Below are 121,896 nucleotides of genomic sequence, written 5' to 3'. Positions count from 1 at the left end.
TTTCACGTGTTAACGGGATGAATATTTCAGTTGCAGTGGATGCCGTAGTTTAAAAATAAATGAAAATATTTTATCTAGGCAGAGGAACTGGAAAGATCGTATAGATCGCCACATTTTACCTTACGTTGAAGTAGTTTGATCCGATGCTTCGAAAGTTCTTTTTCAAACTTATCTTCATGCTTATTTGATCTTACTCCATTATGCGTTAGTGGCGAAACATTAGACAAGAAACAACACACATAACAGTAGGCACAAAATGAAAGAATACATGTTGCGTGAAATGGCGAGTGATAACCCAACGGGGCGAAGCCCACATTCAGATGGGTAATTTTATTGTTAACGTACCACAATTTTTGCTGGAGTCAATGACTTCAATATTGTGTGCAACTCTACAAACAGAAACGACAGCTGGACTGGCAGTGTGGTGTGGTAACGGGGCCAGCCGGGAGAATTTCAACTACAGGAGTTTCGCAATAACGCACTGCTCAAAGATCAAGGCGCGTTTGGTTGAGGAATGGCAAACGTCACAGTGACTGTAATACAAAAGATCGCCAAGTGCACAATATTCAATGAAATGTACGACTGCTCTATATGGTGAGTAGAATGCACGGCTTCTACGCATGTACAGGAGTGCGGGTGTCTTTGTATGCGTGCGCATTAAATTCGATTTACTGGGCACGTCATTGTATTACGGCCCGCGAAGTGCACCTTCGCAACATCTGGAAGACAAGCCCAGCGTCAGAATTGCAGTAAACTTCTGGTGAAAAATAGTTTCCCAATTTCAATAATGCGTATACATGCACACTTACTACGACGTGCGAATGACGTTAACGGGCCGTTTTTTAACCTTTTGCATTGTAACTTCGAAGCGTATACATTACCCTCCTCGCTTCGGTTGTGCCCTTTTGCGCAAGTTCTCGCTGGTAGGTACAATCGAGGTTCGTGGCGCGCCGATTAGATCTCGAACCCTAGTGTATCGCGATACGCGCGTAATAGCAGCTAGAGGTGGCGGCCAGGTGTGTGCGCTCCGGTTGCACAAGATGCGTAATGAAGGTGCAAGTTCTGGAGGGTGAGGACGATGGTGTTTCTTGAGCCTGGGCATTGTGTCTCCGGTGTATCAGGCCTCGTTGGCGGCCTTATTGGATTTCCGTGAGAGGGAACGCACAAACTTGGGCGTGATCCTCTGCAGTAGAGCAGCATTGCTGTAAGTTGGGCTGATGGGTAGGTACGAGAAAGCGGCGTTCGCCAGACGCGCCCTCAGGAAGGGCAAGTCATAGCAGTCTTTCGGGGAGTCCGTGGCCTCGGCGCTGCCGCCGACGTTGCCATGATGGCCTCCGGAGGCCAGGCCCCGCTCTTCAGGAGTGCCTGCCAATGAGGAAGCCATAAGGTAAAAATAGAGTACACACGTCTATTTGTGTGCTAACGAAACGATTCGGGTTCTACTGAAGAGTGATATCGCTAGAAAGAGAGAAAAATCAAAAAAATATTTAGCGGACACAGGTGCTCTCCCACGTTCAATGTGAAAGAGCGCTCTACATGCTGGCTGAGTGGCAGCACTAATATAGGAACTATCGACATATGGGGCCACGCATGTTCAGTTTTTTTTAGATGGAAAAACAGGATGACTCAAAATGTTTTCTTCTGGCGTCTCTGAGTTTTATCCATATGCTATAGACTTTTACGAGGAAACGAATTTCCGCCTTGATTAATGAGGGGCTAGGGTGCTCGGCTGATGACCTGAAGATCGGGGGTTTGATCCCCGCCGCGAGAGTCGCATTTCAATGGAAGCCCAATGGTGGAGGCCCGTGTACTGTACGACATCAGTGCACCTCAAAAAATACCAGGTGATAGAAATTTGGGGAGCACTCCACTACAGCGTCTGTCATAATCGTATAATAATTTTAGGACATAACACCGCCCCCCCATTAAATTATTATAAAAAAGTAAAACCTTCTTTCTAAGCATCGAAGGGCTAATTCTATACTTGCGCTGCAGTGCTACACGATATCTTTATAATCTTAAACTTCAAGCTTGGCCAGTCCCACGAAATATGATTTGTCAGTAGGCCTGTACACCCGATGGGTGCAAATATTATTATCAGATTACCTCGTAATGTACTAATAGTTTTCTTGCTGAAAACCAGGGGTGCGTATTATGATTTCGCCTCACATGTTTTTTTTTCTAAATTTCTTGCGAAAGTAATATTGCCAATATATTGACCACAAAGAATGTCTTCGATAAATGCACGTTGCAAGTGTCTATTATGAGTGCGAACTAAAAAGTTTCGAGACTACAAATATGATAGGAGACACACGGGCAGTGTTAGTGGTTTGTAGAACAATTATATTGTTGCAGAAACTAACAAAATATATATGATTCGTTTCGCAGTTTTATTATGTTTTCTCCGGCGTCGTTCGCGATTCTGCTGAGTGTGTTAGAAAGAAAGTAAGCAGGAACAATTCACCTTTTTTGTTATAACAAGAAGAAATTTCAATTTTTCGCAAGTGAGGGAAGCCGCAGGGGAATAGCTAAATGTACCACCCGGATTTCTTTTGGATACATGCTTTCAGTTTGAGAAAAAAATACAATTTGCGAACTGTTCTCTGAAGTAAACTTTGAAAGACTTAAGTTATTCAAATAAAAAGTCGGACATAATTAGAAAACAAGCTGCAAATCGTGTTTTTTTATAGATGAAGTTATGGAAGCGCTCATACCCTTCAGCAATTAAAAAAACTATTCGTAAACTAAACTGAACATTTCCTGCTGCGAGTGAACCAATATTTTTCTGCTTTATAATTTGAACATGTAGGCGGCCTAAGCTTGGGATGCAGCTACTGAAGTCTTGTTTTTATAGTTCAGAAGCACTCATGGGAAAAAACGCTAAGCAGTCGCACGTTTGATGCCATCGACAATGACAGAGTAGCTGCTTGTCCGCTTGGGGTTGGAATACAGTGGTAAATAAAAGTATATTTTGTCGTCGTGGGTTGGAAGGTATAAAAACAGTCAGGAAAGGTCCCCACTCCACATGAAAAAAAAAGACCTTTTGCTGGGAAAGCGCTCCAAGGTATACTAAAATAGAGACTGCTTCGGGTGTCAATTCTCACATCTCTTAATATCTGGAATACTTTGCTTATCTTGTTAGGGTCACAAAGTAATGGGTGATATTTATATGTTCATAAGTTTGTTGGCGATTAATAAGAGAGGTTCATGTCATTACGGTGATAAAAATCTGTAATAAAACCCAATTTCATACAGTAGTACACAAGATCTTCAACTACAGCGCAATCAAACAGCACATGAATCTCTAATAGCTCAGCTCATGCACAGGCGTGTAAAACAAGTTCAATTATGCAAGTCCAAGCCTACAATATTCCGTACGGCGTCTTTATTTGTCTTTGTTGCTTTCCTGTTTAACTTGAAATGCGATAATGATGAATAAATACTTCTCATTGTGACTTTGTGCGAGAAGTTGGTGCATTTTTGCACCCGGTGTTCACGAGTAACAAAGCAACAAACAAACAAAAACGCTGCCAATAGCGAATCAATCTTTCAGTAAAAAATTGTCATTGTCTTGAGTACTTTTTTCAGAATAAAACAAAACACGCAGCTTCAGAGTGAACTAATGCGCTGTAGTTGTTAAAAGTGTTTAGGGCCGCAAAGAATAGGTCCGCCAGATATGAATAGACTCTGTACGGCAGATATGAAAACATTGCTTTTTTCATATCTAACATACTTGGAAAGCACCTATTGGGCCACGTGAATAAGATTCCTGATTTTATTTGTGGGGTTTAACGTCTCCAAACCACTGTATGATTATGAGAGACGCCTTAGTGGAGGACTCCGGAAATTTTGACCACCTGGGGTTCTTTAACGTGCACCCAAATCTGAGCCCACGGGCCTACAACGTTTCCGCCTCCATCGGAAATGCAGCCGCCGCAGTAAATGAGATTCCTGTTGCCAACATTGTGAAAAACAACTGATGGAATAATCGCGCATTATTCAGGATTCCGCCTGAGCCCACGCCATCTTGTAGAAGCGCGGGGAGCAGCGTATAGAGGTTCAGTCTTGGAGCAAAACAAAATCTCGCATTGTGGCATGCGCTGAGACGTTGCTGTCGAGTTCTCAAATTGTTGCCATGCCGCAGCGAACACGCACCTCCGTGCTCCCTGTCCCACCATAAAAAAGCGGTGGCGAAAGGGTGTCGAAATAGTTGTTAATTGCGTACCGAAGTGCATGTCATCTCGGCGGAGAGAGCAACACGGTGTTTACCGAAAGAAGCATATGTCGGTAAACTGAGAATAGCGTCAATTAGAAACTTGTGCATCAAAAGAAAACGTGGGTCACACTATGCTGGCTTATATAAAACAGTTCACGCGCGACCACATCTTTTTCCGCGGAGAGAAGAGTAATTATTTGAGCAAACGTCTATTTTTTTTACTATGACGCTGATCTTCCAAAAAAGAGGAGTGTACTTTTGCGCAACCAAGTGCCTAAATAAATTACAGACCTACGGGAAATTACACCATGTTTGTTTTCTGCCGCAGCCTTAATTTTTACTGATGCTCAGGTTCAGTGACAGCAATATTCATGTAGACGTTGGTTAGCAGCGAAGCCGGTATAAAAAAATAGACGTGTGATGCGCAAACATATGTTATGCTTCATTTTGTTCTGCAGTGTATATAAGAATGTTCTGTTTTCATTTAACGCGATTCTTTGGCAGTTAGTCTGCTTGCAAGCTATTTAGAAGTGACTGCAAACTAGGCAGTGCAACGTGAAAGTTTTTTACACTTCCAGTGCCTCCTCGACTCAACGATTGGCCCTCCTAAAATCAAAAGCGACGCACATATATGCTCGTACAATTCGGAGAATCCTGCTACACACGAACAATCGTCTCTTTTGACTAGCGGCTAGTATAAAAGGCCTTTTATAATTAAAAAAAATAAGGCAGCTTTGCACAAGGGGTGCTAAGCTTGAAGGAAGCGCGGAACTGGCAGTCGTTTTACTTTTTCTTTTTTCTTCACTTTCTTTCCTTTTCTAGTGTTCTGTTTTTTAACTCTTTACTTATATTTTCCTCTCTCTTTATCTAATCATTTCTCTTTATTCTTCGTATTTTATTTTAATTTTTTCCCTTTGTCTCTGTTTTGCTTTCACGCTTGCTTCCTCTTTTTTTGAAACATTATACATCGTTTGGCTTGCGTTGCGGCAAGTGCTCTAGCTTTTTTTTTTCGCTGGCAGTGATAACTGCTTAATCATCAAGTCACTTCAAGCACAAGAGTAAGATGCCCTCTTCATACTCTGCGCATCAAGCGTTACGCCAGGCATCAAGGACAGCACACTGCCATACTACAGCATACGACAGACAGGCCTTCTCATGTGTTCTGGATTTAAAAAATCTGATTCGGCTCGACGAACCGGCTGGACGTTTGCACGAAGAGCACGATTCTTTCCACTTTTCATTTACTTTGTCAAAACAATGCGATTGCACGCTCCAATGAACAAACTACAGCACAGCGCTAACGAAAGTGACGCCATGACACTGTATCGAATAGCCATTTTTATTTTAGCAGTGTTCCCAGCAGAAGCACCGTTTTCTAAAGTAACTGGTTGTTCGCGACAACAAACCTATAGTGAGAGCAAACGCCCAGCCAGTTATATCGCAACTCGTTTTACGAGAACCCTTCACAAATATTAGGAAAATTCGCGGGGCAGGCCAAATTATAAGTATTTAAATACGTATGCGACATGTTTGCTACATTTTTGTAGGAACTACTGTTTTTTTTTGCTTTCACTGCATTTAATTAGCGTTCACAATAATGCACAAAACATATGATGAGCATATTAACATGTGAAAAAAAAAACTGTTTGCAGCTCTGTCGTGATGATCAATAACATACGAAGAGTTAACAGCACACTGTTGCAATTGACGTCAATGAACTGATAATGTGCTACGGCCTGAAAATACACTCCTGCCGTTAGATACTTGGTAATTCGGCTTCTACAGAGCCATTCCTTGAGCAGCGATGGTCCCGAGCGTGGTACTCTCGTGAGGGCCTGAATGTACAGCGCCTTCCTCTCTTCATTGTTCAGACCTCTTCACTGATATTGTGCCGATGAGCAAGATCGACGGCAGTTTGCTATTACGAAGAGCCCTCGTGTTAGGCCTTGTTTCGAATACTGGGGCCACAAGAGCGGGGAAAGCCTTGTATACAACTGAAATACTCGTTTTCAGCTTTACACTTTTGCACAATTACGTAATGGCTGGTTGTTGTAGAAATCCACCTGACAGAAGACGAGTGATTACAAAAGGGGGATCTCTGTGCCAGCTTCGCGACTTCTACATGCTCGCGCCAGCTATCTTGCACCATGCAATATTGATACAATCTATTTGTATGTTTTGTCTGGTTATCTGGCAAGACTGGTAATGATTGATTGATTGATATGTGGGGTTTAAAGTCCCAAAACCACTATATGATACACTGGTAGAGGTGATGTGTATCATCCTTGCATTGAAGCACATGTACCAAGGTTCGCGTCATATTCGACAGCCTAAATATAAGGCGTGAGCTCATGGCCATTTATGCCCCGCCGCAGTGGTCTAGTGGCTAAGGTACTTGGCTGCTGACCCGCAAGTCACGTGATCAAATCCCAGCGGCGGCGGCTGCATTTTCGATGGAGGCAAAAATGCTGTAGGCCCGTGTGCTCAGATTAGGGTGCACGTTAAAAAACCACATGTGGACGAAATTTCTGGAGCCCTCCACTACAGTATCTCTCATAATCATATGGTGGTTTGGGAACGTTCAACCCTACATATATATCTATCATGCCATTCAAGTTACCAAAGTGAAACCGAAAAAAGGCGAGGCCTGCCGCATGCGTTGGAGCAAACGCCTTCCAAGAAGGTGACTGCACGTCCTTTCGTAATGGAATATTTGTGTATGCACCAATAACCCGCTGCCTTCTTCAGAACGCCAAAGGTCATGATGCTTTCCATGGATATTTATTGGCAGACATGGATGAGTGTCTGAGTCTATTTGAATGAGTAGCCGAATGTAACCCCTGGGATGACGCTGCAGAGCTGAGAAGTTTGCACTTTGGTGGGTGGTGCCCCCTCAAGGCATGAAAACGGAGTAAACGTAACGGCCTCTTGTAGCGAATTCCGCCACTGCATGCTCAAAGATTACCAAGCATAAGCTGCAAAGAATGAGTCCAAGGGACTCTCCCTTCGCGAAATCAGCTGCTGAACGAGACTTTAATCATGCTCAAGGAAGGTGACACATGCAATTTCAAACAAACAAAATCCTCCTATGGCAGAGGACAAAAAGCTGCGTCACTTGATCTGTACTATGAAGGAACATATTCTTGCTCATATTCTGCGGGGGTTTGGAGAAACTATCGCGAGTATCTATTTTTGGGTCATTATTTTATAGAAGGTCATTCGTCCGGGACCTGCTCATTTCAAGCGGCAACCGCTGAGAACACCACGACAAGTGAACATTGAAGTGATGAAAGAACACAGAAAAAAAATTTTCGATATGTTCGCGGCCTTCTGGACGCACGCTCATTATATTTGTGGTAAAGTTTTGGTCTATCGTGTAAAGACAAGTTCAGTGTCTACGGAGCGTCGCATTATGTGGACAGTTCCACCAGCATCACATTCCACAATAAGTTACAAGATTTTTCCCCCTACGAGGTGTTTTCCTGTCCGTGTACATGTCATGTTTACTCGTAAAGGACGACAGAGTCATGCACACTTTAGAACATAAGTTACAAGTCACGTGTAATCAGTGCCTTGTAAAGAAAATGAAAGAGAAAAAAATGACCGCGTATCTACGTTCTTTGTTGCAAATATCGTCGAAAGACAGTCTTCCGCTAGCCGTACAGCGTGAGTCTTGTTCTCATCCACGTGAGATATGATGCTGTGTGAGAAATTGTTGCAATCTGGTGGTGGCGTCGGGAAACATGACCTTGAGCAGAACCAAGAGCCACTGCCAGGTGGCAGCACCACATCGTCGGCAGAGGGATTTTTCGAGCATGGCATCGCCTATTTATCGCACTTACTGTTGCATTTTCAGCGCAGCCAAAGAAACACTATGACCTTTAGAATTACGCTTCTACATATTATCTACAGAGTGAACACACCACATGACGCTTACGTAATGATGTTGCGCTCAGATGTGCGCTATATTTGCTTTTTCGTCGACAGTGATAGCAAGTATGGAGTTCAAAGTGACTGGGCGTTCCGCAAGTGTTTTGGCTGGGTTGCTGATCATGTGCCAGACAGGCGAAAATTTTTTGCGTTCGAATATCCCCAAAAAATTTGATAAAAGGCTAGGGCAACCACCTGATGGTATAGCCCGAACTGAAAAAAAAACATGAGAATGCAGGTTTTAATGCGATAGCAATAATGTGTACAGTCTTCTGTCGTGCACGATTATATATATATATATATACATATATATATATATATATATATATATATATATATATATATATATATATATATATATATATATATATATATATATATATATATATATATATATATTTATATATATATATGGGGAAGAGTGCGCTAGCCGCTAGCCTCCACTTTCTGCGCAGCAAATTATCGCCTTTGCGGCCGGGCTGGTCTGCGAGTGCGCTTATGGTTAAGCGCGCGGCGCCTTTGCCTGCACAGCAGGCGGCAGCTTCTACGGGCGGCGCTCTCAACACAGAAAAATCAACAGTGCCAAAAGTCTATCTGGAGCGGCCGTGTTCTCTTACACCAGCGTTTTGTAGAGTTAGTGAGATCGGATCTGAATGAGTTGACTGGCAGCCTCAATTCATATATCAACGCCGTTACTACGCATGAGCCTTGTAATGGTCATCTAATGCAGCCGCGCCGCAGGAAACTTAGCTACTTAGCAGGCGCATGTTTACTACAATTAATATTGCTTCTAAAATTGCTTGCCTCGCTTTGTAAAAGATTCGAATATGTTGCTATCACATTCATTTCTTCCCCATTTGGGCGAAACTGTGATTTTTTTTTTGACGTAAGCAGCGTCATTGAAGAAAAATATTGTAGATCCATGAAGTGAATGCTGCTGATGGAACGAAGCTAGGCCTGAAGGTCCATAATGTCTACGTTGAAGTCACTGACTTCAACAGATGCATGGATGAGCGGACGAGCGGACGGGCGGATGCATGAACGGATGCATGCATAGACGCACGGACGCACAAATGGATAGGCGATTGCACGGACGGATGCAAGAATTGACGGATGGACCGATGCATTGACAGATGCATGTAAGGATCAACGGATGCAAGTACGGATGGATGTATACACATATAGAGACATGAACGGATGGATGAAGAGACACACGCATGGGCAGTGTACGGTCTACTTGAGGTCTATATGTGTGCTATGAACGCTGTGTATATATGAACGGTATATGTTATCACTTCTCTTTACAGGTCCAGGGGGGGTTTATTGGACGTAGAGGTAGAGCAGTGGGACTCTTGCCAGGCGCGTTGCTTGGGTGTGCACTCGAGAAACGGATAGCGCGTGCACCTATATGCGGATAGCGCGTGCACCCTGTGCCTCTGAATAAGCATGTCACCTACTATATAATAGCAGTGGCATTATCCCTTCCTCTGCAAAAAACAGCATTGCCTCGATGCTGCAAGGTATGTGTAAGAAAAGGAAGTAAACAGATTACGCCACACAATAACATAAGCATAATGAAAAGCTAAACGCAAGCAGTCAATAAACGTTTAGGCGTAATAAAAAAGGAAAATGCACGGCAGCAGAAATTGTGAACGTGCAAAATAAGGTTTTATGCGCAAAACATGAACAATGCCGGAGCTTGGTTGTCTTCGTTTTGTTTGAGCGGATGACCAACTGTCCGGAACTACCTCCAGTTCATAACTTACGCGGTGCCGCTTCTTATTATAGGTCCAAAGTACCGGCATAGCAACTTCTCCGATAAGCCACGGCAATGAACAGGCGTCCACACCCGAACTTGGTTTCCTTATGCGATTCCTTAGTGATTCCTAAAGATAAAAAAAGAGAAAAGTGAGCCCCATAACTGTCTCTGTCAGAGTGCGACACCTCAACAGTAGCTCACGAGGGATGAGGTAAGGACAGATTAAAATGACAGGAATAAAGAATTAGAGATAAATAGAAGAAGGAGAGAGCGAGGCGCAGGAACAGCGATTGATAAAAAACGACGGAAGTAAACAGGAGATAGGAAAGATGGACATGGTCGCAGGAGCCCAAGGACGGGGCACCACTCAGCGAGAGCTCTTGTCGGCGAGATGGCGAAGGGCGAGCCAGTCGGCCAGAGCTGCGCTGTTCTCGGAGATCGCGGGGGCACAACCGGTCGGCACGAAATCCAGAGAGCGAGTCTCCTTGGTCTTCTTGACTGAAGGGCACGTGTCAATGGCGGGTATGGTGCCGTCGTGAATCTGCCTGTTGTTGCAGACTGATGTGCAGCCGCGCGAGCTGGCGAGCCTCATCGGCAATTCGGTGAATTTTTTGGCGTCAGTGGCTAACTGGTCAGCGTGTTGACAGGGAAGCATAGCGTCCAACATCGTTCGATCTTCATGGCTGTATAGAAGGCGAAATGGTGTGAATCATGTTATTTCCTGAACGGTGTTGTTGTAAGCGAACGCCACATAAGGTAATATCTGATCCCATGTTTTGTGTTCGAAGTCGATGTACATGGAGATCATATCGGTGACTGCCTTATTTAGTCACTCAGTAAGGCCGTCGCTAAGCGGATGGTGAGCAGTAAACTTCCGATGCCTAGTGTTGCTTATCCGAAAAACCTTGTGCATAAGTATCACAGTGAGCGCTGTCCCTCGGTCTTTTAACACTGTAGAGGATGCTCCATGACGCAATACGATGTGGTACATAAAGAACTGTGCTACCTCGGTAGCCGTGGCTTGGGATATTGCCTCTGTCTCGTCATAGCGTGTAAAGTAGTCAGTTGTGACTATCACCCATTTGTTGCCGATGGTAGACAGTGGAAAGGGCCGAGAATGTCCATGCCAACTTGGTCAGCGCGCGCCTGCATAAGGCTTGTGAGGCGGGTCAACTGCTTTAAGTTTTCCAGCCGGCTTGCTTGATGGTGACTTGTGACTTGTGACTTGTGACTTGTGACATTCACGACAGCCTTTTATGTACTGCTTGACGTTTGCCGGAAGGCCTGGCCAATAATACGCCGCGGCTACTCTGGCGAGTGTTCGTGAATACTCTAGGTGGCCAGATGTGGGCTCGTCATGGCAAGCGAAGAGGACATCGTCCCACATGTCCCCCGGAACAACGAGAAGGTAGGCGCGGCTCGTTGAACGGGTGTTTTCCTTGTACAATTTGTTGTCCTGAAGACAAAAAAGATGTCAACACATGGGATAGACAGCGTGGTATGACCATGGTATGACCTTCTAAATAATCGATGATTGGTCGAATCTTGCCGTCGTCTCGCTGCCGTCTGCTCAAGTCCAATGAGCTGAGAGTGCCTAAGAAACCGTCATCGTTTTCTCATTCCCGACTGACTGGAAGAACTGGTGCACGTGACAGCGTGCCCGCGTCTTCATGCTTCTGGCCAGACTTATATATAATAGTCAAGTCAAATTCCGGTAGGCGCAAGCTGTACCGGGCCTGTCGTCTTAAGGAATAACGTATGTTCGCCAACCAATAGAAAACATGATGGTCCATCACAAATTGGAATGGACGACTATAGGGGTAAGGGCGAAACTTGGTGATGGGTCATACGACAGAGAGGCACTGTTTTTCGGGGGTCGAGATATACGCTTCGGCATGTAACAGTGAGCAGCTGGCATAGGCTATAAGTCTCTCCTCTCCGTGTTGATGTTGCAGTGCGCCGAGGCAGATGTTACTGGCGTCAGTATGCACTTCTGTCGCAGTGTCGTCGTCAAAATGCGCAAGAACAGGTGCTGATTGCATGCGCTGTCGTATTTCGGCAAAACAGCACGTTGCTCCTTGTCCCACACAAATGGCGTGCCGTCTCTCTCAAGGCAAGTCAAGGGTTCCGCTATCTTTGAGAAGCCTTTAAATTGCCTATATTAGGTGCGAAATCCCAGGAAGCATTAGACAGCCTTTGTTTCATTAGAAGCTGGAAAAGCTGCCACGGCAGTAAGCTTGTCAAAATCGGGTCGATAACCTTTGGCGCTCACCACATGGCCGAGGAACTTGAGCTCTTCGTACCCAAAGTGGCGCTTTTCTGGTTTAAGTGTGAGATCTGCCGCTCAAATAGCCTCCAGCACAATCCATAGGCGGTGAATATGTTGTTCGAACGTTTCAAAAAGATGAGCACATCATCGAGGTACACGAGACAAGTTTGCCATTTCAACGCAGCGAGTACACTGTCTATCATACGCTGGAAAGTTGCCGGGGCTGAACACAAGCCACAAAGAAGAATTCGAATTTAAAAGAGACCATCGAGGGTCACAAAGGCGGTTTTCTTGCGGTGTCTCGTCTACTTCAATCTGCTAGTACTTGCTTTCTAAATACAAAGAGAAAAATAGTGGGCGTGATCTACCCTATCTAACGAGTCGTGGATGCATGGCAGCTGGTACACGCCCTTCTTAGTAACATTGTTCAGCTTCAGGCAGTCGACGCAAAAACTCAGCGTTCCATCTGCCTGTTTGAATAAGACGACCAGAGATAATCAGGCACTGTTCGAAGGCTCGATGACACCGTCTTAAAGCATTTCTAGCCCTTGCGTACGAATCGCTTCGCGTTCGTTTGCTGACGCGTGGTAAGGTTGCTGGTGAATGGGACGGGCGTCGTCATACGTGATGATCCGATGCCGAGTGATGGAAATCTGACAAACCTTAGAAGAACTGGCGAATCATGAGTGGAATTCATGCAAAAGCTTCCGCAGTACTGTCTGTTTAGTGAATTATAGTTCAAAACATATGTCAATATTGCCCAGTGACTTATCGGCGGTCATCAGTACTTCAGATCTGAAGCAGTTCAGATGTAGAACAGAAAATATATGCGGTATATGTAGCATCAGTTGTGTTCCGGCTTGACGGGAAACTACAACAAAGGCGTAAACAAACATCGTGAAACCCTAAGGAGCTTCGCTCCTAAAAGTAATTGGTGGTCCTAATTTTGGATCGAAGACAAATGCAATACTGCAATGGTCACTACAGTTTTGAACTATAATGGTTCATTAGTTGCAGGGTGTGGCAGAAGTGTTATATCTGAACGCTCTCATTGCAACTTTATAAATTTTGTATCAGATTTAGTACCATGCTACTATGATGTAGTTAGCATTTTGTGCTGTTAAATGGTGATGTTCCTGCAACCTGCGGTGGAAGTGATTTGCATAATTGTGCGTTCAAGACACAAAGTGAAATTAATCACTCTACGCAACCTCGAACCATGCTTGGCACAGAATTTGCGTTCAATTCACCGATATTACAGTCCTTTTTTTCAACAGTAGTCAATAAACTACAACAAAGTGACACGTTTGCGTTAAAGACAGCTAAACAAGATTACATTTAGAGAGATGATGACAACGTATGCTCCGATGAGCAGTGGATACCCAATTAGTGGTTTGTGAAGTGCTAACTAAACATACAATTTTCGAGTAAACATTTAGAATGGGTGCGTGGTTTGAATTTACTCTATTACGGTTGCGCCACGCGTGTGATTTCGATCAGCTTCTCTTTTCGGTGAAAGCAAGGGGTTGTATATGTAAAGTTCACCATTTATGCTGTATGTCGCCCAAAACTGGCGAACTGTGACGCTGTAACCTCCATCTCTTTCGTATTGCTTGGTGGGGCTTAGCATAACTCATTCTCACCTCAGATATCTCATCGCTCAATTTGCCCAGAGTAGGGTAGAATACCGGTTATTCTTAAGTGAGAAAGAGAGAGGGAAATATTTTAATGAATAGCTGGAGATGTTTCACTGGCTCTTCGGCTGAAGTGGTTCTGCATGTGTTGAGTGATGATTAGTGATATATAGAGTGATAAACACACAACGCATACGCCAACACACGTAGCCTACATTATTTACGAAGTTTCATCCAGACTTGTGGCCCAGAAGAAAGTCACCAGTGCTTTTATGGCACGTAACGCACTGGAGATTCTTTGTCATGAGCCCAGAATATGTGTAAACTCCAAGTTAGAGTCCTGTTGAAGATTCAAGTCCACCTTCAGCCTTCGTATATAACGTGCATTCGCCGAGGGCGTCATTTAGATCGTCTGTGATGTTACATCGGACACACAATGGTAAGTTCAACAGTCCAGTATTGTAGCTAAAGTGATTGGTGTATGCGATGTTCAATCAGATGTGGTGTAAGCACGTTTCCTCTGGCCTGTTGATCTCTCGCGGCATAGCGAAGTACCACGATGGATTGGTCTTGTACAGACGCCCATACTGGTGACTGGCACCTGTCCAGAGAGAACGTTGGAGGCAAGCGTGAATCGATACGAGAGTCGCAGCCTCTTGCCTGAAATATTGTGATAATTTCTGTATATTTTCAGTCGATGCGACATGTCCAGCTTTGGCAGCGTCTTGAGCCCAGAGGTTACCTTGTACTCCACAGTGGGCGGGTATCCACTGCAGAGCAATGCGCGGATGGAAGTCACAGGGTTTGTTGCAGAAGCGTTTGATGTCCATAATGAGTTGTGATTGTGTGCGTGAAGACTTCAGAGACTGCAGCACAGCTCTTTAGTCAGTGAATATGACTGAAGACTCGGCTGTCTGGTCAACAAAGTAGTTAAAAGCAACCCGAAGTTCAGACTGTTCAGTTGCTTTTACAGTGGCAGCTGAAATTGAGACACGAGTTGCCGATAATGTAGGCGTAACAAAGCCGCCAGTGCAATTGTGACTGTGAGCTCTGTAGCTGTTTTGCATGCGCTCTAGAGTGAAATATGTGTGTGCTGGTCTGGGTGTGCGTCTCTTGCTCTTGAACACGAGCACGAAAGTGACTATTGTCCACTAAAGAGTTTTCCAGAACAGCTACGTAGGCATCGATGTGTTCTGATCAAGTAGCGGAAGGAAGCTGTGCACCAAAGGAGCGTTGTATTATGTCGGCGGATAGCCCGAAACTCCGGTAGCATAACGCAAATGGACTTGAAGAACCTCTGTCCATGTCAGTTATTTCCTACGTCTTTGTCGGTTCGCGCTTACTCACAACTCAAGAAATACGGTTGCCTTTTCTTTCTCGGGTTTTTTTCTTCTTTATGCTGCCTGGAAGTTTCGTAAAACATCGCTCTATTTCCAAGATGTCGATTTCAAGGAAACTGGAAGCGTGATGTAAACACTGTCATCGATTTCCCGCTATAATATTCATCTTCCTCATTGCCACGCTCGAAAGCCCGCTACTGCCGAGATTTGCAAGGTGGCAGAACGGTTGATGAGGAATGAATTGAATTGCTTGGAGAGAATTCTGAGATGACAAGGTTTCAGTTTTTCCCGTACCGTGAGAATACGGAAATAAACTATGATTTACCGAAAGCTTGCTGGCTTTTACACTTTTACAATAAAAAATAGCACGTTTGAAGGCATGAGCAGGATAAAGAATGCTGACTCTAGCGCTCGCTCAAAATTGGGCGTGCGTAGGAATGAATGCCGGTTTATCCATACGCCGCTTTTGATGCAAACACTTCAAAAAGTATGCTCCACTGGCGCAACGTTTGTGTATAAATAGTAATCGCAGCACACATACGGGCCAGATTTTCGACAGTGGGGCTGAAAGGACCAGTCTTTTGGAAAAGAGATTTTATTCCCCCTATCACCAACGCGCAGGTTTTATTCACTGACAGAGAAGGCGAAGGAAGGTCGTTTTCTTACGCCTACCTTGGAGCCCAAACACATCTGCACGTCGTTGAAATCGCGGGCTTCTTTTCGTATAGGCCACGAGACGTCAAAGTGTGAAACACATGTTTGTATTTTTGGCTCGATGCCTCGTAGGTGTTTCTCCGCGCGTTTAATTTTTTTTTCTTTGGAGTGAAGTTTGAAAGCGATGTTTACGGAAATGCCGCCAGAGGTCACCAGTGCAAGAACTGCCTGTTTCTTAAGTGCTGTATATTTTCTCAGAACGCTACAACAGGGACATTCATGGGGGAACACTTGTATGCACATTAAAAAAAGGAATAAAAATTTAGATGTTGCGCTTGTTATTTATAGTTTAAAACACGAGCCCGGCCCTCTAAACTTCACAGAAAAAAGACTAGTGTAAAAAAAGTTGCAGAACATTGGTAAACTGCGTGTAGATAGACAAATACGAGCAGAATAGGACAAGATTCATTATGCTGCTCCAGCAAAATAATTTTGAAACCAAAGCGGGGTTGCATGTTACGCAAGGATGACGACATGTGAATTCATATGGTGCTTTAGCAGAGCAGCGCCCTGGAGCAGTCGTACTTTGAGGCTGTTGATTTTACTCTCGGCGCTGTGCAGGAGAGAAGTCATTCCCTCTGAGCACTCCTTTCGTTTCGCCTCACGGTGTAAATCTTACTTTGATTTCACGCAAGCGCCAAATCGATTCGTCGCTGATATCACTAGGCGAAGATCTGCGTCTAGTTCGGCTGGCTCCCATTACGTTTGCCTGACAGCAGCCGAGCAAAAAGAAGAAATGCAATCAGTTTCGACACATTTTCTTACGAAATCACAGCTATTCTTTTAGCATTTCGCCGCCGTGCACTACTCTTTCGCAAAACACCACAGAGGCCAAAATTTTAGAGAATTGCGAGGCTCCCCAAAAATGTGACAGTCTGGATTTGTGTCTCGGGAGAGAAAATATACGGGCTTCTGCAAAGACTACATCAGAATATGTGAGATTACATCAAAATTTGATTCAGTTCACGACAAGAAGGCTTGGCAGCAAAAGTTTGCCGCAAGCCATTCTTTTCCATTGTTTAACACACACTTTTAGGAAGCGTCGGTGCTTGGTGAATAATTCTGCTTAACGATCACTAGAGGTGAAACTTATTACCTAATGCGTGTTAGAACGTTTTGCGAGTTACGAACTCAGTTGAGAAAAGTTATAACTATCAACGTGAACGCCTAATGCTAGTTCTGACATGAGTGCCCTGACAAGCTCAGAGTACTATGGGTTTGCTTACTTGCTCCGGCAGCTAGCAGGAAAAAAAGACACTGTACATTTATGTATACTGCTATAAACCCTGGATGCTCGAACGCAAATTTACAGCTTTCCTAACACCGTGACAACTGCTTATATATAGATGAAATTCGCACACTTGTCATATGCGTTAAAGAGACAATGAAGATAACGAATGAAGTGGTTTAGATTGATAAATGATTTAATTATTATATTATATCATACTTTTTATAGAAGCATAAATTTGGCTCGAAATTTTGTTTCTAAATATCGCGCCTGAGTTTTCACGAGAGACGTCACAGATTACAAAATGTATATAAGATAATTTGGTGTAATTAACTCGAGATAATTCTCAGAAACTTGGTATGTGAAGTTTACGGCCCTCTCAGCTGACACTTCTCTTCGTTTTTATAGATTTCGAACTAGCGCCGTCAAAATATGTGACGTCATGATGAATGGGGCCGGAAAATGTAAAGTGGCCTCGCCACCCATAAATTTTTCGCATTTTATCGCTTACCAAGCATCTTCTCGCCAAAAGCGCGGTGTTAATGGTACCGTGAAAAATAAATTACCGCATACCAAAAATTATTTTTCTCTTTCGGGCATCTATAAATCTAACATACACGTAAAGTATAGTGTGCACATACTGTCTAGCATTGATTGAGCCTTACGCTAGTAATCACGTAGATGACGTAATAAGCTTAAGATAATGCGAAGTTTACAAAAGTGTGAAAAATTGCACTTACCTGGTATTGTGTTGTCGAGAAAAATTCCCAAGAATCCACCGACAAACATGCTCGTACTAAGCAGAATCACGATAGTTTGGTCCAACACGTCATAGCCTGCAACGTGGAGGAACAAACATTCGAGTAGATGCACAAACGGTAATTCTATTCTCTTAGATATATAAATAACAGCACTGGTGTCACGATAACACGTAAAACATGAATATATACGTATTTTACAAACGTACACCACTGCTGCACAAAGATAAAAAGAAAAAAAATGCTCTAACCCGTTGATATTTATTTTGGAGACGGCTGAAGCTTGGGGGTCATTTCAGACTGCAGTGCCTATTTATGGGAACAAACGAATCCAAGTTGATATTGTGACCAGTTGCCACATGTAACTGGGACAGATAATCACCGCCGAATAAGCTATACGGTAGGGACAGAAAACCACACAAATGGGATCAAGTGAAAATTTACGCAACACTGAGAAGTTAGGTAGGGTAAAAGATTTGCTTGGATTGGACTAATAGTGCTTCAATAATTTCGGAATCTGAAAAAAAGCGGGTTAACGTTTCAGAATGCGTTCTAGGCTGAAAATGCGTTTAATAATATTTGGTTGCGGATTCGGTCGCCGTACACTACTTTCAACCATACCGTAGTATTCCCTATATAAGATAGCTCAAGATTAGTGGCTGAAATTCCACTGATTTGCACACTTTATTGTAGGAAGAACTATGCAATTCATGTACACAATTAAGAAATAAAAGACATAAGAGATATAACCGGCCGAAGTGCAAGCTATAGTTATCATGAAGATAATGCTCTTAAGGAAGTAGGGGAGGGTGGTGACATGTGTATGAAAAGTCTGTCGAATCTCGCAGTTTGCCAGGCTGCAATACTTTTAAAAGGTGGCCAAGTTTACTCTTAGACTTCTTTTTACATACAGTCTGATAATTGCCACACACAAAAAAAACAGACCAAGCCATAGGAGACTTCGTTTCAATCAATCACATAATGGCAAGCCGCTGAGAAATTGTTAAATGATTCACAATGAATATGTCTGATGGGTCATGCATGGTACATCAAGCAAATCAAAGCATACCTAAGTTATGAGGTGGTGCAATAAAAAGATCTAGGTATTTCACCCGTTAACCATATAGTTCGTTAATGATGCTACTTAGAGCGTATTCGGTTGGGCGTTTTCGAGCGCTCTGCGTCCTGAAAAGTGGCCAGGCCTTCGGTAGGTAGAATCGGAGCGCTCGGACCACCTTTGGTTGGTTCTTTCAGAGCGTCAGCCTCTGACTCAGAGTGCTTCCGACCGTACTGACTTCGAAGTGAGAGCGTGGCGCTATCTGACTGGGAGTAGAGATCACGTGACACAAATCAGCCAATCAAGTGGCTGCCGGCAGTGAACAACGTGAGGACCGCGAGCGTGCATTTCGGAAGGGGGTATCACCATGTGCGTTACATCGTGAACGTGCGTTGTTAATGCCGTTTTGGCGCCTGTGTGGGGCTAGTTCACATCTACGAAGCCATAAATGCACCATGCCAATAAACAGGCATCTACCGAATGTGAAGGAAACGTCAATGCTATCGTTAAAACACTTCGTAGACGACCTCGTGATTCGCCTTGAAGATAGCAGCTGGGACGAGAACGCTCGCCAGATTTATGCGCTGAGATCAGAAGGATTTCGCTGCATCCAGACATGTCAGACAGCGCGATGGCGCTACTGCCACGCTGCTCTAAGCGCTTCAAGATTTCTGGTGCATTCGGTTGGTACGCTGCCTCTCGCGCTCCATTTGCGAGCTGCCTCTGCATCTGGTGACTCTGAGCCAGAGGTTCACAGTGACGAATTGAATACGCCATCAGATCGACATTTCAGTTTCCCAAGTGCAGCGTTTCAACCAAGGTGGCGCTTCTTAATATCACAGGATTTCTTTTTTTCTCCTTCTTCGCTTAGGGCAACTCAAGCTATACAGCAATTCGGTTGTTTAGTGTATGTCACAGAGCCTAACAGATTTATTGTACACTAAGCAGAAATATACACTTAAAAACACAATAAAACATACTAAAGAGAAATTGCGCGAACAGTAACACTTGGGGCAATGACATCAGAAATATATGGTAAGTACCTGTCTTAATAGCATCAGGATTGCGACTAGTCCAATGTGACACCATAAGGCCAAAGAAAAGTGATGATCCTAGCACGAAGAGGTTCCTGGATGAGTTGAGGTCAACGCATTGCGCACTCGACAGACCGACGGCGGCAATCATGGCGAACATGACGCAGAACACGCCACCAATGATAGGGTCTGGGATGGTGGCGAACAGAGCTCCTATCTTTCCCACAACACCGAAGCCTATCATGAAGACGGCTGCCCACTGCACCACCGATCGACAGGCCACCTGGGAAAATACAAGCAAAAAGTTCTTCAACTTCATGTGCCCTATTCGTAAGGACTGTGGTAGCACTTGGCCGGGACAGCTAGGTTCTCAGGGCAACGGAGGATGTAATTTATTTCATCTTTGGAACTCGAAATGTGCCAGTAATTTCTGCTGTGAAAACAATGCTGTAGTTAAAATAATTGAACAGCTGTGTATTAGGACTATAATGAACTTGATATACCATACATGGTAGCTCAGCGAGCACAATACAAAAACTTGGTCAATGGTACATAAAAAAGCACTTATATCCAAACACTTCATTTTTTGAAAAGGCACACTTAAGTACTGCATACACGCACTAGGCATGTGAAAAACTAGTACTGAATTTCAACACAATCTTAAACCTAAAAAAAGTAGCAAAAGCTTGGCAGTTTTGAATTAGGCCTTGAGTCTTGCTTGCTTTGAGTTTCTTCTAATTCAGTGCTCTTTTCGCAAATGTGTTGTTTCAAGAAATAGGTGCTTTTTTCTCCACTTCATTGTGCTTGTGTCTATTGTGTGGTCTGGTTTTCACTATCAATAAATATCTTTGGGGATTTCAGTTTCTTTCACAGTCCCTTTCCCATCTCGCTCTACACATGAAGAAATGTGCTCACATAAAGTTTATATTCCATGATGTCAAGACAAGTGCATGGGGGCAAAAACAGCGCACACACGCACACACAGGTTTCGAGAAGCTTAAAGAAATTGAGGAGTCAAGGGTCCTTTTGGAGATGGCGAGATGAAATGGCAGCAATGGAATTGAAGCACACAATTCGAAAGAGTTGGGTGAACTAAAAGTTGCCCATCTACTTTTTCATCTTTACAATAAATGACCATAAAAATTCTCAGAAGTACATTGGACTCGCTGCCCACCTTCGTCACGGCAATGATGCTGATGTTCGTGGAGTATGAGGTGAGTCCGCATCCGCCACCCCAGATGCCGGCAACGATGCATCCTAGCCCTTCCATCCAGATGCCGCGATTGATAGCATGCGTCGGTGGAGTTGGTACTTGTGAGAGCCTTGCGCAAGCGTAGTAGTCACCCACGGACTCCACCACAGAAGAGAGGATAGCCGAAAGCATGCCGAGAACCACTCCTATCGACACCCGGGGCATACCGAATTGGCCTGCGACATACAACACATTCGTTTGCTATGTGTATGGTGCAACCACCGCTATACTTCTATGCAAGATATTTGGACACTATAGGGGAGCATTGAAAGCAGTGACACCCGACATACCCGGTTAGAGCCCTGGCAGTAAATTCTGCAGCATCACGTGAATCTTACTTCGATATAACAAGCATGACCGATGCCAGCTTAAAACGAGATAGAAAAAGCTGTACTTTTCCGAAGCGAATTTCTGAGCTTTTCTTTAATGCACGAAAACTAAGTTACGCGTCGTTTGCTTCCTCTCGGAAGCTACTGGCGTATCCTCTAAACGTGTACGTCTACACGCTAACACAATCAGATTTGTGATGCCCGCGCGTTATTTGTCTGCTATCCAGTTATTTCGAAAGGCTACAAATATTGTAGAATCATATCTCGTTTAGTGCTGCAATACACCTCACTTGTGCGGAACAGCACTTACCGCACAAGGGTTCGCAAGAAAAAGATGAAAAGAACAGTCGCCACACAATAGAAAAAGCGAATTCGACAGAATGTAGTCCCAATGACAATGGCCTTTCAAAAACTGGATGGGACGATCTCAGCAATTTAGATATAGAGGCAACGTAGTTCTCCTGAAAGTGGTCGCGCTGTTTGCTGACTGAGGGCATCTGGTCAGCCAGCAGCGTCGAACAGGCGTAGTCGTGTCCGATGAAATTGTCGACATCGAGCTCGGTCCACATGAGGCCCAAGCCATTACCAGCACCGCCAATGCTCTTCTGCTGACATTATCCACTCGACTTTACGTGACGTTTACTTTCTCGATTAAGTTAGCGCAGGCGTTGACTTTTTTCTACTGCACCGTTAGAAGGTTGTATGTTTGGAGACATCAGTGAGGGCAGTTTTTGCCATGAGTTTTGAGGACTGCCCTCCTTTATGTGGACGTTCTTCCAAAGAAAAGTACGTCTGTTGCGATCGGATACATTTGCGTATATCGCAATATACAAGACATGCATGGCGTGTAATAGATATCAGCACGTGGATCACGTGCGACACATGCTTCATTAGTAGAAATTTCAGTTTAGACAGAAATAGGCAGGCAAACGTGCTCATCACTGGTTTACCTTTCGAGCCCTTATATATAATCCTGTCGTTTTTACTTTTAGTCATTTATTCGCCCTGAAAAGAATAATAATATTACCTTGGGATTAAGGTCCCTGAATTTATGCCACAGTAAGTGGGTTTGCAAACAAGCACAATTTAATAAGCCCTACCCAATTCATATTCAGACATGCGAGATCAACTTAACTTGCCTTTGTCATGCGAAAAGAAGTCATCCTAAAAGCGTTCGATCCAAAAAGTCTAATAGCTGGTATATACATTAATTTTTTTCAAGGAAATGAACCTTTTAAACCACTTAACACGGAGAAAAAAAGCTTCAAACGTATGGAAATAGAGGCACACCACTCGTACATATAACGTCCTGTCTTCAACATAGAATGTAATGTGTTAGCATTCAAGGCAATCTATGCCGGCCTAAAGCGATTGCCTGAGGTGTACCTCAAGAGAGGATTCTTGGACGACTGCTATTTAACTTGTACATAAACGGCATTTAAGAACTTGAACACGGAGAAAAATACATTACTTAGGCAGATAATACAACAATTTCATTTTGCGGAAATTCTTATGATACTCTTTATTGTAGCATTAACAGAGCTCTCTACGACTTACACAAGTGGAGCCTAATCATTTCTCTTGGAACAGCCGAAACAAAAGCCGTTACCTTAACCACCCGACCATCATCTGAACCATCCATCTTGAATCTTACTTTAGAAAACTCGCGTATAGAAATTGTTGACGCAGTAAAATCTTTTGGTAAAATTTCAAAAGAATTTATCTTGGGACATTCAGGGTAAGCATGTTGTTAGGTAGAAAATGTAGTAGGTATTTCGGCAAAATTTGAATTCCACTTGCCACCAGCTACTAAGTTCATATTCAGAATGCACAATTTCTTTCCCATTTAATCTACTGCCGTCTAGTCTGGGGCACAAGTACGTTAAGAAACCTCAGCCAGCTGCCTAAATTGCAAAAACGCATTACGTCACATTGTGCGTGTTCATAAAAGTGTGCTCACAAAACCCCTCTCTATCAAATACAATATCTCATCAGTCCACAACTTTTACCTATTATATCTAGCCAGAAAGTATAAGCATGATACAGATTGACTACTTCGTATATTATCCTAGTGGTAGAAGTGGAAATATCTACTTTTTTGAGCCCTCGTGTTCCACAATACAAGAGCTTGTGGACGAAATAAAGTTTGATTTGAATATTACTATATGATTACGAGAGACGCGATAGTGGACGGCTCCGGAAATTTCAACCACCTGGAGTTCATTATAATACACGCGCCTAAAGTTAAGTACAAGAGGCTTAAAAAAGAGAAGGTATTGGAATTATTCTTTTGTCCCTTTTTTTTGGAATAGCAGTACAATGTATAAGTTTGTTTTTTTCAATTTTTAGGCGTGCAGGATCAAGATTTAACCAAAAAGAATGAATCGAGGAGACGACAACTTTTTACATTCTGTGGAGCCATTTCTGAAATGAATCAATACGAGCATACCACACTGTCTTTTTTTTTTCGGGTTCTTCGTGACGAAAAGTATAGAACAAGGGCCTTGTTCACCTGGGTACGGCACTCGTATCCATGGACTTTTCTCGATGATACTGGAGCGGAGGTCCGTTCGAGCGGGATCACCGGGAGGCAGATACTCCGTTTCGGTCATCAGGTAGCAGGCTCCCCAGGAGATGAGGATTGCAAGCAGAATCTGAAATTAGGCACTAGCTTAGGCACTGAGACCATGTTACTTTCATATATTTTTTTTTTGCTTTTCTGAATGCCGACTGGTGAAAAGGAAAAACCAACGATGTGCATCCAGTGATGCATAGGTGAGCACATGGCTGTTTTTAGTAGGTGACCTAGGCTGTGCTTTTGGAATAATGAGCACGACAAAATACAATGTATTAAGGTTCTCGTACGTTTCATAAACTACGTCGCGTATTCCGGAAAATAAAAGACCAGGTGAAACATTATACTAATCCATAAATACAAGTTGACTGGACGAAAGCTTCGGTGCTTAATCATGGCCCCGCCGCGGTGGTCTAGTGGCTATGGTACTCGGCTGCTGACCCGCAGGGCGCGGGTTCGAATCCCGGCTGCGGCGGCTGCATTTCCGATGGAGGCGGAAATGTTGTAGGCCCGTGTACTCAGATTTGGGTGCACGTTAAAGAACCCCAGGTGGTCAAAATTTCCGGAGCCCTTCACTACGGCGTCTCTCATAATCATATCGTGGTTTTGGGACGTTAAACCCCACAAATCAATCAATCAATTAATCATGTAGCAACTTGTCCAACTCACGACATATGTGGTGTAGAATGTCTGCGATCCTTATTGCGCTCGTTTAAGTGAACTGTTCCTTTATTATACTGACCGGGCAGACTAAACGCACCTCTGATCCGACAGCCAGTTTAGGCCTTCCTGATGTGTCACCGCCATGCAATATTGTTTGATGTATACAAGGCGTACGCCGGGTGACATGACTGAGTGGTGTGATGCTACACGGCCACAAGTCAGTTCTGCAGCGCTGGCGAGCGAGCGCAGGAAAGCTTTGAGCGCAGTAAGAATCATGAAAATAGAGCAACAAATTCATAGTATATGGATCCGGCTGTCCGTAATACTTATTCGAAGAGTGAGAGAAAGTTCATCTAAATGGTAGGGATCCATCTTAAAATATGTGAAAGCGTACACACTTGTAAAAATGTGAAAGCGTACACACAAGAGGTCAACGATAAAAAAAACAAGCATCCAAAGACTCCCCGGGCGCGCGTCCCTCTCCCCTCGGAAGCGTGGGTTCGCCGACGAACCTCCTCTCATCGGCGCCCGAGCAAGCCCTGGAACGTTCTAGATGAAAAGGGGCGTGGTGATGCCGGGTTGCGTCATCCGTCGCGGACGGCCTTCAAACCGTCTCGCCCTTTCCCCCAGCCTTCGCTGCGTATCGCGCCGACGAAAAGATGAGAACTTTCTGGAATCTCGCGCGGAAGGCATTTAATCGAGCAGCCGAGATAAGAGATCAGCAGAAGAAGGAAGTTAACGTCAGAGTGCGTAGAGTATCCCGCCGCGTCTGTCGGTGAAGGTTTTGTCCTTAGTGGCAAAGCAGGAGAAGAAGAAAGTATGCGCCAGAGAGCGTAGGGTGTTCCACCTTGTGGGCGAAGCCTTTTGTCTTCCGTGACAAAGGAGGAGAAGAGGAGGATTTCCACCTGAAGGGTGAAGGCTCGAGCTACAGGCAAGAGTGTGTGTCTACCGCCATCGAGCAAAGACGCGTGGCAACAGCTGCGTGTGTGAAGCCGACGTGTTTGCGGCGAAGAAGTTTGAAGCTTGGAGAGTGGCCAATTGAAGACGCGAGGTTTCCTGGAAGAGAAACTTCGGGGGCCAATTGAAGACGCGAGGTTTCCTGGAGGAGAAACTTCGGGGGCAGTGGAACGACAACAACGCTGGACTTTGAGTGAGTGATTCTCGAAAGAGTATCATTCAGAGTTCTGTTCCAAGGACTTTGGACTGAATAAGTTTCCTAACTCTTTAGTCTTTAAGTGTCTTGGTTGTTCGATGCTTGCGACTGCATTGAAGTGCGTATTGTTGTCTGTGTCCGTTGTTTAGAGTGTGGCTGATTGTACTGTGTAGTACATTGTTTGATTGGTGCCATATTGTATTCAACTATTGTCGAGTGTGCATACTTGTGTATCGTTTCAATCTGCCATAATTGAGAATATAATTTTGTTTTGTTTATCAACTCTCGGCTCTGACTCGTTCTTTGGGCCACAGCCGGCGTCCGCTGGCGCGCCAAATAGGACCACTTCTAAATTGTCCACGCTTTCGTGGTGCGGTTCGGGGGGCCCATACTTAGGCCCTTAGAATTAGCCCGGCGATCGCCTCCCTAATTAACGGGACCAGTGACACACTTTTTTATGAATATTTGTAAGTCCATTGATACGCATTGCAGGCAGTGTATGGAGATATTCATAATGAAACGTCATTTAGTATGTCACATATTTGAAATCATTCCTAAAAGCTGTTGCAGAAAAAAAGAAAAGCACGCGAAGGATATTCATACAGCATTAAACATTGTGTAAAAATGGGGCTAATGCGCCCTTTAACAGAGACATACAGCAGGGGTATACAGAGTATATGTACTGTTGATTGTCGCAATATACTATTGCTGAAAGTAAGAGCTGTGTATATGTTATATGTTTGCTGCTCTGTCCCGTCCTGCATGCGCTATAAATTGGATGCTAGACACATGCTGCCGCTAACAAGAATTCACGATGGCCAAGGAACCAGCCAAGAATAAGAACTTATCCTTATGTGTAGTTGCACAGAGAATACATTTCATTGCATTGATCGGACACGCTCATTTAAACTGGACCACTTGATTTTGACGAATATACCCAAGTTATATAAAAAAAACTTAGGTAGTTTGCCGCTCCAGGTCGTCTTCAAACCTTTTCATGTGACTTAGCAAAATGTGGTGAATACATATGCTACTTCATGTCACATTTTCACCCACACGAAAGAGGAGCTACCTGAACTATGCGGTTCCACTCAACCTTGCTGTTTCTATCATTCCATCGAGTTCTTCAAGACCTACGTGTAATTAGGTCAACCACATTTTTGTGCGAGAAAAACCATTGTTTTTTAATAAAAAGTGTTCACTATTCCCGAGGTGTTCATTTGTAGGCAATGAAAAAGAGAAAAAACGTGAACGCGGCACAACTCTGACTGGGTAACTATTCGTTCTCGTATTTACCATTTCTCGCCCTCAACATCTCGCGCTTTTGTTGAGAACCATGTTATTTTTAAAAGTTACTGCCACCTTACACTACATTTCCGCATGTACGGCTGGTAGTATGTGATCACTGCTATGATGGTGGAAACACAAAACCACTTTTCCGAAGCAAACATTTTGTAAGTACAACGTGAAACAGATTAGACCTTGCTGGTTTCAAACATTTTATATGCGTCTCAGATATCTGAGGGGCCAACAACGAGCTTTTTGAAATCTCGGTCTCACACGTTGTCAGCTGAGAGAAAAGTTGGGTGGTCGAAGAATATCAAACTTACTGATCAGAACTTGTGTCTTTCTGCGTGATCTGAAGGATTACCAACTTTCTGCACCTTACCTGGTTTGGCACTGCCTTCGTGATTGCAGACATTACAAATTCAATCAGAATCCATTCAACCGTGCAATTCGGTTCCTAAGAGATTTCAAAAAACTAAGTACTCGTATACGCCTCCTCATGAACGGTAATGGCGCTCTAGAAGGGTACAATGACATCATCATCATCATCATCATCATCATCATCATCATCGTCATCATCATCATCATCATCCTGACTACGTCCACTGCAGGACAAAGGCCTCTCCCATGTTCCGCCAGTTAGCTCGGTCCTGTGCTTGTTGCTGCCAATTTATACCCGCAAACTTCTTAATCTCTTCTGCCCACCTGACCTTCTGTCTCCCCCTAACCCGCTTGCCTTCTCTGGGAATTCAGTTAGTTACCCTTAATGACCAGTGGTTATCCTGTCTACGCGCTGCATGCCCGGCCCATGTCCATTTCTTCTTCTTGATTTCAACTATGATATCCTTAACCTCCGTTTGTTCCCTAATCCACTCTGCTCTCTTCTTGTCTCTTGAGGTTACACCTACCATTTTTCTTTCCATTGCTCACTGCGTCGTCCTAAATTTAAGCTGTACCCTCTTTGTAAGTCTCCAGGTTTCTGCTCCGTAGCTAAGTACCGGCAAGATACAGCTGTTATATACCTTCCTCTTAAGGGATAATGGCAATCTACCTGTCATAATTTGAGAGTGCTTGCCGAATGTGCTCCACCCCATTCTTATTCTTCTGGTTATTTCAATCTCGTGGTTAGGCTCTGCGGTTATTACCTGCCCTAAGTAGACATAGTCTTTTACAACTTGAAATGCACTATTACTTATCTCAAAGCGCTTCTTTCTTCCGAGGTTGTTGTACATTACTTTCGTTTTCTGTAGATTAATTTTAAGACCCACCTTTCTGCTCTCCTTGTCTAACTCCGTAATCAAGAGTTGCAATTCGTCTCCTGAGTTACACAGCAATGCAATGTCATCGGTGAAGCGCACGTTACTAAGGTACTCTCCATTACCTCTTACCCCTAACTGTTTCCATTCTAGGCCTCTGAAAACCTGCTGTAAGCACGCGGTAAATAGCGTTGGGGAGATTGTATCCCCCTGCCTTACACCCTTCTTGATTGGTATTCTGTTGCTGTCTTTATGAAGCACTATGTTAGCAGTTGAACCCCTGTAGATTTCTTTCAGGATGTTTATATATGCTTCATGGACGCCCTGATTCCTCAGTGTCTGCATGACTGCTGATATTTTGACTGAATCAAATGCCTTCTCGTAATCAATGAAGGCTATGTATAGTGGTTAGGTGTGTTCTCAGCATTTCTCTATTACCTGATTGATAGTATGAACGTGGTCGATTGTTGAGTAGCCTGTTGAAAATCCTGCTTGTTCCTTCGGTACAATGACAATTCTGAGGCTTTTGGAGGTGATTCCTAATTACATATTTCATTGAAATATCGGACAACAGTTTTTGTAATCTATATTGGGTAAGCTTCATCTCATTACATCTGATGCTTCGTGGGCCTTCGAGTGGACGTACCCCGGTTTATCGTACTTCTGCAAAGCTGCGCCAGCGGGACGTCGCCAGGCCAAGCATGAAACACAATGTGCACATGACCTCTGCGTCACGTCTTCTTTAATACAAGACCGCTGTTCCCTCTGCAATAAATAGTTTTCCGTGTTCAACTACCGGCCTGCTTACGTGATGGCAGCAGTGCCCGTACGGCCTGACATTTCTGACGACACTGTTTCCTCTTCCGAAGCCCTCGAGTATATCTGGTGACGCATGATTCGGATGGACAACATAAAAAAGGGTGTTCGAGCTGTGGCGCACCGCTACTCAGTTAACAGGAAAAAGCAACCGCAAGAAGTGCAAGCAGTGACATTACTCGTATTTTTGGGAAAAGATGGCAGAAAGGAATAGAATACATTCAAGTTTGAAGAGGTGGCCGATAAGAACGATATCATTGTAGTGCTAGTGAAGTTCCAAAATTTCTACAGACTGGCAACGTCGCCCTGGCACAGCTCTGCTACACTTACGTGCCCACAGTGCGACCAGAATCGATGTTTCTGCACTGTTATATTCACCTTACATAAATTTTAAACCACCCGTTCGTCTGATACACGTATTTCAAGTACCCATAATGGCAGTGTGGTTTTAGGTGGCTTTTATCAGGGGAGTTGTTTAAGCAGGCCGTAATCTGTCCAATGCAAACAAACATTTTCGCGCCCCGCAGACGCTATCACGCGTTGCCTCGCCCTACATCTCCTCTAGTTCTATATTTCCAGCCAGATTCGCCCGATACAGCCTGTTCACCACCTTCTCCTCTAGCCCTTTTCTACTCTCTCCCATAGCCTAGCCTTCGCGTGAGCTTTGCAGTCGTGGGAGAGAGAACCCATTATGTAGTGCCTCCCGACGGTAATCATATGAAGTCATTTTTCGTTTAGTTATGTAGAGATCCGTGGGGTGGCATCTTGCATTCATCGGGTTCATAATGTTAACGGTCACGCTGACTCTGTAGAAGATACGGTATTTTGAGATAGCGTGTTGCCATTCGTGGCGTTATGCGGGCATCAATGGAGATAGTCACTGCGATGCGATTGAGTGCGCTGACGTTAAGAGCTCTGTGAGATGGTAGAGGCATTGCTTCGAGCCACAAAAAAAAGGCGCACGAAGGAACATATCTTACAGACGTGTAATATCGCAGGGAAAGGAATTCATGTCTATCGAATGTCCGTGAGAAAGCCCTCAGACGCATTCCCGTGTGACGCAAGCAGCCCTACCCCTCACGTGACGTCTCATCACAGTTACTCCTTGAACTAAGGCGGATCGACGACTGCCGTTGATAAGCACGCGTTTTCACTAGCATTGAAGGAAATAAAGGATGCGTTGCCTAGCCACTAGTTGCAAGTTATCGCCTGCTTCGTTTTCTGATACGCTGTTCCGGCACCAGCCCACCTGCCTCAACCCTGCGTGCAACCACACGGTCACGTCAGACGTGACGTCATGGCCCACTGCGCATACGCTCTAGCTTTCCTTCTGTATAAAGCCGGCGCATGGCAGTGGCGCCAGACAGAGACTTGGGAGATCGAAGAAAATTCGCACTACCGAGAAGGAGGCCGTTCACAGGGGATCGCGGCGCGCTGCCAAGCGAGCCTGCTGGAATCGACTCGTTTAATGTAGCCCACGACATAGCACGCCCGAAATAAAGCCAGCCGACTGTGCTGGACTCGACTGGAACTTGAAACCACATGGCTTTACTTCGAAATCTTGGCATCGCATTGTATGGTAGGGCTAGCTAGGAACCAATCAGCTGCAATGTTCTTTTTGCCTTCCGCCACTATGTCAAGCTACGCCCGGCTCTTGAGATTAATAGAATTTCAGATTTATCTGTGCAAAAGGGTAGAGTATAAGTGAGCTGACACTTTGTAAGCGTCCTATATTAACGTCAATAACGTGAAGACCACGTTATTATTGTTCACCAACACGTGTACAGGGGTTTCTTCGTTTATTTCCTCTTATCAAGATGTACTTCTGGGGTTTTTGTTAGATGAAAACTCCAGTTTGATGACCCGAAGCTGCAGCTGAAATACTGAGTCGCAGTTGAATGGTGACCCCGTAGATGGATCACTAAACAGGTGGAGCTTTTATTCTCCAAGTGAAATCAACTGAACCATTGTTCAAACTCTTCGACGGGTTTTAACATATTGCGTTGAAACCCTGCGTCCAACCAACAAGCCTGCGAGGCTCAGTGATTCATGCGCTCAGGGGATCATGCGCGGCGAGCATGTGCATGAGCGCCGGCGTTGAGGAGGCACGCGCCATAAGCTGTGGTGGCGCAAACTAGACAGGAGTGGGCCAAGAGCACCTGATGTCACAAACGTGCAAATTCTCTCCCCCAACCCCCCCGAAAAGCTCCAATGCAGGCCTCCACGACTGCCCATTGGCGTGCGGCGAGCAATTTTAGAGGCCAATGGCCACAAGTTTAAATTTCGATGATCTCCATGGAGGGGCTGTCCTGACCCAGAAAGAGCCGATTACTGTATACTTCTTGAGAGTTAAGCGATATATTCTTTATGGCTAGCGTGGATGATTGAATCAGATATAGTGTATAATGTCGCATTGAAAAAAATGGCGTCACCACGTGCCAAAGAGTCACAAACCACTACATGAAAACAAACAAATTTAAGCGGCCCTAAAATTGCGAAGGTCCGCCACATTTGTACAAGTAATACGCGTTAAATGAATATATTGAACAAAATTTTTTTCGCGGTAGAAGTTTTACGCGAAACATAAATTTGTGATTCTTACTATGAGTTCCTGTAACAAGGACACATTGATTATAGCGTATTATTGCGTAGTAATGGCAGAGGCAACATCCGCATTTTTTTTTCGGTAACGGTAACTCCTTCCTTCTTCATTGAAGTAACAAATAGCGTATTTAGTAACACACACAGATATATATATATATATATATATAAGAGTGGGTGCGGGGGAGGTATTGTTGACAATGATGGCATTGCTCGTCTACCTCCGCCCTACTCTGTTGAGATGTTACCCCTTTCTAATTCCGCCATGTCGGTCTTGCTTCTTCTCCTGGATTTTCTATACTTATTTAACATTTTTCCCCCCGTTTCGTTGTTTCTTTTTTTACTATTTTTTTAAACTTTTCTTTTGACCCCTTTCCTCCTGTTCGGCTGTAAAAAGACGCCGAACATGTTAAATATTATTATGCCTTGAAAAAGACGGGGCTCCCGTCGAAATGTCTGCAGAATAAACAGGTTTTATCTGAAAGCGCATATATGTATGTATATATATATATATATATATATATATATATATATATATATATATATATATATATATATATATATATATATATGCGTCGAAAAACAACGGACGAACGTTTACTTCCCACGTTTTGGCTGGAGGGCCTGCCTTCGTCAGGGAATACAGGGCGCAGACCAAAACGCACTCTTAGATGCGTTTTTGCCTGGGCGTTTTTTTTTGCGTTTCTCTCCCCCTCTCTCTCTCTCTCTCTCTCTCTCTCTATATATATATATATATATATATATATGTGTGTGTGTGTGTGTGTGTGTGTGTGTGTGTGTGTGTGAAAGAGTTGAGTGTTTTTTAGAGTCATTCACTTTCCATGCTATGATGATGATATGTGGGCTTTAACGTTTCAAAACCACCATATGATCACCAGAGACGCCGTAGTGGAAGGCTTCGGAAATTTCATCCACCTGGGGTTTTCTAACGTGCACCCACATCTGAGCACATGGGCCTACAACATTTCCGCCTCCATCGTAAATTCAGCCGCCAAAGCCGGGATTAGATCCCGCAGCCGAGTACCTTAGCCACTAGACGACCACGGTGGGGCTTTCCATGCTATCGAGTATACGGTAACATGGGTAACATATAACGGTGGAGCAGTAGCTAGGGTGCTCGGTTGCTTGCCCGAAAGTCGGGCGTTCGATCCCTGCCGTGGCGGCCGATTTTCGAGGCGAAATGGTAGAGGCCCGTGTAATTTGGGATGTGAGTGCACGTTGCAAAACACCGGATGGCCAAAATCTGCGGAGCCCTGCACTTGCGGCGTCTCTCATCATCATATCGTGTTTTGAGACGTAAAACCCCAGATATTTCATTATTGGGTAACATATATATAAAGCTCTTGCCACAATGGCCAAGCGTAACCAACCTAGTGGCTTCCAACGTTTAGATTTTCTTTCTGCTTTAGTTGCAATAGGGGTGTTGGCGACATCTGCCATTCAAACGGCCCTTTTACGGGTTGCAACACGTTTAAATTTATAATGTAGGAATATCGGTTTTGTTTAAATCGTTGTGTGGATATAGATGCATTTTTGAGCATGTTCATATTTCGCCCTACTTCTCACTTTGCTTCTTGCGTACACGAGTGACATGCGATTGTGCGAGGAACACGAAGAGGCTTATGAATGCCACTCTGGCGCTGTCATTTTAAGCGTGGATGTCTCGTTCAGAAGTGATGCACCAATCGACCTGCTAGACCGCGGAAGCTTGGAAGGCTCTTCTCGATATGACAAAATACATTTGCACCCTTGTAGGAGTAACAAACAAAACAAAATTGGAAGGAATGACTGAAAAAACAAAGAAATATGCAAAAATCGACAGGAGGCAGAGGAGGGCAGCAGAGATACTCGAAGAAGGAGGTCTGGTTGAACTCACAATACATGCAAGATTTATAACGTTGTTGTTGTTGTTGTTGTTCCATGTTTTGTGCTTTTTAAGAAACTGAGCAGGCCATAACCACTACACGAAAAATGCTGCTCTTCAGGCGGTCTTTTTGGGAAGGAAAAAAAAATGAAATGGAGAAGCCTAAAAAAAGGAAGGCTTCTGACACGCTTCATAAACAGAAACATTTTCGTCGTCCTCGCTCCCTGGCCAAAATCACTTGCAGGGAAATTGTTCCAACACTCACCGGACGCGATGTTATAGGCGGGAGTCCCACATTTCTTCGAACAAAGAAAACAACAAGGGAGGAAAGATTGCCTTGAAAGTGCGGTGAGGGTTTGACGGTGGCACAGCCGATTTTTAATATCCGCTATACACACACATGAACGTTTTTTTATTAGTCTATTTTGTAGCGTCATTTCTTTCATAAATCATGCTTTATGACTTCAAAATTTTTGATTCAGCTCTGGCGACTCCTCACTCGTGGCAGAAACAACTATTAGGACATGTGGCTGTGGTTCCCAGTGTATGTGGCCGCTTTAAAGTTCCGAAGTTTTCGCTTCCGAACAGCGGGTGCACAATTCAAATATAGTACAATTTCCATGTTATAGGCTATATATCGACTGATGCATTCTATTCTTTTTGTTTTCTCGCGTTTTCTAGACTCTTTTTGAGCCGCAGTAAAAGAAGAAACTGTGATTTTTGGTGGGGCATGAGAACCTATCACATCTTATACCAAACTTGTATTTCAGTTGTGCGATCATTGCGCTCTGGTTTCCCAAGAGAATGCTTTCAGAGAACCAAGAAATGTTCAACGCCTTCAGAATGCCTATGCTTGCAGATGATATCTTGAAATATATTTACAAAGCTCAGAGTGCGTGCCATGTCATTCCCTTTTCGTTCTGTTCGAATATCTCTGCGATTATAGAGATATTGCTTTCGTCCTCGTCGAGCTTGAGAATATTGTAATATTCCCTTCCTCTTCCCCAATAGAGGAACCACATATTGTTTTCTCCGCGTCACAATGAGTGAAGGCAAACTAGTAGACAAAATTGTCTCTGCTGAAATCACCCCACTCTAGTTCAAACGAGGAAGTAAAGGGGGCGTTCCTTGTTTTATTATCTTTTTTCTTCTTTTCTTTCTATTACTTTCTTTAGTACGATATTCTTTACTTGTAGTTTTCTTTCAGGTACCTTTGCTTAGTTTCTGTTCTTTGTTTTGATTGATATGTGGAGTTTAACGTCCCAAAACCACCATATGAATATGAGAGAAGCCGTAGTGGAGGGCTCCGGAAATTTCAACCACCTGGGGTTCTTTAACGTGCACCAAAATCAGAGCACACGTGCCTACACAATTTCAGTTTACAACGCAAATGCAGCCGTTGATGCCGAGATGTGAACCCGTGACCTGCGGGTCAGCAGCCGAGTACCTTAGCCACTAGACCACCGCGGCGGGGTGGTTTTTTGTTTTCTCCAATCATCTACTTTTCTATTTTTGGCTTAATTTTGGTTTCTCTCTACACATTCACTTTTGCTTCTTTACTTTTATGTATATTCAACCTTCGGCGTGTTTATTTCGTGTTTTCGGCTGTTTATTGATTTGCTTTCATATTCGGTTAATTTATCTCTCCGGCTGCCATTATTCTATTGAAGTATCTTTTTTTCCTTCTTTCGTTTTCATTCCATTCATCATTGTATTTCTTTTTTTAACGAATACTGACTCAAAGCTTGTTCAGTACAGCACTGGGGCTGACAATATAATGTAGTTATCATGCCAATACTATGGCTAGTCTAACCCTACTACAAGTGAACAGATGTTTGCTACGAAAAAAAGTAATAAAGCCAGGTATTGATCTCCACGTTTTGGGGTCCAGAATTATTTTTTTGTTTTCAGTTCAGGCGAAACCACTTAAAAGAGGAAAAGACACATACCACTCATATGCATCTGCAAGCATATCACTTAGACGTACACCGGCAGCAGCAAGCACTAGGCAACACCAGCAACGAAAGACTCGAGATGTGAGCACAAACGCAGAATACATGTGCCACATTGAAACTTTTCCACTTATTTCCAAATGGTGCCTTGCCTCGGCTGCACATCAAAGCTGGCATTGAAAGCTGGCTGCCTACGTTTGAAGATTGCAGAAACTGATAGGCAAATGTTGAAAGCATGTAAAAGGTACGCTTCACTGAACAGGTACAGAGGCACCTATAGATGTCGTAAGTGAATCCTATGTGATCACAAAAAAAAAAAAAACGTTCCCGCACTCTTCAGAGGTTGTAGCAAAATCTGCGTCCATAAAAATTTCCGAAATAAAAGTACTCGTGCATTTTAAAGGAGCGTCCCGGACATGCCTTATTCGCAGCACTGCTTCGTTTGCAAGCAGGATATGTATACATTGTACAGGTGCCCACAAAATGATTCGGAACGCCAGATAGGCGGCGACTGGCCGGCAGGGCGCGGCGACCGGAAAACACAAGACCGTGAAACTAAGCTGCCCTTCGTGAGCTACTTCAGACGGGCAACATGTCCAATGGTTTCAACGGAGTAAACTCGGGACCACATGCTCGGCGCCATTCGATGCAACCCTTTGAAGTTGAGGCCCAGTATCTAAACTTCGGGCACTGTGGTGATTCTCAGTGCAGTGACGGCACTTCGTAAGACTGTTGATCACGTACTTCTTCCGCAAAATGTATTAGACAAAGGACGAAACAGGCACAAACGCGCGTGTGTTGTCCGTTCTCTAAAAAAATTCAAGCAAAAAAATACAGCTGATCGCGGCATACCAACTAGCTGGAACTCACACCTTGTTAAGTAATGAACAACCGGACATCAATACCGGCTTCAAGGCATGTAAACGACGTTAAGCGAAACAATGGGTGAAGTGTTGTACAAGCTTGCTAGTTTTTTATTTATTTTTAAACTTTTGTCTTGCGTGCACACGATCGGTCAGAAGTCAGCTGTCCTGGTCGAACAATTGAGTTCTCGCCAATCACGTGAGCGTAAACGGAACGGTAAAGAACCTGACAGATGCTGGTTCTGCACAAGGTCGATTCCATGGTAAAATAAGGTGCCATAAAGGCACCCATAAATACGAGCCAACTGAGTATTCAAAAATGGCCTTCGAGCACACCACCAGGTAGGATAAAATGTGGTTGAGCTTCTATGCAACGCTGTCTTTTGAAAGGCCTAAAAATATCGAAAATTCCAACTTTTTCTATGTTTTGCCAGCTTGCAACAGTGAGAGCACACCGTTGCACTGCTCAGTCAGTACACTGGAAACGAGCCACTCCCGTGCATCATTTTTCATACTTGAAGGCGGCATGAATGTGACGGAAGTACGCATTCGACATACAATCGAAGCAAGCACTAGGCAACGCTAGCACTCGAAAGGCCCGAGATACGAGTGTAAAAGCATGCGCCACATGGGTGCTTTTGCATTTGTTTCCAAAAGGTTCCTTGCCTCGGCTGTCTTCAAAGCTGGCATTGCACAAACGAGCTTTGAAGCACGCAGTGAACTCGCAAAAAGTGCAGATGAATGAAACAGAATACGAGTGTATTGAGCCATCATGCCCTGTCAAAAAATATTGCGCGGCGCATCGGAATCAAACCAGACCCACATATTGCTTTTATCAAGGAGTGTGATTTCCGCTCGCAATCATCCAACCGCACACGCAAATGGACGCACAGGCCTCGGCAGAGCATCATTTTGCCTGTCTGAGGGTCGCATCAAGATATCGCTTCGAAACTCACAGCAGAGCTGAAAATCAAACACGAGCCTTTGAACTTTTTTCCCGTCTCCGCAACATGCTTCATTCTAGAATCACTGCTGAAATTGTGATGGCACATATAAATCTCTTCATCTCAAAGTTGGCGCATGTTAAGGATGGGCCAGGAATCACCGAAAAGAGTACTGGGGCGCTACGCAGGATTGGCCGAGTTTAGCAAAACTCGGGATACTATTCCCGAGCTCTGGCAACACCGCCTTATGAATGAGCCGACTGTATGAAAAAGTAAAATTCACCCCTTAGCGCACTGGGTTGTATTAGTTACGATGAAAACAGTCATCGCGTCAAAAGTGATTGTCTAAGTTCGGTGATGTTTTCAAACCAAAGGCATCTTATTCCATTTGTTTGTCGTTCCACTGATTGCAGAAGTGCACCGATGCAACTAAAGTGTCAGAAACTTTTCGTGATGATATTTTTTAAAAGCATGGGGTGCCCAAGTTTATTTTTAAACATTTAATGCTTGCACTAAGTCTGTTGTAGAATAATTAGCATGGTGGCCTTGGAGATCAGTACTGACTGTCTTACAACATCATTACCGCAGCTAAACTTGATTGATTGATTTGATCCATTGATTGATTTGTGCGGTTTAACGTCTCTAAACCGCCATATGAATATGAGATACGCCGCAGTGGAGGGCTCCGGATATTTCGACCACCTGGGGTTCCTAGACATGCGCCCAAATCTGAGCACACGGGCCTACAACATTTCCGCCTCCATCGCAAATGCAGCCGCCGCAGCCGGGATTTGATCTCTCGACCTGCGGGTCAGCAGCCGAGTACCTTAGCCACTAGAACACCGTGGCGGGGAAGCCACGTGTTAATCATCATGGTCAGCCCGTTACATTCAAGCGCGCTACTCAGCCGGTGCGCGTCGTCTTTGTTGTCATCGGCCGCTAGCACTCGAGCACGTGTGGCCGGCTAATTAGCTATTTGGCTGGACGGTATACTTGGCATGTTAGGCCAGGAGATGCTATGACCAAGCTATTTACGTCAAGTAGACGTAAGGCTGAGGTAATTACACCACATCTTAAGAAGACCATGCTGATGAATTCATTTAAAGCTAGAACCGGGCTAACTAAAGCATGCTAGGTGATGAGCTAACTAAACTATACTAATAATTGCGACGCTAATGATGAGCACACAAAGTGAAATCATGCTAATGAATTCCTAATAATACGTTGCCAAAAACTATCCTGCTAAATATGATTACGTTTAATAGCAGAATACTGATCATGGCAGTGATAATTGCGCCCAAGTTAATTGCCTTTGAATTGAAGCCTTAACTATGAAGACAAGACAGCTCAATGTATTGATAGTCAAGCCTCAGTCAATTAGAACAAACAAAATTAATACAAAGCTGATGTGGTCTTCACTTCGAAGCCGAACATGCACACGAGTAGACGACCAACTTAAAAAGCTGCAAGAAGCTAGGTTATCACAAGCTCCTCTATGAATCCAGCCCTGCACAATAGTGTAATCTCACCAAATTACTTTATATGCAAATAAGCTGCCACTTAGCGTTCACCGCATCAAACGCTTGACAGTCACACTTGCACCATCACAGTCACGAGTTGAATGCAGACCTTCTAAGAATCAAGAAGTTTGTATCCAAGTGTACGAGTCCGTCAGTTCGATTGATAGACGCCCGCAGCGAAAATCTGGTACTCCCACCACGTTTGCTCGTTGTGACAAGCAATACTCACGTCGAGCGGCACGATTAATATATCAGCTTTATCGCGCAGACTGCGCACACACGCACGCAGAAGTAAAAGTGATATCAGCACGCTTCAAACAATTAATTTGAGGGCAAAGACACGACAAATTCATGCATACACGCACCCAGGCATAAAACACGCAGATATCACTACGCGGCTCCGATATCTCGCATTCAGTTTCATCGCACTCACGACGTATCCAATCACAGCTGCTTTGCCGCCATGATGCGAGCCTCTCTGGTAACCACCTGCTCCTATTTTTATCTCCAATATTTGATAGAAGTGAAACGAGCAGCACGAGAGTGCTGCGTGTGCACCCTTGTTGCCTTTCATAGTGGAAATTTTTATGTTGTAAGTGGAACCAAAAACCTGTCCGAAAGCGGAAATACGACCACGAACACGCCCGTGGGAGGCGCTTGTTCAGTTGGCATAAAGATAGCACGACAATCACGCTGACATCGCTGCACTTTTAAAATGTTTACTGAGGGCCAGCGCCGACGTGTTAACACGCGGTGTTTCTTTGGTAACCGTCACAAATGTGCCACATGCGTTTCCAACGCCACGCGGGTTCATGTAGCCATTTTTATCAACGCTGCTATGACGCAGTCCGGACTGTCTTCATTGCATGGCCACCGCTGAGTGATACCGAAGCAAACTCGTCTGCCCGAGAATCTCGGGCCATCCTGCATAGCACCCTTGGTTAAGTAGGTAAGAAAAGGTGCATCAATTCTGCGAGCCATTTTACCATTTTACCCTGATGGTGTGAAAAATCTGTTGTTTGCAAGGAACCACGTGTAAACAGAAACAGCGTTTGTTTTCTTGAACACTGTCGATAAGGGCGCAACCCTGAAAAGGCAAATAATTCTGTTAGCGTCGTTGTTCTGATTGGACGTCCTTCTCTTCCAAATTTTTTTTTGAACTAGTGTGCACGTACGCTTCAACAAAGAAAAATCAAATGTGCGAGGGCGATAAGTGCGTTTGTTGCGCGCAGCGATGAAAAAACGCAAACGCTTGGGAGCTCTCCTTAAAATTGCGCTGATACTACTAATACACTGTCTCAAGGGGGAACGCTCACATAAACTTTAGGAAAATGGGCCAATAAAAGTATGAATGCAGTTTTTAGATGCAACCTGGCTCTCCAGGATTACCGTAGCAGTATGAAATTTTCCAACGAAATCCTACGTCAAAGTGTTCATGCACGAAGCTCTTTGTTTTTCTTTAATCACAGATAATATATTAGGGTCTGATGGTTTGTCAATTACTTTATTTTGGTTGTGCAATTGACATTATGTGTCTAACAAGCCCTTAACGCTTTACCTGCGTCATGTAAAGCGACTACCCAATGCTAGTAATATATCCACAGTGCATGTCGCTTAATAGAGCACTTCTGCTTAAATCTTTGTCTTAACTGTTTACAAGCCACGACACCCGACACCAACAAACATGTCTAGCCAGACATATGGAGAAGGTAGCCGTGTAGCACTATAGAAAGTTTGAAGCATTCGCCTCCATGCTTGCAGTTTTCTGGGCTAGTCATGTCCCAATATTTGGTTAGCTGCAAGCATACGCTGCTTGGCACTGTAACCTCAGCGCAGAATTTGCACGTTGAAAACATTTTAGTTTAATAGTTAATAGCGTGCACAGCGACAACGACGTGTCTTCTCAATAATGACCTCGCTGTGCCAAGCTGGTCGCCTCCTGGTTTCAATCCGCTGCTCATAGAATGTTGCTGTGAATGCTGCAGGGGCGCCTACTTACCAGGAGATCAGCTGGCGGACTTCGGGCTAACACCGTGCCATCCGCGCCTTTTACCATTCCAACTGCTCTTCCATCTATTTTTAAAGACGACAGTTTTTCTTGGGGACCTTCGACTAAACAATTTTGGTCTGTCTGTACATTTGTCTGTTTCTCCGCTCTTAACAATACCTCAAACGGCACTAAATGGACGACCCCAATCACAGTACCCACCAATATTGTTCAAGCTCCATCGTTCATAGTTGTGCGATCGTCAATTAAAAAGCAACTATTGAGCATATCTGAGGTGCCATAACAGTACGTCGATGTTTTGTATGTGTGCCTTTATACTAAAAGAGGCACACACGAGTAACTCTAAGGACTGTAGCGTTGATCCAGCTGCGCTGACAGTGCAACGCTTGCACGAAAAGGGAAGAGTTTCCAACGTTTTGCTTAGACGACACTGGTGGCACCTACCCGTCACCTTGCGTTCTACACCTTATCACCTCTGAGACGGGCGCCCGCCCCGCCTCAGAGCCACGCGTTCTGTTTTCCAAGATAACTGCTAGACAGCGCTCATGTCTTACGTGTGACGTGACTTGGTACGCTCATTTGCCTCCGCTGCACGCTTGGGGCAGTCTAACGCAGCGCCTCCAGAATGCCATTCACCGATTGTCTTGCGCAGAACATCAAATAAACGTTTTGTTCAATCTCCCCAGGCGCAAGACTATCGTCTTTCGAGGACATTTGCAGATTAACATGTAGATACGAGGCCAATTTTTTTCTTTCTCCCGTCCACGTTACCTCTCTTGACCATTCCGTAAAACTCCCTTTTGTTTTATAGATTATCTTTTCGTATATCACCTTCTTCTTTCTGCATTGTACATATTTTTTTCATTTGAAACCCCCTTTTATTTTAGTTAAGTCTCATATTCTCGATATGCTCCCACAAGTTTAGTCATGACAGGGTGAAATTGACGAAGTCACTGTTAACATCTTTAACAGACTTGCAGAAGCGGTTATCGAATAGATACCGCGCAAGACAGCCTGACTTATTGTATGTTATGTGCTCGGTATATCTCATTTTCTTTACGCCCACTTTTAAATTTCCCCATTTTGTTGCCCAGTAAAGAGTAGCATACCGGTTATCTTACATTTCTTTACAAAGCTGCTTCACATCTCTCCCATGTTCCCTTCTACTGTAAGAAAGTACACTGAGTGACAAGACGGTAAACGCTATTAACTAGACTTGTGAAAAAACGTTAAAATAAAGAAGCTTTTTGCAAGTATCATTAAAACATGTAATTCCCATATCAAGTTGTTTTCATCGTCTTCTTACTGGTACACAATGAGTGACAAGATGGTAAACGTTATTAAATAGACTTGTTAAAGGACGTTACATTAAAACAAGCTTCTGGCATTATGCTCGCGCATATATAAGTATCATTACAACTGGTAATTCCCCTATCAAGTTATTTCAGGAGAGAATATTGTACCACGTGCTTAAACATAATGCAAGAAAGGCCCCATATCAAAGGTGTGTTAAAAAAATGAAATCGCAGCAGCTGGCAGAAACAGTGATGATTCACCAATTCTATCTTGTATGAAAATTCGTCACAAAACCCCAAGCACTGCTCAATGAATATGCCGAGTGTTCAATATACGTGTTTTATTTAGTGTATACGTCATTAAAGTTCCGTTCCTGCAATAATAATCATTTATGTAGAAGTATTAAAATGCTTGGCACTTGGCTTGCAGTAAAGGCTTACTAGATGCCGCAAGCTGCTTTTCCATTGCTTTCGTCGATTACTCTTCAAACTAGTAAACGTCTTAGTTTTGTCCATGTTTGTTTTCTCGCCTAGACTTCCTTACATTATTTGAAAGGACTTGAAAGTTTTAGAAGGGTTTTTATATTCGCCATGACGCGCACTTATCTGGGTTATCTTATTCTCTTAACTTTTCTTCAATGACACACTCACAAAATATATAGTTTCAACAAAATACCAGACAGTCCGGACAAAAGACGACACAAATTGTAAATTTGAACGTGTTCTTATCTTTTTCACACAGCATGGAATCACTTGATGGTGCTACCTTTTTTTGTTCAAGTCATGTTTGGTGGTATGACCAGATATTACAGAACTGTTTGCGCTTTCAAATCGAGTGCTTCACGTTGAAGTAGAGGCTTACGTGGAAAGGCGTTCTTTAGTGTCAAGATAGAGGATGCAGGTCCTGCCTTTGTGAAGTGGCGCCTCTTCAACAAAACTCGAAACAAGTGTGCCAAGATACAAGCTTTCATGACGATGGCGACTACTTTGCATAATCTGTGCGATTTGCATTTTGTGGATTATAGCAGCTGAAAACGCGGTACAAAAAAGTGGGAAAAGCTAGTTAACTGGATTTTAACGCTGGCGCTGTCGTGTTCAATCATGCAACCAAACCTCCCTTGTGCTTAACTCGTTATGCTCGTATTCTTGCCATTTCTGCTTCCCCAAGAATCAAAGGAAGCAACTCTGATGATTTAACGCTTGAAAAGCGTCGCGATTCTTGTGTCGGGTGAATTCCGCTGGAATATCCTCCCGTCCTCTTTTTTATTGCTACAGTCCACAAAATTCATGCTGCATTTTTCGCCTGAAAGCTAAGCTATGCCTTTGCGTTAGTTCTGATGTGTAAGCATTGTTTTGGTAGGACTCGAGGAAATCTATGTCCTAGACGTAATTGGATATAATTTCAAAAGTATTTGACCATTGTTAATACTTTTGACCATGGCCAAATACTTTTGACAATGAGAAGCGAGCACTGAAAATGTATAAATCTGGCCACCTTAGGGCAGTTCCTACAATGTTGACATATCTCAAGTAGTTCATATCTAAGGTATATATCTAAAGTTGGTCATATGAGATAGACAAACATCTTCCTTTTTGAATGAATAGGGTTGCATTGGAAACGTACAGTGTTATCTGCTTTTGATGGTAGGTTTCTTGATGACACCAGAAAGTCCTAATATTAGGAATGTTAATAATTGACGCCTGCTTCAGAAAAATGGATGCAGGTCAAATCTTTAAAAGGCTTTGTCTTTAAAAGGCTGTTGGGTATTCATGACTTATACACCACAGTTGTATACGTCAAATACACGCCCCGCCATCACCCGGCGTTGCACACGTGCAGTCACGCCATACACATAGTCGTCCACGTGGCTTAATCAGGTGCCAAAACCGTGTTTTTACTAGCGGAATTCATGCTTTGGTTAGGATGCACGTCGTAGTAGGGGGCTTAGGTTTAGGTTTCACCACCTGAATTGCTGTAACGTGCACCTATAAACATAAGTGCAGAAGCGTTTTCTGTTTTGCCTCCTTCAGAATGCAGCTGGCGCGGGTTGGAGTTCAACCCGCCTCCTCAAGCTTATGCCATAGCAAGTATAACAAGCGAATAAATGGTCGTTATGGGCCACTCGGTCTAAAGAATTTTAAATTTGTTCCGTCATGTCTCCGCATGAAATAATACTAAATGCGAAACAAAGGAAACGATCACTGTCACGATCACGAGAAGATGTAGCAAAATGCAACTGAATATTATTACGACGAAGAAGCACTACGATCACCAATTTCTTCGTTATGTCAAATACTCGTTGTAAACCTAGATATAAAAATTGGAGCAAATCAGCACTCTCGCTCGCCCAATAATCCTGGACACAAGAACGCATTATTCTAGGTTTTAAACTCACTGTAAACAAGATAATCCTTTCTTCTTCTATAGTGGCAACTGAAACAAAATAGAGCGGCATATGTCAAGGTGAACTCGCAATACAACAAAGATCACTTGACAAAACAGGCCTGCAGTCAAGCTTACTTTAAAGGGGGATCGGATCTTCGTTTGATGGTTTTTCACAGCAAACAAAAAACATAACAGAAAGAAAGAAAAAACATGATTGTGACTTGAATTTCAATATTAATTTTGCTTTTTATGCAACCCCTCAAGTTTTTAGCCTCACGCAGACCGAATATTTCAACGTTATAGTCACTATTATGGCAGCTGCCGTGTTTTTGTTTCCGTAATAAAGAGATTAGGTTTCACCCTAATAGAGTGTGGCCAACTAAAGTACGTAGTTTTTAATTCGCTGCAACCAATATTTCACTATAACCGTCTTTGTCATACCAATGTGCAGTGGCGTAGCCAGGGGAAGCACACTGTCCCCCACTCCCGAATTTTTTTCCCGCCATAGTATAGGACAAAAGCTGAGCACTTCAAAGGGCTTCTTCCCCGAAATCAAGAAGGTGCCCCTCCTCCCCCACTCGGAATTCTGCGCAACATGGAAGTGGTCTAATGGTACTAGCTTGCAAAATGTGCATCTTTCCACATCTGGAGTAATATGTCCCAACGCTATCATATGATTATGAGAGACACAATAGGGGAGGATTGCGAAAATTTTGGCTGTCCGGTGTTCTTTAACGTGTGCTGACATGGCACAGAACATAGGTTTTTACCATTTTGCCTCCATCAAATTGAAACCGCTGTGGCAGAGATTGAACCCGCAACCTTTTGGTCAGCAGCCGAGCACCGTAGCCACTGTTTCACTCAGGTGGGCACTGAGAAATTCTTGAAACACACGTGAAATAAGAGCGGATTTTCTCTTTTAAAGTCTCTTATTGCTTTTGGTGCAGTCAAAGAAGAAACCGGAATGTTCAGCTTACCGGGAAGAGCTTGAAGATCGCAAATTGCCTCACGATTAAGCCCTTTCCACGCTGCCAGCCAGGAACAGGAATGGTCACGTTTTGAAAATATTGCGAGAAGATTGTCATGAGTATGATGCTCCTGTAGGAAAAGAAAAATAACCATGCTTAAGAGATATACAAAGAATAAATATTGCTATTCAGTGTTTGTTTGCGCATACCAGAGAATGCTCTTATCATTATGCCCGACATTGCTTGCAGCTTTGAGTGAAAAGCTGTTGTTGCACAGTTAGAGACATGACACCTTTTCTTTTTATAAATTTTATTATTCTTGGAGAGTTATAATTTCAGCAATATTAAGTTTAGGAGATTGCGTTGTTAACCTGCACATTTCGCTAGGAAGATTCATTGACTGCACGTTAGTTACCTTGGCTGCTGGTTGCCGCAAAAAAGTATCGCACGCAGTAAATAAAGTTACTTTGGCCAAGAAAAAAAAACAATCATATCGATAGTACTACTTCTAATGGCTACGCAAAGGTTTATAGCGTTTTTTTCGTGCTCTGTAGTGCCACCAACATTCGCGAACAGTTGATTTCAACGCGCATGATGTCTATGCGAAGATGCTTGCTCAAAGCCACGTCAATAAATGAACGCGCACACTCGTTTCCACGGTGTGATTATTAGGCACTCTTTAGTGCAGCACTGCTAAATATTTTCGACCACCCTGTCTTCTTCAACATGAACCTAAATGTAACTACACTGGTGTTTTTACATTTCGTCCACATGAAAATGTAGCCACCGTGGACGTAAATCGAAGCCATGACCTCGAACAGCGTCTTCTCTATTTTTCAATGCCAGCGAGGTGGCCCGAACTAGCAGTTCATGAACCTCTCCTCCAGGCATTTCCTGCTCTCGCTCAATGCCTAGCCTTCGCGTGTGCTTTGCGGTCATGGGGTAGAGAACCCACCATGTAGCGCCTCACGACAGAAATCATACAAAGTATTTTTTTGTTCAGCTGTGTACATATACTTGGCACGGAGTTCTGCATTCCTCATATTTAAAATGTTGGTGGTCACGCTGGCTCTGTAAAAAGTACGGTATTTTGGGATAGCGTGTTGCCACTCATGGCGACATGCGAGCAAACCGATGGGGCAGCGCCACGACTATAGTACTGCATGCGCTAACTTTAAGAGCACTGTGATGCAGTGGTGCCATAGCCTCTAGCCACAAAAAAGGAGCCAGAAGGAACAAATCTGACAAACACGTCCATCGCATTGTCGGAGGAAAGCGCTGAAAAAAAAAACGTGTGACGCAAGCAGTGCTAACCTTGATATCACGCCGCATCGCGACCCCTAATCTAAGCCGGACCGATGCGCGATGGCTCTCGTGGAGAAGCGTGAGTTTGCACTGGCATTGAAAGAAATGCAAAGAAATGCAGGAGCCACTGCTCGAGCGCTTCCCAGCGTTCTTTAGTTGAGAATCCGGCTGCGTTCATTTGTCACTGCATTGCACAAGGCATGTCTCTGTTTCACTCATCAGTATCAACAGCCAATCTACATACTTCTATTCGTGGCAGTGCTTTCCTTCCGTATGGCCGCTTATTGACGCTTGCTCATATTGTCACGACATCAAAACACAGGTCTTGCCGTAGAGACTGAGACACCAGAAGCAGGTCGATCTTTTTAATTAGAACGCGCAAGCAAGTTCTTCTTCGTCCATTTCGTAGTCCTTCGTGGCACATGCACAACTGTCATCGCCTTTCTTGAGCAAGCACGTGACATTTGCCTCCCTCCGAAAGAAGCATCGTCCCGATGCGCAACTTAGGTGCTCTACCAGGCGTATGAAGTGGTCGTACGAAAACGGTAGCCGGGAGCTAATTAACTTGATATATACGGTGTCATACGCACGACGTGCATGACTTCGGGCAAACGCTTTTGGCGCTTAGAACTACAATTAGTGTCGGGAACGACTTTGTAGTTCACGTCGTTCAAGCGTCGCGTGACGCTGTATGGACCAAAGTACCGTCTTAGCAGTTTCTCAGGCAGTCCACGTCCACGTATCCGAATCCAGACCCACACTTTGTCGCCTGGTGAGTAGCTAACAAACTTGTGTCGGATGTCGTAGCGTTGTGCATCTTGATGCTGCTGATGACAGATGCGCACGCGCGCGAGCTGTCTGGCTTCTTCGGCACGCTGAGTGAATTCTTCGGCGTCTACATGGATGTCGTCACACTCATGCGGCAACATGGCGTCCAATGTTGCCGTGACTTCGCGACCGTAGATCAGACTGAACAGTGTCATTCCAGTGGTTTCTTGTCGGGCGGTGTTATAAGCAAAGGTCACGTACGGCAATATCTGATCCCAGTTTTTATGTTCCGTGTCAACGTACATGCTGATTATGTCTGTGAGGGTCCTATTGAGGCACTCCGTCAGTCCGTTTGTCTGCGGATGGTATGCAGTTGTTCTCCGGTGAGCTGTACCGCTGAGTCTGAGAACCGACTCCAAAAGCTCTGCGGTGAAGGCAGGTCCTCTGTCTGTGATCACTGTTGTCGGAGCGCCATGCCGAAGGACGATGTTTTCGATGAAAAACTGAGCGGCTTCTGCTGCAGTGCCACGCTGCATAGCTTTAGTCTCCGCATAACGGGACAGGTAATCAGTGACCACAATAATCCATCTGTTCCCTGTTGTGGAAGTTGGAAAGGGACCCAGAAAATCCAATCCAATCTGGGTGAACGGCTTTTCTGGTGCTTCGACTGGATGTAAAATACCGGCTGGCTTGCTGGGAGGCGCTTTGCGTCTTTGGCAGTCAGTGCAAGTTCACACGTGATGGTTAACAGCAGCAGGTAACTTTGGCCAGTAGTACTTGCATCATAGTCGGCACAATGCTCGGGTGTAGCCTAGATGACCAGAAGTTGCTTCATCATGGCACGCTTCCATAATTTCTTTTCGAAGAGAGGCAGGCACGACGAGCAAGTGCAGGTTACCGGTTGGTGAGAAGTTTTTCTTATAGAGAACATCGTTTCGCAAGCAAAAAGATGGCAGTCCTCTAGCAAATAACCGCGGCACGTCTTTACGTCATCCTTCTAAATATTCAATGAGTGGTAACAGCTCAGGGTCACTGCGCTGCTCTCTTGCAATAGTGGCCGTGTTGACAACTTCCAAGAATGTCGCGTCGATGTTTTCGTCTTCAGGAGCGACAGTTTCCACTGGCGACCGTGAGAGACAGTCGGCGTTGGTGTGCCTCTTCCCAGATTTGTAGACGATGGTCATGTCAAACTCTTGAAGTCTTAGGCTCCAGCGCGCCAAACAACCAGATGGATTTTTAAGGTTGGTGAGCCAGCCCAAAGAGCGATAGTCGCTAACAACCTTGAAGGAGCGGCCGTACAAATACGGACGAAATTTCATGACTGCCCACACCACGGCGAGACACTCCTTCTCGGTGGTCGAGTAGTTCTCCTCCGTGCGAGAGAGAGTTGTGCTGGCGTAGGCTATTATTCTTTCACAGCCGTCTTGCCACTGCACCAGAACGGCACCTAGGCCTACATTGCTGGCGCCAGTGTGAAGTACTGTAGGAGCGTCCTGGTCGAAGTGCGCAAGGACTGGAGGTGTTTGCAAGCATTGTCGCAGTTCATTGAATGCCATATTCTCCTGTTCACCCCAAAAGAAGGGGACGTCCTCACGTGTGAGTCGTGTCAATGGCGCCGCAATAGACGAAAAGTCCTCGATAAATCGCCGGTAATAGGCGCACAACCCTAAGAAGCGTCTCAAAGCATTTTTGTCACGGGGAGCAGGAAATTGCGCTACGGCGTCTATTTTGGCCGGGTCAGCTCGAACACCCTCGTGACTGACGACGTGGCCTAGAAAGCTGAGTTCATTGAAAGCAAAATGACATTTTTCTGGTTTTAAAGTCAGGCCGGCCGAGCGTATGGCTTGGAGTACGGTGGATAGACGGCTGAGATGTTCCTCGAATGATGCTGAGAATACAACAACATCGTCCAGATAGACCAAGCATGTTTGCCACTTCAGACCCGTTAGTACAGTGTCCATGAGACGCTGAAAAGTGGCTGGCGCTGAGCACAACCCAAAAGGAAGCACGTTAAATTCGTAAAGGCCATCAGGCGTCACAAAGGCCATTTTTTCACGATCTCTCTCGTTGACTTCTATTTGCCAGTAGCCGCTTCGGAGGTCCATTGAAAAGGAATAGCGCGCATGACGCAGCCGATCGAGTGAATCGTCTATGCGAGCCAGTGGATAGACGTCTTTTTTTGTGACTTGGTTCAACTTGCGATAATCAATACAGAAACGCAAGCTGCCGTCTTTTTTCTTGACCAAACCACGGGGGACGCCCAAGGACTTTTCGAAGGTTGTATGACGTCATCCTCGAGCATCTTCTGTACTTGCTTGTGAATCTCCTCGCGTTCTTTCGGAGCAACACGGTAGGGGTCCTGCCGAATCGGTCGCGTGTTGTCTTCAGTAATGATGCGGTGCTTGGTCAATGGGGTCCACTGGACCTTTGATGTACGCGAAAAGCAGTCTTTGAATGGGTGTATAAGTCCAAGCAGACGCTTCCTATCAGAGGGTGGTAGCGTGGAGCAGATGTCCACCGACAAAGTTGTCGAGGCAGGGACTGTCGCGCTATCTGGTTGCAAAGCACAGCAATCCCCGGCTTGGTCTATATCATCGAAGTAGGCAATTGCGGTACCCTTCTGGATTTGACGACGCTCGTTGCTGAAGTTTGTAAGGAGCACTTCTGCCTGTCCACCAGTAAGCGTTAAGATGCCTCTCGCGATGGAAATGCCTTGCGTGAGCAAAAGAGCGACTATGTGCTCCATTATCACATCCTTATAGGAAGGCCACCCACTGGACACAGACACAAGGCAGCAGGATCTTGGTGGGAGCGCCACATCGTCGGCTATTCGCAAACTGCCGCGTAGTTCATCGCTGCTGTCGTCGACATACGGATGTGCGCAAAACGTCACCATATGTTGAGGGATGTTGATAACAGCGCCATGATCTCGAAGAAAATCTATGCCCAAAATTAGCTCTTTATAACAGTCTGGCAACAGGACGAAAGTGGCCACGAAGCTAGAATCCCCAATGCGAAGTCGAGCTGTGCATTTACCCGTGGGAATCATCAGCTGACCACCAGCACTCCTTATGTGGCCCTGTCCACGGTGTCTTGACCTTTCTAAGGTGGTCGGCGAGTTCTTGTCGCATGATTGAGAAGTCGGCGCCAGTGTCGACCAGTGCTGTAACGTAATGTCCGTCAATGAAAACGCCAAGATCAGCACGTACAACTTCACCGGCATTAGTATTCGTCGTCGTATTCGTCGTCGTATTCGTCATCGTATTCGTCGTGGTTGTCGTCATATCTTCTTGCGATGATAGGGGGAACTTTTCGGTGTCTCGAAGATTGGCAACTTTGCCCCTGGAGGTCGCAGCAGTTAGTTTCCCCGGCGCGGGCTAGGCGAACGGCCTCTGGTGACGTCCGCGTAGCTCTGAGGGAAGTCACGGTGACGCGCAGGAAATGGAGATTGCCAGCGACACGGTGTAGTTGTTTGGCCAGTCGACAGTTGATCGGCATCGTGGGCACGACGGTCTTCAGAGCGGAAAGTAGCGGGACGAGAAAAGTTCCCGAAGCCGGAATCACTATGACGGCAATAGCGAGCAATGTGACCTGGTTCTCCGCAGCGGAAGCAAATAGGTCGACGGTCGGCCATGCGCCACAAGTCAGTTCGGCGAACTGGTGGTCGTCTCATGAAATCACGTTGCCACCAAGGTACGGCCGCGGGTCGTGGCTGGAAGGGTGTCGCCACAAATGACGGTGGAGGACGACGGACCACATCAGCGTAGCTCGCTGAATGTGGCTGAGGACTTGGCGCCGGTGGTGTAACGACTTGCTTCAACTCCTGGCGGACGATTTCGGCAACAGATGCGACGGGCGGTTGGGTAGGAGGGACGCAGGGCCCGAAGTTCCTCACGCAGTATTTCCCTAATCATTTGTCGCAGGAAACTTTCACACACGGCAGTGTTCTGAGCTGCCGCACTTACTGCTGTGTGGTTCGGCAGGTGGTCAAAGTGTCGGTATCGTTGTCGCAGTGCGCGCTCGATGACAGTCGCCTCTCTTATGAATTCATCTACTGTTGTAGGTGGATTTCATACGAGGCCCACAAACACTGGTTCTTTGACACCCTGCATTAGGTGACGCACCTTTTTCGCCTCGAGCATGTCAGGGCCAGCTCGTCGAAACAGACGAATCATACCCTCTGCGTACATGGTGGCTGTTTCGTTGGGTTTTTGTCCGCGAGCTTCAATCAGTTGCTGTGCGCGATCCCGTCTGTTCGTGTTCAAAAATGTGGCGAGGAGCTTTCGACGGAAATCTCCCCAAGATTGGAAAGTAGCCTCCTGGTTCTCGTACCACGTGCGAGCGCTATCTTCCAGGGCGAAATATGCACGGTCAAGTTTGTGCTGTTCGGTCCAGTGGTTAGATACAGCGACCCGTTTGAACTGTTCGAGCCAGTCTTCGACATCCTCGTACTCTTCCTCATGAAAAGCTTCAGGAACGCGAGGATGTTCGAGAGTCACCTGCAAGGGAAAAGTGGTCTGCGATGGAAGGGTAGCCGTGGATGTGGTAGGAGCTGCCATGCTGGTTAGAGGCGGAACAGGTGCGGACTTCGGACTTAGGCCTAGTAGGCGCCGACCTAATCGGTGCACCGGAGTTGTGACGAGGGGCTGGGTCTCTGGACTAGGTGAACGGGTCCGAGCAAGACTGTCCTGCATCCGGTTGTAGGCCCCAGCACGTCCACCAGTGTCACGACGTCAAAACAGAGGTCTTGTCGTAGAGACTGAGACACCAAAAGCAGGTCGATCTTTTTAATTAGAACGCGCAAGCAAGTTCTTCTTCGTCCATTTCGTAGTCCTTCGTGGCAAATGCACAACTGTCATCGTCTTTCTTGAGCAAGCACGTGACAATATTCCTTCTCTGATGCGATAGAAACAGTGCCGTCATTAAGGGTATTTTTCACATGAATTGATTGATTGATATGTGGGGTTTAACGTCCCAAAACCACCATTTGATTATGAGAGACGCCGTAGTGGAGGGCTCCGGAGACTTCGATCGCCTGGGGTCCTTTAACGTGCGCCTAAATCTGAGCACACGGGCCTACAACATTTCCGCCTCCATCAGAAATGCAGCCGCCACAGCCGGGATTTGATCCCGCAACCAGCGGGTCAGTAGCCGAGTACCTTAGCCAGTAAACCACCGCGGCGGGGCCCACATGAATAGTTTATGCGTTGTTTGGTGCGCCAGTTTCAATATCGCCTTCTAAATTAGCCCGATTTAATCAGCTCACGGTGATTACCAGTGGCCACCTCTCAGAAATTTCAGAGTGGCTATAGAATATTAGCAGCAACAACTTCTATTCGCTCATTTAGCTCAGCCGCCTATTTCCACTGAATGAAAAGGTTATTGTGTTTATATTTTATTTATGCTATATTTATATTTCGTAAGCATCTGAAAACGCGCTCCGCCACAGTACAGGAAACGCCAGAGGTCGTGCGCAGATACCTCTTTCATGTGATTTCCCCGCCACGTTGGTTTAGTGGCTAAGGTACTAGGCTGCGGACCCGCAGGTCACAGGGTCGAATCCCGGCTGCGGCGGCTGCATTTGCTATGGAGGCGGAAATGTTGTAGGCCCGTGTGCTGAGATTTAAGTGCATATTAAATAACCCCAGGGGGTAAACTTTCCGGAGCCCTCCACTACGGCATCTCTCATATTATAATGGTGGTTTGTGGGCATTAAACCCCACATATTAATCATCAAACTCCTTTCATTTTTTCTTCACATACGCAATTATAGGTTTCGATTGAACAATGTTGCGGTTGATATATATGTATTTATTAAATGCGCTGTTCATAAGGATCAGTTTAGATAGATAGCAGATATTCTTCGAAGTGTGTCTTCATGGGCCTTCATGGGACTCAAACTGGGGTCTTACATTACGCAATGTTTTCTATGCGTGAGCCTCACGTGTAAGTTCGTTAGCTGCTCTAGTGGTACAGTTGCAGTGAATTGCACATTTGTTATTGTCAGAGAGAAGAGGACGAGCGGGTACTCAACATTAACGATGCGCCCCAGTTGCCGGCGCTGAGCCGAGCGGCCTCCTCGAAGAGTGACAGGCCAACCAGGGCGATACAGGGTGCGATACCCAGCGGGGTCACCCATCGAAGCAGGAAACCCACAATGCCCGTGAAGCCCAGTAGAACCTCGAACGCCGCCGACGCAATGATGGCACCGGAGATCTGCACCAAATGAACGTAGCTCCTGAGCAACAGCGTGAATGGACGTTGAACGATCAAAATCAGACGCGTACCAGTGTTTGCACGTTTCGCACGACTACGCATTCTTGAATGAAATGTGTAAATGAAGAAAATAAGGGTGAAGGTGAAAACATGCTTAGTCATGGAGATGAATAATAGGCCTGAAGAAGGAAAAGGGACAAAAAATCGCATGTCCAATATTGAGAAATCCAAGCTTATATTTCTTAGTACTGTACTAATAAAGCAAAGAACACTAAAATTTGTATCCAATGCATTTATTACTGCACAGTTTATTATTCTAGTGGCTACAAGCATTGCAGCGTCGTAAGAAAGTATACTGCCATGCAGTGGGCTTTTCCTTTTATGAGTGTAAACGTATATCATGCATAACGGGGCATGCCTGGGAGTGGCGCACCTCCCGAAGCATGTACATACCATGCGGTGATTGATACAGCACCTGCGTGTCCAGCTTCCACTTCATAAAATTGGGTAGCCCCATTGAATAGCCATCACTCAAGCTATACATGGGAAGATAAATGCGTACAAACCAAACAGGCACTTCACTCAGGCCACTGCTCAACATGTCACATGTTTCAAGTTAGTGTGCAATGCTTATTGAAAGCACATCTGCGAAGCTTATACTGCGCCAAAATTCTTCCTTTTGTGAATTGATGAAGTACCAACTTTACGCGAATGTAATGCAACACACGAACCTTCGCAGGTCCACTCTTTGTTGATATTGTTTCTGATAATGATAATCAAGTATGGCTCGGAACTTTGTAAATGGTGAGGCTTTCAACAAATTACTTGTACAAGTGATTCGCACGTTTCGACGTTGGGATATAATCTCGATTCTACGCTTATGTCATGCAATATTACATGAGTTAGGACACTGCTCACACTGCATGACATTTGTTTGTTTGTTTATTTGCCAAACGTTTCAAGCATGAACATGGCTTAGTGGTAAAACACCTTGACACGTAGAAGTTCTGCGTTCGATTACAGATCATATACAGATTTTCGAATTTTCGCTCACGTACCTTGCTGATTTTCTGCTCATGGCCGATTACGTCGATTCCGAGACTTGAATTCTAGCCAAACAAGCTCTTTAGCACTATTACGTTAACAGTGGATTTTAATTGCGTCTAATGCCATTGCAAACCAAAGCTTAGAAACCAACGGGTTAAATTATCTTTTACTTGTTGTCGGTGTTTGTCTTCTTTGTTCATCATTTATCCAAACCCACCGACCCCCACGATGATATTTCAATGTACTATCTCTAATGCCACAATTACTGTGGTCCTTGCTATAGTGACAATAGACAGGTGACTTAGAGCGAGGTTGCCTATCTCGAACATTGAATGCTTTCGGTGATAACGAGGCCGAAGTGCAGCCCTGTCTCTTTGTTACTCCAAAATGCGGTGAAGTTGATGTCGAATTTTGTGTGATCAAGTAACTTTCGAAAAGAACTGAAAGTCCCACTGGTTAGTTTTTCAACACGTGTTTTGTGCCGGGGTCCACCACGACTCCGCTGGCGTGCTTTCATCACTGAAGTGACGTTGAAAAATATATAGTAAAAGATATTGCATAGAAAAATACCATAATGCATGTATTAGTCGCGCGTAATTGAACCAGCATCCTCTCGATTCTCAGCGAGCGAAGGTAACTACTACGCCACAAAGCGTGCGTTGTTAGGAATGCTAACGGCAAACCAATTAGATGCATTATACACCGTTTGGCTGTCCTTGGAGCTTCAAGATTTTAGCGCGTTTTCACTATTAGAGTGAGATGGCGAGACGGGCTCGCGTTGGGCGCGCTCTATAAGTCATGGTGTCCACGAAGCACCACCTCCAAGGAGCGTGGTCTCAACTGCGCACGCGCTTATCAGACTCGTAATTCGGGAGAAAACGAAGGTCACTTCGCACACTCCCGCGGCCGCATTAACGAAAGGAGCATGCTACTGACACATGACATTTGAAGAAGTGTGGCAGATGTTCGAGCTTGTACTGTGAGGACTTGTGCGCTCGTTTTGTGAGTCTTTCTTTTTGTTTAACACCGGGCGTTAAGTGTCACGCTGTGACAGTTGTTAGTCGGTGCTCGTACTGTGTCTGCTAATATCGTGCTTTCATTCTGCTTCACTTGTGTGCTGCAAGTTTCAACCTGCTTGCCATTCTTAACGTAACTTTACAATGTGTTGCTACTGCTGAAACATTGCACAATAAACGCCGAACTACTTCTGTAAAAACGCGTTTCACTTTCGTGTTATACCGATTCCTGTATAGGGCGATCAGCCACGTCTATGTTAATGAATACGCCTTTTGTCAACTACTTCATTTATGCCTTCTTTCCTCATCAATACGTCTGTGTTAACTGGCAAATCAGTCGTCTCGCTTACAGATAGCGGCATCGCTCTATCATTTTTTTTGTTTCACCAATTAAATAGCGAGCATAATTTTCTATATGTGAAGTTTCAAAAGTAAAAAAAAAACTGCGGGACCCTTAGGTGTCACCTTTAAGACTTGGAACGGATAGATATATCCTGTTTCTTGAGTGTATACTGAGTTCCAAATGGCTTACGTCAGTGAAGGTTTCGTATGAGGCTGCATACTGTGTAATGGGTAGCACGCTTTAAGCCACTGCCAATTGTGAGGGTGAAATATTTTCGAACTTGCTGTATGGCTACTATTTGTCCTTAAGGGCGAATTCGCATTACTGTGTGTGCCTTTGGCAGGGGGTGAGGTGCTTTAAACCACGAAGTCATATTATAATCACATGTTCTGACGTCCACAGGCAATGGGCACTTGTACCACGCATTATTACTCCAATATTTAATGTTGAATTGGGAAGCATGTATACAGGACACGTGTGTATGTAAAGCATGAAAGTTACTTTCATGGCATTTCCAAGTAGAGGAATTGTTTTTCCCTGTATTCACAAGCAGACGCATGGTTGTGTGGTACAACAACCGCCTGCCCTGAAAACGACTTCAGTTGAACCCACATCTGGACCCAAACGACCCGGGGGCGATCCCAACTCGGACCCTGAAGTTTTTATTATTTAATTTATTTCCATTGGTCTCGTTTTTTTTTTTGTTCACGCGTGAGATGATGATTTTTTGCTCACAACTAAACACGGCGATGCCGACACTACCGCAGAATCTCTTCAAAACGAGCTCTTCAACGCTATTGCGGTAAAATCGCTTGAATAGAACAATGTGTTGCTTCCCGAAAACTTGATGAAACTTATACGCGGAACCACTTTTGTCAGGTGCACGAGTATCATGAAGTTTACGAGGAGAACGAGGAGAAATTAATATTTAAAATCAAAACGCACTCGGACATCACCAAATGACAATAAGTTAAGTACAGGCTAGTTTTTTTTTTATTTCAGAAGTACTGGTCTCTCATATGGGCTTATGGGTGGGGCTGAGAGATCCGTGAAAAAAAGGATAGTGCTGTGATTAGCTGGGACATAGATACAGGAAGAGGCATATGTGATCAGTTGTATAGTACAATAGGCCTAAACAGCCAGTGAACTCTAAATTTAACGAAGCAGAGAAGGTGAATCCTTCTTTCAATTTACGAAACCGGAAGAGCATTGATATCGATGCGCCCAGTCTCATTCCCAGTCTCATTCGCTGACATACTCAAACGACCGAAGCGATCCTCTATGCCAACTTCTTAACCCCTTCTTTCATCCACAAAAAAGAAACTTATCTATTTCGATGCGTTCAACCCGTCCTGTCTTGAAGATGGCAGAATGTGTTTCTTAGGGTCCACTTAGTTTCATACATAAGACTAAAGCAGCAATTTCATCCATGGCTGAATTTTTTCGGCGTGTTCTGTGTTTTTATCGCCACATCCTTGCAAAATTAGGGCGCCGAGAGTGCCACAAATCCAGTAGATTAATGACGTATTCACAACAACAAACAGGCACAGTTTCCTTTGCCGATGCGTTTTTGGAATTCAGAAATTGATTCTCATTTATCATTTCACTGCTGGTCCGTACGAAAGTACTTTCACATTCTCTTCCACTATGCCATGAAGGCTGAGATAAACAGTAACAACGATCAAAAATATGATGTTGCCAGATGTAAGTGCACCAGTCTTACTTGTTTTATTTCCTGTTCAGTTTTAGTGCTATTTAACGTCTGGGAATTGAATTGAAATCACCAAGTCTTAAGGATATGACGGTCTATAACAAATGTTCGTAGGGTCTTCTTTGTATATATATATATATATATATATATATATATATATATATATATATATATATATATATATATATATATATATATATATATATATATATATAAATTGGCTTGAGCGGACAAACGTGCGAAAACTTTTATTGCTCCTACGTTTCGGCCGGGGGTCCGGCCTTCGTCAGGGAATACATTGCAAACGTCAACGTGCTGCTTATATACGTTGGGGGCCCCCAACACGTGTCTATTTAATATCAAATGTCACATATATGACAGTGGCACACAAATCAGCATGCGAAACAGCACGATGTGATAATGACAAGACTATATCACGAAATGATAATATACGGTGAAGTCTGCGCAGCAAAAAAGGGCGTTTTTCACAGTCACGGAAAGGATCAACATAACAAGGGTGATTATGTACCACGAATGCATTTAACAATATTGCGTTAAAACAACTCTTTGAACTAACAAGAAACATAGGTAAACAACCAGCAACAATGCGCTAAAAGAATTAACAAAAAACAGGTGTAAAGCAACGAGAACAGCATTATGAAGAAAACATAGGTGAATTATGTGGCAATGGGGATTTGAAAAAAAAAAAAAACTTAGGTAAAAGTGAGATACATGGCATTCATGAGAACGAAATATAACAGAATCGTATGTAACAGGCTGAAAACTGATGAAAGCGGCAGACATGTGATGGGGAATTTAGCCTTGTCCGTGACATAGTGATCCCGTTGCTGAACGTGCGCCCAGGAACGTGAGCTTTCCTACGCTTTCGTTAATGCCGCATGACAGTGCTTTAAATTTGTAGATGAGAAATGATTCGCGTGCTTCCCATTCGTGGTGATACTTAAAACCAGATTCTAATATGGTTGCTGTTAGGTTATCGAGTGAATGTCCTGTCGTATTCAGGTGCTTATATAGGGGTAGGTTAGGAAAAGTTGTGACATGCGCCTTGTGGTTATTAAACCGCAGTCTGAATGGTGTCGCTGTCTGGCCTAAGTACTGAAGCTTACAGACTGAGCACTCAAGTAGGTACACACAGTTACTTGTATCGCAATCGTAATCACCATTAATTTTTATTGTGAAATTTGACGCCAAGCTGTGGGCTGAAATAGAGGTGGTCATGTGTACGCAAACCTTGCAACGTGGTTTGCCACAAGGGTGACAACCTGAATAGGCAGGATGAGTTAGTACAGATGAAGTCAGCATATTGTGCAAGTTTCTCGACCGGCACTAGACTACACGTGGCAATTCCGAAAATATGTTTTTGAGACGGTCGCTCTGCATAAGAATGTTGTGGTGCCTTCGTAGGATGTGGTTAACGTTTGGTGCTGATGCGGAATACGTTAATATGATGTTTGTAGATGGTTGCTGTTCAGCAGGCTTGTTGGAGTGGAGGAGCACGCTCCTGTCCACTTCATCAGCACGTTTAATGGCATCGTCAGTTATCTGAGGCGGGTACTTTTGTCTTCTTAGCGCATCACTGAGCTTGTCACAATTATCCCTGAAGTCAGATTGTACGAAGCACAACCTTTTAAAACGGAGCGCCTGGCTGTACGGTATGCTTGTCTTGTTGTGTCTTACGTGGCTACGTTCAAAATGAAGGTAGCGGTGTCTATTAGTCGACTTTCTGTAAAGCTTTGTCGTTAGTTTATCACCTGATATGCATACCGTGACGTCCTGAAAGTTTATGTTTGATGCTGAGTAGGCGAGCGAGAAGGAGATTGATGGATGAAAATTGTTAAAGCTTTCCACAAAAGACAAAAGTTCAGTTTCCCCTTGATGCCATATCAAAAAGATATCGTCCATAAAGCGCTTATAGTATAACGGTTTTAAGGCGCACGTGGCAAGAAACTTGTCCTCCAATGTGCCCATGAATATATTGGCGTAATTCGGTCCAATCTTCGTGCCCATTGAGGTGCCACTCGTCTGTACATAGTGAGTTTAATTAAATTCGAAGTTATTTAGTTGCAGAATTAGTTTTAAAAAGGAGGCTAGAGTTGAGCTGTCAATAGGTTTGTCTAGCGAAGATTCGTCATATGCACGTATTACGGACTGAATGCCGTCGTCATGCGGGATATTCGTGTATAGAGAAGCTACGTCTAGAGTGACTAGTAGCGCTTTGTCGGGGACGTCAAGATCAGCAATGTCACTCAAGAAATGGTTAGTGTTTCGAAGATACGAGGAAAAGGAGACGCGAATTACTCTGATAAGAGCGTCAATGTAGCCGGAAAGAGGTTCAGTAACCGTACCCATAGCCGAAACTATTGGACGACCGGGGTTATTTGGTTTGTGCACCTTCGGTAATAAATAAAACCTTCCTGCAACAAGACTAAGCGGTATTAGTGATTCTATTGTCTTTTTACTGGTGCACCCTTTTTGTAAAAGTTCCTCAAGGGCCTCGGCAATAATGCGTTTAAAGTCCTCAGTTGGGTCGTGACTGAGCTGCCTATAGTGTGCAGTGTCGCCTAACTGTCTCAATTCTTCAGTGATATAGCCGGAGGTATTAATTACCACTACTGCACCGCCTGGCAGGTACAATGAATTTCAGCTCGTAAAGAACCTTGACGACTTCGCGCGGAACATGAGACTACGTGAATTTTTTCATGAACGATTCTCATCCAACAGCGTGTCATCCAGTAAACATTGGACACCACCGGTACAACGTGACAAGTGCCTTGATATGTACATTTCAGCTGTCCAACACGATATTCTTGAAGCATATAACCAGAAAAATTCTTTCAAACACAACTTGACATCAAATGAAAGGAAAGCGATTAGGACATTGCAGAACCGTTCGGACATTGTTATCAAGCCCGCTGACATAGACGGTGCAGTAGTGGTAATGAATACCTCCGACTATATCACTGAAGCATTGAGACAGTTAGCCGACACTGCACACTATAGGCAGCTCAGTCACGACCCAACTGAGGACTTTAAACGCATTATTGCCGAGGCCCTTGAGGAACTTTTACAAAAAGGGTGCATCAGTAAAAAGACGATGGAATCACTAATACCGCTTAGTCCTGTTGCAGGAAGGTTTTATTTATTACCGAAGGTGCACAAAACAAATAACCCCGGTCGTCCAATAGTTTCGGCTATGGGTACGGTTACTGAACCTCTTTCCGGCTACATTGACGCTCTTATCAGAGTAATTCGCGTCTCCTTTTCCTCGTATCTTCGAAACACTAACCATTTCTTGAGTGACATTGCTGATCTTGACGTACCCGACAAAGCGCTACTAGTCACTCTAGATGTAGCTTCTCTATACACGAATATCCCGCATGACGACGGCATTCAGTCCGTAATACGTGCATATGACGAATCTTCGCTAGACAAACCTATTGCCAGCTCAACTCTAGCCTCCCTTTTAAAACTAATTCTGCAACTAAATAACTTCGAATTTAATCAAACTCACAATGTACAGACGAGTGGCACTTCGATGGGCACGAAGATTGGACCGAATTACGCCAATATATTCATGGGCACATTGGAGGACATGTTTCTTGCCACGTGCACCCTAAAACCGTTATACTATAAGCGCTTTATTGACGATATCTGTTTGATATGGCGTCACGGGAAAACTGAACTTTTGTCTTTTGTGGAAAGCTTTAACAATTTTCATCCATCAATCTCCTTCTCGCTCGCCTACTCAGCATCGAACATAAACTTTCTGGACGTCACGGTATGCATATCAGGTGATAAACTAACGACAAAGCTTTACAGAAAGTCGACTGATAGACACCGCTACCTTCATACCTTCATTTCGAATGTAGCCACGTAAGACACAACAAGACAAGCATACCGTAAAGCCAGGCGCTCCGTTTTAAAAGGTTTTGCTCCGCACAATCTGACTTCAGGGATAATTGTGACAAGCTCAGTGATGCGCTAAGAAGACAAAAGTACCCGCTTCAGATAATTGACGATGTCATTAAACGTGCTTATGAAGTGGACAGGAGCGTGCTCCTCCACTCCAACAAGCCTGCTGAACAGCGACCATCTACAAACCTTATATTAACGTATTCCGCATCAGCACCAAACGTTAACCACATCCTACGAAGGCACCACAACATTCTTATGCAGAGCGACCGTCTCAAAAACATATTTTCGGAATTGCCACGTGTAGTCTAGTGCCGGTCGAGAAACTTGCACAATATGCTGACTTCATCTGTACTAACTCATCCTGCCTATTCAGGTTGTCACCCTTGTGGCAAACCACGTCTCAAGGTTTGCGTACACATGACCACCTCTATTTCAGCCCACTGTTTGGCGTCAAATTTCACAATGAAAATTAATGGTGATTACGATTGCGATACAAGTAACTGTGTGTACCTACTTGAGTGCTCAGTCTGTAAGCTTCAGTACTTAGGCCAGACAGCGACAACATTCAGACTGCGGTTTAATAACCACAAGGCGCATGTCACAACTTTTCCTAACCTACCCCTATCTAAGCACCTGAATACGACAGGACATTCACTCGATAACCTAACAGCAACCATATTAGAATCTGGTTTTAAGTATCACCACGAATGGGAAGCACGCGAATCATTTCTCATCTACAAATTTAAAGCACTGTCATTCGGCATTAACGAAAGCGTAGGAAAGCTCACGTTCCTGGGCGCACGTTCAGCAACGGGATCACTATGTCACGGACAAGGCTAAATTCCCTATCACATGTCTGCCGCTTTCATCAGTTGTCAGCCTGTTACATACAAATCTGTTATATTTTTTTCTCATGAATGCCATGTATGTCACTTTTACCTAAGTTTTTTTTTCAAATCACCATTGCCACATAATTCACCTATGTTTTCTTTATAATGCTGTTCTCGTTGCTTTACACCTGTTTTTTGTTAATTCTTTTAGCGCATTGTTGCTGGTTGTTTGCCTATGTTTCTTGTTAGTGCATAGAGTTGTTTTAACGCAATATTGTTAAATGCATTTGTGGTACATAATCACCCTTGTTATGTTGATCCTTTCCGTGACTGTGAAAAACGCCCTTTTTTGCTTCATCTGTACTAACTCATCCTGCCTATTCAGGTTGTCACCCTTGTGGCAAACCACGTTGCAAGGTTTGCGTACACATGACCACCTCTATTTCAGCCCACTGTTTGGCGTCAAATTTATATATATATATATATATATAGTTCATTGCGCACAAATAAATACGCCGCGGTAAATGAGGCGTACTGCCCAAGAAACTCATTACCAGAGTAAAATATTGCATGAAAGAAAGCCTATACTTTATCAAAATGAAATGGCACCAGAATACGCAGTGAAGCGCTTATGATTAGAAAATTGAAAATAAAAGTAGGGGGGGGGGGGCTGGAGAGAGAAAGAGTATGGGCACGCAGGAAGAACAGCATATTTGAAAATATATTTTAATGCTTATCGGTTAAGTAGTGAAGGAAAAAAAAACTGATGGGAAAAAAATTGAAGTCTACGAAGAGGAAATGGTGGATACTCAAGCATGTGTGCAGGAGGGATAAGTCACGTTCAATAAATGAACTGTGACAACCAGATCGCGAAGCCGTAGGTTATTATTGTGGCCCATCCGATCGCTGGGAACACCGACATGACTCAACGTGGTATACGATGGAAATGCGAGCATTTGTCCTGCATTGTTGCATACGTTTATAATTAGACATAAAGACCTCTACGCAAGATTTCTTTGCCAACCTAAATTTGAAATAAAGCATCTTGATGTTTGTAAGCTTTTTTGAAACTTTGCAAATTTCGTAAAAAATGACAAAAACAGCGTAAGCCCAATCAAATAGATTCTTTCCTTCCTAACACACCTGTTGCTCTATACCTTAGCAGGTAAGGCATCACGCTGCTAAGGTTGAAGACCTGAATTTTGTTCGCAGCCTCGAAGGCAGCATTTATAGGGGGTGGGGGGAATACCAGAACACCCGTTAACTCAGATTTAGCTACTGGTGAACAAACCTCATGTGGTCAAAATTAATCCTGGCTACACCCTTCATAGCAGGCCTCCTAATTATGTCGTGGCTCTGAGAGGTAGACTTCTTATCCTTGAAACGGTTATCGCAGTAGTTGTAGGTACCCTACCCACCACGTTCCTGTTCTTCGAGAAAGTTCTCCTCAAAAGACAGTGTGGTCGGCAAGCATTGTTTATATTCTTGTTGCATTCATGTGTTTTTTATCAGTGAAAGCTATTCCTGAAAGACACTCTCGACAGTGTTACAAAATGTAGTTCATGAAAAACGGGTTGATGTGAAGAGAAGATTGTGAAGCAATGTTATTTTTCTTTCCTGACTGTCCGCGCATGCACAAAGAAGTCATTTTGGATAACTTCTGGATGTGAATGTATTTTGTTTCAAAGCGCAGCTTAATGCATCATTAAAAGAAAAGCGAGCCCGGGACACACTTCCTGCATTTTTATGCATGAAACATTCAAGCCATAAAACGACCACTTCTAAATTTTATGAAGTGTAACGCGCGTATACTCCAATGCCCTTTAGTATAACGTTATTTTCACTGTCGCTGCACCACCACAACTTCAGCATATAAATTTACTTGACGAGCCCCCTGTGAGCAGCACTGTGCACTGTGGATTGGTATCGCAATCGCACGATTTCCTAATTCATTCGAAGTAATTTGATTTATGCCTACGGGTACGAAACAGCGACCAACGCCTCGAAAAATGAATATGTAGCTGCCAGAAAGTTTTACTCATCTCTACTTTAGTCGTTCTCCATCTTAACCACCAGCTTTATTCGTTTGTTTCATTTAGAATATTCGGCAGTCGTTTCAGCCTGAGTTGATGAAACACAAGGAATGATTACTCGTCGATTACTACCCCTGCTGAATCGCACATAGTAATCGTGCTCTACTCGTTCTTTCTGTTTCTATGGCCCGCCGATCATGATGACTTTAGGTTATACACTGCTTATTAGAAGACTTTGGATCCCCCCAAACTGTTTCTTTTCTTCCACGTGACTTTATTCGCTGTGGTTACCGACTTTTGATGATACATTGCTGTGAATCGTCCACTCTGAGCTGACCGCTTGTTCTTGGTGGTGAGGTAATATGATTCTCCTAGAGCACTTGATTTTACTGCATGGAGTATCTTCAAGGCACAGTTTGTGAGACTGGGCTGTTGTTCAACGCTTATAGGAAGCCGGGCTGTCTTCAGCAGGGGTCTTATGATGTCGTCAATGATTGGCGGTACGCAAGCAAAACTGCAGATAAGTTATACATTTGTAGCGCGCGCTCGCGACAAAGAAAGAAGTATTCTAACTCTTGTTCTTCGAGTGCCTTGATGATTACATTCAGTGCGGAGAACTTAAGGGGCCCGTGACGTAGGCAAAAGCATGCATACAAATGAATTAAGAAGCAAGCTGTAAGTAGAGACAGAAAGAAAGGAGAAAATAGGATGACAATGGAAATGAAAAATAAAAAAACTGCAAAATACAAATAAGAAGAAAGAGAGGAGGAAAATAAGAAAAAATCGTAGAGAAACAAAGCAGGCTGCCCAGCTACGCACTTCCTTCAGGCTTATCAAGAACCCTAGCGTGAAGCTGCCTTATTTTCTTTTTTTACTTATGCAGATTCAGAATTGCAATGTTCACTTTATGGTTATACTCCACAATGACTGTAAATTAGTGTTTTGCTTGTTGGGGTGGATTGTCTCTTTTTCATTTTTTAACATTAATTGTCTTCATTATTCAGGATGGAATGATATGGTCTCACACAGATATTACTTTTATGTGACAATGGTGACTTTCAGTGATTAACTTCTCAGCCCTCTCTCTTATCATCTGATCTTTAGGGCTTTCCCAATTGGTCATATCGTCAGATAAAGCAAAAAAAGACGCATAGCAAGGCGGGGAAGTTAACGAGAAGCCATAAGAGCTTGTTAAGTAAGGGCAAGGAAGTAAGGAGTATGAATGAAAAAATCAGAAAGTGGAAGAGAACGGGAGTGAGAAAGTCGAGGGCAAACAATGTAACCATGTACACTTTGGAGTGGTGGTGGGTGCCACTTCATGTAAATTTCCTAGACGGCACAGTGCTCGGCATTGCCTTTGCCTGTTAATATTTAGATGACAAAGACAATGTTAGTGTGTCATCCAAGTGGCATGCATTGCACATGAAGCTGGCAATAATTCCTTTCGATGAGACGTACATGATCAATATACGCGGTTCCAAGGCACAACTGCTACAGTGTGGTTTGTGATGTGTTTACAACCTCGATGAAAGGTACACTAACAAGTTCGAGCACAAAAGAACGTAAACGGCGCGTGGTGATGACGTTCTAGTTCCACATGGACAATGTTACTTAACGAGACATCAACCGGGCTCATGAGTCGCTCGGGAAGTTTCATCGGTGTTTTCATTCCTGCTCAACTTTTCGTGGGTTTCGATTAACTGAAATGTAGGTCGCGTCCTTTGATTTAACTGTCACGTTCGGTGACTATACGATATTGCTCATTACGGTGGCTTCTTACTAACACAATCAGATTCAGCATAAAGTGCAGTGAGCTCGGCATGCACCATTCTATGTGATCATGTATGATGATGGCTGCGCAGTATGAGAGGGAGAGGTCGGAGGGCTCATCTCCTCAAAGTATGTCAGCGAACAATGATGCAATATTGCTCATGTTAATTTAACCCTGCCTAGATAAAGGCAACTCACTATTATGTCGACGTTGAGTGTTGAAATAGCGGTACAGAAACCTCGTATATAGTGTCATTTTTGTGCCAAGGAAGTTCTTTTTTTTTGATAGACTGACGTCTTAGTGGTCCACATTGGCGGAGCGCACTTCAAATTACCCGCCTCAAGCAGATATGCGCGGCCGCCGATGCTAGTAGCAGCAGAATAAAAGCAGCGGGAGACAAAGTAGCAACGGCCAGTGGCAATCATCCGCGTACGCAAGAACTACTACTCCAGCTTCATTCAACGCGCGAATGGGGATACAAAAACAATATGGAAAATTATACAAGGGGTTGTAGAAAATTCTAGTGCGCATCGTATTCTCCCTTTATCAATAGATGAACAAACTGCTGAAAGATTCAATTCATACTTCACTAGTATTGGCCCGTCCTTGGTATCTAGTCATCCTGACTCTAATTACATGTGTTTAGCCAGTTCCATACCCAATACCTTCTTTATTCATGACATAGAATTAGGAGAGCTGTTATCTACCGTGAAAAATTGTGTAATAACAAAACCTGGATAACAAAGTCTGTAATAACAAAACCTGGCTGGATGAAATCACAGTCCATCTGATCAAGGATAACATAGACATAATAGGCCCCATCTTGTGCCAAATTTTATATCATTTCCTAGCAACCTCGTCCGACCCTGATCCTCTAAAAGTCGCCAAAGTATTGCCCGTATTCAAACACGGTGATCGCTCTGACCGTTCGTGTTACCGCCCGATATCAGTTCTCAGTATAATAAATAACATCTTTCAAAAGCTACTTTCTTCTCGAATCAACAAATTTCTGGAAAAATATAAAACTTTATGTCCGCAACAGCATGGTTTCCGTCCGAGATATTCTACTCCACTGCAGTTCAAACATTGACCCAAAATGTCAACACAGCTTTAATTAGCCCTATACTAGTTTCTATTGTATTTCTTGACCTACAGAAGGCATTCGACACTATCGATCACAGCATCCTTAAAAAAATTAAATAACTAAGGCTTTAGAAACGAAAGCTTTGAATTCTTTTTCAGCTACTTAACTCATCGTAGTCAAACTGTTTCTCTAGGTGGCATCACTTCTTCGCAAAAGCCGATAAGCACAGGGGTCCCACAGGGATCTGTCCTGGGCCCTTTGTTCTTTATATTATATATAAATGACCTACCGATGGTTATTAATTCTGCAGAGCTACTATTGTACGCGGATGATGCAGCTCTAACTGTTACGGGGGAAAATATGCAAGAAATTGAAACAAAAACAAATGCTGAACTAGCTAATATATCACATTGGTTCAAGGCAAATAAACTTACCGTCAACGCGAAAAAAACAAAGTACATGATAATCCATTCCCGACATATGCCAATAAATCTAGACAGCATACAAATAAAGATAAATAATTATGCACTCGAACGAATCAATACATTTAAATACCTAGGTGTAGTTATCGACAACCATTTCCACTGGCAACCCAATATAAAATCAGTGTGTTCGAGGTTATCTTCGGGCTGTCATGCATTGGTGCAAGCGAGAAATTATTTCCACCTCGCAATATTACGAATCTCGTACTTTTCTCTCATCCACTGTCATCTGTCCTACAGCATTGATTCATGGGGTTGGACCTACCCTACATACCTGGAGCCTTTACGAAAACTACAGAAGCGCTCACTAAGAATAATAACGCACTCAAACCACGATCATCCCAGCGCACCTCTGTTTTGTAAACTACAAATTTTACCAATGGACAGTTTGCGCAACAGAGAACAGTCATTGCCATTAATAATATCATAAGGTATAACCGTCCTGTTCATTCGTCCATTCTTTGCTGCTCATCCCGCCCTACGAGGAATACTGCTGCCGGTAATTTTAACCTTCCTCCCACGAACAACGTCTATGGAGAACGGCGTCTGCAGTTCGTCGGTACCAAAATCTGGAATAGATTGTCCCAGGATATAAAATCGGCTAATAACTTTCCTCTAAAAATAAAAAAACACTTCCTTGCAATCCCTAATGTGTCTCTGTAACCTCCTTAACAGTAACAAAATCATTCAATCCTTGTATATAAGTACCACTACGTCCAGTGAAAGTTTACTGCGTAGTTGTTATTACTCATTGCCTTTCTTTTGTTTGTGTATAAAAATTACATGTTTCTGTTATCTTACCCAAGTTCGAGTATCTGAATATATATGTCTGTACATTGCCTAATCTTCTTTACTATATCCGCAATGTTTATCATCTTGCATCCAGGTTCAATGCCTTGTTCTATTGTTTTGCTACATGTGCTATTGTTGCCTTGTGCTATCGTTTGAATACTGTGCCATTTTGTATTGCATCATTAGACCCTATTATAGCCTTTGGCTACGGGTCCAAACAGTTTATTGATTTATCATATAGGAATTGAAAATAAAGTGAAATGAAATGAAATGAAAATTAAATTATCTGAATAATTCCCTGCCATATGCTCCGAGATGGCAGACGTGCTTGGTCAAACTGTACCCCAAGAGATGACACGACCTGTTCAGTTTAAAAAAGGCCAAAATTGAACTTTTGAGCCACTCGCGCTGTTCTCTATAATAAGGTCTAGCAGTTTTTTTTTCATGAATCAAAAAGAAACGAACCCGCGGCATTTTATTGAGCCTCTTGCTGCACGAAAGGTTCTTTATTTAGTGCAGCTAGTTCGATTACTAGTAGTTAAATGTAAGTGGTTACTCTGACGTCATCAGGATCATTTTGCGAATGTCTTTCTGTGGCACATGTGTTCTTGTGCATTCGTCCTAATTTCTCGGTAAGTACGGCACTGGTGTTGATAATATTGTCGTTTTGAACAATGTCATACAATAAGCTTTCACTCTCACGTAGATTGTTATTTGACTTTAATGCTCTTTTAAGGCGTGAGCTACTTTTTCTGTTTGAAAAACTGTTTTGTTCCTTCAGTGATACTTATATCTTGACTGTTCTTGCTCAAACACTTACAGCAACCATGAAACAGTGTAAATGTTAAGTATACGTTGTGATGTGGCACTGAAGTGCTGTGATGCCCATTAATATAGCGTGAATATGCAAGGTGATAAACTCAATGTCCTTAAAATACTTCAGCGCATTTAGTTGTGGTCCACGACAGTGGTATGGACCGCCAAAGATACACTTGGGAAAATGACATACAGAATTTTCTTGGAAATGGGCTGAAGGGAGTCGGAGGGGATTTAATATTACAACACTTTATTGCACGTCGTGGCGGTCTAGGGGTTACGGCGCTCTACTGGTAAACCCTAAGGTCATGGTACTGAATCCCGTCTGCGGCGACTCTATTTTAGGTGGAGGCAAAAAATACATGGTGGCCATGTACTTAGATTTATGGACACGTTAAAGAGGCCCCAGTGGCAGAAATTTCTGGAGCTCTACACTAGGGCGTCCTTCAGAATCACACCATGGATGTGAGACATTAAACCTATGAAAATATAAAATACCTTCAGTATAACAACATAATAATGAACACTTATAATTTGTCATCATATCAAAACAACTAAGTGGCTGCCAAAGAGAAGTAAACTGTTTTTATTGTGACGCGTAAACTTTCACAGCTATTGTGTGAACCGTAATTGATGGAGCGCTTAAAGACGTCTCACTACTATTGCAGATACATTTTGCAATCTGCTATTGCGGAGTTAATTAAGACCTATGGCTGGCCCAAGCTGAACCTTGATCAACGAAGAGGATCAGTCAGAATAACAGCAGTGGATGCGATATAACTCTATCCTTCATTGTGCACATTATGCGACATTCGCGTGACCATTTGTTTGTCCCACGTATCGTTCCCCACATTTTAGTTCAACTGAGTACACGTCTCCCATCATGCAAAGGACATAGTACGTTCTGTGTTTGACACAAAACGAGGAGACCCGAGCTCGTTGCGCGTTGACCTGTTTGTGTGGCTTGAAAGTTGTCAGGACTAATAAAACACACGCACGTGAGCCCGCTGGCCGATCTTCAGTTGGTGTGAAACATCTTTCTCCTAGCGCAAGACACATACCCTGCTCTTTTCCAAGATAAGACGTTTTTGTGGTGTGTATTCTCATTTTGTGTCTTTTAGCAGCCTCTCTGTCTTCACCGGGAGCAGCCAATGAGGGCAACTATTATCCATGAAGCGATGCACTAGTTGGTCTAACATATGCTGCACTGTACGAGTGCCCTCTTCCCTCGAAGTCATGATGACGCAGAAATAATGATACTTCGCAGCAGATATCAACCACTTTGCCCTGTGTACGTGTAATGACAATGATAAACTTGAATCATTTCAAGGACTTGCTCACAGTAGGGAAGGACTAAAAGCAAAAGCTTTGTATGTAGCTAACTCTAGAGGTCTATGACGTGGGCCGACAACCCTATTGAACATTTTGGAACGTAACGCTGTACGCATAATATGCATACATACCACCTTTGATGTCATATAGCAAACTTTGAAATGGAAAAATTTATGTGGTCGAAAAATAACTCATAAAAAATAAATGTAGGTGCTAGGAAAAGGTAGAGAAAAAAAAGTCACAGCTTTGCCGCAAAGGCGAAGCAATGAAAGTGATAGCAACAAATTGGAAAGGTTACGCGCAAAATGGCAAGCAGATTGGAACGTGCCCCGCGTTTCTCACGCACAAAGAACGCATGAAACGTACTCAGAGGTACAGATTAACGCGAATAAGCATCTCAGTTGTTCCTTCGCTGTGTATGAAACGCGCCCTTTTCGCAAACGGAGGCAGTGCAACAATTTCAGTGACCTTTGTGCGCCTGGTAACAAGTGGCGTGTCCAACTTTTTCGTGAATGGGAGGGCAAGCTTACGTAATTTGTCCCCTGAATTTATGTATATGCGTTGCGAAACGACGGACGAACGTGCGAAAATGGTTATTTCTTCCAATCTTTGGGCAGGAGAGCCTGCCTTCGTCAGGAAATACAGGGTACACGCAAAAACGCACTTTTTAATTAGGTGAGTATGGCGGGGGCCCCCAACACGTGCTTAATTACTATCGTAATAGATATGGCATATATCGTCTCACTATCAATAAACATAGACACTTGTGCGATATGGTTTTAACTTCATGAAAAAGTTGCGAGTAAGACACAGTTTTTTACTACAAACTATGGGGTTTGTGCAGTAGCATGCAAATGGATAGCGCTGGGATATATACGTACGTTGTCATGCCCATGGCCGCTATATGAAAGCGCTTTTTCATCCAGAGGTCATGTGACGTCTTTATATGATGGTAGGAGATTTGTACGGAGGATTCGCGGGTTGCGCGATCATCTGCGAGCAAGCGCCTCTCGCATCAGTAAACGCGTCTCACGCCCCTTTGTGGATATGGTGGTGATATTCCATGCCAACGTGTGGCCAACATTGACCGCTGTCGAAAGTGGGTGGCTCAGCCGCCCTACCTCTTCTTAGTGGGGGGGCTAGCGCCCCCCTTGCCCTCACGGCTGATATGCCTATGCTAGTAACTACAACAAAATCGTTCCGACGAAACTCAAAGGCCAGCCAAGACGTACGATTCTCCCCACTGCAAGATAAGGGCGCGTGATCCAGCGTACACCCGCATATTCTCTACTCGGGCCAAAGTACGCGTGAGTGATGAGAGCCGCCGCGTGCTCACTGCACCATCTTGCTGATAATGCTGAAAACACGATAGCTCCCGCCCCCCCCCACCCCCCATCGAGATACCCGACAGCAGCGGTAAGTGGTACATATGAATAGCTTGCCGTTTGAACTTTGAAAGCAGGTACATCTCGGTGGCTCCGTGAATAACGCCTCGCATTCACGACGCAAAGGTCCCACGCTCAATTCGGCACGCTGTTTAAAGACGATGGTCTTTTTTGGGGACCTTCGACGCAAAAATTTTGGTCTGTCTGTCTGTCTACTCTTAACAGCATCAGGTACTCGAAATGGCATACCCCATCCACAGCGCCCACCAATATTGCTCAAAGTTCATCGTTCATACATATTCAATGTCGATTAAAAGCAAATATTGCGCATGTCTGGGGCACCCCAACAACACGTATATATTCTGCATGTGCGTCTTTCACTAGAAAATGCATACATAGGTAATTTTAAGGACCGTAGCGCTTATCACGCAGCGCTGACCATGCAACGCCTGCACGAATGAGCGAGTGTTTCCAACGCTTTGCTAAGACGACACGGTGGTGGCACCTACCCGTCGCCTTGCGTTCTACACCTTATCACCTTTGAGACGGGCGCGCACACCTGTCTCAGAGCCACGCGCTCCGTTTTTCAAGAAAACTGGCAGATGACGCTCATGTCTCACGTGTGACGTGCCTAGACGCGCTCGTTTGCCTCCGCTGCACGCTCGAGGCACTCTAACGCAGCGCCTCCAGAATACCATTCACCAATTTTCTTGCGCAAAACATCACATAAATGTTTTGTTCAGTCTCTCCACACACGACTATCGTCTTTTGACGACATTTGCAGAATAAATGCAGATACAGGGTCATTTTTTTTCTGGAATGTTTTCTTGCTTGCGTTATATATATATATATATATATATATATATATATATATATATATATATATATATATATATATATATATATATATATATATATACGGTGCATGACTCCGATGTGAACGCCGGCGGTGGCATCCAGCTGAAAGTGTCCATATAATTGCTATCGCAATTAAATTGTATCAAAATGGCCCCGTATACAGTAGCAGAGGGCGTGGAGGGTGAATCGAGCACAAAATAAGGAGAAGGTGGAGCAAAAACATCAGCAGCCATTAGAAGAGTGATAACGAACAGTTAGAGCAATAACAACGGTATTAAAACAACTGCAACAACAATATTTTCCATTGGGCGATTTTTCTTCTTTATTGCTGATATTTTTTCTAAGCAAAAACTATGTCACGTAATCTACTACAGAAACACAAGCTTTCATAACAACGACTTTTTGCATGTTTCTAGGCAATTTCAGCAGTAAAATATCTGTGCGTTCTGTTTCACAAATAAGCGAGGCAGACATAAGTGAGCGGCCTCAGCAGATAATGGCATAACGCGACAGAACGCATTTTCGCCTGATGCAGGGAACAAAACGAGTGCACTTAAAACAGCCGTCTAACAGCTCATAACTATGGTAACGTTCTTACGTGCTCCTCGCAATAGTTTTTTTTTCGTTTTTCCGTGTTTTCCCTTCACTTAATTCCCGAACGTTGTCTCAGGCTCATACGCAACCAGCTGGCGCCAGTCACACAGTAATGCTATTTTGCTCCAGGTAACGTTTTCCGGGCGCATTGTACAAGATTTCAAACAGTACATTACGCTCCGGTGCTTGAAGTGCGTCGTGTATGAGAGCTGCACACTACAACTTATTATTATGCAAACAATTGTCATGGCTTAAACCGACTGGATGGTGACTTTGGCACGTACAACATTCAGGGCATGCTGCATTTTATTTTATGATATTGAAGAAAAGTGTTGAGCGGAGGTGGCAACAGGATAGAAACGCCTGTTTCAAAACTAATTACATGCTCGCTGTCACTCGTGCAATAAACTTCTCTTGCAGCATGGAACAAACATTTTCAATTGCACACAATTTATACGTTTTTTCTATTTTTTTGCTCGTCGTTGAACAATACACCAGATTTTACCAAGACACGTGGTGTCTGCTGGAGTGTGTTTTTGACAGGAATTTAATCTGGGTCGAGTTGAACGAAAGTAACTGGCTTAAAATAAAGTTACAGCTGTGCATACGCCATACTTTTTTGTTTTTACTGCGCACACTTAAAATGCACAAAAATGTACGTGCATTTACGTAGTTAACAATCCCTGAAAACTCAGGCGAGAAACGCGCCATACATAGATGACACAAACATCTAAGTTCCATGCGTGGAACGATCTATCACAGTATAATTTTTTCAGTACCTATTTTTCGGTAGTGCTAATGATGTGTCGTATTAGTGCGAGATCACTGACATAAAAATAATTCATCCCATGCAATTCACTGTCTTAATAGGCTACATTTATTCTTTTCCCAACGTCAGTTCTTCCATTTCGCGCTCATCAACTATCACAACAACTAGTGCGTAACTTCCCGGAGTAACATGTATATTAGTGGTCTAGAACACCTAGAAAATATGACAAATCGGACAAATAATATAATAGGGTAAATTGAGTAAATCAGTACATAAGCAAGTAACATTCATGACGCGGCAATCGTTGTTGAGTATAGCCTTGCGACGTTACATTGCAAACTAGGAAAGGACAAAATGTAGTTTTCACCACTTCTTAAATACTATCTATTGAACACTAACAGCATGTTCTGCTTGGCATATTTGATTCATTCTGCTCCACCCCCAAATGCGGTCTCCGCTCTGGTGATCGCGTTATACGTAAGTTTGTAACAGCGGCTGTCTGCCATCTGATGATTTTTAATGCGCAGGTGGGCGAGTTGACGAGCTTCTTCGGCATGCTGCAGGTTCGCTTCATACCAATATAAGCAAACAGAACGCTTTCATTGTGACCAAATCGATCTGGAGCACAATAATATTACTAAAAAAATACGAGAAAACCCACAGATTTTCCAATTGATTGAAATATTGTTTGATGTGAAACACGTGTGAGACCATATACTTCATAAGCCGATTTTTGTTCTTTGTACTATTAGATCACTATGATAAAGACATATTGTCACGGGGTCAAGATGTTAACAAAGGTGGCAGACTGCAGTTCAAAGATCAAAATGTTTATTCGGCCGTACTTGCAGCTAGTAGGCTAATAGTAGGCTAAAAGAATAATCAATAAGTACGAGCAATAAACACAGACAACCTAACAAAAATAGCCCTCAGGTACGCACAATAAATGGCTTGAGGCGCACGTCATGGGCGACAACAGGTCGTGCACATATGCTGCACATCGTGTACATCGTGCACGGCGTCGTTCAGAGTTCGTGTTGCCATCGAGAACAACCTCGTAGTCGAGCGGGGCGAGACGTTGAACTCGTCGCAGAAGTTTTTCACTGAGTCCATGCCGGCATATTGGCGTCCACCCCCAAATGCGATCTCCGGTCTGGTGACGACGTTATACGTAGGTTTGTTACAGCGGCTGTCTGCCATCTGCTGATTTTTAATGCGCAGGCGGGCGAGTTGACGAGCTTCTTCGGCATGCTGCAGGTAGACGGTGACGTCACGGTTGTCTTCAACAGCGACAATCGGCAGCATGACGTCGAGCATCGTTGCCGGGTTCCTTCCGTAGAGCAACTTGTGTGGAGGCATCTGCGTTGTGTGGAGGCATTCGCGGAGGCATGCTGTTGTCCGGTGGTGGCTTGTCTGGCTGTATGCCAAGATCGCCTGAGTTTGGTCAGCAGTAAATGCCATACCTCTATTGGTGATTAGGGCCTCTGGGGCATGATGCCGCAAGACAATGTTTTCGCGGAGCTTTGGTACTTCGGCGGCATTGCCTCTGAGTAACACCCTTGTCTCGGCGCAGCGGGTGAGGTAGTCAGTGGCAGTGGCTACGACGATCGATTTGTTTCCGGAAGTCGACGTCGGGAACAACCCCAGTAGATTCATGCCGATTTGCTTAAACGGCGGGTGAGGTGGTTAGATGGGCTCCAGAGGTCCAGCTGGCCAAATTGGCCGTGCCTGCTGTCGCTGACAGTTTTAGCAGGTTTTCCCATATTGGTGACGTCAGCATTCAGGCGGGGTCAGTAGTACTTTTTTTTATCTGCGCTAACGTATGGCAAAACCCAAGGTGTCCAGCTGTCGGGTAATCATGTCGGGTTCTGGATGCAAAGCGTCCACCACTGTTCGACGTAATGCCGAGGGTACTAATAAGAGGTAGCTGACCCGGTGTGGCGAGAAGTTTTTCTTGACGTGAACGACGTGAGTCCTCGTTTGAATACCTTTCGAACAAGGGCAGTTTTGCCCTCGAAGTATTTCACAAGGCCCTTCATTTCAAGGTCGACTCTTTTTCGTTCGGTGAAGCCATCGACGCTTAAGGTTCGCGAGAAGTAGTCGCTGTCCTCGTCATCCTGCAGTGGTTGTTAAATGGGGGCATGAGACAGGCAGTCGGCCTGTAAGTGCTTTTGTGAGGATGACAAGGACGGTAAACGACGCTAACGTCGAATTCTTGAAGTCATAGACTTCATTCTAGATGACCGGAAGGGTCCTTCAAGTCAGCTTAAAGGGTTGTGGTAGCTCACAACTTCGAAGAGCCTTCGATAGACTGAGGGGCAAAACTTTGGCGTAGTTCAGATGATAGCAAGGCACTCAATTCTGTTGTGGAATAGTTGCCTTCTGCCTTCGATAGCTACCAGCTAGCATAAATAATAACCCTTTCTTCTCCGTTAGTCTTCTGCCCAAGAACGGTATCGAGACGTACGCTGCTTGCGTCGGTGTGGATTCCGGCATTGGCGTATTCGTCGCATTGTGCAAGTATCGGAGGGATGTGCAGGCATCGTTTCAGTTTCCGAAATGCTTTAACTTGCGCTGTTCCTTACTTAAAGTCGACGTCGGTTTTATGAGCATCGTCAGAGGCTTGGCGATCTGTGAGAAATTATTGATGAAACGTCTGTAATACACGCTGAAGTCTAGAAACTGGCGCACGGCCTTCTTGTCAGTGGGTGACGGAAACGAGTTGATGGCAGCTGTTTTCTGCGGGTCTGGGTGATCACGCGACTCAAAAACAGGAGCCGCTTGTAAGCGAAGCGGCATTTCTTTGGCTTCAGGGTTAGTCTGGAGCTCCTGATTATTTGAAATACAGATTTAAGCGATGGGAGGTGTTCTTTGAAGCTTGAGAAAAACACAACGTCCCCCAAATAAACGAGGCAAGTCTGTCACTTCAAGCCAGCCAGGATGGTATTCATGTCTTGTTTAAAGGTCGCAGGTGCCGAGCAAAGACCAAAGGCATGGCCTTGTGCTCTAATAGGCTGTCCGGTGTTATAAAGGTAGTGTTTTCTCTGTCTCTTTGACACTGCTATGACAATAGCCGGTCTTGAGGTTCGTCAAAGAAAAGTACCTCGTATTATGGAGTCCATCTAGGGTATCGTCTATCCTTGGGAGTGGGTACACATCCTTTTTCGTGATTTTGTTGAGGCGGCGATAGTCGACGCAGAAGCGTAGAGTTCCATCCTTCTTTTTCACTAACACCACCAGTGACGCCCATGGACTCTTCCAAGGTTGCATGATGTCGGCGCGTAGCATTTGTCAACTTGTTTCTTCATGGCCTCGCGTTCCCGCGTTGAAACTCTGTGCGGGCTCCGATGGTGTGGTGAGGCTTGTAACTTTTTTATGTAATGATTTTATGTATCGTGACAGCGGTCTGTCGAATTCGGGATGATGACGAAAAAAAGTACTTGCATTTCAGGAGCAGTTTTCTGAGCTGTTCTTGTTTATGCGTCGAAAGCTGGTTGAAGTGCTTGAGTCGCCGGAGTGGGTTCGGCGGAATTGGTGAGGGCGAAGGCGTTGCTGGCTTGCAATATCTCTTCGATGTAGGCAACCGTCGGGCCTTTGCTATCATCCTTGTACTCGTTGCTGAAGTTTGTGAGCCACGCTCTTGCATTCGCTCTTCGCAGCTCGGCTATTTTTCTGGCGACACTAATTTTGCAGTTGATCAACAAGCGCTGGCCGCCTTCAACGACGTCATGCATGTCTGTGGATTCTTAATATTAAGTAATGTCATGTGAAGTTTATAGTCCCAAAACTACCATATTATTACGAGATACGCCGTAGTGTAGGGCTCCAGAAGTTTTGAACAACCGATATTTTGTAACGCACACCCAAATCTGAGCGCATAAGCCTACAGCCTTTTCGTCTCCACCTAAAATGCAGCCACCGCAGCTGGGATTCGATCCCGCGACCTGCGGGTCAGCGACCGAGTGTCTTAGCCACTAGACCACCACGTAGGGGCTGTTTGTTGATTCTTGAGTGCTGACGCAAATGCTGAGCTGAAGTGATGAGGAATAGTGACTTGGTCTTTCATTACATTCAAGGCGTGCTTTCCTCATAGCGTGTACGGCAGCAATGCTTTTTCTGTGAATAGTGCTATCGATTTTGTTCTCAGGTCGATGAAGCCACCTTGTAGGCTCAAAAGCTCCATACGTAGGATGACATCTCTCGAGCAATGCTTTAGTACGACGAAGCTTGCACGATAAATCTTTTGTTTATTGGTTACTCTGGCTGTGCAGATTACTGCCGGCGTTACAAGGTGACCTTCAGCGGTACAAATTGCAGAGCCTTTCTAAGCGGACTTAACTTTCTTCAACTTAGCGGCGAATATCCCACTGATGACGAGATGGTCGGCTCCGGTATTGACGAGCTGTCACGGTGCGGCCATCGATGAAAACGTCAAGGTCGCGAGGTCATCACCTCGAGTTGCAGCTAGGTAGTGGCGTCAGATTCCAGCTACGACGGTTTGTACCTCTGCTTCAAGGTTGCGATATCAGGTTTTCTTCTGACCATGATGTTTCGACGTCGGAACTACTACCACTTCAGGAGACGCTGCGGCTGTATTCTGCCTCTTGTTGTCGTCACCATGGCTTTTGTCTTGTCCGGTAGGGATCCGTTTTAGAAGGCTATTCTTATCAGTCTGCAGCTGGCTTGGCTGTCGCTGGCGGTGTCTTCTTCTCGATGTGAGCTGGATTCACGGCTTGACGGAAACGTCCGGTACATGAAAAGAGCCGAACCTCCACCAGATGTCACGGGGTCATGACGTCAACGAAGGAAGCAGACTGTATTTAGAATTTCGAACTTTAAAGAACCATACTTACGTAAAGAGCGGACATTCCCGTAGGGCCTTGCGGCTTAGCTAATGCGCTGCTTTCAGCATCACGAGCTGCTAATCAGACCCGATAGCGTTTCAGCATTAATAGAATAACAATTTTTTTCTTTCCGAAGTTGGGATTCAAACCCGTACCGTTATGCTTCGAAGGCAAGCGTCTTTTCCACCAGGCTACACACCCACGCTTCCATGAAGGTAATACAAGTAAAGCCGTCAGCACCTTCAACACAAGCATTTGGACACGTGGCCAGGGCTAATTTGATTAATACCAGCCGCGAAGTTCTGAGCGCTTTTGCCGAGATAATACCTCGGTAAGCTTCGATAGTATGTCGGCATGTATGGTTAGCATCTTGGCAACAGAACCTAAACGTACGTGGTGCCAGCAACAATCAAACTGCTGCAGGACACGCGGTGGAGCGTTCGTGTTAAAGGTGCTGACAGCTGTACAGTAAGTCTAAATCACATGATTGTGTACCCTTTGTGCAAAAAAAATTCCAAAACACAACAGTTTCTAGTCAGCATTTTCTGTGTTTTGTGGTAAAGCATTAAACTTTCTTAGCGAGACACGATGTAGAGTAGATATAGCAAACTGCACAAATGAATAGAATTTCTTCTTTGCAAAAACTTGATGCCAAACTTGCGTTTCTATCGTCCCACTTAGGTGGTTATTACATGTGTTTACCAAGGAGTACAACAGAGTAGGGTACGCTATCTAGCGGTTGGTAAGACCCTTTCTTGCTCGGTCGCAAAAAGGTTCAAGTGGCAACTCTTTATTTATTATATTTCTCTATGATCAAACTCTTTGTTTGGCCGGAGTTGTGGCCGATCAACAAAAAGTCAGGGAACAGTGATAAACACAGGTACTGAGAGCGGCGAACTGAGCGTCGTCCATCGGTCAACTGACAAGCGGCGAAGCACACCAGCGTATGTACTTGTGCCTTCAAATATTCCAGCGTTATCGCTGGCAGCCAAATGAGTTCCAGGATAATCTGTAATGTTCGCGTTGAGCGCGTAATTCTAACAAAATGATCTACTACAGTCCCAAAGATTCTCGAGCACTGCAGGCGCTGTTCGCACAGAACATTGCTTGGCGTGTAACGGGGCGATAACGAAATTTGAGGAAGGAATGTGGCAATATTGTTGGCACTGGTATTCCTCTTTGAATAAGCCTGCATATAAATATTTAAAATATGGTAATTATCTTTATATTTTAGTTATTCAGCTAGCATTGTTGCTAATAAACTCTCTATGCTTATCACGGAAACATTCTTCTCTTACTATGACACTTCCTTCTCTATACCTCGATCTACAAAGTATTTGATCAAATAATAAAAATTGAGGTGATTTGCTACGCTAATATGTCCCATTATTTATTAAGATATTTGTTAAGATATTTGTAATTAATATATTTATTAAGATATTAAGATAAAAAATATTAAGATATTAAGAAACACAATGCAAAAGTTTTCTCTATTGGCATTTGATTACCTTAATTTTCGATTATTCCTATGCCTATATTTAATTTGTCTGTCGCGCTAATCACACCATATGATGTGCTACGGCCATCTCCCACGGTATTACAGATGCTGTATTTTAGCTTTCGTTTTGAAATGTTGGCCCTAGAAGTCTCACTTAATGTTTGTACCATATATTCATTACTCAGCAATACATGCATGTGGTTCCTTCAATTTGTTACTCAGTTTTCATGAAATTTTGCAAATTCTATAAAAGGATTATTGCTGAAAAAGTGTTATAGTTTTCGTTCACACGGACGAAGTCATTGTAGACTCTACGATGATGAGACTTCATAGCTAAGTGCACTGCGAAAATTCCGACCATAGGGGAAATTCAATGATTGATGATTGATATGTTGAATTTAACGTCCGAAAAGGCGAAAATATGTGCACGAAAACATTGGTGCACCACCCAGTTTGCATTCGTGTTTGTGTGTGCGGGTTCCTTGGCCAGATTCTTGGCAGCATTCCCAGCGGTGAAGGGCATTTGTCGCTGAAAAATCACCCGGTATGTCTTTCAACGGCCCTCGTCAGGCGATTTCTGGTGAGGACGCCATGTGTTTACCTCACTCATGCGTATCTGCCAGACGGCCGTCCACTCCTGGTCAGTGGCGGGACCCGTGATTCCCGAATCTGGATCGCGCGCGGCAATGAGTTCCTCCTCGGTCGGGCACCGCCACTCAGGCAGCGCCATGGTGGCCAGGATGGGCACCAAGAAAGTCACGCTGCAGCCCTGGATGATAGGAAGCCTGCGACACACGCAGCCACACTCATGAGTAGGCCAAGACACGAGACACTAATACCAGAAACAAAGTGATCAGTGCCTTCATGCTCTGTATACAATGTCGTTATGCCCTACAAGGTAGCACTTATTTCAAAGAAGAAATGTTATGACGCTAAACTTTCATGCAAGAGCGCACCGCAGCCAATCTTGATGTTAGTCAATTTTCGACAAGATGGCTCTGCAATAAGCAACATCACTTGAAAAGGAAACACCAACAAAAAAAGCTGAAAAATCACTACAAAAAATCCACAGAATAACAATTGGGAATGAACATTTTAGTGGCAGTAATGTTTTACATAAACGTAAAGTCGCAACTAACCAATAATAAAGGAAAATCGTAATATTGATGCCCAGGGTCATACATAACATTGAAAGCAATCACGGTAATTGAAGTGTACAGGATTTCTAGGGTACTGGATGCGTACAACTGTCAACTTCGATCACCATAGCCTGTGTCATGGATGAACATGTCAGCATCAAAAAGCAAACGGGTGTTCGTACAGCCCTCACCTTTTTTTGTGTCCATTCAGCTGACGTCAACAAGGCGTCTTCACCAACCTACCCTTAAAAGATACGAGTAATTCACATGTCGCATCAAGGTATACCATTACTGCCACATGGGCTATATCGAATTCGTGGACGTCAAGAGAGAGAGAGAAAAACGAGAAAAAAAGAAGGCAGGGAGGTTAACCAGATGCTAGTATCCGGTATGCTACCCTACACTGGGGTTGGGGAATAGGGGGTTGAAAGAGAAAGGGAGAGTTAAAAAATAAATAAGAGAAAAACACCGACACACACGCACACACAAAATCAGTCCACTCAGAGGCGTTCCGACAGGCCAGTAGTTCGTAAGAAGCCCAGTAGCGCTTGCACGGCTTTCTTCTGTGACGATGAGTCATGACGATGGCGCAGTATACTTTCTTCTGACAGCGGCTGGTCATCTAACCTGTTTAGTTTATTAGAAAGGTGTTGTCTTTCCAGGTTGTATTTCGGGCAGTCACACAGGATATGTCGAATTGTTTCTTCATCTTCGCAGTGTGCACAGTCGGCGGTGTCGGCCATACCTATGCGGAACGCGTACGCACGGGTAAACGCGACTCCCAACCATAGTCTGCACAGAGCAGTAGCGTCGCCGTGGGCGTCAACAGAAGGCTAATGCAAAATGACGTATATGGCTGCACCTCCAGTGCCATGAAACTGCTATAGTTGGTTATTTGCACCCCACCAACTGGTTTCATCAAAAGTGTCTCTTTATCTTTTGTTCCCTTTCTCATTCAAGAAGACCAAAACTCCAGAACGGCGCTAGCGGCAAGCACCATGACAAGAAAGTGCGAATCTTGCTTCTGTTCATCCGCCGGTTAGTTTTACGCTGCTGCCTTAGTCGTTAGTTGTATCGTTATTAACATAGCGCATTGAATACGTAAAATGATAAAGTGTATTCTTGGCTTCAATAAAAGACGCCCAGGAAGGAATATTATTAAGAAATAAAATACACCACCCGTTGTCTTTCTTACATGACTTTCAAAAAGCCTTTAAAACAAAAATGCGCTTATCTAATATTTGATGCTTTAGGTATATATAGCTTTGCCATGGCTTCAGGAGTAAAAATATGCCCATGAAAACGTTGTTTCTAAACTAAAATTTAAACATTATTCGGCTGTTCGTGAAGTATTAGGGAAGAACTTAGCGCATTTTTTTCGCCTGCTTGCTTCGTGTATATATATATATATATACATATATATATATATATATATATATATATATATATATATATATATATATATATATATATATATATATATATATATATATACAGTTTTAGCGCTTGCCCCACCACGCTGGTCTAGTGACTAAGGTTGTCGGCTGCTGACCCGCAGGTCGCGGGTTCGAATCCCGACTGCGGCGGCTGCATTTACAACGGAGGCGGAAATGTTGTAGGCCCGTGTGCTCAGATTTGGGTTCAGGTTAAAGAACCCCAGGTGATCGAAATTTCCGGAACCCTCCACTACGGCTTCTCTCATAATCATATGGTGATTTTGGGACGTTAAACCCCGCATATCAATCAATCAATCAATCAATCAATCAATCAATCAATCAACTTTAACTGCCTGAAAGGCGAAGCATGCCTCAGATGCCTTTGGCAGTTAGCGTAGGTGGGTTAAAATGCGACCGAAATCAAAAAATTATATTTCACTCCTGACAAATAAACATCAATTCAGAAACTTTTCTTGGGGTGCAAGGTATGTGCTACATAAATATAGCGTTGCCAGCGTTCGAAACGTTATTTTATAAGTAAATAAAAAATGACCCAGATATCTCATTTTGCCCCAATTTGCGGGGCATAACGAGACACTGCGTGAGGCAAAAAACACAGTGTGAAAAAAAATTTAGTCCTTCAGTTTTTGCTGTGCAAACACTTGAAATTCACTCTGTGGCCCCTTACGCAGTCCTAAAGAGTTCAGTTTTTCGACTGCACGCATTGAATCTAGAGATAACGCGGCTTTGTGTTGCTTCTAAATACCTTGCTGATTAAATAGCAGCAGTATTTTTGTGTGCTAATGTTGTCTTTTTTGAACGCATGACCTCATTGGACTATTCAACAATTGTAGGTTAGATACGTTTTGACGTATCTTCCTCCTCTTTTTTTGCTGTTTTAATGCATAACTGCTCAGGCGTTTTATGGCTTATTGGTTTTGTGAGGCAATGCATATAATGCTGTTCTAGATTCAGATTTCGTAGTGCTTTTTTAATTAGGGTATTCGAGAAACCTCACTAAAACCAATCCCAAGACGTGTTTGTGAACGACTTGACTTAGAGAAGCCGCCACAGTTTGTGCTTCTCTTGGGAGCATCCTTGGGAACAAGGAAAAACCTCGATGCAGCGCGAAGGAAGAGAGTCATAAACTGAACAGAAATCAAGGCTTTTTCATGTCGTTTTCTTTCCAAGAAGCTCTATATATTATTCTCTTTTATGCACAAACCTGGGTAAACAAAGAAACATATTGTATAAGGAATGTAAGGTAATGGTTAAATTAATGATACACTCTCTAAGGCAATTGGATCCCTTTTTGTCTCGTGTTGCCCCTCTGACATGCCAGAATTCCAAACAGTTTCCGCTTTGTCCCCGGGCACCAAACAAACTACACTTTTGGTGTTGTATAGCTCATAGTCTGAAGTAACAAAATAAATATTTACGCTGCTGTACTGACGCAGGATCATTCATGCATGAATCCGAAAATTTTACTGAGCAGTATTTTATGACGATCATGGCACGTCACCCCTTTGTGACGAGTCACGAACACACTGACCCCAGCAGCACAATTTTTCCCGCACGAGCACTGTGAGTACCCATCAACTTTCACAAATAAATAAAGTACAAAAGGACCACAAATTATATCTCGAAAAGATAAACAAGGAAAAGTAGTTTTTTGTATTATCTACAGATACCAGCAAAATCCAAATGTTGCGTTTTGTTCTGTGTCTCACTTTACCCCACCCTACCCTAATTCATAATAGTTCATACAATACACATGTTCATACGTGAGCCACTTCATATATCTGAGATCAAGTCATGGGAGCTTTAGAAGAACGGGCTCTTTTAGCTAAGCGTGTTTCCATTAAAGTCGTCGTGTATGAAATGGCGATTTGTGGAATTGAAATATATTAGTAGCATTCGATTCTTATCACTCAGTTATGATTGTGGTTCAATCAGGGCGTCTTTCGTTGTTGTACATTACTGAAAGGCACATTGAGACCTTACGTAACGCTCCCACAAATACGCTTTCGGTCAGAGTAAATTGACAACTTGTCTATCACATTGCCGAATAGGGTGAGAATTTTTATGGTCAAGTCTACATTAACTTCTGAGTGTTCCTTATTTTTAAACAAAGCGTTGGGTGGATTGCATGCCGCCGTCACCAATATTTCTAGCCTGCTTATGTCCAATGATGGACGAGTGCTCTCCCAGTGATCTCCAGTTTACCCTACCCTGTGCGCACTGATCCCACTTTATTACCCCGAAATTCCTAAATTCGTACCTTCTGCTAACTCGTTGCCTTTCCTGACAGCGTTTCTATCTTCTGGTGTTGATAGTGCTGTTCTAACTGTCCAGCGGTTTTCTACGCCACGCAATGCGTGGCCACCTCTTTTCGTTTTTTTTTTCACTTGATGTCAACTAGGATACCTGCTGCCCCTGTTCGTTCCCAAATCTAACCTGCCATGATCGATTCGCTCTCTGGATTTCGTGCCGACCAGTTGTGCCCCGCGATCTCCGACGACAGCGCAGCTCTGGCCGACTGGCTCGTCCTACGCCATTTCACGCCACCGACAAGAGCTCTCGCTGAGTGGTGCCTCATCCTCGGACTCCTGCGACCGTGTCCATCTTTCTTATCTTCTCCTTGCTTCTGGGTGTCACTGTCCCTGCGCCTTGCTCTCTCCTTCCCCCTCTTTATCTCAATACCTTTAATCCTATCCTTTTAATTCCTCCTTACCCCAAACCCTCGTGAGCTACTGTTGAGGTGCCGCACTCTGATGCAGACAGTTACGGGGCACACTTTTCTTTTCTCTTTAGGAATCACATAAGTAAAGTGCCATGGTGCGATGTCCTGATAGACATATTTACGTGGGTGTGTGCAGTGCCTCTGCGGGCGCTCAAATAATTTTGTCTAATGTTACTCGTTACGCCTATCGTTTTTCGTTCGATGACAAATAGTATTTTAAAAAAATTGCAATTACACGTAGCACTTAGAAAATCTTACAACACATGGTGACGCTGAAACAAGCAGTCTTGTTTTCTTCATGAGTCTTGAAGAACACAAGACTGCATGAGGAAGCTTTCGTTCCAGTAGCCCCGCCGCGGTGGTCTAGTGGCTAAGGTACTCGGCTGCTGACCCGCAGGGCGCGGGTTCGAATCCCGGCTGCGGCGGCTGCATTTCCGATGGAGGCGGAAATGTTGTAGGCCCGTGTGCTCAGATTTGGGTGCACGTTAAAGAACCCCAGGTGGTCTAAATTTCCGGAGCCCTCCACTACGGCGTCTCTCATAATCATATAGTGGTTTTGGGACGTTAAACCCCACATATCAATCAATCAATCAAGCTTTCGTTCCAGTAGCATCTCGTGCTCAAGAACGTTCCCTCAACTTTTGCCTGATGCAGTACAGGTGCATTACGTCCACAATGGTTATCTGTGACGCCGGTATGTCGAGAAGTGTGCCAGAAATAGGTTGCGAGTTTCTCCATTCATAATGTTTCTGCAGGCAATGTCTGTTATCTGGCATGATGCGCTGGGAGTCAGTTTACACGTGCTATCAGGCCGTATGTTTTAGAGCCGCAATCTGTTCCTCTGCCTCTGTTGTTTCCCCTTTGCAATATGCCTGTGTGATGGAACGTATGAGTCCGTGTATGGTTCCCAGATGACACACGGGTTTGGTGACGAGCTGAGGAGCTTATTACGTGCCTTCATTTACGCGAACTTCTTCTGTCATTTCTTCTTTTCACTTTACTTCCAATCCGGATGTTGACTTTCGAAAAACGGCATAGCTGACATACCTGTCATCCACTTTGGTTATTCTTTTGTGTGTATACTTCTTTCAAAAGCTTCCGCTCTTTTGTTTTTCTATTGCCAATTTTATTTTTTCTACTTCATGATTGTGTTATCTGTGCCATTTTTTGTCTGCCAGACACATCGCTTAGCCAAGTTTTCAGTTAGGTTCACACCAAATAAATATAACCACAAGGATTCTCTTGGTCACATTTTGAATTTTTAAGGAAAGTTTTTTGTAGGTTTACACTCTACAATTCTTGTAGAAACGTTTTTAGCTCGGCGTGGATGCACAACCTGTAATATATGTCAAGTTGTATCGCGAAAAATGTCGGCGTATACAATTTTGGGGTATCTCAGAAAAAGTAAATGATAAATTTTTAGATTTTGCATTACACAACGCTAATAACGAATCCGGTACGGTGTAAACTAGTAGCAACAACGAGAAGTGCAATCGCTACAGGTACAACTACAGAAACATTTGCTCAGGACCTCAGCGGAAGTACGCAAGTCGCAAACACGTATCGAGACATTTGGGACTCTTGTTTAACTGCTGTGTTTAGACTCTAGCCATTTTAAACCAGCTGAATCATTTGTTCAGTGTGTCACGTATAAGCTTCAGACCTGCAGTTATTTCAGTAACCGACATTGGTCAGGTCTAAATTTATAACCATTCCTCTCGTTTTATATGACGCTAGTAATATAGGTGGTTACATTATTTACTTTCTCCGCATCTCATAGGAGGACCTGGGGAACTCATTTTGAGTTCTTACGGAGCAGTTACGCAGTGTTCAAATTACCCACGTTAAAACAGTTGACGTGAGAACTCGAACTCTACAGTTTGCTTGTTTGGTCACTTGTGAGTTGTGCAGGGTTTCATCCTTCAAGGTATGCTTATATTCGAGGAAGTTAAACAACAAAATTCTGCAGAAATAATTACTGCAGGTGAGGGATACATCTCCGTATTTTACTAATTTCATTTTGCAGCAACGTGTGCTTGGGCTCCGCAGAAGTATTGCTCGTGTTTCGCACTCAGAAAACTGCCCTTGTCGTAATATCTGCAATCTGCAAAGTGGACTTTTCTCAGAAAGTGGGGCTTACGTGCGCTTTACTGACTAACGAAACCTAAATCACTCGAAGACTGGAATATCTAAGAAAATATAAAGGATTGCGATTGGGACCAGTATACCGTAGAGTAACAATGTTATTTAAGGAATGGCTTGCGTGAATAAAAAAGCTTTGTTGCTGAAAGTATCCACACGGTGACAAAATAGTACCACGAAGGTAAAAGTTCAGTTGAAGATATATTTGCAGAAATCAATGCATTACTATAGGATAGGACATGGTGGCATAGGCTGCCAATAATTCATTTTAGTGCTATAGAAATATTATCTCAAGTTTTACGTCCAAAACAATGTTGCAGAATTGCCACTCCGGAATTAGAATGAATATCTGAATTATTTAATACTTTTCGCAACTGCTGAATAGAAGTGAATGAAATTGAAATGGTCACAACGTTTGATGTAATAAAGTGGGAATAGAATAAGTACCTCTTGTACGAAAAGAAGGGGAATGGAATGACGTCTTTTTTTTTCGAAAATAGAGCACGCTGTTTTTGAAACATCGCACATTATTAAGTGAAAACTTCGAACTTAACAATACCACAGTATTTTAAAATGACTTTGGTCATTAACAGCACAGCAAAATTCTAAGCAACGCGCCTACTACAATTCTCTCCTTACATAGACTGAGTTGCTGCGAAGTTTGCCTCTACTCTTCGCGCAACTGTGCTTCCATGCCATTGGTATCCGTCGAGTGGAAATATAGCAGTGGCGTAACCCCCCCTTCCCCCCCCCCCCCTAGCACCTTGTTATGCTTTCTCTCCCAGTCGCTTGCCCTGCCCACGTCCTTCACTTCGTTGTTTTCGATTCTATCACCGTCGGTGACTCGGGCACATATTTGTAGAAGTGCTTCTCTAAGCTGTGATGAATTAGATGCTGCACGATTCTTGGGTTCACTGCAAGATTTCGTATACCAACTTTCGTGCCACCTCAAAGCACACTCCCCTACCCCCTTCCCCGTTTGCAATACTGCCCCCCCCCCTCCACCTGTCTAAAAGCAAGGGTACCTTTGCAAGAAACTCTGTCGGTGAAGGTCTGAAAGGCAGTGCAGCACACAGTCATACGTGATAATCTGCGTAACCTCAAATCAGGTACACACACACACACACACAGAGAGAACAAACATTTGAAAGCATTGGTTCGGGAAGCCAGCTGAAGTAGGAGAGCCCACGCAATGACTGGTTCACTGTAGCGGCACGGTGGCTCACCATTTGCCGTTTACAGACTTTAGGCCACGGTGCACGGGTTGTTTTCTTTGCGTGCATCTGCCGTTTTTTGCAGTTCAGAGAATAGGTCCAAGACACATTTTAGCACTGTGTGCCTGCTGCAGGAGAGCGACGTGGCCAATCAACAATGGAGGAGCTGTTAACATGAGTAAGTCACGCCACGCCGTCTCCTTTTCCCGTTTTGCGGAAGATGCAGACAATTCAAAAAGCATACAGAACGCCGGGTGGCTAGCAATATGCTCCATGTTCTTAGGAGCAGGGTCCCCAAGCTTCTTATGCTTGGGGCATGTTCCTTGGCGTGTACGCTACTTCTTGAGGCGAGCGCAAATGCTTTTGGCAAGCTTCTTTTCTCATCGTCAGGATCTCAGTGACTGCAAATCTCTACGAAGCTACACATCATGAACACCCTAAAACGAAAGCAACTGCAGAGAGAGCTCGCAACGCGGCTGCAATCTAGGCCCACAGTGAAAGCTCGCGTGCATAAAGAAAGATGACAGCGTAGGAAGCAATCGCAAGCCTGCTCTATTATCGATTCTGTGACGCCGGCAGCGGCTAGGGCTCGTGCAGCCGAAGCAAAACGGGCTTGTCGACAAATAGATCACCAAGTGAGAGGCGGTCAAGTAGAGACGGCACGCAAGCGGCGGCAAGAGAACCTCAAATTGGGGCGGGCGGAAGAAGCAGCTGTCAAGCGCCGAAAGCAGTCGCGACCGGAGTTCCGTGGCACCTACGCGCGCTTTCAACACGACTTTCTCGATCACTCGTTTGGCCACGGCTGTAAAGTTTGCTACCGCTTGTGATTTTATGACAACCTTACCACCATCATCTCCCGGTCACGCGCCAATGCTGTGGTCATGCTCCAACAAGAGTTACCTCTCGTGCAGTGTCTGCAATGGAACGTGCTCGACGATGACGCCTTCGCCGTACACTCAAACACTGGCTTTTCAATTAACAAGCCATGCTATAAGGAGGACATCGTCAAGCGGATTGACGGGTTCTCCCGATCAGTTCCGAGCAGGCTCCTCCAGCATAATTCTTGTCTTGTAGATGGCGTACTTTTTACTTTTCTTAGAAGTATGGAGTTTAAATTTCAGCATTTGTTGAAGCTGTAAGACAGTGGAGTTTCTTGTGCGAAAAGGAGAAAGCACGAGAACAAAGATGCTGAGCTGAGAATGAACCAGTGGTATGGCATTCAGCATAATAGGTAAGTAAGCAAACGTGGTTCGGGCTGCGAAAGCACACTAATGCAGGCTGAGAGAATGCAAGTATTGCTTTTTTTTCTCAGGGCACCAAACGATGATAGCATTCAGGAACGGAGGGATCACTGGACGCAAAAATTGCCGAAAACGAAAAGACCACACGAAACGGCACATGGAGCAGCGTTGGAAAGAAACAAGTTCGCCATTTCATGTCGGTGCGAGCGTGCATCGCGTCACGTGGCCGTCTCGCCAACGAAGCTTACCGTGCACTTTGAACAGCTCTCGTGCGGATAGCTGTGGCCGATGGTTTACAGCACCAAGTCGTTACGACAGACTTGCCTCTATAGCGTGAGTGGGCCCAAAGCATGGCTCTGGTGGCTATTTCCCGAGTGTCGACGGGACAATTCGCGCCGGAGAAACCACACGTTCGCTAAGATATGTCACTAAGCTAGTATACCACTCGACCTTGGTCACGTGTTTTGCGTACTTTTGCAATTCTTAATGCATCTGATGACACAAGCATTTTGGGAAGGTTCATTCTTAACTTAATGAAACTATCAAGCCCTTTTTACATTGAAGAACTACAAGAATGGAATTTAACTGCCCTACCTTTGTCGGAGAGCGAAAGAGCTGAAGCTTCATATTCATAGCGCGAAACGGAAAAAAACGGAGATACAGAATGAACACATAAACATAACGTGCGCTAGTACTAACTAGCGCGCATCACTGCCTTGAGCTGAAGTTCTTTATCATTCTGAAGAATAGAAAGGAATGGAGAAGCTTATTCGCCTATTTCGCAAGACTAGTCCCAAAACCACGATAAGATTATGAAAGCTGCCGTAGTAGAGGGCTACGGACATTTTGACCATTTTGTGTTTTTTAATGCGCACTGACTTAGCACAGTACATGGGCATCTACGATTTCGCCTTAATCAAAACGCAATGGCCTCGGCTGAGATTGAACCCGGTATATTTGGGTCAGCAGCTGAGCACTGCAGCCACTGTTACATGGAGGCAGGCATCTCTTACATTATTTATTTATTTATTTATTTATTTAATAATACTGTGAAATTTCGCTTGAGGGTCATAACAGAGAAAATAATCGTAGGCAGTTTCCACCCGATTCTGATGTTAAATACATTGTAGTCTATCTGGGGGAACCGTGAGTCTAGCCATGATGAGGGAGTATACTCATGAGTGAGCATAACAGTCGCTCACTGTTAGACTGACTCGATAAGTTTAGAAAAGCGTGAGTAAGTATACTTCATTCTCCTTCAAAAGCGCGCGTGTGAGTACGAGTGAGTGATGCGCTTCGGGAGTAGACATGAGTATTGCCATGAGTGTGTATGAGTTAACGTGGATGTGAAAGTGGGGGAGTGTAGGTAATTAATTGTAAATGAATGTGAGTGGGGACCCGAATAAGTGGTTGTTGATTTAACTTTCATCACGGTAATTTTCTATAAATACCGGCGAAAAAGCGAATTGGCAAATTAGCGTGAGTCACTGTAAATGCTGAAAGAAAAAAAACACGATGAGTGCATATCAGCGAGTGTTCAGTTGTAGTGTAGACCTGGGAGCCCAATGCTAAATTGCTATAACTGTAACGACCAACGCATACTAGAAGAGAGTGCGTGACTAAACGAGCAAGGTGTTCTAACGAGCCACATCTGCACGAAAGAAGCATGCGTGTGATCGTGCTTTATTATAGTTGCAGAATTGCACTGCTCGGATGACAGACAGATGTTCGAAGCCTCCATTTATTACGATTTCCTTCATTTAACCATAGATCCTCACCCATATTACACGTACTTTAAAGAAAACTCGAAGTGTGTTGGGAATACAAGAATTCACCACACTATGCACGAAAAACAAGTTTAAAAGTGATAGGTAGTGTTACAACGCACGACACTGACTCAACGGAACATATAGGTGGCGCGTCGTTTATTCCAGGTCAGCCAGAGCTTCGGAGAACCCAAGCTCCCACGCAGCGCGAGCGTCACGAGACCGGCGAACCGCGCTTCTCGCTGGTGATGATGATACCGCAGCTTCTCCCGTTCTTATAAGTTCAAATGATCAGGAGTGCAGCACTTTCGCCTTGAGCGCCGCAAAGGTTGAGTGGCCGGAATCAGTGAATCTCTTGCGTTCTCACCCGAAAGTTCTTGACAGGCCGATAGCGTGTCGGTCATGATTCGTCAACTGAAACGTCCCACCGTCGCACTTGGTCAAAATGCCGCCGTTCCGTTCCGTCAGTGGTGTCCAATGTGACTATGCGCTTGCCCTGATGGTCCCCCACGATACCTCGTGTCCACCTTTACCGCAGCCGGAACGTTCGTGTGCAAACACGCTGTCCTACCAGCCATCACTGTTGTCGTTCGTTGCACGGCTTTGCTCTAACAGCATCTGTGGTCGGCACAATGCAGTCGAGTTTCGTTAGTATTTGATACTCCAGCGAAAGCTCCTCTTTCACTGGCGCACGGCGGTAACGGAACAGAATTCTTGAAAGTCGAGTTTGTAGCGGACTTATTTCGTTTTTGTTCCAGCCTTCCTTCAAGGTTCTCATGGCTCGCTCTGCTAAACCATTTGATTGGTGATGATAAGGCATTGTTTTCAAATGTTGTATTTGGTTAGTCGCTAGGAAACTACGGAATCAGAAGCCCGTAAACTGAGGTCCATTATCCGTCATAAGAGTATTTGGTAGACCGAACCTCGCAAACACTGCCTTCAGGGCGTCCACTGTCACTTCTCCTGTTGCAGATTTCGTTAGAACTGCCTCCATCTACTTTGTTTCGGCATCTACATCTACCAATACCATGTGTCCTTCAATGGGACCTGCATATATAGTGGGTGTGCAACCGGCTGCATTTCTCTGCCGTCGAGGGCCATGGTATAGGTGTTTGTGGTGGAGATACTGCCGCAGCCTGTATACAAGCAGGACATCCATGCACCAATTAGTGTCAGCGATGTGGTACATTTTACAGAAATGTATCCTCTGCTTCCGTTAGGGTCAGGTTCCTGAGAATCAGCAAATGTCGTCTCACATCTTCGTCTAAGACTCTACACATGATTTGGTCTCGTAGCATGCGTTCGAGCAACGATCTGAAATTGCATTTTTTCTGCCAGCCGCCTTATTTCACCAATATATTCCTGTGCCCCCACTCCTTCTAGTTGTGATTGAGTAAAAAAACATAACTTGCCGCTATTCCCTTGATTTCAGGGGCGTAATTCTCCTAGAGGTAAATAACGGCATCGTCGTAGTTAAGGGAATTCATTTGCCTCGGCTGGCAACGTCACTGGACCACTTGAACCGCGCTGTCTGGTAGCGAGGCCACTAACACTGCTCGTCACTTCGTCGTGTTCGTGATGTCTTTCGCTTCGAAGTAGGCTTCGAGGCGAACTTGGAACGTTGACCACGTTGCCTCAAACACTGTTGGCCATCCCACGCTCATGGCTCTGCGGGTCCAGGACTGGTTGAGGTCCTCGTTGTCCTCGTCACCACTATTACAACGCACGACACTGACTCAACAGAACATAGGTGACACGTTGTTTATTTCAGGTAAGCCAGAGCTTCAGCGAAACCGAGCTACCGCGCAGCGCGAGCGTCCCTAGACTGGCGAGCCGCGCTTTTCGAGGTTGACGATGATGCCACAGGTAGTGTAGAAACGTTGCTTTGATGAATGAGTAGGACAAGGTTCCTCATAGCACACGAAAATGTTGAGACGTCAAACTCGTCATAGTTTATGTATACCACCGCTCACTTGAAAATAGAGTAGTGCTGAGTTCTTGCAGCACTTCTCTCAAAAGCATGCAGACGTTAAAAAAAACGACCGAGACACTGCTAATACTGATGCACAACAGACGAAACTGCCCCACAAAGTGATCCACTAAATTCGTAGGGGTTCTTGCAAATGCAAATACAGTTAGTTCTTCAAGTGAGAATATAAACCATGTCCATGGCAGTCACTTCTATTCCGAAAAAGGTGGAGTACAAAGACAAACAAGACAGAAAGCACTTTTACTTATTTTGTGGCATTATAGGAACATTCAGTTTACCAAGAGGTAAACGAAAACCAGTGTTACAACAGGTGGCAAGCAGTGCACTCGCTAGTGTAAAATTAAATGTCCTTCAAGAAAAATTTATTGGGCGCTGTTAAGCTGAACTTTTGAAAGAACAAACCAGTCTGATATTTTCCAGGGCATATACTCAATACATCTGAAACAACGCAAATACAAAGACGTCCAGCTGGAACAGTCTGAAGGGTTATACCAACGTAATGTCTGATAATGAATTTTCGCAGAATCATCCTGGTACTAAATATTTATTTATAAAAGAGAGTTGTATTTTAATTATAAAATAACGAAACTTTTCTCACGCTAAGGGGTCATGGGCATAAAGCTTCGCTCTAGTGTTTCACTGAGAGTCGAAGGAAAAGAAAATGACGTTTGTTCGCACCTGATTCCAAGCGTCGTCTGGATGATTGTGCCTATACCGGATATGAAGAAAATTGTGGAGATAAGATATCCCCGTGCCGGATCCTCCTCACGCATGCACAGAGCCGGGGCCAAGGCGAAGGGATAACTCAGGGCGCCAGATGTCACTATCAGGTAGTGCTGAAAATGTGTTATAAGTGTACATTAGCCACATTTAAGAGGCCAAATGCAATTATTAAAAATTGCACACCACAACTTACAGTGAAACTAAGAGAATATTGATTGTTATTATGTTTGCAGAAGCACGTGTGAGATAAACCTGGACGCCTTCACTAACGTGTTACTTAAGAGTTAGGTATTCAAACAGCGCTGTGATGGTAAGCGAAAACAAAATAATCAACGACCATTCATAGTTAAAGCTATGCATCTTAGATAGACAATACGACGATTAACAGTGAAAGGAAATAGCACTCTTTCCTGTCAATCCTCTGCCTTTTTTTTTTACGTTCATCGAGCACACGTGGATCAAAGATGTACTATTGCCTATACGCCGACCACAGATTTTGGTAGAAGAACCAAGCTGTAAGTTTTTATGATGTCTATATATATGATGACTAGGCTAAAACAACAGTGATGGCTCCCACAGGATATGATGAAAATGCGGATGGTGGGATCAGCATGAAAACTCACTGTTATATAACAATGTTACGTGTACTTGAACTCACTACTACGTAAAAATGAGCTTTAGATGTAGCTCGCAGGTTACACCAGAACTCGTATCAAAAGCCTTTACTGGCGCGCTATTCAGTAGAGTGTCAATTGCAGTATATATATCTACTGCTAAGAACTTGCCATCACGCGGAAATAGCCAATACCTGAAGACCGAGTATAGCGCTGAAGTACCACGCCGGCCTGTCATCGACCCCGTAGAACATGGCCTTGTCCGAGGACTTCTGCGTGGCAAGTGTCTTGATTACTTCCTGAAAGATTGACACCAACCTTCGTTTGTGTTCCGTAGATTGCACTTTTCATAATCAGATTCTACAGTGATAAAAAGACTTTCACTCCCAAATATTCAGATGTGTAGTCTAGTGTTGCAATTTTTTGGTTTCACTAACCTACACACTGCCAAGGGCATCAGTGTTCATTAAGGCTTCATGAATGTGGTATGTTGGTAGGCATGAAAACTCTATATTTTGCACACATATTCTCTTAATGTACATTGTTTTTAACATTAACTTGTAACACCTTTAACTATCGTGATCAGCTGATATTCGAACGCCGGTCAATGGGAGACTGTTAGGCCGTAAGAAGCGTTTTAAACAGCAGCGATTTTTCGTATACACATTTAGCTATTGCATACCAAAACACAAGAGTGGTAAAACAATTGCGTGTGCGAAAAAAACAAGAAAAAAAAAGTGCGCAGCTTGCGCTGGTAGCGCAAGACTGTGATCGTCAGAAGAGCTGTGTTCAACCTATGGATATAAGTTTTGCCAGTAATTCCAACCGTTTGCTACATAATAGTTTTGCTAGTAGTACTAAGTATGACTACACATGACTAGGTGCGTCACATGACTACCAGTTGCATATTAAAATTTTTGTTAGGTGACTAGTGGTTAACGTGGTTTTTAGAGAGAAAACGTCACGTGACTAGCTATTACGTGATGACGTCTGATTTCAGTGACGTGAGTAAAGAATACGGGACATTTAGTCACTTGGATAGATCCTGTGAGATTTCAGTCACGTGAGTAGCTCGTGAGGTTACGTGATTCTAAACAGGCGACTAGTTAAGGGACGTTCCGTGATTTTAGCAACGCGAGGGTTTCGTAATTTTAGCAATGCGACCAGCTTTTACGTTTTTTACGAGATTTTTAGTCACGTAACAGACTCGCCCATAATAGATATTGTATTGCACACCGTACGAATTGGCGGACTTGTCGTGGGCGCGTTGCAGAAGCTGAAAAGGACGAAAAGAGTGATTGATGCTTCAAAATAAAACTGTTCATCCTACTGCACGGTGTACAAAACGTTTGAAGAGCTCCGCTCTTAAGTAAATGAAATTGAGGGTAATCATTGGCGTCACAGTTGTTGACATATCAATGCTTCTAAGAAGTTGTGATGCATCATTTCTTTCTTTCATTTTGCCACGGGTGTGAGAGAATGAAAGATATAAATATATTTACAAAATATACAAGGAGAGTCAGAGGCAGCTGCAGCCAAGATAGAGGTACAACAGCAACAACATGAGCGCGATCGCATTAATCGTCTTCATCGTCTACCTGATGCTCTCTGGTTGCCGATGTCGTGTAACATATAACCCCCCGCCACCGGTAGCACCGTCTCGGCGCCTAAAGGAGAGTAGCATCATATGCGGAGATGTATGGTTTCAGACGGGACACGTAGACGACGTCAGTGGCGAGTGTGGACGACGACTGACTGTACAACGGAGCGATCTCATATGTGACCTCAGTAAGCCGGCGTAAAACCTTGTAAGGCCTCAAATTGCAAGATAGGAGCTTCGAAGAGAGGCCAACGTGGCGGCATGGTGTCCAGAGGAGGACCATTGAACCTGGCGAGTAAGAAACTACTCTGTGATGGCTATTGTAGCGGGCCTTCTGAGAGAGCTGCGAGCCAAGAAGACGTTCCCGTGCAATTTGGGGGGTCACTTGAGCTCGAGCAGTGGACTCCCTGGCGTATTCTGTAACCGTTTGCATAGTTGATGGGAGAAGAGTCTCGAAGGGTAACGCTGGATGGCGGCCGAACAATAAATAGAATGGGGAGAAGCCAGCGGTGTCGTGACGTGACGAATTGTATACGAATGTCACATAAGGCAAAGTACTATCCCAATCAAGGAGATCTTTGGAAACGTACATGCAGATCATTGTTGTCGAGGTTCAATTTAGGTGCTCGGGACAACCATTTGTTTCGGGTGGTACGCCATAGCGAGCTTCTGACGCGTCGAACACGAGCGAAGGATGTCACTTACTACTTTTGAAAGAAATGAGTGACCACGATCGGTCAGCAGCTGTCGAGGAGTGCCATGGTGAAGAATTACGTCATGAAGCAAGAAGTCCGCGACGTCAGTGGCACAGCTTGTCGGTAGCGCTCGTGTGATAGCGTATCTTGTGGCGTAGCCAGTGGCTACGGCTATCCACTTGTTTCCTGTGAGAGAAGTAGGAAATGGTCCAACGAGATCAAGACCGACGTGGTAGAATGGGACGGTGGGTATGTCTATTGGTTGAAGCGGTCCAGCTGGTGGCAAGGTGGAATGTTTGGAGAGCTGGCAGGACTCACAAGCAGCAACGTATCGGCGCACAGAACGGTAAAAGCCTGGCCAGAAGAATCTACACCACACGCGATCGTACGTACGCGTGACCCTGATATGCCCAGCGGTTGGGGCGTCGTGAAGCTGCTCAAGAACAGCGGAACGGAGTGTCGCAGGAACTATGAGTAGTAGCTTTGGTCCCTCGGCGCTCATGTTGCGTCGGTAAAGAATGCTATCACGCCGATCAAACAAGTGCAGCGACAGGTCTACGTGGGGCAAACGTAGACTCTGCATGATAGGCCGCAAGTGGACATCGCTGAGATGTTCCTTGCGTATGACTGGGAAAGCAGGCATGGCGAAGACGCAAGGGTCAAAATCATGTGTTGAAACGTCGGGTGGGTACATGGGGTGACGCGATAGACATTTGGCATCTTGGTGCATAAGGCCAGATTTGTATGCCATGTCAAAGCTGTATTCTTGCAGTTTTAAGGCCCAACGGCCAAGTCGTCCAGTTGGATCTTTAAGAGACGACAGCCAGCACAAAGCATGGTGATCTGTAATTACCGAAAAGGTGCGGCTAAACAAGTATGGTCAAAATTTTTTGACTGCCAAGACTAGGGCGCGTCAATCACGCTCTGTGATAGAAAACTTGCTCTCCGAAGAAGAAAGGAGGCGACTGGCATAAGCGATGATATGATCCTGTCCTCGTTGCCGCTGGGCGAGAACAGCACCGTTTAAATGTCTGCTGGCATCGGTACAAACTTAAGTATGGGCTGAAGGGTCTAAATGGGCCAAGATGGATGGGGAAGTAAGTGATGTTGTAAGGGTGCTGAAGGCAGTTGCTTGGTCAGAACTTAATAAAAATCATGTCCTTCTTCAGTAGTTCCGTAAGAGGTTGGGCAATGTCAGCGAAATTCTTCACAAAACGTCGAAATTAAGAGCACAGGCCGATGAAGCTGCGTACATCTTTCGCAGAACGTGGTACGGGAAAATTTTTGACATCTAGAATTTTGTCAGGATCCGGTTGCACGCCTTGATTACTGACAAGGTGGCCCAGCACAGTGATTTCCCGACGGCCAAAGCGACATTTGGAAGAGTTGAGCTGAAGTCCTGCTGTCCGGAATTCCTCAAAAACAGCTGATATGCTGCTAAGGTGGCTTTAAAATGTAGGTGAAAATAAGATGACGTCGTCGAGATAGCACAGGCATGTGGACTGTTTGTATCCACGCTGGAGAGAGCTCATCATCATTTCAAATGTAGCTGGGTCATTACACAATTCGAATGGCATAACCTTGAACTGGAAAAGTCCATCCGGTGTAATGAATGCAATTTTCTCACGGTCTAGATGATCGACAGAAATCTGCCAGTATCCTGATCGTAAGTCGATAGATGAAAAGTAGGCAGACCCATGTAGGCAGCCGAGAGCATCGTCAATCCGCGGCAAAGGATACACGTCTTTACGTGTTACTTTGTTTAAGTGACGGTGGTCTGCGAAAAAGCGCCAGCTGCCATCCTTCTTCTTAACTAGCACGACCGGTGATGCCCATGGACTGCAGGAAGGTTTGATGACGTCTTTTGTGAGCATTTTTTGAACTTCGTGCAGGATAGCTTGTCACTCAGCATTTGGCACCCGATAAGGACGTCGTCGGATGGGGCTGGCTTCTCCAGTGTTAATCCTGTGATTTGCGAAGGATGTCTGACACAAAGGGCGGTCACCTAAATCAAAGATGTCACAGTAGGATTTCAGCAGGTGCCGGATATCAGCTGTCTGTGCTGGAAGAAGGTCAGGGGCGATCATCTTGTCTATGGTGGAATTCGTCGCGCTCTTCGAAGAGGAGAATGGAGCATCTATAGGAGAAATGGCAGCATCTATAGCATAAACTTTTGCCAAAGTCATACCATCTGGGATGACTTGAGCGCGCCAGCTGAAGTTTAGGATCGGAAGAGATGCTGTATTTCCCGTGACTGTCAAAAATGTGTGAGACACGGCAACATTTTTGGCCAGCAGAACGTCAGCAATAGGCATCAACATGTAGGCACCGTCGGGAGCAGGAGGGACAGATCTCAGGCTCACTTAGGTAACGGCTTGAGGTGGTAGGCGAACGCGATCTACGGAACACAGACGTGGTTGAGCTGGTGTTGAGTCGTCATAGTAACACGGTAAGTCAAGTTGAAGCATGCCGGTTCCACAATCAATAAGGGCAGAGTGGGCGGATAAAAAGTTCATGCCGAGGATAAGTTCATGGGAACATTTCTCGAGCACAGCAAATATCACTGTCGTGGAGCGATCAGCAAAACTTATACGCATGAAGCACATTACAAGCACGGGAAACGTGCCATCGTCGGCGACCTGGATGAGTGGTACTGTGGGTGGCTCTAAAGCTTTCCTAAGGCGGCAACCAAGTTATGAATTCTTCACTGATATGTGAGCCCCTGTGTCCACAAGTGCAACAACGGGTGTGTCGTCTACTTCAACTTCAATAAGGGTGCGTCGATTCGGCAGCATGGTCCGATGATTTGGCAGGCAAGTGGGCGATGCAGCATCACCTCCGGGAGCTGCATCATCTAGTTTTCCCGCGGCAACTGTTCAGTCGACGACGTTGGTCAGCGAAATTGGAGTGAGCGAGATGACGGGCGACGGGAGAGATGTGAACAGGACTAATGAGCATGCGGAGATGAAGAACGACGACGATATGGCGGCATAGAAAGAACGCCTTCACTGGTGGCCTGAGGTGACTCCCGGTAAGTTTAAAAGCATTCATGATCCCTCTCTGGCCGATGGGTGTACCCATAGGATGCCTGATGCCAATACCACCGAGTGTTACAATGGCGGGCCACGTGTCCGATACGGTGGAAGTTGAAACAAATCGGGTGATCGTCAGCAGTCCTCCACTCGGCTGGATTGCGAGGGCGCGCTGGAAGGTTTTGGCTTTGGGCATACGAAACAGGGGGTCGACGACGGTCGATTGGCTGAGAGGGAGCTGTAGTGCACTCGGAGGCCAGTCTAGCATAGGAAAGCTCTGGTCACACAGTGGCATGTACCAGTGGCACCATCTGAGGGCAAGAGTCACAGGCATAGAGCACGTGGACGCAGGAGACAGAGCTTCAAGTTCACGTCTAATGATCTCGGTCATATGCTTTGCAGCTTACGGCGTCTGTAGTGCAGGCCTGTTTTCGCACGACCAGGTTGCTGCTGTGTTTGGTAGTCAAGTGAAATGGTGGGCGATACGTCGACTTTTTGCGGCCTCAAAACGCTGGCACTCCTTGACGACGGCATCGACCTTGTTACAGTCCTTGCATATGAGAAGGTTGAACGCATCATCTGGAGTGCCTTTCATATGTGAGCTACTTTCTCGGTTTCTTCTATGCCATTGTCTGCTTTTCGGCAAAGGGCGACCACGTCCTGTATGTAAGTGATGTAGGACTCTTCTCATGTTTGCGCACGAAATGCCAACTCCTTCTTGGCCGCTGCCTTTCTACCCATAGACTTGCCGAAAAGCGTGCGCATCTTTTCCTTGCACGCATACCAGCTTCCAATATCATCTTCGTGATTCTCAAACCACACTTTTGCTGTTCCTTTCAGATAGAACAAGATGTTGGCCAACATAGAAATTTGATACAAGCGGTAATTCTTCCTTGCGCTTCCGTACAACGGCAACCATTCTTCAATGTCGATATCATCAGTGCCACAGAACGTGCCAGGATCTGTTAGCTGCGGAAGGACAACAGTTGTTGTAGTCACCTCGGCGGGAGCGGGTGCCTGGTTTTTCATGGTGGAAAAATCCAAACGTCGGCCACTGTGGAGCTCTGTTATATCGTGTTGTACCCTGCACCACCACCAAATGTCACGTGGCTGGGAGAATGAATGAAATAAATATATTTACAAAATATACAGGGAGAGTCAGAGGCAGCTGCAGCCAAGATGAAGGTACAACAGAAACAACAACACGAGCACGATCGAATTCATCGTCTTCGTCGTCTACCTGATGCTCTCCGGTTGCTGATGCCGTGTCACAACATTTACTTAGGCAACATGTTCTTGGAGAGAAACAACCCTCGGCTGATGATACTGCCATTCTGCAGACTGACATTAGTGTTATGGAGCTCGCCTAGGTAGATGAGTGCCTAGAGGGCTAGACTCCTGACCCGAAGGTGGCGGGTTCAATCACGGCCGCGATGATCGTATTTCAATGAAGGTGAATTGGTAGAAGCCCGTGTACTGTGCGATATCTGTGCATGTCAAAGAACACCAGATGACCGAAATTTCTGGAGCCCTCCACTACGGCGTCTATTACAGTCACATCATGGGTTTTTGAAGTAAAACCCAGATATATTATTTCTACATCTGTTCTTTAATAATGCAAATATTTGTGCATCAATAAAAAAATGGGCTTTTCGATTATGGTCAAGAAATGCGCGGGTAAAGTCTGCAGCATTACACGTTATGATAGCTTAGCACAGAAGGAGCCGTCTTACTAAGTCAGAGTGCGTAGGTTGAATTCCAGGCCATGACGGCCGCATTTCGATGAAAGTGAAATTCGAAAAAAAACACCCCCGTACTTAAGATTAGATGCACGTTAAAAATCCTCCGGTGGTTTAAAATTGGGGAGTCCCTCACACTCATAACGAGATTTTGAGACATAAAACTGAACCACGTATGCTTCAAAGGCATCAGCTATGAATTAGAAACCCGAAGCATGCATTTGTACTTTTGTACTCATACAGAGTGCTCCGACATGATTTTTTGTAATCCTTGGCTGAGCTGAGCTGGGTAACCCTTCAGATCTAAATATTTTTCGCTTACTATGGTAGAAGTACGTGCTCAATTATCGGTAAGAACGTTTCTGTTATTTCAACTGTCTGCATGTTGATCGTGAACGTGAAAAGGTGGGGTATGTACGAGCTACAGGCACTGACTTATGCTCTTTTACTGAATGGTCAATCCAGCATTACTGGGGGCTAGCGCATATTGTGGCGCCATCTGCTGCAATCCCTGTGTGACGTATAAAACGACATCACGTGTTACTGGCTGTGCAAAGTGTTTGACAAGTGCTGTGATTCAGGCTGTTCTGTTGTTGCTGTTTTCGCTTCGCAAGCGTCGATTGTGTTTGTATTGACTGCGAAAGAATCAAGAGTGTTTGGGCACAAAGATTTTCAGCAAGCCACGGTATGGTCGTCGCTGCGCCCTGCACTTTCAACGGAGTGCATGCGCATTGCGCCATGGACGCACTCCGTGAAGAGGCACTTTAATAAAAGCTGAGTTCTTATGTGAATCATCTATTAGGGGCGAAGCTCCTCTTAGTTTATCCTTGCCACACGTCACACGTAACCGCGTAACCGAGAGAAGAAGAAACGAGAAATAAAGAAAAAAAGACAGTATCTCCTGAACAGTATAATAGACGGCACTGTCTCCTAGAAGTACATACAAAGTTCAGTTGAGTGAGGATATTTTAGATGGCACTCTACAGCTACTCTTCGATTGGCTACTGCACGTACTTTGTGGGGCATGAGTGCCTCTCTCAGTCTCTGGATCGTTGACGTACGTGGCGGATCGTTGGTGGGGCATAGATGAAGCAGAGCGGTCAGCGCGTTGAGGATGCTTGCGCTCGGCTTCCTTGACTCGCGTCTCGTCGGCGATACCCGCGCGCCGTCTCCATTTTAGAACGCGGTCAGACACATGGACGCATGCACGGACGGACGGACGCACGGACAGATGCACGCTTCGCCCCACACAACATAATTCACTCCGTAGATTTGCTGTGATTTTTAATATGAAAATCGAAGTATTCTCACATTGCACGGAAATTTGTGTTTACGGATGGAAGTGTGATGGCACGCTTTTGTCTCTTGCTTTTGTGCGGAAAGTGCATGGCCCAGACGTAACATTTTGATCTGTATGGACTGCTCCGCATGACGCAGGGCAACCAACCCCTTGTCCTAGTTTTCATAGCGGTATCAAGTGGCTGAAGGAGAACGATGCTTTCACATTGGTTAAGTTCGGCTGACCTTTCATAAGGGTATCTAGAGATTTTTTGCAGTAATAACATTACACTTACAACAACCGTGGTTTGTGCGGCCTGCTAATTTGATTGTAATGTAGAATTTAACGTACCCGAACCACCATATGATTAGGAGAGACGCCGTGGTGGAGGGGCTCTGAAAATTCCGACCATCTGGTGCTCTTTAACACGCACCCAAGTCTGAGCACGCAGGGCCTGCTACTTTCACCGGAAATATTACTGTACGACTATTTATAACACATATATTTCAATAAGTGGAACTTCAGCTGCATATATTTTGTCTCCCTAATCCTCGCTTTCACTACACGAGCTTCTCTGCACGGGTCGTAGTGACTTATGTTTGTGATGGGTGAACGTTGCAATAATACCTGCTCTCATTGTTTGCTCGACTAGTATTTACAATTACCGTTTCTTGTTTTGAGTAACTCTGCTAGGTCCTGGCACAAACTAATTTGTTTACCTGGAGATAAGCACATCACGGCTGTTAACAGAATAAACACCTGGATATGCAACGCAAAATGACAGCGTCAGGAAAAAAATCATTCTCGTTGCCCTGTGATGCAGGGCAGCTGGAACAAGGCACCTGGAAATTGTTTTTTGGCCTGGCGTGAATAAATGACGCAAATTCTTATGTGCATATTCTCGCAGAATCTCACGTCATACTCACCAGTTCAACCTCAACGCAAAACTCAAAATATTTTGCCGAAATTTCTTGCCGCACACGCGATAATGAATACTTGGTTCTTTCCCCATGCTCGGCTTTATCGAACACGCATCGAAAAATCAAAAAATCTTTATAGATGCACGGACGCAAAAAAAGTGCCCGTTGGATGAGCTACACATCTGAGGAGGAAGGTCGATTCCAGTTTTATCAGTCAAGTGTATTGGTGTCGCAACGTTTAGGAAAGGCTCATTCACTATAAAGGCTCGCTATAATGCATCGGGCACTGCAGCAACGAGCGTATAAACAAACCTGTAAGAAAATGAACTGAGTCACAGTTGAAAGTGAGTGCACTGCACTGACGACATCAGAAGCGAGCCACGTGATGAGGTCACAGTGACAGCAGCGCTGGCCTTTCCAGTGGTCTTCCTCACTCCCAATAGGCTTCATATGAACGCCGTTTCATTTTTGCGTGAATAAACAAACCACTAGAACCAGACATTTTTACTACAAATCCTTCAAGTCAAACCCCATATACGCATAGAATGCATGGTGCTGCGGCAAGAAACTTCGCACGCGGTCCTCAAGGGCATGACATAGTCTTGGGCTGTACTTCTGTGCGGCCGAAGTTTTCTAGTATGAAAAGGCGGATTTTGCCTCGTATCAGGATGCAATCCAGCATCATGTCCCTCGCACCCCCTTTCGCCTTGAGAAACGTCCGCTTGATATTTTCGTTGGAGTATTGGCTGAACGATCGAAGCTGCGTCTCCTAGTCCGACCACTGCCGTTGCCCACGCATCAGTCAGCAACACCCGTCGCTCCACTGGTGATGCGCTGCCCGGAAAGTTGCTCGAACAAATAATTTTTGTGAAAGCCTTTTTATTGCGTTAGCATCTCAATGCCACTGTGAACGAAATCCAGTCACGAATATCATATGATACTTAGAAGTAATGTTTGTTTATTTGTTTTACCTTACTAGTGTTTATTTGCTGCTGTCGCATGCACAGCATGCAAACAAAAATATGCCTGTACGGTACGTGAATAGAGCCGCGGCAAGGCAAACTGTTTCTGTAAAATGTTGTTATTTTTGTGAGGACTGAGCAGAAATGTGACCACTGAATTGTACTCTTCGTGAGTACATTACACTCGGCTTTTACTCTGAATTCGCCAGTTAAGATTTAGCTAAAATTCAGGGGTAATTGAATTAAACACCCGCAGCCTGATTGCAGTGTTCCATACACACATGCGTCGTGCATACACTGACGATTCTGCATAAAAATAAATACGGAGCTGCTGCATGGTACAAAAAGGACGCAGGTTTTTGTGCTAGAACCTGCGCAATATTTCTCATGGTGAAACGAATAGTGTCTTGGTGCAGAAGGTGACACGCGTAGACGCCTGTACTTCAGTTCCATTGGCTTACGCGTCAGAACGCTTGACTTAACATATGCAACACTATCATAAACTACGCGTGCAGACGCGGAGACATGAGAGGATACATAAAACGTGTTTAGATCAAAAAGGAGCAGATGTTGCTCGCAGACGCTATAGTTCAAGGTAGACAAGAGAATGCGTCTTAGAGCATGGCAGGGACCCTCAACAGGTTTGAAAACAAGCTGTTATGTCAATTTTTTTATCTCTTCCAACAACAAGCAAATTAGATATTTTTTTTGCAAATGTCGCGGCAGAATAGCCCATATTTACCAAATGTAAAACTTCCACGCATGTTTGTTTTTGTGCTTTGTTATATGTGCCATATATTTGCTCTCTTTCTACCAGTTCTTCTCCCTATTTGAATCTGCCCCATCCCGTTCCCACCTGTAGAGTAGCAAACTGGCTTTTCTGGACTGGTTAAGCTCCCCGCGTGTCCTTCTCTACCATTTCTTCTCTAAAGAAAAGTGAAGGACGCAATGCACGTAGACGAAAAAAAAAACGAAAGTAAACCAGATAGAGTACCTTTTTTTTCGTATACGTGAGTTCCGTCCTTCACCTTTCTTCAGAATGAACCAACTATAGTCCGACAACACATTCCATAATTGGGGACAAAGTTTGTTGGCAATGAAGGGAAAGCTACGGGAATAAAGCTACTGCACATGTACTCTTCCGCGAAGTAGTTCAGTTTGGCTCACGTTTCAATAACGGCCGTACCATTGCCTGAGCTCATTCAGCGAGCCGTCGGAACAACAGGAGGGCGACGAGTGCTCACCTAAATACGAAAACGCCATTTTGATTTTGAGGTGCACGTAAAACGTTCAACGTGTTCACGTGCAAAAACGCAAAATCACGATGCATAAGCTAATATAAATATAAAAATCGTCTTGGTGCGTGCTGACTATTTCAAAGCAGTATCCTGTAGAAAACAAAGTAATGTTGTTGTTTATGCCTTTTCACGAGAAAATCACGGCCGCAATCGTGAAATTATTCTTGTTAGACTGTAACCGAGCCAGTGTTGGCGCACGCCAACATCGGCTTGGTTGCATTCTCTTCACTGCCCGGAAAAGTAGTCCGCGAGTACAGTAAACTACTCTTCTTCTCCCTCCACGCAGAAGACAAATGTTGCAGGGGGCTCCTACACAACCCATGGCATACTTAAGTTATTGCGTTTTCTTCCCTAAACATATGTAATCTGAACAACTAAAAACAATGATCGTAAGCTATCCTTTCCATGGCTTGCACTGTAGAAAACTGCGTCTTGATGAACATATCAAATTGGTATCTCGGATGCATCTGAGATATAAATTTTATTATAAGGCACAGTTGGTGAAGGCGTCCTTCTAGCAAGGTTAATACGAGGAAAATGGAGATACAGTGTGAAACTGTGTTGCACGTAAATATATATTTTTGTGGCACTTCATCTGGATGGTCTTGCGATCTCATTTTTGTTCCGGCAAAGTTTTGCTGAACGTAGTGAGAGATAGAGCGTACTATACTAACAAACAAATTACATAAATAGTTAAGTCAATGAACATCTTATTTATATTAAGAAACTCTTGAAAGAGGGTCATGAAACAAGCTAAGTGTAGTCATGATACAATGTTTCATGATATATCGTGTCTGCGGTTCCATTATGTCAACCAAGATCCAGGGTAGTTGCCATCAGTTTGCTTAACAAGAAAGCTTCCGCTAAAGCAAGCCAACCTTCATACTTAATAACGTATAAAGACAGCACCAGCATCAGAAAATTCAGGGGCTTCTATTAGTGTGTGTGTGTGCGTGTGTATTTTGAGACACTGCACATTAATCTCGACTTGTTTGACATTACCCCAAGACGTTTTTCGTCGTCGCGTAGCTTTCAGCGCATATTGCAGGTATTATCATAATAAAACGCGCAAAAGCCTATAACAAACCAAGGCAAGCACGCGAAAATGATCGAACCCGATTCGTTCATGATCTGATTGGCCCACCGGAGCGTGGCGTCGTCACCCGGGTGTTCCAGAAGATAGATCGATTCAAGGATCTGCGCAAGGCGTTCCAGGAGCACGAAGCTGGTGCCATGATTTTTTTTAGGCAAGAGCTCGTGTTGACTGCGATTTATCTCCGTCACTGAGTCCCTGAAAAGCAGGAAACGAAGCGGTTCCGCGACTGTCAACGCTGACAGCACCCACGGCGTGGGCCTGCTACGCGCCTGCTGCACTGCAGCTTGCACTGTAGCATGACTGAGCGCCGTGAGGAGCCCTTTAGCTTTTGCGAACGCATTCGGTTAGTACTTGCAGCTTTGCAGGTGACAGTGCTCACGCTCAATGAAATCCAGTCTTCAATTATGGTGATGCCAATATAGGGACAGGGGGTTATAAGTTTTTTGTAGCAGTACCAAACTTTGGGTGTGCACTGTACAACACAGCCTCAAAAGAAGTATTATGCGAAGTTATGTTTGTTAGAAAAGAAAGTCCCGTCAAATGGTATGTCAGTGATTAACCTTACCACCTTTGTCTATAGTTGCATCTTCGAATACATAATAAGGTTGTTGTGGTTTAATGTCCCAAAACCATGATATGATCATGAGTGTCTATGAGGGTCTTATGATATGGTCATGAGAGCTTCGACGATCTGGTGTTCTTTAACGTCCACCTAGATTGAAGTACGCGCATCTCTATCATTCCGCCTCCATCGAAAGGCAGCCACCACGGCCGGGATTCCATAGCATGCCTTTCAGGTTTGCAGTGGAGCACCGTAACTACTTGACCACCATGTTGAGTTTTTCTGTCGAAGCGTGTCACCAATATTGCATCGACAAGCATTTAAATATGCAATAAACAAGCCTTCGCGAAGGGGATGCAATTATGTATCTTGCCTACTCAGGCTCAGCGAAATCGAAATTCGCTCGAAAAATGAGCTCGTACGACGCCGATCTCTCCGCCGCTGCTATTGGTGACGTCGGTACTGCAAAGCTAGTTCTTTGTCTGACTGACTGTAATCGGCCGGAACCTGTTCGCATGTTTAACACGATGGCTATTGAGCATTGAAGCAATGAAAACAGGTTCACTACTTGTGAGGCAATGTTTCACGTCCGACTTCTGGCGCTTTAACCAGACAGCATGAATCAAAGTATTGGCCACGGAAGTAGGCAAGCTGAGAAGTATGATCGTCGTTGCAATGCAGTGAAGAAACCTCTTCAGACGGGAGGCACCATCTTCATCTATTTTCCTTAAAGTATGAAGTTCAATAGTGCACTAGAATGTCTGTGCTACTGTTTGAATATTTCACGCCAGACCTACCGGTTCTTTTTCGAAGGTTAGATGTGTTTCGCCGTTCCCAGGACTCTGGGTTTCTCGAGTTCCTTTGCTGAAGTCAAAGACGTCCTCTTCCGTGATTGATTCCTGTGAGACACAAGCATGTAGCCAAAAATTAGGGAGTAACAAGACGTACTTTCCATGCATATGCATAAAATCAGAGAGCAAAGCAGTGATGGTTCAGAACAAGCGTATATTTAAGAGGCTAACATTGTAATTTGACGAGTTATTTAAACAATTTAACACGTCCTATGTAAACGTGCTTCAGACAATCATTCTTACAAATTCATACAAATCATACAAATTCAAGCATGCTATTTATATTGGTGCTTATTATTGGCAGCATGTTGCCAAATCCTGGTTGCATAAAGTTGCGACGTTTGGAGTGCTTCCTCGACTGTAGTTTTTATTACGTTTTGAAGCTCTGTTTTCACACAGAAGACAAACATTTGAGGAAACTGTGAAGATTCACGCTTCTCTTTTAATTGGGATGGCTTTACAATTTAGGCCAGCAGATATGCTTCCCTCGAACTTGTTTTTCTCAGTAGCAAAACAAATGATACACAGCCCCTCCCCCCTCTGTTTGAATGATTTTGTGTCTATTTCTCGTGAAAATAGACACAAAACATAGAAAGCTTTGTTCCCCACTTCCATCTGACACATATCCAAACTAGTTACTGTTCGAATATGAGTGAGAATAGACCGCTTTTGTCACCTATAGTCACAAAATTTCATTAGGAGAAAATGCACACATTGAAATGAAACCGGCCTGGTTTAACTGTAACGCACATTATGCTTACGAAGCTTTCGAACTAATACCACCACTAGATGCAGCTACGTGGGTCACTATGATGAGAATAATTATGGCGTGATAAATGCAACAAGCTTGAGAGAACGCCCCATGGAAACGCTCCAAAACCGGAAGACTTTTATATGTGGCATGATGTAGTGACTATGTGTGTTTTTTGTACTAGTCAAATGACGTGGTTTCGTTTTCGCAATCTTGCCATGATGAAACAGTGGTGACTGCTTGTCTTGACTTCTCACTTGACTTGCGTAGTCCTTGTTTCCTTTATCAATCAATTTTTATTCAACTTTTTAATCTTAGAGTGCTTCTCATTGTCATATAATTTAAAAGTTTCTTACTCTCAAAAAAACAACCTCTTTTTCTATCCTCGCTACTGAAAACATTCACATCTTCCGTAAGAACGTAGCATTTTTATCCATATCATTATATCATAAAGCCCATTCAGACTTCTCTTAAATGCCCATAAATTTGAATATTCTAATTGTAACGAATATAGTTTTGTGAGTTGTTCGACTAGAAATATAAATTCACATAACATAAATCTAAACCAGTCAGAAGGCATGCGCAAAATTTATGCTCCAACACCGCTAAGACCTAAAAAAAACTTGAAAAATGAGAACCATACTTTCACGAAAGTGGGCACCTGATGCTCCCTAAGTGCGGATGACGACAATGAGGGCACAGGCCGCCACAAATTGTGTGAAAAGAGCTGATAGAAAAGGATTGCTGATGGAACATGTTGAGCGGTCCGTGGTGCCTCGAGATAGCCTTTCTCTGAGGCGTTATGATACACCGAACTAATGCTTGTATCCTTCACTCCTGCTTTACCCTCACCTTGTGGGCGAAAAGCGGCTCCTTTTCAGACAGCTCGGTGCCCTCATTCAGAACCTCCTCTGGGACTCTGTTCGGTTGGCCGTTCTGGTGTGCGTGGCTATCTTCTCGAGGGGCCCCATCGTGGCCATGCGATGGATCCTCGTCGGCGTGAGCAATGGATCCTCTTTCTGGATCCATTATGACGTGCGGACAGCGGAACCCTTCAAAGAACCTAAAACGAATTCAACATGAGCTAATGAAAAGGCGGGGACTTTAATTAGAACGTAGGTTTTCTTAGCTTGAGTATATAGCTTTTTGGCTTGTTTTTTTTCTCTTTGTGTAATGTTCTTCTTGGTATCAGAAAGAAAAGGTGTTTCTCCGTCATTTGCTCACAAAGCACCATATCATCTCTACGGTAGCATTTGGATGTTCCCAACAACAGATAAGAGCTGTCCAATATAACGTCATCTAAAGTGGACCCGTCGTCTCTCGTTTATGTTCAGTGTGGGCGTTAAGGTTTCTGAGGTGTTATGTACCATTCGCTAACGTAAAACATTAATTTACGGGTAGTTTTAGCTAAAACTGTCTCTACACAGTAAAAGTACGCCAAAAGAGGCACAATGCTTGTTTCTTGTATAGGAATATATAAGAATGATAGTAAGGGCAGACATGCGAACAATTCCCGTCGCAACATTCAACAGACAGCAACGCTAAAAGTTGGGCAAGTTGGTGGTAGTGCATGTCTACTTATGAAGCGGCGCACGGAGACAAGCACAAAAAGAACGAAAGAAAGACCGCTGCATTCGCAACTAGTTTATTTTGCAGAAAGAACATGGTTAATATACATGAATGTACCACGTGTTACAACGACGATCAAGTTACTGCATATATTCAAAAAAGTACAATTCACAATCCCTTAAATATTCAATATTTGGCTAATGCAGTTATCTTTTTATTCGCAGTGTGCAATGCCTCGATACCTTTTCTGGTCAGCTGATCTTTGTGACAAGAAAGTATTTCAGTCTCAGGAAACAGCGGAGAGCAGCCACGACCTAAGCAATGCCGTCAAATGGGAGAATAAGCATTATTTACAATGCTCTCTTGCGCTCTGTAAGCCTTGTATTTGCTCACCAGCCGGTTTGGCCGATGTACCTCCTTCTATATTACATGGGCACATAGTATACCACTACAGTTCTACACTCAACAAATGTATAGGAAAATGCTTAACAGAGCACCGAAATCTATCGTTTTATCTCGATCGTTACCGCTGCGCCAAACAAACTCGGAAAAGTCTGTGTCAATTGATTGATTGATATGTGGGGTTTAACGATCAAAAACCACCATATGATTATGAGAGACGCCGTAGTGGAGGGCTCCGGAAATTTCGACCACCTAGGGTTGTTTAACGTGCACGCAAACCTGAGCACACGGGACTGCAACATTTCCGCCTCCATCGGAAATGCAGCCGCCGCAGCCGGGATTCGATCCCGCGATGTGCAGGTCAGCAGCCGAGTAGCTTAGCCACTAGACTATCGCGGCGGGGCGGAAAAGTCTGTGTCAGAGTGGATCAAAAGTGATCCAGGCTGGCGAAATTAGGCTGTAACTTCATCGTCATGGTAACACGTGGTACATAATCATGTTGTATATCAGCCACGTTCTTTCTGCAAAATAAACTATCTTCGAGTGCAGCAGTGTCTATTTCGTTCCTCTTTGTGTTTGTCTCTGTGCGCTGCTTCATAAGTAAACACTCAATGAAGAGATTTAAGTTCGTCCTTTTAGTTTACTGACACCAGGCCAACACTTTGGAGCACTTGTAGCATACAGCGAGCTTATTCCTAACTTTGTAGCGCACGGCGAGTTTACTGTAAATAACCATCAAATAATCTCACTGAAAGCCCGCGTTTAGGAAAAAAAAATGCTGAATATGTCAGCTCGAGCTTGAGCCTTTTGTTTAAGGTTTCGCGGATACCTGCCAGTCCTTTCCCAACTACCTCCATTCTGCTCCATTAGAAGCCTCCTTTATGAAGAGTGCTTGAACCCATTTAGGATGCGACAAAAGCTTCCGTTCAAAATCTACCAAAGTTAGCTGCGTAGCACCGAAAAAAGGGTTCGCTTGAGCATGTGGAACCGGACCACGCAGACAGGCTTATTTACGCAATACGATCGCGACTGCCGGAGAAGGACTGCTTGTACTTGCCAGGTTAAAGTATATTTAAAAAAACGCGCAAGGCTATCTTCCTATTGGTTTGTGAAGCGTAATTCTATTCTTTTGTAATATTGAAGCATAGTTACGCATGAACCAGGACCAGTAATAACAAAAGTACTCTTGCGCTTAAGCTTTTGAATAAAGCCGACGCAAACCACTCCTGTTATATGTATGACTATATGGACGTTGCGATCAAACCGCTTTATAAATGTGGACGCATATGCTACCGTTGCTAGTTTTGTAATGAAAATGAGCCGTGATTATTGACGACATCATACTTTCAATAATTACTGTATCTCCGCTGTGGAGCTTAAAATGTTGGATCAAATTTAGAGACTAGCCTTAAAACATAAAGGTTCATTAGATAATGTCAATTGATCGCTGCTATGAATAATTCGAGAAAGAGCCTGCTTTTGCCTTTCTTTTAAACCTTCTGCAAAATTTTAACATTGTTCATGTCACTAGCCCTCTTTGATGGTAATTAGAAGTTGCCATTCAAAGACTTATTACATGTGCTTTAAACATTTTTCTTTGCCTTGATTATTGCCCTGCTCACAACTCGGCATCACCGCCGACCGGAAATTATCAAATCGTGACGTTTCAACGCACAAGTGTAACAACAAATCTCGTCTTGTTATGAAACTTAATAAAGAAAGCTGAAATCTCATAAATATTCATGGCGATAAACGTGTTCTTTTACCAAACACATTTGCTTATGTATATAACCTTATTGTTGTAAGAAATGTTGAAGTAACATGCCACAATCGCTTTGAGTGGCAAAAAAGATGTAAATGTTTCAGGATGAATGACATTGAAGAACAAAAAGCTTGTAAGGTACGCATCAATAGCTTTTAATATCGGCTGCGCACACACACGCACTCATCCACTCGCAAAAAAGCATTACTGACCCGTAAATGAAATTAGGAGAACAACATTGCATTTGTTTTACCAAAATTTATTTAATCTAGTTTAAATATGCTGGCAACTACAGTATAGTTTATTCAGTTTACAGAAGAAAAAAAAACATTAGTTTGAGCTACCACTGATGTGCTTCCGGAAATTAAATTTATCGAAAATGAAGTTCTCCTAGCCTTGCTGTGCGAATGTAAAAAAAAAGCCTGAGTGACTTCATGACAGTTATTTTCAAACACCTAATTTGTATAAGCAACTGAAAGATATTTACAAAAAGAGAACTTCAAACACTTTTACGGGCACGTGTTATCTATACGTGCTGAACCACTGCAGTAAAAGAGATATAACGTGACCCACGCGTCGGACGAAGCTATAAAGGAAAACCACACAGATTTCTCGGAGAACTTCCGTGTCATTTTCCATGAGAGCTTCATACATGGCAAAAAATATATCTACGTCTAAATTTTGGGGCCGGTGCTTTTTACGGATCACGCATCTTCAATAAGGATCTGTGAGATTAAAAATGGTTCTAAGTTATAAATCGATTCCTGAAACATTCAGCCATTGAGATGGTACTGCGACTGCAACATGTACCTGTAGAACACGCTGAACCTTAGATTTTGCACTCGGGGTTCAACAGGCAATTATTGCTAGAAGTTCATGGTAGCTGTTCGCAAGAGTCAAGTGCGTCAGTAATGCTCGCAGCGATAAATTGAAGAAAATGAAGAGAATACAGCGCCTGGTTGCATATCTTGGAGATGATCGGTGGCACGTAAGCACGCCTTGCTTTCGAGCCTCATGTATCCGGGACAGCGTAGTCTTTTCTGACCGTCTACAATCGCAGTTTCTGAAGGGAACCTCGGATATAACGTAAGGTTGTCGCGTGGATTGCCGGAATAAGCTGAGTTTTGTATTTAATCGCACCTATAATATGACAAAATTTAACTTATTGCAATAATTTTTCTGCTATCCCTATCTTGCCATCTCAAATATTGCAGGTAAACTTATAATTATTTAAAAAAACACTAAAGAGGAATGTACACTGGGCTATTAGCGATCCTTTTGTGATAGCATAACTGCCTTAGGTAAAGTGAGGCTTTGCTATACCAGCGCCTGAACGAAGAAGAAATTAAGGCTATCTAATGCAATCCTAAATATTCCATGCCAGATCGCAGCCTAGGACTTCGTGCCCTGCGAAAAGGAAAATCCTGAGGAGCACTCATTTATAGTACTTGAGACACAAAGACACCCGACACTGCAATTAGAAAAGCCATTTTTATTTTTCTTTCGTTTTGAGATGATAATCATTGAAAGCGTTCTGTGATGAAAGTTTTGTAGGCATAAAAGAAGACATTTTTTGGTCCATACAAAGAAAAAACACAAGCCAGAATGTTGTTTTGCCTCGGTTGATGAATGTTTCCGTCGTTCTTGTAAGAATTGGTTGGTCATCTAAGTGAATTAAGAGAAACTAAGGAAGAGTCCAGAACGCCAATACATTGGCTCATGAGCTTGGACAATTTACAGGGTCTTAAAAATGAAATCACGAACGCTGAGCTTTTCTGAATTGCACAGACACCAACGTCAATTGTCCAGATTGTCTGCGCCTAAATTGCCTTTCGTTTTCATATCGAGGCATTTCATATGGAGAAGACGCAGTTCTTTATCAGGAAAGTGCCCTAACATATTATCATGGCGAAGGAGGAAAAGATAGCAGATAATTTCGTTCGCACTGTTGCAAATAAACAACATAATTACTTGTAACACTATACCATGAAGCAGGGGAGTTGACTTCGTCTTCCAGTACTCGCAGAAGTAACTTGAAAGGTAATATCTTTCTATGGCTAATAGACATCTTGACAGTGATTCACACAGCTGAGCTATATTACGCTAAGTGGTAGAATAGCTAGGCACACAAGCAAAATACATCACTATAACTTGGACGACATACATTGCCATATTACCTTGCTTATGTTTAAATGAATACTGACACAAAATTATGAATGTCAGGTAACTTCTTAGACAGATTTTTGTATACCCAAACGCATCATCTACGAAATAACAGCGATAATATCGCCTAGAACATATTGAAAATCAATTTAATAGGGTATGTCGTGCCGCTGCACGGGAAAGCGCCTTTAGCTTTCATGTAAACAACCAACCACCACCTGCATCGAAAGTTTCTGTTGCCTGCCATGATCATTGCGAATGCTCCCTCCTGGCAGACGTTTCTAAAAGAAAGAGGGAGCAAACTTGAACGGGAGTACAAAAAGGCTGATGTTAGGCCCGGACCAAGAAAATTTCTTGGTTGGGGGCGGAGGGAGCTGTTAGTTTTCTTCGGTAAAGCACACCCTTCTATCTGAATTTAGGATAGGGCCCGGGTCCCTAGCCCCCTGACCCCTGGCTACGAGCCTGGCTGATGTATTTTTTACGGCAGGACATTTTCAAGGGGCAGCATTTTTAACACGCCTCAGAGGTTATTATAGCAGCATCCTGGAAGCACTCGTTGCAAGGAGTTGTCAACGCAGTGTTCACGTGTGCGTGGTTTTGTGGGCTCACGTAGCCAGCTTCGTTTACACCGAGACCACTCTTGCTCCCACTTCCGTCAGCGCTCTCGGAAAGCGAAAGTGTGTCTCGTAGCTGTAAAACCGTATCCAACCGTACCGTAGCGCACTTGAGCAAATGAGCCTGAAAGCCGTAATAAGCGGGCCCTTAGCTACCTATTGCAACAGAAAAGTTACAGGTGATATTTTAGTGTCCATGCTTCTTTATGGGCATACAATATGCAAGTTAGGAACAACGAAAAAAAAAGTGCACCAGATACGGAAATGAAAGCCGCGACATTCAGTCAAACTAGAAATGCTGAATTGTACAAGAAGAGTTCCGCTTGAAAGTTTTGCCAAGCCATTGCCGACCCCGAGGTATAAAACAGACTTCGATAAAGAAACAATTATATAGCTCGACAATTAACTCGAAAGGCCGTAGCAAAATAGTTCTGAAGTACTGAGAGATAGATAGGTATGCGGATATTAACGTCCCAAAACCACCAGGAATACTGAAGTACTGAGAGAGTTGGCAGCACTATGGTATTCAGAGCTTCTGTGAAGAAATACTCAAGTTTGTAGCTGTAAATGCAAAAGAATACAACTATTCGAAGCAATGTGATATTTAAGCTGACTGGCACCAGAAGCCCTCGAAAATGTTAGTCGCAAAAAGGAATGAAGCAACCATTAAAAGCGTAAACTCCAAGTTCGCTTTTATACAAGGGCCTTCAGGTTTCGTTATTTACAAACCACTTTGAAGCATGTATCAAAAGATATTTACAGTTGCTGTATGCGAAATAATATACTATGTTCAAACTTGAAGTAGTCTTTCGCAAGAGATATCGCACGCACAACACCAAGAGCGATATCCACCATTTGTGTGTAGTGCACATTTTGAAGCATGTTTTAGAAAGTGAGCTTGAAGCGAATGGCTTGCATATTTAGTTAGGTCAATTAAATGAATTTAAAAATACTTTGCAAGTTTTTCATCAGGGCCAGAAATACAAAAATGACAATCAAATGACTGATAGAAAAAAAAAGCGCAGCCCCGCCACGGTGGTCTAGTGGCTAAGGTACTCGGCTGCTGACCCGCAGGTCGCGGTTTGGAATCTCGGCTGCGGCGACTGTATTTACGATGGAGGCGGAAATGCTGTAGGCCCGTGTGCTCAGATTTGGGTGCACGGTAAAGAACTCCAGGTGGTCGAAATTTCCGGAGCCCTCCACTACGGCGTCTCTCATAATCTTATGGTGGTTTTGCGACGATATCCCCACATATCAATCAATCGAAAAATGAGAGTACATGTAGAAATCGTAACTTATACTAAATAGTGACTTTACTCAAAAACGCATCTCGCAAGACCCGTGCATTGAACAGATGAGAGCCAGGTAGTTGAGGCTGCTAATACTGGCATACCACTGCAGGCTCCGAAGAAACATTTGAATTTATGTTCTTTGCATTCAACCCACAGTAACATTTCAGTCTAGAATTGATGCTGATGAACACAGGTGATGTACACTCGGCCAATTATTTAGCTATCGTGCGCGAGTGGCAGTTTTTTGTGTATATTTGCCAAAGGACTGAATCAAGCGTCAAAAAAGATGCGGACAAGTGCATGTTCACAAAGCACATTTCCACGAAGCACGTTTTTGTAATTTCGCTGCATTATATGGCGCTGACAGACGAAAAAGTGGCCACTGCGCACAATAGCTAAAGTATTGGCCTACTGTACATTTGTGATCAAGGGATCGCACGCCAATGTCCTGAACAGAACTCGGAAGCGATAGACTGTGCTTTTTTAAGTGAAAATGTGTGAAGACAGCCTCCTGCAGTGTAAGAGAATTATTCGTTCGAAAATATTGACAAATTTTCACAACTGCGCCTGAAAAGATCTCTCACAAAATTTGTGGAAGATCTGTTCGACGATAGTGTCAACTTTGGATTGCGCTATTGAATGTCCACCTTACCGTATTATTCTGGTGTATTAGGAAAACTCGTGACACCAAATGCTACATGGTAAATGTACGCACAACAAAATTCACTGTTCATTTTGTTTTAGCCGATAGAACACACGTAAGGGCATTCGTATTGTGCAGGCTCACCTTAGGTGTTAGAACCTAGCCGAGCAAGACGAGGTAGTTTCTGATCTGAGCTCCTGGCGGGCAAATGTCGGCTTTGAGGTCGTTAGTGCGGAGTGGCACACTTGCCATCACTCTGAACTGCGGTCAATTCGCGGGTGGGGGCGGGAGGAGGATAGGGGGGTAATTCAGCTACTACCCTAAGCCTGCGCCGTTAATTGGTGGTGGCCGATTAGTGCCGCACCACCGCAGGCACTGCCAACGAAGCCAGGAGCAGAAGATAGGGGGAATGCTTTTGGCCGGCAGAAGCATGTCTCAACAAAAACGTTGACGCAGAATTGGTGCTCTTAACGTTTACGGTTATGACCACTGTCTGGCGACGGTCAAAAAGGTGCCAAGATAAGCTACGTCTTCGTCCCCTGGTAGCCGCGTTGCCCGATAACTCGTACTGTCCTTTCCACCGACAGGGGTCTTTTCCATTGCTACTTGACTTTCTCTATGCTTTGCATCCTAGAAGGGTGGTGAAATGGGCTTATTGACATGTCATTATCGTTCGTTGTGAAAACAGAATCCATTGGCTGGCATAATTTGGAAATGAGTAACACCCTCGAAAAAACAATTTATTGGAAGGGCAGTGAGAATTGGCGCATTCGGTTATTGCGGTAACATATATTTCACCCAAGCTTTTCGTTTATGTTACACTAACTCTTCTAAAAATGAATAACGTGAGAAATATTAATAGGGTGATCACCGTCATTACCCACTCGCACGGGTTCGTTTCAAACGGTTCATATGGTTAAATACATCGTTAATAGAAAACTCATTTTCCTCGTGGTGCCCCGCCGCGGTGGTCTGGTGGCTTAGGTGCTCGACTGCTGACCCGCAGGTCGCGGGATGAAATCCCGGCTGCGGCGGCTGCATTTCCGATGGAGCCGCAAAGTTGTAGACCCGTGTGCTCAGATTTGGGTTCACGTTATAAAACCCCCGGTGGTTTCCGGAGCCCTCCACTACGGCGTTTCTCATAATCATATGGTGGTTTCGGAACGTTAAACCCCACATATTCATCATAAATCCTTTTCTTCGTGGTGTCCTGCCTCTAGAAAGCTTTTTTAACTTTTTGTACAGACGCGCATGTATTTGTCGGCTGTTAGTTGAGTACACACTTACAGTTGCTTAAGCTAGACGTGTCAAGAAGTTGCCCTATTTTATATATATATGACGGATACCTGCATTCAATGTTAATTGAGATTTCTATTTTCTGCGCTATATTGAAACACATACGCACACGTGCACACACAGAAAAATAGAGATAGAAAGTGTGCGTGCGCGCGCGCGCGCGCGCGCGTGTGTGTGTGTGTGTGTGTGTAAATAATAAGAATCACGGTCATTGGTACTAAAATTTGAAAAAAAAAATCGGCAGATCCCCCGTACCTGGGAATCCACGTTATGCGAAGCATGCGGAGGAAAGGTGACCACGTTGTAATTTTTTTATTGAGCGACACGTCATGAAATGACGCTAAATATATGTAGAAATGTTGCACGCACGCACATATGCTGAAGAGCTGCAGATGTTCTTATAACCAGTTGTTTCCACTTGCACAATGATGTCAACTAGAACATGCGCATTAGCAACCCCAGAGGCTGATATGAAGCGCTGTTGCTCTTGAAGATGCTGGCACCAGGCACTGCTACATAAATTAACTTCAGCGCATGGCAACTAACCACATCTGACGTTAACCTGACGTGATTGATTGATTGATTTGTGGGGTTTAACGTCCCAAAACCACCATATGATTATGAGAGACGCCGTAGTGGAGGGCTCCGGAAATTTCGACCACCTGGGGTTCTTTAACGTAACCTGACGTGACGGCTGTATCAAAATAGTACTATAAAATTTGATAGGCAGCACTGCAGCCAATATTAACGTTTCATGAAGAGTAGCGTCTATTTGAAAAGTAGTTCCGAGACATGGCGTAGCTTTGTGGTAAAATGCTTCAATGCCACCCCGAATGCTTGGGTTCGATTCCAGCTGGGAATCATCGGGTCAACGCTGCCAACGTTAGGTATTTCTTAACACTCACGCGTTAAAGTTGTCCATGTGCGTTCTCATCGTTCCTGGGTAAATAGCAAGCGTTAATCACCTGTGGTACACACCCGCATAGCAGCGGCACATACCCGCCCGTGGGTATGTGCCACTCTCTGGTGGGACGTGTTTGACGACGTACGCGACAGAATTGTGACATTACTGATGTCTTGTCAAGCGCATCATATTCGTCAAACCATCTTACCCTCCCATGGTAATTTTGGTTCACGTCACATTAAGGGGGTGACCACGAGAGCGCCCAAGTGTGAGCGGCTAGATAAATAAATAGATGGATAGATAGACAGATAGATAGATACGGTCAAAGTCACCAAA

General features: G+C 44.2%; 1 protein-coding gene across 1 annotated transcript; it reads right to left on the bottom strand.

Moving 5' to 3' along the window:
- Window positions 1–281: 281 nt before the first annotated feature.
- Window positions 282–119,656, bottom strand: LOC119177245 (solute carrier family 23 member 1). Its single transcript, XM_037428676.2, has 13 exons — window positions 119,505–119,656; window positions 111,768–111,978; window positions 110,111–110,212; window positions 96,325–96,429; window positions 95,472–95,629; window positions 81,724–81,907; window positions 53,800–53,981; window positions 45,702–45,822; window positions 24,033–24,174; window positions 21,114–21,367; window positions 19,949–20,222; window positions 17,831–17,926; window positions 282–1,365 (listed from the first exon to the last, which is right to left on the bottom strand). Exons 2-13 carry the CDS (start codon window positions 111,942–111,944, stop codon window positions 1,118–1,120), a joined length of 2,043 nt encoding a protein of 680 aa, XP_037284573.2. The 5' UTR covers window positions 111,945–111,978; window positions 119,505–119,656; the 3' UTR covers window positions 282–1,117.
- Window positions 119,657–121,896: the final 2,240 nt, after the last annotated feature.

The sequence above is a fragment of the Rhipicephalus microplus genome, chromosome X (assembly GCF_043290135.1).
Source record: "Rhipicephalus microplus isolate Deutch F79 chromosome X, USDA_Rmic, whole genome shotgun sequence".
Taxonomy (NCBI): Eukaryota; Metazoa; Arthropoda; class Arachnida; order Ixodida; family Ixodidae; genus Rhipicephalus; species Rhipicephalus microplus.
The sequence above is the reverse complement of the archived record's forward strand: the minus strand, read 5'-3'. Positions and strand labels throughout refer to the sequence as shown.

Coding starts and splice junctions, on each gene's coding strand:
- LOC119177245 (XM_037428676.2), bottom strand. CDS start 111,944: ATGGATCCAGAAAGAGGATCCATTGCTCACGCCGACGAGGATCCATCG. Junction 24,175..45,701: donor CGATCTTCAAGCTCTTCCCG/GTAAGCTGAACA, acceptor GCCTAATTTCAG/ATTCTGCTTGCAATCCTCAT. Junction 20,223..21,113: donor GCATCATTGCCGTGACGAAG/GTGGGCAGCGAG, acceptor GTATTTTCCCAG/GTGGCCTGTCGATCGGTGGT.